At 62.8% G+C, this 106,119-nt stretch overlaps 26 protein-coding genes across 26 annotated transcripts; 12 read left to right on the forward strand and 14 right to left on the reverse strand.

Annotated features, from left to right (window-relative positions):
- Window positions 1–1,865: 1,865 nt before the first annotated feature.
- Window positions 1,866–3,596, reverse strand: VTJ83DRAFT_579 (uncharacterized protein; the record flags this gene model as incomplete). The annotated part of the gene is made up of 6 exons (XM_071012428.1): window positions 1,866–2,115; window positions 2,169–2,466; window positions 2,517–2,782; window positions 2,860–2,939; window positions 3,031–3,085; window positions 3,265–3,596. 6 exons carry the CDS (start codon window positions 3,594–3,596, stop codon window positions 1,866–1,868), a joined length of 1,281 nt encoding a protein of 426 aa, XP_070869932.1.
- A 10,000-nt stretch (window positions 3,597–13,596) lies between these two features.
- VTJ83DRAFT_580 (uncharacterized protein) lies at window positions 13,597–20,025 on the reverse strand (the record flags this gene model as incomplete). The annotated part of the gene is made up of 4 exons (XM_071012440.1): window positions 13,597–13,713; window positions 13,786–14,281; window positions 14,448–15,106; window positions 15,235–20,025. The coding sequence occupies 4 exons, from the start codon at window positions 20,023–20,025 to the stop codon at window positions 13,597–13,599; spliced, it is 6,063 nt and encodes a 2,020-aa protein (XP_070869933.1).
- Window positions 20,026–23,722: 3,697 nt separating this feature from the next.
- VTJ83DRAFT_581 (uncharacterized protein) lies at window positions 23,723–27,906 on the forward strand (the record flags this gene model as incomplete). The annotated part of the gene is made up of 8 exons (XM_071012451.1): window positions 23,723–24,223; window positions 24,313–24,895; window positions 24,967–25,298; window positions 25,359–25,715; window positions 25,801–26,262; window positions 26,321–27,287; window positions 27,349–27,522; window positions 27,602–27,906. 8 exons carry the CDS (start codon window positions 23,723–23,725, stop codon window positions 27,904–27,906), a joined length of 3,681 nt encoding a protein of 1,226 aa, XP_070869934.1.
- A 283-nt stretch (window positions 27,907–28,189) lies between these two features.
- Window positions 28,190–30,148, reverse strand: VTJ83DRAFT_582 (uncharacterized protein; the record flags this gene model as incomplete). Its single annotated transcript, XM_071012462.1, has 1 exon — window positions 28,190–30,148. One exon carries the CDS (start codon window positions 30,146–30,148, stop codon window positions 28,190–28,192), a length of 1,959 nt encoding a protein of 652 aa, XP_070869935.1.
- A 693-nt stretch (window positions 30,149–30,841) lies between these two features.
- On the reverse strand, window positions 30,842–33,511 carry VTJ83DRAFT_583 (uncharacterized protein; the record flags this gene model as incomplete). Its single annotated transcript, XM_071012473.1, has 2 exons — window positions 30,842–33,330; window positions 33,424–33,511. 2 exons carry the CDS (start codon window positions 33,509–33,511, stop codon window positions 30,842–30,844), a joined length of 2,577 nt encoding a protein of 858 aa, XP_070869936.1.
- Window positions 33,512–34,371: 860 nt separating this feature from the next.
- Window positions 34,372–36,496, forward strand: VTJ83DRAFT_584 (uncharacterized protein; the record flags this gene model as incomplete). The annotated part of the gene is made up of 4 exons (XM_071012484.1): window positions 34,372–34,426; window positions 34,510–34,716; window positions 34,810–35,890; window positions 35,953–36,496. 4 exons carry the CDS (start codon window positions 34,372–34,374, stop codon window positions 36,494–36,496), a joined length of 1,887 nt encoding a protein of 628 aa, XP_070869937.1.
- Window positions 36,497–37,725: 1,229 nt separating this feature from the next.
- VTJ83DRAFT_585 (uncharacterized protein) lies at window positions 37,726–39,593 on the reverse strand (the record flags this gene model as incomplete). The annotated part of the gene is made up of 2 exons (XM_071012495.1): window positions 37,726–38,780; window positions 38,855–39,593. The coding sequence occupies 2 exons, from the start codon at window positions 39,591–39,593 to the stop codon at window positions 37,726–37,728; spliced, it is 1,794 nt and encodes a 597-aa protein (XP_070869938.1).
- Window positions 39,594–40,591: 998 nt separating this feature from the next.
- Window positions 40,592–42,644, reverse strand: VTJ83DRAFT_586 (uncharacterized protein; the record flags this gene model as incomplete). Its single annotated transcript, XM_071012506.1, has 4 exons — window positions 40,592–41,086; window positions 41,173–41,957; window positions 42,034–42,316; window positions 42,483–42,644. 4 exons carry the CDS (start codon window positions 42,642–42,644, stop codon window positions 40,592–40,594), a joined length of 1,725 nt encoding a protein of 574 aa, XP_070869939.1.
- A 1,979-nt stretch (window positions 42,645–44,623) lies between these two features.
- Window positions 44,624–45,657, forward strand: VTJ83DRAFT_587 (uncharacterized protein; the record flags this gene model as incomplete). Its single annotated transcript, XM_071012517.1, has 3 exons — window positions 44,624–44,841; window positions 44,934–45,455; window positions 45,564–45,657. The coding sequence occupies 3 exons, from the start codon at window positions 44,624–44,626 to the stop codon at window positions 45,655–45,657; spliced, it is 834 nt and encodes a 277-aa protein (XP_070869940.1).
- A 528-nt stretch (window positions 45,658–46,185) lies between these two features.
- Window positions 46,186–46,916, reverse strand: VTJ83DRAFT_588 (uncharacterized protein; the record flags this gene model as incomplete). Its single annotated transcript, XM_071012528.1, has 2 exons — window positions 46,186–46,584; window positions 46,704–46,916. 2 exons carry the CDS (start codon window positions 46,914–46,916, stop codon window positions 46,186–46,188), a joined length of 612 nt encoding a protein of 203 aa, XP_070869941.1.
- Window positions 46,917–49,802: 2,886 nt separating this feature from the next.
- VTJ83DRAFT_589 (uncharacterized protein) lies at window positions 49,803–50,563 on the reverse strand (the record flags this gene model as incomplete). Its single annotated transcript, XM_071012539.1, has 2 exons — window positions 49,803–50,340; window positions 50,439–50,563. 2 exons carry the CDS (start codon window positions 50,561–50,563, stop codon window positions 49,803–49,805), a joined length of 663 nt encoding a protein of 220 aa, XP_070869942.1.
- A 1,195-nt stretch (window positions 50,564–51,758) lies between these two features.
- Window positions 51,759–53,770, forward strand: VTJ83DRAFT_590 (uncharacterized protein; the record flags this gene model as incomplete). The annotated part of the gene is made up of 3 exons (XM_071012551.1): window positions 51,759–52,135; window positions 52,192–52,698; window positions 52,771–53,770. The coding sequence occupies 3 exons, from the start codon at window positions 51,759–51,761 to the stop codon at window positions 53,768–53,770; spliced, it is 1,884 nt and encodes a 627-aa protein (XP_070869943.1).
- Window positions 53,771–54,712: 942 nt separating this feature from the next.
- Window positions 54,713–57,438, reverse strand: VTJ83DRAFT_591 (uncharacterized protein; the record flags this gene model as incomplete). Its single annotated transcript, XM_071012562.1, has 2 exons — window positions 54,713–56,812; window positions 56,893–57,438. The coding sequence occupies 2 exons, from the start codon at window positions 57,436–57,438 to the stop codon at window positions 54,713–54,715; spliced, it is 2,646 nt and encodes an 881-aa protein (XP_070869944.1).
- A 2,030-nt stretch (window positions 57,439–59,468) lies between these two features.
- On the forward strand, window positions 59,469–61,532 carry VTJ83DRAFT_592 (uncharacterized protein; the record flags this gene model as incomplete). The annotated part of the gene is made up of 1 exon (XM_071012573.1): window positions 59,469–61,532. The coding sequence occupies one exon, from the start codon at window positions 59,469–59,471 to the stop codon at window positions 61,530–61,532; it is 2,064 nt and encodes a 687-aa protein (XP_070869945.1).
- A 1,578-nt stretch (window positions 61,533–63,110) lies between these two features.
- Window positions 63,111–65,363, reverse strand: VTJ83DRAFT_593 (uncharacterized protein; the record flags this gene model as incomplete). Its single annotated transcript, XM_071012584.1, has 4 exons — window positions 63,111–63,418; window positions 63,487–64,521; window positions 64,599–64,978; window positions 65,122–65,363. The coding sequence occupies 4 exons, from the start codon at window positions 65,361–65,363 to the stop codon at window positions 63,111–63,113; spliced, it is 1,965 nt and encodes a 654-aa protein (XP_070869946.1).
- A 2,723-nt stretch (window positions 65,364–68,086) lies between these two features.
- VTJ83DRAFT_594 (uncharacterized protein) lies at window positions 68,087–69,394 on the reverse strand (the record flags this gene model as incomplete). Its single annotated transcript, XM_071012595.1, has 2 exons — window positions 68,087–68,850; window positions 69,001–69,394. 2 exons carry the CDS (start codon window positions 69,392–69,394, stop codon window positions 68,087–68,089), a joined length of 1,158 nt encoding a protein of 385 aa, XP_070869947.1.
- An 879-nt stretch (window positions 69,395–70,273) lies between these two features.
- On the reverse strand, window positions 70,274–72,731 carry VTJ83DRAFT_595 (uncharacterized protein; the record flags this gene model as incomplete). Its single annotated transcript, XM_071012606.1, has 2 exons — window positions 70,274–71,503; window positions 71,568–72,731. The coding sequence occupies 2 exons, from the start codon at window positions 72,729–72,731 to the stop codon at window positions 70,274–70,276; spliced, it is 2,394 nt and encodes a 797-aa protein (XP_070869948.1).
- A 1,249-nt stretch (window positions 72,732–73,980) lies between these two features.
- On the forward strand, window positions 73,981–74,886 carry VTJ83DRAFT_596 (uncharacterized protein; the record flags this gene model as incomplete). The annotated part of the gene is made up of 3 exons (XM_071012617.1): window positions 73,981–74,140; window positions 74,217–74,506; window positions 74,587–74,886. The coding sequence occupies 3 exons, from the start codon at window positions 73,981–73,983 to the stop codon at window positions 74,884–74,886; spliced, it is 750 nt and encodes a 249-aa protein (XP_070869949.1).
- A 532-nt stretch (window positions 74,887–75,418) lies between these two features.
- VTJ83DRAFT_597 (uncharacterized protein) lies at window positions 75,419–77,287 on the forward strand (the record flags this gene model as incomplete). Its single annotated transcript, XM_071012628.1, has 1 exon — window positions 75,419–77,287. The coding sequence occupies one exon, from the start codon at window positions 75,419–75,421 to the stop codon at window positions 77,285–77,287; it is 1,869 nt and encodes a 622-aa protein (XP_070869950.1).
- A 3,265-nt stretch (window positions 77,288–80,552) lies between these two features.
- Window positions 80,553–82,145, forward strand: VTJ83DRAFT_598 (uncharacterized protein; the record flags this gene model as incomplete). The annotated part of the gene is made up of 2 exons (XM_071012639.1): window positions 80,553–80,869; window positions 80,948–82,145. 2 exons carry the CDS (start codon window positions 80,553–80,555, stop codon window positions 82,143–82,145), a joined length of 1,515 nt encoding a protein of 504 aa, XP_070869951.1.
- Window positions 82,146–83,452: 1,307 nt separating this feature from the next.
- VTJ83DRAFT_599 (uncharacterized protein) lies at window positions 83,453–84,844 on the reverse strand (the record flags this gene model as incomplete). The annotated part of the gene is made up of 1 exon (XM_071012650.1): window positions 83,453–84,844. The coding sequence occupies one exon, from the start codon at window positions 84,842–84,844 to the stop codon at window positions 83,453–83,455; it is 1,392 nt and encodes a 463-aa protein (XP_070869952.1).
- Window positions 84,845–85,458: 614 nt separating this feature from the next.
- Window positions 85,459–90,757, forward strand: VTJ83DRAFT_600 (uncharacterized protein; the record flags this gene model as incomplete). The annotated part of the gene is made up of 3 exons (XM_071012663.1): window positions 85,459–85,848; window positions 85,908–86,346; window positions 86,397–90,757. The coding sequence occupies 3 exons, from the start codon at window positions 85,459–85,461 to the stop codon at window positions 90,755–90,757; spliced, it is 5,190 nt and encodes a 1,729-aa protein (XP_070869953.1).
- A 493-nt stretch (window positions 90,758–91,250) lies between these two features.
- VTJ83DRAFT_601 (uncharacterized protein) lies at window positions 91,251–92,420 on the forward strand (the record flags this gene model as incomplete). The annotated part of the gene is made up of 1 exon (XM_071012674.1): window positions 91,251–92,420. The coding sequence occupies one exon, from the start codon at window positions 91,251–91,253 to the stop codon at window positions 92,418–92,420; it is 1,170 nt and encodes a 389-aa protein (XP_070869954.1).
- Window positions 92,421–93,189: 769 nt separating this feature from the next.
- VTJ83DRAFT_602 (uncharacterized protein) lies at window positions 93,190–94,747 on the forward strand (the record flags this gene model as incomplete). Its single annotated transcript, XM_071012685.1, has 2 exons — window positions 93,190–93,244; window positions 93,342–94,747. 2 exons carry the CDS (start codon window positions 93,190–93,192, stop codon window positions 94,745–94,747), a joined length of 1,461 nt encoding a protein of 486 aa, XP_070869955.1.
- An 812-nt stretch (window positions 94,748–95,559) lies between these two features.
- Window positions 95,560–97,506, reverse strand: VTJ83DRAFT_603 (uncharacterized protein; the record flags this gene model as incomplete). Its single annotated transcript, XM_071012696.1, has 6 exons — window positions 95,560–96,008; window positions 96,094–96,194; window positions 96,312–96,690; window positions 96,799–97,009; window positions 97,087–97,221; window positions 97,294–97,506. The coding sequence occupies 6 exons, from the start codon at window positions 97,504–97,506 to the stop codon at window positions 95,560–95,562; spliced, it is 1,488 nt and encodes a 495-aa protein (XP_070869956.1).
- Window positions 97,507–98,405: 899 nt separating this feature from the next.
- Window positions 98,406–102,051, forward strand: VTJ83DRAFT_604 (uncharacterized protein; the record flags this gene model as incomplete). Its single annotated transcript, XM_071012707.1, has 4 exons — window positions 98,406–101,458; window positions 101,534–101,590; window positions 101,663–101,875; window positions 101,943–102,051. 4 exons carry the CDS (start codon window positions 98,406–98,408, stop codon window positions 102,049–102,051), a joined length of 3,432 nt encoding a protein of 1,143 aa, XP_070869957.1.
- Window positions 102,052–106,119: the final 4,068 nt, after the last annotated feature.

Consider the following 106,119-nt stretch of genomic DNA (forward strand, 5'->3'; position numbering starts at 1 on the left):
GCATGCGTCAACAAGGCTGATGAGATAGGCAGGCCATAATTGTTCGCTCATATCCTGGTCAAGCGTACCACCACCCTGGGCTGGGGAGAGTAGGTACCCAGGTACGAATAACGAACCGTCCTGTAGATCGACACCCCGCGGCCAAGTCCTTGTACTACCTTGGCGCATCTTACATACCTCGTCACCGAGCTCACACGTCACGCTTCCAACATACGACGAGGGAGCTTACCCGCACTTCCCCATTGAATATTCGGTCTCTTGCTCCAGGCAGGCAAGGTATATCTACGTGTGCGTGTCCCTGCGTACCTAGAGGTACCAAGGTACCTTGACCTTGCTACCTGCACCCAAGGATGGCGCTGTGTAAGCACGCCTCACAAGGGCGAGGGGCAAGCCAGCGCGCGAGCGAGCCATACGCCGCACATTTCGTGACGAAAAACGGGCTGGACACAAATGAATTAGGTACGTAGTAGTGACTCGTAACCAATGCCGCAACCCTCCTCTTGTGTAGCCTCTTGCGTAGCCTGCCTACGGTACCTGCCTCATCTCCCTACCAAGCGGAACCAAGTACCTACGGTACCTATCCAAGGTACCCAACCTCACAGCAACTATGCGACGTACTTGGTGGGATGCATGAGAATTGTGCTGCAGCACAAGATGTGCTCAACAGATGCCCACCTAAACTTATGAGCGCCGCCGAGCTTATGAAAGAGATGAAAAAAAAAAAAGAAAAAAGCTCGGGCGTTGGCCAAAGCTCCTCCTCCCTCCTCCTCCTCCTCCTCCTCCTCCTCCTCCTCCTCCTCACTTCTCCCTTCTCCCAAAATCATTTGTCCTCGGCCCGATCCATCCGCTTGTCCTGCATGTCATGGCCCCAGAGCGAGCTTTCCAAGCCACGGGCCCCATTCCTGTTGGCTGGGATATTTTGAGGCTCAAACCAATGCATCGGGACGACTGCGGTGGCCCCCTTTTCCCATGCCTCTTTTGACCACTCAGCAGCCATGGCCTTTTAGAGCCGGTTTCGCTTCTCGAATTTGTATTATTTACCAGCATGACGCTACTGCGGCCGGTAGTTGCTGGCGAGAATGGCACATCCTTCCTGTTGGTGTGGCTAATACTGCGTCTTGGATCCACGGCCCGACGATGCCTGTCTGTTGACTTTATCCAGGGGATGATTGTTTAGGGAGCGAAAGGGGTGTGCCAAACAAGCCTTCAAACACCAGGGCAGGCATCCGACACAACAAGTAGCGCGAACTACCTATGTACCTATGTATGTACCCAATCTACCCAGCCTGTCAGTCACCCAGTCAGTCCCTCTACCTGCTCTGCCACAAAGGAACCATCATCCGTAAGGGCATTCACGTACAAGAATGAAAAAAAAAAAAAAAAAAAAACAAATATCAACAGCCCGAGTACAACGCTGAATCAAGAAAACTAGCCCTGCTTTTCCTTCCCAAGTCCCCTTTCGTGCTGGCCACAAAACTGGCAATGGTATCACCGCGATCCCGATATCATGACGTGACAAGGGCGTTGTTGTTTTCCTCTGCCCCCCCCCCCCCAAAAAAAAAAAAAAAACAAATAAAAAAGAAACAAAATAAAACATAGACGGACAAAGTATGGATCACAAAAAAAACCGAAAGATCCATCCGAAACCGCCTCGACAAACCAAAAGGGGGCCACTTGCCACCGTCTCTTCCCTAGAATGTCTGCATCTGTCCCAATTTCAGTCTAAAAAGAGGAGAAACCAGATTCGATTGTACATTTGCCGCACTGTCAAAGGACGCGGACCAACGAAAAGAGAATCCAAGAAGGATGAACTTTGTCTTTTTTGTATTTGGTTTTTTTTTGTTCTTGTGCGCGCGGCGGGCCGTCTAGTCGTAATCATCATCGTCTTGGTTCGAGTTCTTGTTGGGGTTGTCCTTTCGGATGGGAATCTTGATGCCTTGGCTGGCAAAGCACTTGCTGAGGGCCGTGCTCTCGCACACGCCGGGGAACTTTTTGGCCGAATACACCTGGAACACGTCGCTGAAGACGGACGCCAGGACTGGAGCCTTTCCGATGTTGATGGCGCCATTGCCCGAAGCTCCAGGGGCGCCGACGTTGACAAAGGAGAAGCGCAGGCTGCTCAAGACGGTTAACCGAGCCCGGGGAGACGCCGGATAAACGGTACGTACCGGAAGCATCCCTCAGTCCGGACGCTCAGGTCCTGCAGAATAAACCAGATGCCAATCTTGTCCTGCGTGTCCGTGAGGCGGAATGCGCTGGCAGCCAGGCTCCCGATGAGGTTTCTCGTAAACATGCCCGACGGGGGGTTCCCGCCAATAGACATGCGCTGAGGCATGCCGCCGAACTGAGGGTCGTAAACGCGCGGAGGGCCGTAGGGCGACGTGACAAGCTGCGTCAGACCCATGTCGGCTTGGGGGTAATATTGGTTCGGGGGCTGGTAGCCGGTTCCGTTGGGCGATACGAAGCCTGCCGAGTTAGCACGGCTCGTGCGGGCGAAGAGGACGCGGCGCGCTTACCTTGGCCGTACGGCTGCTGCATGCCATAGGGGCTCACAGGCTGGCCCGGCGGAGGGTAGGACATCTGCGGGGAGTAGCCCATGTCCCGGTTGGAGGGGAGAATGTGCGAATATGCCGGTGTGGCCTGCTCAATCTGAGCGTACGACGCCGGAGACGTCGACGAGATGGAAGGCGTGGCCGTCGTGTGGCGAACCAGATTTACCTCCTTCAAGGCGTCTTCCGACCACAGGTCGACGTTGAGCACGTACATGGTATGCTCGATCTCGCTGTTCTCACCGTCAGCGTCCTTCCTGGCCTTCTGTTTCATTTCCGTGCGCGTAACGATCCGCTGGTGGGAACTCACTTGCAGTCAATCTCCTTTCCCGTCTTTGCGTCCTTGACGATGAGCCTCACGCAGGGCGGAGGGGTGATGGGCCGACGGTCCTACCGCGGCTTGCGTGAGCGTTCGGTCCGCGCAACAACCCAAGAAACCAGCCAAGCGCTCCCCCGACATTGAGCAAAGAGCCAAGCGTACCTTGTCACCAAAGCCGCACATGCGCGCGCGTTGTGGCTGTTGCACAACATCCAGGCTGCGGGTCTTGAATTAGCTTCCCCTTCCCACAGGGCCCGAGAGGGAGCGCGTGATGTTACCGAGGCGCGTGCGTGCGCAATGCCGTGTCGGTCACAGGATCCGAGGGCACGGCATCCGAACCCGTCCGCTCTCCGGCAAGCGCCAACAGAATACGGGAAGATGGGAGGGAAGGCTTACGAGTAGACACGGCCCTGGTCATCTTGGGACGAGTAGGGGGTGAGATTCATCTCCTGCTGGCGCTTCTGCTCCGGGGTCAACGGGACCCGGTCCTGCGACTGCGATGAGCCCGACTGGGCAGCGTCGCCGGGCTGACCCGACTGAGCGGGCTGGCCGGGCTGCAGCGCACCGGGACCAGCCATCGGAGCGCTGTCCTGATACGGAGTGCCCGGTGGGGGCATCGACGGGAGCGACTGCATCTGGTGCGCCGAGTACGGCGAGGCATGCGGGTGCGAGTGCATATCGGAAGGGAGCGGCTGGCCCTGGCTCGGAGGATATGACGGCTGGTGCATGGCGAGAGTTTGGTGTTGCGGTCGAGTCCCTGGGGACCGCGCCGGTTTGCGGATAAAGGAGTGCTTTTTGTTTTATCAGCTGCTGCTGTCTCCCGGGTCCGTGGGAAGCGAGACGGCGGCAAAAACAAGGGTGCTTCGCCCAGAAGGAAAAAGAAACCAAGACGCGGGCTAGATGCGACGGGGGCCGGTTCCGAGAATCGGGTGCTGGTTCGCTGAACTGTCCCGGGAGCGAGGGTCAGAGGGGAACGCGCGCCGTGGGGTTGGTTCGCGGGGCCGCTGAAGATTGGTGAGCGCTGTCAAGTCGGCTGAGGGTGGGTATTGGGGGGGAGGGGGAGGGGGAGGGGGAGACGTGGCGTGGTGCGATGGATCAGGTCCTAGGTTGGAAAGGAGCTCTGGACGAACACCTAGAGAGGAGGGCGGAATGAAGAGGAGGATGACGAGATGGTGGAGGCAGCGCAAGACGAAGAGGGAAGAGGGAAGGGAACGAGGAGAGCACAGGAGGGGACCAAGGCAGCGAGGGCGAGGAGGGGTGGCGGCTGCTTATTATATAGCTTGGCCATAGAACCTTGGCTCGGTGGTGAGCAAGGTAAGAAGAAGGGAAAGCGAAGGGAGGTGAAACTCAGGCGTCCGGGTGTTGGACTCGAGGTCTTGCTGTCGGGCCCTGGTCGCGAGCGAAGTGCATGAAAAGCATCGACCTAGTGATGCGAGGTAAGAAAGAGTAGAGAGCAGCGAAATGTGTCTTGTTTGCGGGGGGGAGAGATGGACGGACGCGCAGGCTAACGTAGCTCCATCGCGGCTGACTGACCACTCTCCGGGATGGACCCTGGACTGGGGGAGCGGGCAGTAGCTTTGGGCCGGTGTTTGACGGCCAGCGACCACGCCCATGATTCCGTTCTTGGGTGGCCCGGAGTGCCACCTCAGAGCTGGATCGGCCGTTTGAAAGCCCGCATTCGGCACTGTGCAAGGGTGGGGTTGGGGTTGGGGTTGGGGGTTTGGGGGGGGGGGGGCGGTTTGGAGGGGTGCTTGCAACCGGCCTCAGGTCGAATGGAACCCCACCACCTCAACACACCTAACCTGGACGGACATTTCATCCAACCCCTTCCAGTCTCCGCGCTTGGTCTTCCAGGTTGCCCGGATGCCCCCAATGCATCCTTGTGCAGATTCCCGGTTGCCATCGTCCCCTCAGCCGCAACCCACGGTTCCATCGCCGCGATATCAGAAATTTGCAAATCTCACATCGCGATCGGAGCGACACGCGTCCGTGACAGCGTCGCCAAAGCCCGGCCAGTTTCACCCGCCCATCATCGCTCCACCCCATCCCGGGCTCGTTGCACATGGCCGCATTTCGACGGTCCATCAAAGCGTTGTTGCATGATTCCCACGGGCCCCAGCGATCACCGTCTGCAACCGCCAGCCCTAAACGGCGTCTCGGAGTGCCTCTGTCTGTACGCTGCAGATGCGCTGCCTGGCCTGCCGACGTGCTCCCGTGCTTGTCATCCCATGCCGACGACAGAAAGCTTGGGGGTGGAATCTGGGGGGGCCCGCAGCTGGATTCCCGGACCCGGCCGGTCCGTCTGGGGTCGGCTCGCAGGACCAGGGGGTCCATCAGACGACCGAGATCTTATGGCGCAACAGGACGCAGCGGTTCGAAAAGCTCTTCTTCCCTCCCCCTCCCTCCCCCTTCCCCTCCTCCTCCTTTCTCTCATGGCGAAACCCCGGATACCCTCGTGGTCCCAAAACCAGAGCGTTGGGCTGTGTCACCTCAAAACGCCGAGCCCGGATCCGACGTACAGTACTTTGCGTGCGCCGTGACGCGTAGATTCGCTGCACAGGACCGACCGGTAACGAGAGCTGTCAAACCACGCGCCTGCTGCCGGGTACCCATGTCTTCCGAGGCGCACTGCCGATTCCGCCCTGCCATGACCCTCATGCCATGAGCCACGGAACCTGAAAGGGGTTATACCACAACGACCGCCGTCATAACACAGGCGCCGCGTTTCTAGAAGTACAATCCATGGACGCCGCTCGGCGCCTCGTGTCGAGCTTCCCACACCGGCACCGGGGACGTGACTGGCAGCATCGGCTTCTATTGGACCGCGCGGCACGGCATGTCTGGTTCGTTGAGCAGGCCGGCGCTCCCGCCTGGGCGGTCAGCCAGTCAGCAAGGTGGTGCGGGCTTATATTGCAATATGGCATCCCGTTGGGTGGCGGGCTGCCCGATGGGGCAGGCATGTGCAGTACAGCACGCACGTTCCGGCCAGATGACAGCGCGCACAGCCCCTATAAGTGGCACTGCTATGGGAGGCCACCGTCTTCGCTACCTCTCCGACGTCGAGTCGGGATGCGAATCAAGTCGGTTTCTCGCACACAGTCCTTGCTGTGCGCGGCGTTGCCCTTCCTACCACGCAACTTGCGGCCCGCGCCCACGTCCTATGTAGGCTGCTTTCCATCCCTAAACGAGACTCTCCGACTGGGCTCCCAGGATAAGATAGCGACAGAGGCCCCCATCATCACCGAAACGATGGCCAGCGTGTGCGTGCGCGCGAGCATGCCTCTTCCCAGCCAGCATGCATGTGGGCGGCGGGCCCGTTGCTGGGTCTTGGGTGCATTCCTATTCGACGTGCCGCGCGGCAGTCGGGTCTCGTCACCCGGTTTGCACTGCCCGGGGGCTGCCAAAAGAATCTGGGACGGAGGGGACGGTGGTCGATGGAGCACCGGGTTCGCAACCAGGGCCTGACGGCCCCTACCCCCTCCCGACCGACCCTTGCCGATTTTGGCCCGTTGAAGACGACGGCCGGGTTTGTGACGTGCCGTACAGACCAGATGTGCGGAGGTACCCGTAGAGACTCTCCGTGTCAAGTCCAAAAGAGGTTAGATGCGCCTGTCCTTCAACGTCTTCGGACAGACGCTCCGGCTGTTTTGGCGTTTATAAAAAACAATCCAAGCTTGGTACCATACATTGGCCAACACCGGCAAGACCTGGTCCGTGGCGTGTCGCCGCACCATCTGGCGCGGGTGGTTGTTCCGCAATGGCAATTCAACAAAAAAAAAAAAGGACGACACCCACCATTCGCTGCCCATCTGCCGTGACATCGGGCCTAGAATTCTGAGTTTTCATCTCGGTCGGCGGGCCTCAACCTACCACGCTACCACATCCCAGAATAGTTGCTGTCTCTACACTTTAATAACGCTAACTATCGTCAGAACTGCGTGACCATGGTTTTTCTTTGCCGCTTTCTTCTCGCCTTTTTTTTTCTTCTCTCGCCCTGGACCCGAATCAACCGATTCAACGTTCGGGTTTGCCGCGACCTGGTGGTAGTGGACATACTGCGTAAAGTAGGTACCCAAGGTATAGTAGGTCGGGGTGCAGAAAAGCCGAGACGGCGCTGCGAGGGCCATGCGTCTGCGTTCAACGGCCATGCCCTCTGCGCCCGACAGGATTTTACTCCGTGCCATTGCAGGTTGCAGCCGACGAAATAGAGACGGACGGTGACGAGATTCCCGGGCGAGTGGCCTCGAACAGATGCGGTTGGCGTCAAGATAGATTTCAGGGCGCTGGCAGCCCGTTGCAGGCTGCAGGTTGCAGGTTGCAGGTTGCTGCAGCCTTTCCCTTGTCCCTTGGGCCATTGTGCACAGTGTGCGACGGCCCGGCACACGACGTCACCCATGCTCTCCCGGGTGGCGCCGGACCCACTTCTTCAAGGCCGAACAGCTCCCCCTGCCTCCGTAGCTTCCCCTCCAACCCGCATTGTCAGCCGCCTTCTTTGGTGGTGCAGGGGCGCACAGCCGGGGGGGGGTACCTTGCCGCGCCAAGAAGGGACTTTTTTGGACAATCCTCCCTCCCCAAACAAGACGAACAAGAGACCCAGATCCCCCAAAAAGGCGAACCTCCAGGACCCCCAGAGACCTAAAACGGAACTGGCAACTGACATCGGCAAAGATTGCAGGCTTCGAAGCATGGATGACTCGGATGCAATGCTTCCCTTTCATCGTCCCACCCCTTCGCGTCTGTCTTTGCCTGTTCAAGTGAAAATGACAATGACCACCACTCCCCTCGTCTCTCATGCCTCATCCACTTCGCATCGCTCTGCCGGCCCTGTGCGCTGCTCTCAAGCCGTCTTTTCCTCCGACCGCCACGACGTGACCGACATGACAAGCTTGACAAGTAACGTTAATAGCCAACCGGAAACTCGCCTTCTTCATAAGCTTTGCTCCATGTCCCCTGGCTTGCCATGCTTCCGCCATGTTTCCACCGGCCTTCCATCGCATGAACTCCGGGCCGGCGTCGTGCAGATGGGCTTGCCATTCTGTCATGTCCAAGTACGCCAACTGAAACACTTGGATGCAGGCTATTCCGCTTGCGGTAGCTTGTTCATCACGATGACAATGGGAGTCGTATCCGCCGCTCCTCCCGCGGCCGAGATGGCTTGACGTTGCTCGTCCCATGAGGATGCACGCCAGACGGTGCCGAGCGGCCGACAAAGAACCCCACGTCTCGGAGCCGTCGCCCGCCGCCAGACGTTACGACACGCCCCCGTCCACCCACCGTCGCCCGCCGGCCCCAGCATTTTACCGCCGACCTCGGGGCTTAGGAAGAAAACAATAACTAGCCTTGTGCATACCTAGGGAACCGAAACAACCAGAAACAACGGCACGTCAAAAATCACCGACCGTTGCTAGGGTCGCCGCTATCCAACAAAGAAAGACCCGGGCTCGGCTCTCCCTGCACCAGCATTTGCATTTGCATCTGCATCTGCATCATCATCATCATCATCACCCCACGGACGTTCCCACGGAGATCGTCTCATGGATGGCTTGGTTTTTCAGACGAAGCCGGGGATCAGCACCCTCCGGATCCATCTGGGACAGCGGTCGCTTTCCGGGCGCTTCTCCTCGGCGTCTGGCCTGCCTGTCAATCGATGAGTCTTTGATGACAAAGCTGCTGCCCTGCCCTGGTCGCAGCCTTGGTCCCTCTGATTTGCTGATCATGAGCCGCACAGGTGAGGCTGAAGCTCCAGGTTCCCGGCATCCAAGGAGATCACGGAGCTCGCGTGGCAAACAGAGACGATGGGGCGCAAGAATGTAACGACTAGTGTAAGCCCTCACCCAAACTCGCTGGCTGTTTTTTGCAAGAAAAAAAAAAGGAGAAGAGAGAGAGAGAAAGTGACAAAAAAAGGTGGATTCTGCCAGCAGAACAGATTGCATGCCATATGCCATATGCCAATATGGCATTCTGTTCTTTGTTCGCGGGCGACAACCGCCGGATTATTCCCCGTTGATGACACCTGTGTTGGCTTGGCGCTGGCCTGTGAGGAAGGCTTCTAGATGTTCCACATCCGTGCACCTAAGACCACCTCCAAGGGGGTGTTCCCTCCCTCCCTCCCCCCCCTCCCCAGTACATTCATGCGTCGCCTTGTCAGGGGAGACGAGGGTGAAAGTTCCTTGCGAGGCTGGGGCAATCGAAACGGCCGCACTGACGCCATGCAAAGAAAATTGTGCCTTTTGGGCGCAGCGACACACTACCAACACCACACCAACCCAACACCCTTTCGGACCTGCGAAGTGTTCAAGGAATTCCTGCGCGACAGGCATCCTCGAACTAAGGTTGGTTACGACACAAAACCAAAAAGGATCAACACCCGACCGATCCGACTTCCCGATCGGGACTGGGGGGTCTTCTTTCGGGGTGGCAGCGGCAGGAAGATGGGGGGGGGGGGGGGGGGAGGCTGGCCGAACCGGCTCGGCAAAACGCAAGGCCTTGCGCCGGCCGACGGACAACCAAGGAGCCATCGGGCATCCGGGCGGGTTCTGCTGGTCTGCCAGGACCAGGACCAGGACCAGGACCTCTGGACCAGGGGGTCCGGCGGCTCCTCCTCTGTCAACCAGGACCATCGCGCGTCCCTGTTCCGCTCACGATCTGCGTCAGTCCCGAGAGGGCCCGTCGACTTTGGTCCGGCGACTCGCTCCACGTTTGCCCGCGTTTCCCCTCGATTCAGGTTACCAGTTGTGTGATTTGGAATAACGGAATAACGTTAGCTACACCATACGGCCGGCAGGCCGGCCCCCGCGCGGCGTGGCGTCTTTGTGTCTCCGTTCTGTTTGACAATGGCGTTGCTGTGTAACCTCCTACGACGCACTACATACTGCATACGCCTTTGTCCCCGGCCTCCACAGACAGACCATGGCGGCGAACCTGGGTTCTCTGACGGTTGCTTTGTTGATCACTCTCACTCAGCGGTTTGTCATGTCCTCGCTCGTGACGATACCCCTCGAACGGCAATGAATTCGGAAACGGGTAAAACACAAGCCCCCTTGGGACCGTCCACCACCCCACCACCACCCATCCATCCGTCCACCCGTCTACCTGTGGGATGGAGAGGGAGGGCGTGGACGTGTGCGCACGCGTGGATCTTGCGGCTGCTTGCTCTAGCTTGCAACTCTCAGGCTTGACGGATTCCGGGGAGGGTACCGAGGGGAGTGGTGAACCATCCTGGCCTGTTCTGGGTTTCCTATCCCGCAACCTTTGACGAAGCCGGCCGGGTCATCTATGGATTTGTTTCGTAATGCGCTCGGTCGGTGACGGCCACGCGGGTTACGGCATGCCTGGCCTTCGGGAAGATGCTTGCGTCCCGTTGTGCCCCCATCATCACCGCCACCACCACCTCCCGCCCCGGACTTTCTCTGGCCAAAAAGCGTCGGGGAGACGGAAAGACGGGAGAGGAAGCGGGTAGGCCGTGAGAAAGCCTGGTTGGCTTTGCTGTCCTTGTTGCTGTTGTCGTTGTTGGTGCCGAGATCATCCCGGATCGACTGACACGGGGGGAGTGACAACGGCAGGAGCATGATCTCCTATTTATTTTTATGATTTCCCCCCCCTCTCAACGCGTACCTTCTTTGGGCACGTACGGCCTTGTAAGGGTCGAGAAGATCGAGGGCGCGGAGATGGGACCGTCCCTGGATCCTCCTCATCGGCATGCGTCACGACATCAGCTTCAACCGTCCTCCTCCTCCCTAGAGCGCAACGAGGGCGGTTGCCACGGCAGTGGTGCTGATGTTGCTACCTCCGCAGCCAGCCAGCCAGCCAGCCAGCCAAAACCACCGGGCTATGTTTGATGACTGACAAAGATGATGATGATGATGATGATGATAATGATGACGACGACGGTGGTGAAGGACACAAGCAGAAAGGGAGGAGGACCGGGACCGGGACCGGGACTGGACCTGCTCGCTACCGCGAACATGGCTCCCATGGATCATCGCCACCTGGGTGTGTGGTAGTGGTGGAGAAACAGCGTTGGCCGCCCGGCCCAATGATGTCCCCACAAAGGTCACGCCAGGCCAGGCCATGCCATGCCCGGCACGAGGCCTGACAGGTCATGAGAGGACGCAGCCGCCGCCGGATTGCGACAGCGTGCGTGCGGAGGCCGGCGGCGGCGGCCGTCATCATCGACCCCGCCGGCACCCCCAGGCAATGACTTGCTACGCTGACCATGTATAGGGCCGCGGGCCTCCTCGTTTGGCTGGTTCCGTTCTCGTCAGGTCGCTTGCGGCGGACGACACGCCGGGCTGCCTCAAAAGACGGGCCCTCTGGTAGGAAAGCCGAGGGGGGAGAGCCCACGCTGGGGGAAGCCGACGAAATCCTTTCTCCTTGGTGCCCCTTGGCGTTCGATGCTGGCGAGAAGAAGGGGGGGGGGGGGTGTGTTGAACGAGGAATGTCTAGTGTACAGTGCGTGGTCTCGTCGTGGCCTCCCTATAGGTGGATTTTAACGCGGGTGTCTGTTGGGGATGGATGATCCACGCCCCGTATGGTGGTGTCGTGTGATGGGGTGTGGTTAGTCTAGATCTGGCCTGCCTGTCTGCGCCATGATTATGCGTGGTCTTGTGGGTCGAGCACCACAGGAAGAAGACGGGAGGGGGGGCGTGAGGGATGGGAGAGGAGGAATGAGGCTCGAATCGTGACGGAGACACACGCCATGGAGAAAGAGAACATCCACACAGACTCGCGCACAAGCTCATACGCACGCACGGGCACCGGCGAGGGACGGAGAAGGGAAGATCATGGGGAGGGGGGGGAGGCCCAAGGCAGGACACGACAAGACTTGATGAATCTCCATTCGAACCGCAGACGGCCGAGCTGTCAAGCCGTTGCTGACGATGGATCACCAGCGGGAGGATGCCGCTCTCTCCGGAGGACAGAAACGAAACCTTGGGATTTCCGTCCTCCCCCCTTTTCTTTTTCCCTTTCGTGTCAAAATCTCCTCAGGGCGGCGTGGACAGGTGGACGAGCGGATGAGGGATGATATGCCGCAGCCGCAGCCGTGTATCCCCCAGCATATCCGGGCTATATATATATATATATATATAGCCTGGGGTGATGATACGAGTGCAAACGCACGATGCCAGCGACGGCGCGGGGTTCGATCCGAGGCCATTCCGTGTCGATTCCCGATACCTACGTTTCCCGCGGCCGGGCGCATGGCCGACGAGGTCCAGGCTCGAGCCGAGACCGGGCCCTGCTCCGGGGTCCCGTGAGGCATGGGAGCGGACGTCGGTCGCCTCGCAAGCAAGAGTCCCGGCCTGCTTCCTTGTCGGCCCTCTCCCGCGGCGTACCGGGTGCCTGTCGTCGACTTCTTCCCCAGCCCATGGCATCATGCATGGTTTCAAGCATCCCGGGTATTTGTCATGATGGGAGGAGGAGGAGGAGGAGGATCCTGCTTCCCCCCCTCAGAGAGAGCTCCCGCTTCTGTCCGATCATGTTACCTCGTCGTCAAACCCCAGTCAAACCCCAGCGTGCCTTACCGAGATCGATCTGCAGAGTGCAGCCATGACAAGATCGCCCGTCCGAGCGCGACCTAAGAAAGAGGAGGGGGGGGGGGGGGGGAAGGAAGAGGGACGTCTCAATGACTTTCGATCCGTCCGTCGCGAACCACCCCCCGCGAGACCAAGCGTCGGAGAACCGGGTTCGGCAAACCGCAGGCTCGGTTCGTCTACCGAGATGCGGCTCCAAGATGATCGACGGGTCCGAAACCCGCATCGCCCGGTCCTCGCAAGAGGGGCCATGGAGGGGCGGGGAGGAACTTTATCAAGTACAACACCGAACCGACACCAGACTAGCTACGCAGCAAGGTACAGCAGCTACCTACCCAGGCTCGGGAGGCAAGGTATACCTCCTGGTTAGCTAAGGCGCCTTACTCGGCTCATCACATTGGTTTGGCGAACCTCGTCAACCCAGTCAACCTAGGTGCCGAGGTAGGGTCCTAAGTAGTTATTTTGTACCCATGTCCGAAATACCTACGTCGTTCTTTTTTTTTTTTTTTTTTTTTTTTTCCTTTTTTGCCTTTTTGGATCGCGCGAGAAAAAGAACCTCGTTATCTTCCAAACGCCGTGCGTTGATAAAAAAAACCTCTTGAAAACCGACCTAGCCGACGTTACAGAATCCATCCCATCCCGTTTGCCATTTCGCCCCCCCTGTTTGAACCCCAACCCTGACCCCAACCTTTACCCCCCCCCCCCCTTCTGTCACAGTGAACAGCACAAAAACAAGGTTCCAATAACCTACACTACATACTTCGGTACCCTCCATCATCCAGATTGAGAGTTGAAGAAGAAAAGGAAAAAAAAAAAAAAAAAAAAAAAGAGTGTGTGGGCAGGATATCCTTGTAGTCATGGGAACTTGTGAGGACTCTCCTTCCTACCCCCCCCCCCCCCCCCCCAAAAAAATAAAAGAAAAAGAAAAAGAAAAGACAACACGGAAGAATCGAAGTCAAGAGGAAAAAAAGTCTCGTCGTCAGTCCAATCCACAGCGAACTTCCTCGTCAAAGAAGTGTGATAACCAAAACACCTGGGTCAGGTAGGGAGGTAGGTAGGTAAGTAGGTAGTAATAAGCCAGAAGAAAATAGGAGGTAACCACCCTCGTCATCCAAAAAAAAAGGAAAGAAAAAAGAGGAAGAAAGAAGAGGAAGAGAAGAAAGCAAAAGAGAAAGGAAAGCAGGCGAACAGCTCATCACGAGTCTGCCAGCTTGGCAAAGTGCTTTGACCAAATCCACCCGACAATACCATCCGGATCGTCCTGGTTCTTGGCCAACCAGAGCTCTCCCTTTTCGGCAATCACGTCAAAGATCTGGTGGAGTATGCGCGTTAGCAAAAGCCGATCGCGTACGTAGGAAAGAAAAAAAAAAAAAAAAAAACTCACCTCTCCGGCCTGATACGTCAGGTAAGGATACCCCGCTTCGAGCTTGGTCCCCTTGATGTTGAACTCAAACAGCGACGCCGCGAGCCACAGCACCTTGTACTGCGCCGAATCGCCACCGCGATCGCGCGACGACGCCCGCGACGAGCGGGCGCCGCCGCCGTCCTCGGGCCCGTCGGGCAGCGGCAGCGCCGAGTGGAACAGGCCCGAGAAGCGGCGCGGCTGCGGGTCCGCCATGCTGCTGCTGCTGATGCTGGGAGCTCCTCCTACGGACGGCTGGTGGACGTGGTGATGATGGTGGTGGTGGTGCTGCTGCGGCTGGGGCTGGGGCTGGGGCTGCCCGCCGCCGTGATAGCTCGAGTTGAACGTCGAGCCCGAGTCGCGGCGGCTCATCGGCGACATGGTCATGGCGGCGGCCGATTCGGTGCTCTGGCGGGGCAGGCTGATGGAGTCGTAGCTGCGGCCGGTGCTGGGGCGCATGTGCGGGGCGCTGCCGAGGCTGGTGGTGGTGGAGCGGGCCCGCGGCGGCGGCGTCGGGGGCGGCGGGCGCGACGGGCGCGACGGGCGCGACGGGCGCGACGGGCGAGCTGGTGACGCTGCTGTTGCGGGCGGTGTGGCCGTAGGTGATGATGGCGCTGCTGCTGTTGCTGGTGACGCCCGCGTACCAGTCGCGATAAAAGTTGGCGGGGCTCGGGAGGGCGCTGCTCGAGGGCGACAGGCTGAACTGGCCGCTGTTGCGCTTGACGAAGTCGGGGGTCGGCAGGCTGGGGGCTTGGTCGCTGTTGACGGACAGGCCGCGGGCTCGGGGCGGCACGATGTCGTTGGGGCGCTGCCGGGGCTTGGAGCGGGTCGACGACGAGTCGTCGGCGGTGGACTGCGAGGTCCTGGTCTTGACGGCGGGGCTGAGGATGCTCAGGCCGTGCAGGCGCTCTTCTTGCAGCGCAAACTCGTGCTGGAAGCTCGACACGATTTCGGCCAGCTCAGGGACGTGCGTGTCGGGCAGCGGGGCCTTGACCTTGTCCTTCCAGATGGAATACCAGGACGCCTGGATGCAGATGAACTTGCCGAGGCAGATGTTGCCGACGCGGGCCGTCAGGGCCGAGAGCTTGGGAAGCTCCTTTTTGAGCGTGTCGTTGAGGGCTTCGTACTGCTCGACGAGCTCGACGAGCTGCTTGTCCACCTTTTTGCCGTTGGCCTTGAGCGCCATGTACCTCTCGTAATCGAGGCGCCGCTTGGCCCGCTTCTTCATGGCCAGGGACGGGTTGCTGTAACACCGAATGACTTGTTCGAACGGCTCGATGACGTGCTTGCGAACGTCGGCAAGCTAGAATGCGTTGTCAGCAAACGTCTTTTTGTCGTTGTTGTTGGGAGAGGGGGGGGGGGGGGGGGGATGAAAACCCCCGAGAAAGAAAAGAAAAGAAAAAAAAAAAAAGAGATTGGTCTCTTGCTTACGTGTCTCTCCAAGGCGATCTTTTCAATGTCGCGCATCAAGACGTTGAACTGGACCCATTTGCTCTCGATGTGGGCGTAATCTCTGGAGGGCTGCAGGCGCATGACGAGCTCCATGGAGGACAGGTACTGGAGGAAGTCGTGGACGTACGAGGCGACGTTGCGCGTGTAGTACTCGACGTCGCGAAGGACGACCTGCAGGCGGAGGTAGTCGTCGCCGAACTGCTGCTGCAGCTTGACGTAGTCGTCGTCCTCGGCCGTCTTGGTGCCGGCGACCTGCAGCTTGTCGACGCGCTTGCCAAAGGCGCGGGCCAGGCCGGCGCGCACGTCCGACTCCTTGCGCTTCCGGTTGCTGACGATCTGGCCGACCAGCTCAAAGTTCTTCTTGGTCCGGTTGATGTCGTCGATGGCGTCGATGACGGCGGCGCGGGCCTGGACGAGGGGCTCGCGGTCGGGGTGGTCGTCGGGCGTGTACTTGAGGAGGTGGGTGATGATGTCTGGGTACTTTGTGATGCGCTGCATGGGCTTGATGAGCAGCGAGTCGAGGTTCCAGGCGCTCGTCAGCTCCTTGGCCACCTCGTTGCACTCGTTGAGCCACAGCGCGACCGTCTTGTCCTCCTGGATCTGCAGCAGGCGCTTGGTGGAGCTGTCGCTGGAGCGCAAGTAGATTTCGTGCACCGCCTTGAGGTGCTCGATGTTCCTGGTGAAGACGGGGCCGAGGGACGTGAGGCGGTCGCGCTCGTCGGTGCGCTCGGGCCGGCCGGCCGCGTCGGACGGCTCCTTGGGCAGCTCCTTGGGCAGCTCCTTGGGCGGCTCCTTGGGCGGCTCCTGGCCGGGGGGCGGCGTGCGCCTCCCCTTGGGCGTGTAGACGGTGGCGGCGCCCTCTTTGAACTCGGCGAGGAGGGCCGTGTGGAAGGCGATGATCTCGTCCGTGTTGCGGAAGATGACCTTGATGGTCTTGCCGTCGAGGTTGGGGCACGCCTCGGCGGTGCCCTTGTAAATCTCCTCGACGACCGTCAGGTCCCGGATGAAGGTGTCCTCGGTGTCGATGAGCTCGCGGATGACGAGCTGCCGCTGGCGAAGGCGCTTCAGCTCCTCCTGCTCCTTCTCCGTCAGCGGCGCCTGGCCGCCCTCCTCCTCGCCGGGCGCCTCGTCGAGCGACGCCTCGGCCTGCGACGCGGGCGGCGGCGAGGCGGCCTCCGGGCCGTCGCCGGCCTGGCCGTCTTGGCTGTAGGCGTAGCTGTGGGGCCGGCTGTCGGCGAGGTACGGAGGCGAACGGGCGTCCCGCCGGTACAGCTCCGCCGGAGGAGGAGGCAGCGGAGGCTCCCGCGCGGGCGGCGAGGGGAGCTCCGGGGGCGGGAGGAGCTCCAAAGAAGCGCATGAGCGGGTCTCGCCCGCCGGATCGGGCGGCATGGAGGATGGCAGGATGCCGCTCTGGTCCAGGGGTGCCGAGTCGGGGCCTTGGGCCGCGGGGTCGCCCAGGCTCGAGGCGCAGGTGCTGAGATCGCCGGTGGAAGGAGCCGCTCGGAAGGGAGCGTCGCGGTCGCGAGGCTCGGCGTCCTGGGACAGCGGGGTGGAGCAGGCAGGATGATCATCGCTCCCGATGGAGAAGTCGGTCCACGCCGAGTGATGGCTCAGCCGGTTGCCCGGGGCGAGCAAGCCCGGCACCGTCAGGCCCTGATGGGAGTCCGCGTCGGCGGCCGTGCGGTAATAGTCGGCCGAGGTGCGGGCATCGGACGGCGTGTCGGTGTCCGAAGACGCGTGCGAGTCGCGCAGGGCGGCCACGCTGTCGCCTAGGCGCGGTCCGAGATAAAAGTCCTCGAGGCGGCTCAGGTCCTCGACGCTCGTCCCCGGGTCCTCGAAGCGGGCATCGGCGCGCGAGGGAGATGCGGGGGCGACGATCCGAGGGGCGCTCGTCGCGGGAGAGCTGCAAGGCGGAGAGTCGCTTTCCGGTCGGGTGGGTCCCGAAGGATCCTTGTAAAGCGGCTGAAAATCGCGATTCCGACCCAGGATCGTGACGGTAGTTTCGTACTTTCCGGCGACCGTGTACGGCCGGGGCACGTACTCGTCGTCATCGTCGTCGTCGTTGTCGGCGCCGTTGTGGGGCTCGGGAGGAGGAGGGGCCGCGGCGTGCGCGGGGTCCGCGTCGAAGACGGGGCGGGTCGGCGTGAGGTCCACCGACGCCTCGGGCACGGCGATGGACGCGTCAAGGGATATCTTGATGGAGGCGCTGTCATCCTCGTCGTCGTCGGCGAACGGGTATTGATACGAAGCCCTTTTGCGCGCGGCGGGCGCGTCAGGCTCCTGGCGGGGTGGCTCCCGGGGCTCTGGGTCTTGGCTCGTTGGACGCGCGCTCGGCGTTGCCGCTCTTGCGGCACCGAGCCTCCTCGGGTCCTCGTGCATGGGCATCTCGGTCTGCACTTCGGTGTCGAACTCGGTGACCACGCTGGCCATGGAGGCGGCCGACCGCGGGGGCTCGTCGTGGTCCAGACACAGCGAGTCGCGCGGAAAGCTCCCCGGTATGGACAAGGTGAGGGGGGGTCCCGAGGGGCCCAGGAACGGGTCCGCGGAGGCCGGTGGGGGATGCGGCGCATCATGCGTCGGCATCGGCGGCGGGCCCTCCATCTTGGGAACCGGTTCCGAGAGGGAGGATTCCGGGTCCGAGGGGCGAAGCCGTTCCCTGGTGGATTTCCGGGACAGCGAGACGGGCACGGCATTGGCGGCGGCGGCGGCGGCGGCGGCGGCGGCAGCAGCAGCAGCGGTCTCGGCCTCTTGCTTGGCCTTGGCCACCGCGGCCAGCTCCTTTTTCCTCCTCTCGGCAGCGGCCTGGCGGGCCTCTCTGGCCTGGCTCTCGCGGATGGACTTGCTGTAGGCGAGCTTGATGGTCTCGCGGCGCTGGGCGAAGTCGATGGGGCCGACCGACACCTTGCGTCCGCGAGGGGGCGGTTGCTCGTCGGTTTGGGGGGCGAAGCGCTGCGAGGACCTCAGCGGCGAGACGCCGCGATCGGCGGCGCGCCTCCGCGAGGCGGCGGTCGTGGCCGTGGCGACCGACTGGCGGGGCCGGGAGCTCCGCAGGCCGGGGGACAGCTTCGGCGGGGGCACCGACACGTAGGCGTTGAGGCGGCTGCTGCTGGGCGGGGTGGAGATGGAAGGGGGCGGGGCCTTGCGAGGCGAGCTGGCGGTCTTGCGGGCGGCGGCGGCGGCGGCGGAGGAGGAGGAGGATCTCGTCAGGCTCGAGGCGGCCGTCGTGGGCGTCTTGGAGCGGGACGAGGACGAGATGGGCTGCCGCGTCGACCTCGCCGCGGCGGCGGATGGGCGCAGGGCGGAGGGGGAGCTGGAGCGGGTGGAGGCGGGGCTGGCGCGGCCCGAGACGTCGTGGTTCGGTCGGCGGGCCAGGCGCGGGAGGCGCGAGGTCGGAGAGGCTGGCGAGGCCGGCGAGGCCGGGGTCAACGGCGGGTCGGCATCGGCCTTGGCGGAGGCATCGAAATCCAGGCGGCTCAGGGTCAGCTTGGCTCCGATGACATCGCTCCGGGCCCGGGAGTGGTGGGGCCTGGGGACCCTGCCGGAGGCGTGGCGACCGTGAGGGGGGGGATCCGCGGCGCGCTCGGGGCCGGGGAGAGCAGCGCGGTACCAGTCGGTCGGCGACGGAGGCTCGACGTCCGGATCCGACAGGCTCCTCGCGAGGAGCCGCGCCGGGTGCAAGATGCTGGATTCCGAGGTCCTCCGGGGGCGGCCCCGCTCGATGCCGAACCCTGGCGTGACGGAATCGCTCTGCTCCGGGAGGATCTCGCCAAACAGGAGGCCAGCCTGGCGCGGCGCGGCGGGCGCGGCCGACCTGGACGGCGGCCGGTTGGCCGTGGCGCCTCCCGTGCGGGGGCGGGCGATGCGGCTTGCAAACGACTGCGCGTTGGCCGACGGGGAGTCCCTGGTGGAGGACTTGGCCCGCGGAGCGCCCCGGGCGGCCGAGGATCTGGCGGCGGTCGAGTCTCGGCCTGCGTCGCGCGCCGCGGTCGACCTGGCGGTTGTGCTTGTGCTCGTGGCCGCGGCTGATCGGCTGACGGGGCTCAACGACGAGGCGCGGGTGGAGGACCTCGAATGGGATTGTTTGGCGGCGGCCGCGGTGGCGTGCTGGGCGGCCTGCTGGGCGGCCTGCTGGTCGAACTTCTTTTTGAGATCCTTGACGCTTGTCGTCGAGTCGCCAGAGACGGAGCGTCCGCCGGTGGCCGGGGCTCCCGAACGCGTGTCGCGGGTGGTCGAGGCGCTGCGCTGGCCTGGGCGGAGGGCCGGACGGTGAGATGGCGGGACCGTGGGATGTTTGGGAGTGGTTCCGTTGCCGTTGGAGCGCAGGGATGGCATCTGACGAGAGGAGGAGGAGGTGGTGGTGGAGGAGGTGGTGGTGGTGTTTGTGGGAGGAGCGGCGACGGCACCCGTCCCTCGGTTGTTCGCACCACCGCTCGAGCTGGTCAAGACGGCGGCGAGGGCCATGGCATCGTCCTGGCTCACGGACGGAGGGACATCGACAGCGGCGGCGGCGGCGGCGGCGGCGACGGCGGCGTTGTTGTTGTTGGTGGTGGTGGTGGTGGTGGTGGCCGGAAAGCTGCGATAAAAGTCGGCCGGGTCGGAGGCATCGTCGGGGGGGTCGATGGAGTCCTGCTGAGGAGCGGCAAAGGCGTGCAGGCTGGCAAAGTACTGGTGCTGCTGGGCGACGAGGGGCGAGAGAGGCGACTGGAGGTGGTCGAGGAAGGCGCCCGGTACGTGGGGAGCAGGCTCGTCGCCGAGGCTGCCATGGTCCATGGTGGTGTTGAGGATGTCGTGCCTCTTTCTCGTCCCATCACTCGGTTGCGTTCCAAACACTGAATGCCCATCACCCCATCACCGGTGTTCCATCGCCTCTTGTTTTCCTGATGGGTCCTGCGAGTTTCGAGGGGGAGAAGAGCTCAGAGGGACGACGAGGAGAGAGGAGAGAGGAGAAACAATGCAATGCAATCCAATGCAATGCAATCCAATGCACCGTCAACAGGACAAGGGTGGTGATGGTGGTGGTCAAGGTCCCAACCAACCGACAGACAGGTTGACAGACAAGTAGGCAGGTCCGTAAAGGTCGGGCTTTGATTCGTGATGGAGGTAGGTGACGGGCGACGGGTGACGGGTGACGGGTGACGGGTGACGGGTGACGATTGACGGAGGCAGCGCAGCGCAACCCAGGGCAGACGGGGCTCGCTATGTGTTTTGGAGGGTTCAGGTTGGATGGACTGGTCTCGGCGCTTGGGATTGGCTGAAATTGGAGATTGGGGCGCTGGAACTGCGGAGGCACCCTCAGATGGAAGGGGGAGGGGAGGGGGGGGGGGGGAGGCGGTTCTGCCCAGGGCACCGTCCAGGGCCCGCCCGGGGCCTATCCCGGGGGTGATCCAGGGCAGGCCGCCTACCACCTACCACCTACCACCTATGTACTGCGTACATACTGCGTACTGTGTACTATACTGTGTAGAGGGGGACCCACACCCACCCTTGACCCAATCCCGAGCCGCGACTGGGGCGGAGCGGATCCTCTTCTCGGGGGGGAAATCCCAATGGAGCCTCGTCCTCTAAAAAACGTTACCTGCCCTACCCAGAGGTCGGCACGGCGCTGCGGGAGAGCGCCGGCCCTGCGGGTTCCCTGCGGGCTCCATGCGGGACGAACGGGGTTGCGGAACTGCACCACGACTGCACGATTACACGATTGCACGACTGCACGACTGGACGCTGGGGCATGGACGCCTTTCCTCCCCCCCCCCCCCCCCCGCTTCACCTTTCATTGAGGGCGGGAGAAGAGGGAAGAGGAAAGGGGGAGGGGGGAGGGGGGTAAACCAAGTGTCCGTCCGGCCTGACTGGCCTGGGCCTGGGGTGGCGGATGAGAAGGGCATTGGAATTGGCATTGGAACAGGATTGGAATCGTATCGACCTGGGGTCGACCCGGGTTGGCCTGGGTTGGCCTGGGTTGACCTGGGTTGACCTGGGTTGACTTGGGCTCGACTTGCTTGGATGCGATGCCATGCCATGGGAAATCTTTTCCCATTCGTTCCCATCGCTCCCGGCCACTTTCAGCTTTGCCTCTCCAGCTGTTCCGTCCTTCAGCCCAGGGAAACGTCCCCTCCAATGCTGGTGCCGGTCTTGTCGCTGGTGCCGGTCTTGTCGTTGGCGCCGGCGCTGGTGTCCGCTCCCGCCACCCGTCTCTCCTAGCGGCCGTTGACGTGGGAGAAGGAGGAAAAAAAAAACCAGTCGGGCCGGATCAGGCCGGGACGCTTTTGGTTCCATCACCAGCCGACGTAGGGTAGGCTACGTGCGGTGCAGCATCCCACGTTGCCCTGCGGCAGGGGGGCGGGTTTCTGCACACGGCCGTGGCAGAGAGAGCCCCTGTTCACTTGTTCCCGTCGTCCAGCGGGAGAACGCAATGCGCTTGGCCCTTTGGGAAATGCCGCTCTTCAACGCTCGGGTTTTCCGGGCGCCGTCCCCGAGCTGCCGCATGGGCATTGGCCATGGGGAGAGCCCCTCCCAGCGTCAAAATTCCATAGCATACTTGGGCACTAGGGTGCACTTACACGGTATTGTGTACGCAGTAGTGCGCTTGCCACAGGACTGAGCTAACTAGTCGATAAGGGGGGGGGGGGGGGGGGGGGTCTGGATCTGAACCACCAAGAGCCAAGAGGGATTGCTCATGGGCGAATCTCTCTCTCTCTCCTCGGGGTCCCGTCGATATACCTACCCATGTTTTGCCCCAAGAGTCTGGGCATCGGCCCATCGGGCCCGGAAACAGTCCCATCATCCCTACCGACGTATGCTGCGTACTGTGTAGCAGAGCAAAGTGAACACTCGTTCCACGGGACATCGAGAAAGGGGTTGCTTCGGACGTTTTGTTCCAGGCAATAAGAAGTATTATCGAGTTCATACCCTATTTCCGAGGAGAGGGAGGGGCTGTCTTTTTGCTTTTGTTTCTCTTCTCCCCGAGTCTTGTCCCTCACCGGTCCACGTTTGGCAAATGACCAGAACCAACCGCCCCGCCGCCGCGATCGCTAACTCTCTCTCTTGCATCTTGCCCTATCCCGTGGGATTCGGATGAACTCCTGGGCAGCCGTGCCGGCTGCGAAAAGCATGGCAGCGAATCACGGGGGCGATTCCATGTCGGCGCATGAACGGCAGAAACGCTTCGATACGATGCTCGAGGCACGCCATGTTTTGCTTGCCCACATGGGGCCGCACGTGGCGATGGAAAGGTACGGTAGGCTGTGGGGGGGGGGGGGGGTGGAGGGGGGATCGTTCCATTGTCTTTTTGTTGATCGACGGGATCTCCAATCTGCCCAGGTCCGGTACCTGACATAAGGAAGGGAATGGATCGGACGGTCGCACGGGACGTTCGCAACCCAAGCTCGGATCGGAAATCTTGTGCTGTGCTGTACATACTGTGTAAGTAACCACTTGGAGTGACACCGTACGGACAAGGAGTGGATCTCTCTCGAAGCGCACTGTCAGGTCTCGGTGGGGCCATGGCTTCCAGTCGACGCGTCGAATCGCGTCCCTGTCCATCCAAGACGGGACCCGATGCCCCGATGGGCGGGATCCTTACTTACGCAGTAGCGTGTACTACATACAGCAACTACCAGGTACCTATGTATTATGCATCCCATCTGGAAGCCATCTGTAAAGAGAACAATCCACCCGAGAGTGTGTCCTAAGATTACCACGGCCATACACAGTAGGCGAGACAACCACGGCCTTACTACTGTGTAGCTGTGTAGTAGCATGTACGAGGTATGTACATAAGGTCTACACTGCCCGCGTAACTCTTGCGTAGGGATTCCCTTTACGCACACCCGGACCTGCCTGCTGTGTACCGTGCACGCAGTACACCGTACCTGCCCCGTGGGTGGTGGTTGGGGGGTAGGGGGGTAGAGGTAAGGGAAGGGAGCGGGGGGGGGGGGGGGTGTTTCCTTTCCTAACGTCTGCCCGGGACCTGATGGATGGAAGCCTACGCTCCGTGTCAACTGTCAACAATCAACAGTCAACAACAGCCCAGGCACTGTCCACTCACTGTCCACTCACCATCCACCATCCACCATCCAACATCCAACATCCACTCATCCACTCATCCACTCATCCACCATCCACTGATCCACCATCCGCTGCAATACGGAGAACCTCCTGTCCACAACACAACGTCCAACATCGCTCCAAAGAGCAAGGTGTGCCTTGGGTCAGGTAGGATACCTGAGGTATTACCAAATCTTGCCTGCTGCCCCTGCACCTCACCTCACCTCCCCTCCCCTCCCCTCCCCTCCCCTCGGTCAGATCCGTTTTCGAAATCCTTCCTACGGTGTAAGCCGGGGAAGGTGAGGTAGATCCGTCCTCCCGGCTCTACCTCAGGGGCTGTAACCATGATACGTACATCGGCAGGTCAGCTTACACACCTCAGCACCGAAGCAGCGCATGCCCCCGTCCCACCGCATGCCCCGCCCGAATGGGGAATCCCGGCAAGCGGAAGCGGTCCGGGTCCGGGAGCCGATGCCCCAGGCCCAACCCGAACCACGCTCCCGGCAACGGCCGTGACGCTGCCGCCCATGCTCCTCCACCCTCCAAACGCGCCAAACCCCGCCCCTCGCCCCCCACCGTCAAGCACGCCCTGCTTGCCCGCTACTACGCCGACACGCAGACCTTGAGGCAGTATGCCCTCGCGCGCCTCCCGGCCTCGTCCCGCCTTCGCCGCAGAAAGATTGCGTCCGTCGGTCAGGCCCCTTCCGGCTCGCCCGTCCCCGACATCGAGCACAAGCTCGCCGACCTCCTCGACAACACCTGGGTGTCCCGCCGCCGTCTCCCGGGCGAGAGCAAGCAGGGCGGCCAGGACACGCCCGATGCCCCCCGTCTCCGCTGGGAGCAGTGGCTGAACTTCTCGCGCAGAGGCGACAAGTCTCGCGTCACCCTGTCGGACGGGCTCCGAGGCTGCGTGTTCTCGCAGTCCGAGGTATGTGCAACGCCTCATCTCGCGTCGACGCCTTGGCGGATCCGGGCTGGGGGCTGCGCTGACGCCAGGAACCCTCCACGCTCGCCCAGATCGTCGACTTTGTCATCTGGCTTCTGTTTCAGCACGAGACCGCCGGCTCCTGGCCACGCCATCTCCTCTGCGACGGCTTCCGTCGGCAGGTTGGTTTGGATGCCCGCCCCCATCTCGCACCCGCCGCCCCCGCCGCCCTCGCCGACGCCGTCGTCCCCGGGCTGTGCGCCGTCTTCCCCAACCAGCATGTCCGCGCCCTCAAGGCCGAGCCCTGGCCGCAGCTGCTGTTGCTGTTGGGCAAGGAGGGAGAGCGCATCATGATCGACCTCCTGGTCGACTGCGCCATCTTCCGACCCCTCAAGGCCGGCAAGGGCAATTTCTACCAGCTGTGCGGCGTTCCCATCACCGAACTCGAGCCGTTGCCTCAGGAGCTTGTCAAAGAAGCTCAACCCAGGTCCGCTGCTGCTGCTGCCGCCGCCGTCGCCACGACGACGACGACGACGACCACCACCACCACCACCACCACCACCAAGACCCCCGAGCTCCGCCCCTCCGACATCTCGTTTGTCCGCAGCCGCATGTTCTATGCCCGCGCCGCCCTGAACGCCCGAGGCCTCGTCCACTTCGGCCTACGACACATCCGTACGTCCCGACCTCGCCCCCCCCCCCCCCCTCCTCCGGGTCTTGTGTTGCCTCGCTCATGTCGCGCCTAGATGTCCTCAACCGCTTTCCGCCAAAGAGCGTCTCGGACGGGGAACAGGACCCCAGCGCCGTCCACATCATGATGTACATGTTCCCCCGCCAGTTCGGCCTCCACAACGTCTTCACCTCGTCCGTGGATCGCCAGAAGACGGCCCAAAAGTTCCAAGACTACACCCTGCGCGAGGAAGAGATCGCTGCCCGGTTTCCCCCGCCAAAGACCGGAGGCAAGCCGGCCGTCCGAGTGCCGAAACGCCTCCGGGGCAAGACCCTGCAGCTCATCCAAAAGCTTCGGGTGCTTCATTCGCGCTGCTCCTACGCCGAGATGCTGCACCATTATTGTCCGGTACGTGGGAAACCAAACCGAGCCTCCAGTGACAAAACGAAACGCCGGCTCACAAAACAGGTTCCCGGGCTGGCCCATGGCCGTACGGCGACCCAGCCGGGGGTCGATGATGCTAAGGTCATCCCGACATGTGCTCGGCCGCCCACGCAACCACCCAAGCGCAAGAAGAAACCAAGGCCGGCGGCAACGCCCTCCTTGGACCTCCGATACTCTTCCCTCACCGACCTCGCCACCCCCGCCTCGAGCGTTTCGGCCTTCTGCCAGGCTGTCGTGTCCAAGGTCGTCCCGGACGACTTCTGGGGATCGGGGGAGATCAGGCATCACAACAAGGCCTGCTTTCTCAAAAGGGTCCACCACTTTATTCATCTCCGGCGGTTCGAGACCCTCTGCCTCCACGAGGTCATGCAGGGGATGAAGGTATGCGTATCCTTCGATGTCCACGACTGACAAGGACGGCCTGGCGCCTCCCCCGTCGGCTCCAGCGCTAACGGCACCGCTGCAGATCCACGGTTTGGAGTGGCTCACCCCCCCGGCCCTGAGCGGCCAAAAGTGCTCGCAGTCGGACACGCGCAAGCGGACCGAGATCTTTTTCGAGTTTCTCTACTACCTGTTTGATTCCTTCTTGATACCCTTGATCCGCAGCAACTTTTACGTGACCGAGTCGAGCGTCGATCGCTACCGCGTCTTCTTCTTCCGCCACGATGTCTGGCGCTACGTGGCCGAGCCGGCCATGGCCCTGCTCAAGACGAACATGTTCGAGGAGGTCAAGACCGACGACGCCCTCCGCATCCTTCGGTCCCGCCGCCTTGGCTGCTCCCAGGTCCGCCTCCTCCCCAAGCAGGACAAGATGCGGCCCATCATGAACCTGCGCCGCCGCACCCTGCTCCACGGGAGCAAAAAGGTGCTAGGGCCCAGCATCAACGCGGTCTTGGGGCCCGTCAGCTCCATGTTCGGGCTGGAGAAGGTGAGGATGCCGCTCGGAGGCTGCGAGGCGAGCCAGGCTGACCCCAAGGCAACGACAGGCCCGGGACCCCAGCCGCCTGGGCTCCTCCCTGTTCTCCGTCGGAGACATCTATCAGCGCATCAAAAGCTTCAAGAGCATGGTCGGCGAGGGCCGTCCCTTTTATCTGGTCAAGGTCGACGTCCAGGCCGCCTTCGACACCATCCCCCAGGACGCCATGATCGCCCTCCTGCGCCAGATCCCGCAGCAGCCCTCCTACCGGCTGTCCAAGCACGCCGAGGTTGCCCTGCTCGAGGCGGCCTCGGCGGTCAAGCCGACCAAGCGCTGGCACACGCTGGCCCGCGCCGACGGCGACTCCCGCGCCTTTGCCGAGCAGCTCGAGGACTCGGTCGCCCAGCGCAAAAGGAACACGGTCTTTGTGCCGAGCGTGGCCCAGCGCTACCACGCCGCCCGGGACCTGCTGGCCTTGGCCGAGTCGCACATCACCCAGAACCTCGTCCGCATCGGCAAAAAGTACTACCGCCAACGAGCGGGCATTCCCCAGGGGTCCGTTCTCTCGTCCGCCCTGTGCAGCTACCTGTACGCCGACCTCGAGCGCACGCGGCTGGGTTTCCTGCAGGACGACGACGGCGGCGACGGTCGCCACCGCTCCTTGCTGATGCGCCTGATTGACGACTTCGTGCTCATCACCACCGACCCCGCCCGGGCCCGCCGCTTCGCCGAGGTGATGCTGTCCGGGGTGCCAGAGTACGGCGTCGCCGTGGCGCCGGCCAAAAGCCTGGCCAGCTTCCCGCTCGTGGTGGGCGGCACGGCATTGCCCATGCCCGACGACCCGCGGAGGTTTCCCTACTGCGGCCTGTGGATCGACTGCAAGACGCTGGCCATCACGAAGCAGCGCGAGGCGTTGCCGGGCCGGGGGTCGGAGCCGGAGCCGGCGCAGGGCTCCACCGCCGCGTCGACCGTCCTGAACTCGCTGACGGTAGAGTACTCGCGCGCTCCGGGCTGGAATTTCCGGCGCAAGGTCATCAGTAAGCCGAGCCCCCGGGAGGGTAGTGACAAGGTGAAACCGCGTACGTCTAACACGTCCAGATGCCTTCAAGATCCAGTCCCACCTCCTCTTCTACGACACGGCGCACAACCCGCGCCGCATCGTTCTCTCCAACCTGTTTGCTGCCTTTACCGAGACGGCGGTCAAGATGTGGGCGTATGCGAGGTGCCTGCGATCGGCGGGAGGAGACGGTCCGGATGCGAGGATCCTCGTGGGTATGTTTTCAGGATGGCGTCAACAAGAGAATGGAAAGAAGAAATGCGGCTGACCGTGACTTTTGTCGCCCACTCGTAGATACCATCAAGACGCTCATCGACGTGGCCTACGTCCTGCTGACGAGCCGGTCCAGGAGGGAGCGGTACCCAGGGTACGTGTGCCGCGTGCGCAAAAGCGAGGTGGCCTGGCTCGCCGCGTCGGCGTTCCGACAGGTGCTTGCGAAGAAGCAGACGGGGTACGGGCGCGTCATGGCGTGGCTCGACGAGGAGACGAGGTCGGTGGAGGCCATGGCCAGGAAGAAGGGGGTGGATATGGACGTGCTGGTAGCGGTTGCTAGGGGGGGACCGGTAGGAGCCCAGGGGGAAAAGCCCGGGCTGGTGTGAGCCGGCGTTGTCCATGTAACACGCTCCCACACATAGACATAGACACTCATACATTACACACACGCTCACACGCACACACATCGACCCACACACATGCAAACATTCAACACACATAGATGTCACGCGTTGTTGTTGGTTTGTCTAGTTACTAGTCCCCCCCGTTTATCCCATCTAATCGCCCATTCCATCGAATGATGTTGGCCCGCGCCTTGTCGTCTTGCAACAAATCACGAAAAAGAAAGGACAGGAAAAAAGAAAAGGAAAAAAAAAAAAAAGGGCAATGCTAAATCGGAACTCCTTCCCAGAACCGCTTTGCCAACCACCCAAGCAGCGCCGCGACGCCGCCGTCGCCGTCGGGGACGGACGGCGACGGCGACGGCGACGACGGCGGCCTCCACCCCCTCCCCCACCGCCACCACGACCCCGGGTCCTCGCGCCACGCGGGCACGAGCAGCTGCAGCACCGACAGCGGGATGGGCTCAAAGAGCCACATGCCCACGCGCGACATGTCGTCGATGAGCAGCGGGGCCGTGAGGTACAGCCAGGCGAGGACGAAGAGGGCGTTGGCGGCTCGGGCGGTCGCGGTCGCTTTTGGTTTTGGGTTTGATTTTGGGTTTGGGTTTGGGTTTGCTGTTGAGGAGGAGGAGGAGGAAGAAGGAGAAGAAGACGAAAAAAACAAGAGAGAAAGGCGCGCGAGGAGGCGAGCGAGGAGGGTTTGCACCAGGATGCCGACGGGCTGCAACAGGAAGAACAAGACGGGGTCGGCCCACCGCCGGTGGAGGACGAAGCCCATGCGGTACGGCAGGCCGCCGTGGCCGCCCGCGGCGTGGAGGAGGCCGCTGAGGAAAAAGGCCGTGAAGCCTTCGAGGATCCTGGTGGTTGCGGTGGAGGAAAAGGAAAACGACGACGACGACGACGACGACGACGACGACGACGACGACGACGACAGCCGCTCCGCCAGCCACGACCCCGGGGCGACCCACCCGGCGCGGAACGTCTGGTGCCACCAGCCGCCCCAGAAGCCGGCCAGGCCGCGGTCCAGCACGCCGGCGGCGAACCCGCCAAACGTGTCCGGGTGCATCCACAGGTCGCCGTGGGCGCCGAGCCAGCGCCGCGCGCGCGGGCCCAGCAGCGCCGGCAGCAGCAGCACGTAGGCGACCTGGTAGAGGGCGGCGTAGTAGTGCAGCCCGGCAAAGATGGCGGCGAAGGCGGCCAGGTAGCGCAGCGCGGGGAGCAGCGGCCGCGCGCGCGACGCGGGCAGCAGGGCCGCGCACAGGGGCGGCACGGGCGGCGGGCGCAGGGCGTGCAGGGGGTACTCGGGCCCGAGGTCAAAGTAGGGGTCCCTGCGGATGACGGTGACGAGCACGTCGATGACGAGGTAGCTGAGGGCGATCCGGGCGAGGCGGGAGCGGGCGAAGGCGGCGTAGGTGGTGCTGCGGGAGGCGCCGGAGCGGGCGGTCAGAGGGAGGCGGTCGAAGCGGACGGGGAGGGAGGCGGCGGGAGAGGACGACGGCGACGGCGACGACGCGAGGGGCGGGGCCGGGGGAGGGGGAGGGGGAGGGGGGTGCGGGATGGAGGCGATGGCATAGTTCCAGCCGGCGCCGCGGAACGAGACGAGCAGGTCGGCGGACCAGCCGAGGCGGGCGAGGAAAGGCGCGTCGGCCGGGTACGGCTGCCAGACGTATTCGTAGCCCTGGGCGAGCGCGGCGGCGACGCTCTCGTCCGGGGCGGCGACGCCGCCGTTCTGCTTCTCGGCCCCGTTGGGCCGTCGGGCCTCCCGGCCGTCTTCGGGACCGCCGTTCGCCGGGCCGTGGCTCCTCGCCCTCGGCCGGCACACGATCCTGGCGGCGTCCCACTGCGGCCTCGTAAACACCAGCAGCCTCATGGTCCAGATGGTCCCCCAGACCGCCACCAGGCCCGTCGCGTACGCGATGGCCTCGTTGGAGGAGGTGGCGGCCTGGAGGAGGCGGGCATGCAGGTGGAGAATGGCGGCGGCCACGAGCCAGCGCAGGCGGTAGAGCCAGGGGCGGCGGGTGTGAGGGAGGCTGAGGTACAGCATGGGCAGAAAGAGGCTGCCGACAAAGGACCACGGGAAGACAAACAGCCGGACGTGGCCGCGCGCGGCAGCCTCGAAAAAGACCTGGCGGTATTGCGTCTTGTAGTATTGATGGAAGTTGACGTTTGGCGGCGCGCCGACCAAGGCGTCCAGCCCCGGATCGGGGCCGGGGTGATGCGTCTCCATCATCAGACGCAGCGCCGGAGCAATAAGAGGGCGCTTGGCGATGCTGCGCTGCCGGAACGGACGCGGCGATATCTTAATATGCGGCGGCGCGTCGACCCCTTGCCCCCCCCCCACCCCAAAGGGAACAAAAACAATTCAGGGGGAAGAAGAGGAAGAAGACGCAAAAGTATATTATTACTGTGTAGAGGTAGTAGTAGAGGAAGAAGAAGAAGAAAAAGAAGAAGTGGGGGATGCGAAACAAAGTAGTTGAGTCAAAACAGACCACCCACGCCCTTTTCAAGGATCAGCGAGCGGCCCACAAGCCGTCATGAGAGGGTGAAGAGACGGAGGTTGCCGGACGAATGCCATGTCATGCTTGGCTCTCACCATGACCGCGCCACGTCTGTCCGACCCCAACAGTAGGCAGCTGTTTCCGAATGTCTCACCGATCGGGGGGTGAGATGGGAATACGTATACTGCTGCGTACGTACACGGCAGCATGCTGCTGATCATTGTCGGAACCTACCGCACCCATCATCATGACAAATCACCCTTGCGCCGGAATCTCACCTCCCATGCATGCCCTCCCGATCCCCGATCCCCACGAGCCACGCTCACCACCGGGCCAACCCCCCCCCCCCCCCCCCCCCGGGGGTTCCACATCCCCGATCCGCCGATCCCCATCTCTCGGTGCTCTCGGACCTTCGGGCCCTCTCAGTCCCCGCCCTTCCGCCGTCTCCACTCCGTCACCACCTCATCCCCCACCCTCACGGTCGGCAGCTGCCCGCCGTGCCCGCCCTGCGCCTCGTCGTCCGGCCTTCGGCCGTAGCCCATGTGCACGCCGAAAAACACCTTGCCGTCGAACCTCCTCGTCTTGGAAAGCGTCACAAACGGCTCGTCGCTCTTCTCGCCCGTCTCCTGGTTGATGCACACCATGTGGCACCGCCTGCACGCGCCCAGGCATTCGAACTCGTGACGCCGCGGCCCGATCCGGACCGAGGACCACCAGTCCTCGGCGTAGGGCGCGACGGCGTGCGCGTCTGCGTGCGCGTGCGCGTCCGCGTCGCGGTCCGAGCCCTGGGCGGTCGGGGCGGCGGCGGGCGCGAGCACCATGTTGGCGCGAAAGACGGCGGGCAAGACGGCGGGTCGCCCGGGCCGGTTCCGCTGCATGTCCTCGTTGAGAGCCGCGACGCTGGGCAGCGTGATGGCGAGGATGGGGCTCTCGTTGGAGAGGAGGATGCGCCGGGCCGCCGGCCTCTCCGAGTCCGAGTCGGGGGGAGAGGGCGGGAACGAGCCGGGAGGGCGCGGGTCCGGGTCGGCGGCCGGCTCCGTCGGCGCCGCCGCCGGCGCCAGCTGGTGCTTCTGGAGGTGCGCCTTGGCGTGGCGCATGCTGGGGCCCCGGCCGCCGGGAGGGAAGCGGGCCAGAGAGCAGGGCACGCCGAGGATGTCGGAGAAGAAGCGGTTGATCTCGGGGGATGCGTAGGTGCGCGCCTGCACGTCCTCGCCGCAGACCCGCGAAGGCCGGCTGCGGCCGGCCGCGGGCAGGAACAGGGCCGGGTTCTGGGAGAGCGGTATGCCGAGCTCGCGCGGGAGGTGCGCCGGCATCCGTCCCGAGTAGGCGACCCGCAGCTCGCCTCGCTCCAGGTCGAGCGACGGGCGAAGCAGAGCCATGGCGGGATAGCGCTTCTGGCTCAGCGCCTGGCCCGTTCCCCGGTGCACCAGGCACCATTCCCGGTCCCAGGCGAGCCCTTCCGGCCTGACCTCCCAGTCGACGCCGGCGGGGATCGCAAAGCCGCCGCAGCTCTTGATCGGGTAGACGAACAAGCCGTGGATGCGGAGGGTGGGCGGGCCCTGGGGAGCCGTCGGCGCCGCGGCGGGCGGCGGCAGCGACGTCTCCCGGTAGAACTCGGCGACAAAGGCCACAAAGCTGTCCACGTCCGAGAGCGTGCTCATGGCGCCGAGGCTCGCCCGGACGACCCCGGTGGGCTTGCCGCCGACCATGTCCCTGTCGGACCCGCACCGGAACCCGGCGCTGAAGTTTTGCTTCATCTCCCACGGCCCGAGGCCGAGCGCCGCCGCGATGCCGCCGGGGTTGCAGACCCCGCCGGTGCGGATGTGGAAGCGCTTCAGGGCCGCCAGCTTCTCGACCTCGGCCAGGCTTACCCACTCCCGCCGGCTGTTTCGGATGTTGAAGGCGATCACGGGGCCGCTGCCGAGGCCGTCCCGCGCCGCGTCCGGGTCTGGCGAGTAGAGCTCGCAGACGGGCTCGCCGTTGGCGTGCCGGAGGGCGGCAAGCCCTCGGTGCAGCCGCCTGCCCAGGAAGGCCGTGTGGGCCGCGACGGCCCGCATCGAGCCGAACAAGCGCGCATGGACGTCCATGGCGGCGTCGAGGGCGATGATGCTGTGCACCGGCAGCGTGCCGTCTTCGAGGCGCTCGTGGAGGAACCGCGTCTTGGGCGCGTGCCACTGCTCCTTGACGCACACCACCATGTCCACCGTGCCGCCGCCAAAATACCGCCGCGCATCAAAGACGGCCTCGGCCTGCCGCCGCACCGCCAGGGCGCCCAGGTCGGGCAGGCCAAAGATCTTGTAGAAGCTCAGCACGGTAAAGTCGGGCGCCGTCTCGGCGTCGCCGAGGTCCAGGGGCGCCGAGCACGCCAGGGACGCCGCGTCCAGCAGGGTATACGCCTTCCTCGTCCCGCGGCCGTCGCGGCGGACTCGGTCGGCCCAGCCGAGCGGGAACCGGCGGCCGTTCATGTTGGACTGGGCGGGGTACGCAAACAAAAGGGGCCGGCCCTCGGCCTCGGGCCCCAGCGGGCACCGGCCTTGGGTCCACGCCTCCACCAGGTCGTCGTCGACGCAGAGGCTGTTGCGGGCCTCCTCCCGGACCCCGACGAGGCTGGTGTGGCTGGCCTGGTGGTAGGCATAGTCGAATCCGTCCGGGGCGGCCCGCAAGGCATCGGCCACCAGCTTGATGGCGGCGGTCGCGTTGGCGACGAACACCAGGTCGAAGTCGGCCGGGTCGGCATTCAGGAAGCGGAGCGCGCGAAGGCGTGTGTCCTCGATGCGCGAGGTCGAGAGCTGGGACGCGGCCGACGCCGAGTGCGGGTTCCCCAACAGGTTGGACGTCAGCTCCTTGGCGAACTGGTCGACCAGCGACTTGGCGTACAGCGTCGTTCCGGCATGGTCGAGGTAGACGGAGCCTGCAGAGACGTTTTGCATGAGCACAAGGCGGGCATGTCACAAAGGAGGGGCGGAAGAGTGCTGGGCCGCATGGCGTATGGCGTAGGGCGTACCATGGAGCATCGGGTACTCGTCGTGGCGGAACTGCTCGACACGGGCATTGTAGCCCCTGGGATCGGCCTCGTCCTCAGCTCGCGACATGGCGGTGTCGTGCACGGTGGTAGGGTGGTCGCTCGTCGTTCTCGATCTCTCGTGGCTCCCGTCTCGTTCCTGAATTACATGACCGATGCGACGGTGGCCGTGCCGGAGGGGTTGACCGCAGACAAAGTCTACCTAGGACATTCGGGGGGGTCCAACCCAAAACGAAGAGCATAGGCTACCTATGTATAGTACTGCGTAAGGAGGGCATGCTGGACGCATGATACAACCACCAAAGCGACGAGAGAGTGCGGACCTCGTCGGGCATTCTCCTGGTTCGTCATGGAGCCAAACGGAAAGTTGCGAAGCCGCCCCCGGGCTTGCGGAGATCGGCCGCTTCCACCACTCTCGCGCTGTCCCGCTCTCCCCGCGGGGCGGCGCCACAGTGCCAAGACGATGCTGGAGCTCCGCTGTCACTGTGTATGGTGGGGTCCCGTGGTGGAGCGGTGGAGGGGTGGTGGAGTGGTGGGGCGTCGAGTGGTGGGGTCGTTCAGGCTGATAAGATCTTGTGTGACGGATAGCTTCCTAGGGAACTGATAAAGCCACAATGACTTGATAAGCCACACTACCACCTGCCGCACGCCAAGACCCATTTGCAAAAGTGCCAAGGTACGCGCGCCGAGATGGACCCCGACGCGCCTCCCGCCCCCCTGAGACGCGTTTCGCGTGGCGCGCTCCGCGTGGCGGCAGGCGCCACTTTCCCTGGGTTTTCATGTAACTACTTTAGTCGACGGGAACTTCCTTCCCGGCGTTCCAGTTCCACCTTCTCTAACCACCACCGCCACCGCCAACAACCACACACCTTCTTTCCTCGATCAATCGCTGCCTACGACAACCGCGATTGCCCATCCGAGGAATTCACCATGGCCTCCGCCGCACTGGGAAAGAGGACTCGTGCTTCTAGGCAACAAGAGGATGGTACGACTCGGAGATGAAAACCAAGACCAAAAAAAAAAAAAAAAAAAAACCGTCGACGCTGACCTCGAACCCAACCAACACAGAACCCGTCTTGAGCCTCGTCTCGCCCGCCAAACGTCTCCGTCGCAACCCCCTCCGGGACATCCACAAAGAGAACAAGGACATCCAGGAACCCCACGAGAACCAGGAGAATGAGCAATCCGAGCCCGAGTCCGAGGCCGAGCCCGAGGCCACCCCGACCAAGAAAGCCTGTTCTCGTCGGACCTCGGTCGCGAGCACCGTGAGGAGCGGTAGGTTCTCCCCTCCCGCAAAGATCGAGCCGGCGGCGACAAACCCGTCGCCGTCCAGAACATCGCTAACGGATTCCCTCCTCCCCCCTTCAGCAGCCAAGGTGGCCCCCGTCACTCCCTCGACGCCGCGCCACTACGATGTCTTCGCTGCCAAGAACACCACGACGCCCCGTCACCGCGTCATGTCGGTCGGGAGGCTCTCGCGGCGCGTGGCCACCCCCCAGACGCCGCACACCCCCTCGACGTCCCAGACCATCTACCACCAGGCCCGGCAGCTCTTCGCGCGCAGCGCCGACCCGGGCCAGCTCATCGGCCGCGACGACGAGCGCGCCAAGCTGCTGGCCTTCCTCGAGCGCTGCGCCACGGACCGCCCCGGCGGGTGCCTCTACGTCAGCGGCCCTCCCGGCACGGGCAAGAGCGCCATGGTCAAGGCGGTCACGGACGAGGTGGCGGCACGCTGCGCCTCGATCCGCAAGGCCTCGATCAACTGCATGAGCATGCGCTCGTCCAAGGATCTGTACGCCACCCTGCTCGAGGAGCTCGGCGGCGGCTCCAACCTGTCCGAGACGCGCGTCGACGAGGCCCTGCGGAGGCTGTTCCTGCAAACCAAGACGGACAGCGTCTTCCTGGTCGTCCTGGACGAGGTCGACCACATCCTGACGCTCGACCCCGAGAGCCTCCACCGCATCTTTGAGTGGTCCCTCCAGCCGCCCTCCCGTCTCGCCCTGGTGGGCATCGCCAACGCCCTCGACCTCACCGACCGCTTCCTCCCCCGCCTCAAGTCGCGCAACCTCAAGCCCCAGCTGCTTCCCTTCCTCCCCTACACGGCGCCCCAGGTGAAGCGCATCATCACGGAGCGCCTCAAGACCCTCGCTCCCGAGGGCAGCGACCCCGGCTTCGTCCCCTTCTTCCACCCCGCCGCCATCGAGCTCTGCTCGCGCAAGGTGTCGAGCCAAACCGGCGACCTGCGCCGCGCCTTCGAGGTGTGCCGCCGCGCCCTCGACCTGGTCGAGTCCGAAACGCGCGCAAAGCACGAAAACGAGGCCAAGGAGGAGCTCCTCCAGATGACGCCCTCGCGCAAGCCCCTGGGCGAGAACCGCAACCTGGCGTCCTCTTCCCCCGCCGGCCCCGCCGGCCCGCCGCCCGGCTCGCCAACCCCCTCGCCCACCTCACCGTCGCCACCGCGCCCCGCGTCACCATCGCCCACCTCAACAAGGTCACGGCCGCCGCCTTCAGCAACGGCCCCGTCCAGCGCCTCAAGACGCTCAACCTGCAGCAAAAGGCCGCGCTGTGCTCGCTGGTGGCCATCGAGAAGCGGAACCGCGCCGCCGCCGCCGCCGTCTCGGCATCCGCCCCGAGCACGCCGTCCTCCTCGTTCGGCCGGTCCCGCGCCGCCGCCGCCGTCGCCGCGCCCACCGTCAAGCATCTCTACGAAGCCTACTGCGCCCTCTGCAAGAGCGACTCCCTCCTCCACCCGCTCTCGTCGTCCGAGTTCCGCGAGGTGGTGGACAGCCTCGAGACGCTCTCGCTCATCGCCCCCGTCGAGGGCAAGAACGGCTCGTTCGCGCCCCTGGCGTCGGCGTCGCCCTCGGCCCTCGGCGCGACGCCCAAGCGCGCCAGGAAGAAGAAGGACGTGTTTGGCAACGTGTCGGGCGGCCTGGTCGCCGATGAGAGGAGGGTGGCGAGCTGCGTGGGCGAGAGGGAGGTGGAGGCGGCCATCGAGGGGATGGGGGCGGGCATCTTGAGGGGCATTTTGAGCGGCGACGCTCTGGATGGATGAGAAAAAACGAGCTTGGTTCCGCCGTTCTTGTTTTCGTTGTTTGTATATCTGGTGTTCTTTTCCTTGGGGGGTTTGTTCAGGATGGGGGGCATGGCGATGATGATTACATGGGCCGGCAGGGTTAGGGGGCATATTGTATGGTGTTGGCGAGAGGAAATCGGTCTGGCGTTTTTTTTTTTTTTTCTTGTTGGGGGGGCGGCGTTTGGGTTGAGTTGCGTCTGGGTTTACAGAGTGGAACTGGCGAGGGGGTTGCATATAGAGGGAATGTTGTTTACGGTTGACGACAACGGTCTTGTATCCATGATATCCATCCTTCGATGGCTGTGTCGAGAGGGGGGTGAAGAGAAGAATGCAATGGGCGCTGTGCTGCCCGCGTTGAAACTGGCCATCGTGATCTCTCTCTCTCCTGCCGTCTACGGATCCTTATCGCGATATACTACTAATATGCCAGGGTCGACGATATGGCCAGCGGATCTGATCATGCTACCCCTTGTACCTACCTGCCTGCCCGCCTTGAAATCCAAGGTCAGGTAGATGGAGATGCAGGCTGGGTGCAAAGCCACCTAGGTCTCTGAAATATCTCGAGGACCTGGAGACCGGGGGACACGGGGCTGACCACATGGTTACACCCAAGCATTGCGAAACAATACTGCGTACAAAGCTCTCGTCAAAGTTTACCACCACAGCATGCAAAGTCAACAACCCAGCACGACAACAACCCGTTCCGTCACAAGCCATCCGACGTCTCTTCATCGGCGAACTACCTGACCCATCTCGGCGCCGATACGCGGCAAAAAGCCACCTGTTCCAACGCCCGCTTCGTGCAGCAACTCTCTCTCTCTCTCTCTCTCTCTCTCTCTCTCTCTGTAAGCCAAGGCCACGCCTTGCATGCAACTTGGGTAACTTCGGGGAGCTCATGATTCCCTTTCCGATGAGGTCGGACCGGCCAACTTTCCAAACACAACACCCCTCCCCCCCGTTCCCCCCGTTCCCCCCCACCCTCTCCTCTCCAAAAAGAAAAGGGGGAGCTCACTCGCTCGCTAGATCATATTGAAAACATATCGATCAACATATAAAAAAACAACCACCTCCACCCCCCCCTCTTCCCCTTTCCCATCCCGTCACTCCGTGACACTACACATGGCTTTTCCGTTGGTAAGTAGATAGGTAGGTCGGTCGATCGGTAGGTAGGTAGGTAGGTAGCTAACTAGGTAGGTAGGTCAGACAGCCTAGTTGTGGGTGGGCATGTGCACGTCCGCCTTGGTGGAGATGGCGTCCTCGTGGTTCCACAGCGTCGTGACCGTCTTTTGCTGCGTGTAAAAGTTGATGCCCGGGCGGCCGTAAAAGGTGTTGGCGCCGCCGCCGGCGATGCTCTTCTTGTTGCCCGTGAAGCTGAACATGGGCAGGGGCACGGGGATGGGCACGTTGATGCCGACCTGGCCGGCGTGGATGCGGCGGCGGAACGTCTCGGCGGTGGGGCCGGAGCGGGTGAAGATGGCGACGCCGTTGCCGTACTCGTTGGCGTTGATGAGGTCGATGGCCTCGTCGAGGGTGTCGACGCTGAGGCAGACGAGGACGGGACCAAAGATCTCCTCGCGGTAGCAGCGCATCTGCGGGGTCACGTTGGTGATGATGGTGGGCGCGACCCAGTTGCCGTTGGGGTACTTGGGGGGCTTGTAGCCGCGGCCGTCGAGGAGGATGGTGGCGCCCTCGGCCTCGGCCGAGGCGATGATGTCCTCGATGCGGGCCTTGCTCTGCGGGGTGATGACGGGCCCCAGGTCGGCGCCCTCCTCGAAGCCGCCGTTGACCTGCAGCTTCTTGGCGCGCTCGGCGATCTCGGGAAGCCACTCCTTGGTCTCGCCCACCATGACGAGGGTCGAGAGGGCCATGCAGCGCTGGCCGGCCGCGCCAAAGGCGGCGCCGACGACGGCGTTGATGAAGTGGTTCTTGTTGCAGTCGGGCAGCACGGCGGCGTGGTTCTTGGCGCCCAGGTTGGCCTGCACGCGCTTGCCGTTGGCCGAGCCGCGGGCGAAGATGTACTCGCCGGCCTTGTTGCCGCCGACGAAGCTGATGGCCTTGATGGCGGGCTCGTCGAGGATGAAGTTGACGGTGCGGTGGGCGCCGTGCACCACGTTGATGACGCCCGGCGGGAAGCCCGCCTTCTCGCAGAGCTCGGCCAGGATCATGGCGGCGCCGGGATCGCGCTCCGACGGCTTCAGGATGAGCGTGTTGCCCGTGACGGTGGCGATGGGGATGCACCAGAGGGGAATCATGGCGGGGAAGTCTGCGAGGATCCCGTCAGCCCTCGGGCTCGCCGCGGCAAAGCTCGGAAGGGGAAGGGGGCGACAGGAAACTCACTAAACGGGCAGATGGCGGCCACGACGCCGAGCGGCTCGCGGTACGACCGCGTCTCCATGTCCTTGGCGACCTCGAGGACCTCGCCCTTGAGCAGCTCGGGGGCGGCGCAGGCCGCCTCGGCGACCTGGAGGCCGCGGAGAACGTCGCCCTTGGCGTCGGCAAAGGTCTTGCCCTGCTCCAGGGTGATGCTCGCGGCCAGGCGGTCCCAATTCTCGCGGATCAGGCCCACGAGGCGAAACATGATCTGCTGGCGGTGCAGCACCGTGGTGTTGCGCCACGACTCAAAGGCGCGCTGGGCCGAGGCGACGGCGGCGCGCAGCTCCTCGTCGGTGCTCTGGGGCACCCGCGTCACCAGGTTGTTGGTGGCCGGGTCGTGCAGGTCGATGAACTCGGTCGTGGCGGACTGGACAAACTTGTTGTCGATGAACCACGGCGTGTCCTTGACGTCGGCGATCTTGTCGTGCGTGGTCGGGTAGCTGGTGGGCGTGCTGTCGAGCCCGACGGGGGCCGGCCGGAGGTGCTGGGCCGTGGCGTGCATTCTCCTCACCGCCGAGGGCGAAGAAGAGGATGGCTTGGGAGAAGAAGCGGTCATTCTGGGCAGCGACGACAACGACGACGACAACGACGACGACCGAGCGCTAGCGGTGGTGGCGAGAAGAGGAGATCTTGGGAGAACGGAGGAGGAACTGGAGAAACGGCGAGCGGTGGCAGATGCGGACGCAGTTGCGAAGCGACGCATCTTTGATGCCGATGAAGAGACGGTGAGGACGAACCGGGTTGGTTGGGCTTGCGTCACGGTACGTACAAAGGTAGGGGTCCGGAACAAATTGGCGTTCCCTTGCGGCGTCCTCCGGCGGTGATGTGTTGTTCTCTGCCGTAATGTATTGGCGGCAACGGTCTCTATTAGTGGTTGCCGACGGGACGGGACAGAACTGCGACTTTGACTTCGTTGATGCCTTCACGGCTCTTGAGTTTTTTTTTTTTTTCCTCTCTTCTTTTTTTTCCCGCGGTCTTCCTTCCTTCAACTCAATGGTGCATCGTTGCAACAACCGACAGGAACGGGGGAGGCAACTCCTCTTTATCTTTGTTCCCCTGACTTGCACCTCCTCTCCGCTCCACGACCGGGCATCGGCAACACGCTTGCGGAGGGGGCCCGGACCTGGGGAAGTGCGGCGAAGTGTGGATCTCGGCCGACTTCCCAAAGCCGCGGCCTGCCGACCTCCAATCAGAAGCCGCCATTTCACCTAGCTGCAGCGAGGTAGCTCCCGATCGGTGGGCCAGGCCAGAACGACACGTCGTCGTCTTGGGCTTGTTTAGTAGTCGGGGGCTTGGATCACGGGGTCGTCAGCGTCTTGCCAGTTGGTCCCTATCTTGACCACCCGTGGTTATTGATTGGTACAGTACTTAGCTATCTCTGGTGAGAGACACACCGTACAGCAAGCAGCACACTCAATGCGGAAACCCCAAAAAATACAACATGCGTCACCCTCAACGAAGCTGTCCAAAGCGAACGCCCGTGAATTTTGTGCCTAGAATACAAATGTGCCCTGAGACTCCGAAGACCAGAAATACGCAGAAGAAGCAAGCAAACGAGCACCGCCTTGCGAGCAACAACAGCAGCAACAACAACAACAACAACAACAACCCCTCCGGATTTCAGACGGCCGTCACCATCATGAACGACTTGTCCAACACCTGGCAAGTCTCCCTCCCTCTTCCGATGGACGATGGTGGCGGTTACGACTGGCTCCGGGTGGTGCGCTTGGTCGCCTCCTTGCCCGTGTCGGCACCCGTGGCCGAAGCCTTGGCGTCCTTGTCCTTGGCCTTGTCCTTAGCATCGGCCTTCTCCTTCTTGGCCGCCGGAGCCGGGGACGAGCCGGCGCCGAGGAGGCTGACGACGACGGCAATGACGGTGACGAGGATGGCAGCGAGGCCGCCGGCGATCTCGGGCACGAACTTGACGGCCTCGATCGGGTTCGTCTTGGCGATGGTCAGGAAGAGGTCGAGCTTCTCGGTGATGTACTTCTTGGGGTCGTCGAGGAACTTGAGGTCGTTGGGCGACAGAGGCTTGTCCTCCACCTTGGGCCTCTCGGCCTCCTCGAGGGCCGTCTCGACCTCGTGCTTCTTGAAGAAGGTCTCCTCGGCGAGCTTCCGGGCGTCCTCGACCGAGTGGCCAATGTAGATGTTGTCAAAGAGGATGTTGTTCTGCATGGTCCAGAGCTCAAAGCCAATCTGTCAAAACGTCACCTGTCAGCATGCCTTGGCTCGTTCCTTGCTCAAGGGCGCCGCCGGGGCGAGGCGCGGGAGGGGCTACTCACAGCACCCATGGGCTCAAAGTTGGCCGGGGTCTTGTCCTCAAAGTAGTCGGGGTTCTTGATCTGGCGCGGCTTCCAGGGGCCCTTGTAGGCCGGGTTGTCAATGTAGGGCGCCGTCCACTTGCCCTTGTAGGCGGGGTTCTTCTTCATGGGCTTGGTCCAGGGGCCGCAGCCAGAAACCTCGGCGCACTTGGGGTTGGGGATCGTGGGCGGGATCCAGTCGCCGTCCTCCTCGTCGTCCCAGTCCTCGGGCTTCTCGGCCTCGGGGTCGGGGATCGTCTGGGGCTCGTCGTCGAGCCAGTCCTCGGGCTTGGTGGCCTCCTCGTCGACGATCTCGTAGGGCGCATCCTCGTCCCAGTCATCCGGCTTCTTGGCATCCGGGTCGGGGATCTTGGCCTCGTCGACCCAGTCCTCGGGCTTCTTGTCCTTGGGGTCGTCAATCTCCTTGGGCGGGTTGACGGGAGGGGTGAAGTCCTCGAGGAGGCTGCCCTCCTTGACCTGCTCGCCGTTCTGCTGGATGACGAAGGTGTTGTTGGGGTGGACGACGAGCGTGTACAGCTCCGACGTCTTGACGATCTTGGCCGAGGGCGGGCTGCTGAGGTGCTTCTCCTCGTACTCGCCCGTCTTGGGGTTCTTGTGGTTGAAGATGAAGTGCACCTTGTTGGTGTGGCCGCACTTGTCGGGGCCGAACATGATGACGTAGGGGGTCGCGTTGGAGAACTCCTCCTGGTGGAGAGCCTTGTTCTCCCGGAGCAGCTTCAGGTAGGCACCGCCGCACTCGAGGCCGTCTGCAAAGCGCTTCCGTCAGCCCCGCGAACAGGTCCAGGCAAAGGGGGGGAGGGGGGGGAACAAGAAGCCACGTACTCTGCAGCTTGACCTCATACTGAACCACCAGGGTCTTGCCCTTGGGGTCGATCTTCTTGGGGAACTTGGCCGAGATGGCGTGGTGGGCGGCGACGTTCTTGACCACGAGGCCCTTGTCGCCCTCCATGCCCTTGTAGACGGTGGGCTCCTCGACCGCCCACTCGCCGACGTACGCCCATTCCTCCTCGGAGCCCTTGGTGTCCTTCTTGGCGTGCGAGGGCTTCCACCGCTTGTCCCAGCCCTCCGTGAACTGCTCCAGGAAGGGAGCCTGGATCTTGCTGGGCTGTAGGCGTAACAGGCGTCAGCATGCTGCACCGGACTGCATAAGCGCGGACCCAGGCCGGCTGGCTCCTGGCCCGTTCCGTCGGCGCAGGCGCGCTACCGGGGGGGGGGGGGGGGGGCCTTGGAAAGCCTCCGCGGGGTAACCCCATTCATGCGAGAAGACTCACCGTGAAGGTTGGCAGCGGCGGGAGGGCCTTGGTCGCCGACTCGGCGACGGAGGAGGAGCTGGAGCTCGAGGACTCGTCCTTGACCACCTTTTGGTCCTCGGCGCGGACGCCACCGGCCAGGAAGGCGGCGCCGGCGGCAGCGGCGGCAACGTTGAACTTCATTTTGCAGAGCGGAGCACCAAGAGGGAGACGATGAAGCGCAGTGCAGGTGAAGGACAGGAAGAGGAGGAGGAGGAGGGAAGAAGACGATGACGACGATTCAATTGGGTGGGGATGGAGTTGTCAATCAATTGGATGTCGCTCCCGGAGCTCGAAGAAAGGAGAAGAAGCTCCAGCTGGCGATTTGGAAGCCGGAGTGGGTGAATTTGAAGCCGGGCCACGATTTTCGGACAACGTGTTCTTTATCAGAAACTCGGAGCTTCTGAGCTTCCACTTTCTCGCTGCGGTACAGCGGCACTGGCTCACTGCGGGGGGGGCGCCCCCAATTGGGGCCAATTGGGACCGGGGGGGCCCGGGGGGGGCCGGGGGACCTGGTCGAACGAACCACAACGTGCCAGGACGTCGAACCCGTTGGAACCTTCCACCCTCATTGGCCGGCCGCTGCCTTTGGATGACGATCTTTGAGGATCTGTAAGGACCTGATGAGGTGGTGGTCCCAACCACCGCCGTAGGGAAACTTGAGCATCATGCAACCAACCTACCTTGCCACGCATCCATTATTTTAAGAGTTCAAGTTGTCCATTCATTCCACCATATACATACGCACGATGCATGGAGCACCCAAAATGAAAATGCCCATAAGATCCATTGTTGAAGACTTCTTCTTTTCTGGGTTGTCGTGCTTTTGTGGCCACGGATGCCCATCCACGCATCTCGGGGACCTGACTTCATTGGCGTCCCACCGGGCGGCACTCGACGCCACGGCAAATTCAGGTACTAATATTACCTATCGCTGAAGGTACCTACCTACCTTAGGCCCGTAAGGTTGGTCGGGTACATGTCCACGGGTGGATCGATGGGCACCTTCACCTATCTACCTACCTTTCCTGGGCTACCCAACGCGATATAACACGGTGTACACAATACAAAGCCGTCGCCTTACTCTGGTTCACGTCCACGGTGTGACGAGGTGGGATTTTCGGATGTTGTCATCCCACAGAGTGTCAAGAGACCTCTGTCCGCTGTGTACGCAGTAATAGTCAGCGGCAGCCCGAGAACCCGCTTGCGGTTCGTTGGCTGTTGTTGTTGCAGCTGCTTGTCTTCAGTTTGCTCGCGGAACACAGGAGGTCGGGCCTGAGACAAAGCCTCCCGAAACACAACAGCACAAAAAGAGCCATCTGAAAACCAGGCAATCCTGGTGGCCGTGTGGTGCATGAAGCCGATCGTCTCAGAGTCCGTTTGGCCTGTTTCTGCCTTTCTTTTTTTTCAAGCTGTCTCCTGTTTGGACGGTCGTCTGGGGCGACGGGCCCCGTTGGGTTTGTCTTAGCATGCAAAGGAAGACAAACAAGAGACACGTGGAGGATAGCTCGGAGATTAGCCTTGGTGCGACTATAGTATACATCCCATGATGCCACCCGGGCCCGGCTCTACCGTATGCAGATCCACTGGCTCAATCGAAAAGGCCGATGACGTTCCCTGGGCTGCAGCCATTCTCCCATGGTCCAATGCCGACGCCTCGTCTGCAAAAAGTGGCCGCATGTGCATCCGCCTCGGCATGCCAAGCGCAGGCGACTCGGCTCAGAAACCCCTCCGAGAAAAACGGCTTTTCCTTGTCGTCCATTTAGCCCCAAATAGCCTCATTGCGAGGGAATATCTGCCGCAACGCAAACAACCATCTGTCGGTGGAACGAGATAGCCTCGATATACGCGTTACGTGGACCTCGAAGGGGGAGAGGCCACGCCACAGGGAGAGATCCGCAGACCTAACAGAAGCCGAATCGCCACACCCAAGCCCCGGTGTCCTCCTTCGAGCTGTGGCGCTCCGAGCCAGACCGGAGCACCGAACATCCACCAACATCCACCCCCCCCCCCCCCCCCTCCCTCCTCCTCCGCCGCCGCCCATTGGCCCGGCCCCCGAGATTGACATCATCATCAGCAGCAGCAGCACCACCACCATTATCACCACCACCTCCTCCTCTACAATGGCATCGTCCTGCAGCTGCAACACGGCCTCGGCCCCGGCCCCGGCCCCGGTCCCGGCCACGATCACCACCAACAACAACAACGACAGCAATAATGACCATCTCGTCCAGTCCGACGACCCCAACCACCCAGCGAACCTCATTCCCTCGCTGTGCGCCAAGTTTTGGACGCTCGGCTGGGTCACGGGCACCGGCGGCGGCGCCTCGATCCGCGACAAGTATGTGTGCGCACACGGCTGCGACAGCCGGCCGCAAAGAAAAAAAAGTCCCAAACGCTGCTGACCCATGGTGCGCCTTGATCCCCCTCCAGTGACCTCGTCTACATCGCGCCCTCGGGGGTTCAAAAGGAGCTCATGAGGCCGTCCGACATGTACGTGCTCTCCCTCGAGGCGCAGCGGGGTCTCGCCGACCGGCGGCAGCGCGTCTACCTGCGGAGCCCCCCCGGGGGCCGGCCGAGCCAGTGCACGCCGCTCTTCCTGGCCGCCTTCACGCGGCGCGGCGCCGGGTGCTGCATCCACACGCACTCGCAGTGGGCGGTGCTCGTGACGCTGCTGCTCGAGGCCGAGGGGCCCGGCCGCGACCGCGAGTTCCGCATCAACAACATTGAGCAGATCAAGGGCTTCGGCCGCGGGCCGGGAAAGGCGGGCAACCTGGGCTACCACGACACGCTCGTCATCCCCGTCATCGAGAACACGGCCCACGAGGAGGACCTGACCGAGTACCTCGAGGAGGCCATGGAGAAGTACCCGGACACGTACGCCGTGCTGGTGCGCCGCCACGGCGTCTACGTGTGGGGGGAGAACGTCCACAAGGCGAAGACGCAGTGCGAGAGGTGAGAGCCATCCCCGGGGGAATGCGGGAGGATCAGAGGGAGGACTTGCCGCGAGCGTATAGGAGACGCTGGCTGACGATGTGTTTTTTTTCTTTTCCTCCCCCGTAGCCTCGACTATCTCTTCCAGCTCGCGGTTGAGATGAAGCGGCTCAACCTGCCGTGGGTCACGGAGATTGAGGAGGTGAAGCCGCGGGGACCGTAGGACACCTCCTTTCCCCCTCACCCTCTTGCAAGGCGAAAAAGTAAAAAAAAGAAAAAACAAAAGATGTTTATTATCAGACGAAAAGGGCTCCGAGGTAATAGGCCCACTTCCATCCGACGCCGAGCACACGTAACACATCACCCACACATGCATCCCACGCCCAGGAAAGCAATAACAACCTCATGACGTGAACAACCTTCATGTGACACGACGCTGCCAAGGCAGACAAAAGCGTCATCAGGGGGTATAGATTCCCATCGCAACATTCTGCCCCAGTCGAAAAGATGATGACGATTGCCATGGAATGTTTTTTGTTGACAATTATATTCAACTGTACGACTCTGCCTCCCATCCCCCAATCCAAAAAATTACGTTCATTGAGTCGTCAATCAACCCCTTTCACCCCCCCACCTTCCTGTCTCCATATACTCCTCCGTAGAGTACCAAAACAAAACATTTCCCCTCTCTGAAGAATGAACACACCCAACCATCAACCCCATAACCCGTCGGCCATGGTGATGATCCCGTTTAGAGAGCCAGAACGGCAGCGGCGAAGCCAACCAGGCCCAGCACGCCGCCGGCGACGTTCATCGCCGAGGCGGCGCTCTCGCCCGAGCTGCCGCTGTCGCCGCCCTTGTTCTCGCCGTCCTTGTCGTCGCCGTTGCCATCGCCCTCGCCGTCCTTGTTGTCACCGTTGTCATTGCCGTTGCCGTTGCCGTTACCGTTGCCATTGCCGTTGCTGTTGCCGTTACCATTGCCGTTGCCGTTGCCGTTGCCGGCGGCGCCCGTGGGCGACGGGGTGCCGAGGGTCGGGGTGTAGTAGTGGTCGCCGATGCACTTGCTCACGCAATCGCTGTACTTCTGGGTCTCGGCCGGGGAGCCGTCGCCCTGCGGGCAGGCAGCGACGCAGTCGGTCGTGGCGTTGACCTGATGCGGAGGGTGGAAAAGCGGGTTAGCGTACGAACGTGTCGTATGTATTTTGATGTTGTTTCCCCTCCCCCTCCCACCAGGGAAGGGCAAGGCACAAAAAGAAGAGGGAGCCATACCTGAGCCGCGTTGGGAGCGGGCACGGCAATGCACCTGGCCTGGCAGACGACGTCGGTGACGGGGCAAGCCTCAACGCACTTGACCATCTCGTTGAGGGCCGAGGTCTGGGCGGCCGTGGCCGGGTCGGCCGAGGTGGCGGCCTGGTTCGTGGTCGTCGTCTGGGCGTTGACGAGGGCGAGGCCCGCGGCGAAGAGGATCGTGGCAGCGCGCATTTTGGATGGGTTGGGTGGAGAGGAGGGTAAAAACAAAATATTACAAATTACTCGTGGTGGGTAGGAAGCGAATGGCTGCTTCAAAGAGCGTGCGCGTAGGCGTCGGGGTATATATAGGTACTAGATGATACACACCGGAACGGACTGAACGAGAGTCGTTGGGACGGGGGGGTTGGTCAAGTCAAAACGAGAGGGAGGAAGAGAGGCTCGCCGTGGGAGGGAGCCTGCATTCTTTAATAAACCGGGAACCGTCCCATCAGCCAACCCGGGTGACGGGAGACTGGCCGCCCGGACTGTTTGTGTTCCAGGTACATTGTGTGGGTTGAGAGGCCTGCTGTGCTCTGCTCATCCTTGCGCCGGGGCCCCCCCTGGCCCCCTGGCCCCTGCTGCCCACCACCCCCCTCCCTTCCTCCCTTCCCGCGATCTGGGACCTGGGGCGCGCTCCTACCCAAGACCAGCAACAACAAAGCAGGGGGCCCGGCGAGCAAGCGGGAGCGTGGCCTCGTCTAGTTCGTTCACGTTGCCTTGGGTCTTCTGGGGGTCGGTCGGCCAGCACCGAATCCACTCGACCTAGCGGGCTGTGCACCACCGCACACTGTGTGCTACCGTGGCCCGGTTTCCACACAAAAAAACACGAGGAGAGCCACCTAGGAAAAACCCGCCGTCGCATTGGCGCCACGCTGGACGGAACGAGAGACGAGCGATCAGAACAGCCGGCATGGAGCTTCCCGCATGGTGAGCTGGCCGGGCTGCCCGCGTCTGTCTGGCACGGGCCATGGCCCTGTTTTCCCCCCCCCCCCCCCTCCCCTCCTTCGGGTTCGCGCCCATTCCTTTGCTACTGTGTACGCGTTGTCATACTGCGTACTGTACACCGCCAGCCCACCGTGAGCAACTTATCTACACCGTATGTACACCAACTAGTTCGTTAAACATACGCAGTACATCACACCTCGAGAACGAGCCTCCCCAGGAGCCCTGTCGGTAACAACCCGAAGTGAACGACCACCTGACCAGCCAACCTGGCGGCGGCTTTGCCGTGACGAGAAAAGCCTTTTTTTTGTCTCCCCCCCAGTCCCTGCCGAGGGAGGGAGGGCGCGTGCAGCGCAAAAAAAAGTTTAAGATTGCGGTTGTCTTGAAACCCCCCCGGTCGTTGGTTTTCCCCGATCTGGCCGTCCGATCACTCCGGGCACCAATCACGGGCCCCATAGGCGGAAGGTATCAGGGCGGCTTGGCGACGCGAGCTGCCCGGGCCGTGCGCGCCGCAACAAAACCCCCCTGGAAAACACGATGTCATGGCTCGCTTGGTGTAACCTGGGTCGCGCGCACCCGAGGCGAGCGGTTCGACGACGAGAGGGGGTGCCGAACCCAAGGAAACATCGAGAAAGCTCCTGAGGCGAGATACGAAGGCTGCAGGCAAAAAGCAAGCTCTCAGCCACACACACAACGATTCCTCAATGGGAGCCGTTCCTGGCCCGGGGGTTTCTCAATGTTTGTTTCTCGCGAGCTGCCGCGCATCCGTCGTCGGGCAACCCACCGGGCGGGGGATTTCGTTTGGTTGGGTCGCTGCTGGTTGGGGCCGAACCAGGGGGCAAGCCACGCACATTCATTGTTGGCTTGTGACGTCCGTCCCTGGCAATCCCCCGCCGATTCCCTGCCGAGCCGCTAAAGTTGACGATCCAATGGAACTCGGAGCAGGCGAGCGCCTGGCGTTTCAGCTGCGGCCGCTTGAGCAGACGCCGACCGACGTCGACGAGCTTGGGGAGCTGTCGACCGACGGGTTCCATGGAGGCTTTTTCTGCCGCCGGCATCGCCCTCTTCGCTCCTGGTCGTCTCCTTTGGAGCATCTGCGCAACCCCCGTCGCGATGGCGGGTGGGATCTCTATCGAGTGCAACCCTGGGTCCCAGTGCAGAGTGTGCGAGGCCGTTCACGTTTGTTGTCCGTGGTCCAACAGCGCCTTTTCGTGTGGCCTGACGCCAACCCGTCTTGGCCACAGGCCGAGGAGGGGCGACGTGGCAGACCGGCGGCCCACCGCACAGTGTGCATACTGTGCCACCACGATAGCATACGCAGTAGCCTCCAACAGAACAAGAGACGTCCTGGCGAGCCGCCACATTGGAATGAAAGGGGGTGGAACGAAACCAACAGAACTTTCCAGCGCCGGCGGTATCATGCCATGACGGTCACATCCCAGCGTGGTCCTGCGAACCCCACGGCGCACCTAGCTGGCAGCTATTTGTGGCGGAACTTGTCAATGCTTAATTAAAACCTTTCTCCACCGAATCGGCCCAGCTGATCATGGGTCATGGCTGTCGTGGGCTCTCCACATGGATTCGGCAACCGAGATCCCCATCCGCTGTTGGTTCCGATCAGCGGATGCAGGGTTGTGTTCGGGCCGGGTTGGGCAGGGCAACAACTGCCGTTGGATTGGATGTGGTCCTTTGGAACCTTTGCAACGGGAGGAGAAAGGGCATCAACGAAACGCCTTGCTGCTCATGCTGGTGCCGGTTCTGCTGCTGGTGTCGCTGCTGCTGCTGCTGCTGCTGTTGAGAAGCGAGTTCCAAAAAAAAAAAAAAAAAAAGGTTCGCGCCGCCAGCTACGTGCGGAATCAGGAACCATGCAGCGTGACGGATGCGCAGGGTTTCCGTGTCCCTTGCCCCTTGACCAGAAATGGCCGTGATGTGCAACGGCCATTTTTTTTCGAGGGTCTGTTCCCAGACATTGGCACGGCCGCCCTCCGCAGTCGACCGTCCGAGCAGGGCAGTGATCTGCGTGAGCCAAATCTCATGACGCAAAGGTCGGCCGCGGGCGAGCCCCGGATGGCCCCGGATGCCCCCTGGTGATGCGGCCAAACCGCCGCGACGTGCTGTTTGACGCCCTCGGCTCCCTTACACCAGCTCCGCGCTCCCGGCTTCCACCAGCGGCTTCGCGTCGGACCACCGAAGGATGAGGATATCATCGGCCTTGACCGTCACCGCGTCGTCGTCTTCGACGCCCTTGGCGGTGACGAGGGTGTCGCGGAGCAGGCGCACAAACACGGCCGAGTCGAGATCGGGCGCCTCCACCATGTTGATGCCGGCCGAGTCGTTCAGGTTCTGCAGGTTGGGCGGAAAGGACGACAGAAAGGACGAGAGGTAGTGGTTGTGAAGCAGGGCCTGGTGGCGGGTCGCGTAGGCCAGCTCGACGTCGGACATGCGGGCGCGCAGCTCGTCGGTCGACAGGTAGTGTAGGGCGTGCCGGTCGATCTTTGCGAGGCGGGCGCGCAGGTAGCTCCGGACCAGGTAGCGGTAGCGTTCGAGCTCGGTTTGGATGACGATGAGGGCGAAGTTGGTCTTGGGGTCCATGTCGCCCGTCATGTCCTCGACGCGCTCGATCTGGCGCTTGATGTTGTCGTTGATGCGCTCGAAGAAGCCATGGGAGGGCCAGCTGCGAGGGGGGGAAGCGTTGGGATTAGCCACCCCTGCCAAATCGACCGAAGAAGAACGAGCACAAGAGCATGCATGCCTGGGAGAGAAAATGCGTACGGAAGAAGCTCCGGGGCCGATCGCTCCGCAACCCAGGCCCGCGTCAACTCCTGGAGATCTCGCTTCTCTAGCGGGACCGAGTGGAAAGTCGGGTCGACTTCGCGGAGGATGTCGTCAATGTCCATGAGGAAGGGTCTCCGCCGTTCTGCCACGGGTGGCTGTCTTGTTGTGATGGTAGCTCGAGTTTCAACCTCCCCCCGATCCCAGCCTCAACGTTTCAAGTCGGTAAGGTAGGTACCTGAGTGGTAGCTCGAGAAAATTGGAGATGCGCGTCAACGAGGTGTTCAGACCCGCACCTGACGCGGGGCAGCAACTCAGGTTGGGGCCAGGCTCGGTCGGGGCAGAGGCTTGGGGACGGGAGAGTGAGAGGGGGGAACAAGCTGAGCCCGGGTTCCAAGTTTCCACAGTAGGCATTTCCAGGTTTGGCGGGGGAGTGGTGAGGTGGGGTGTGGGGTAGGCAGGTACGTACCTTCGCTTAGCTAACCCGACCAACCTATCGGAGCACCGGAGGGCCCTGTGTTCGATTGCATTGTCCCTGACAACAAAAAGGCCTGTTTCTACAAACAGAACTCGTCCCCAAAGTGGCATATCATCGTTGCATCCTGCTCTCCACGAACGCCCGGAAACAGCCCTACGCTTGAAACAGGTTGGAGACGCAGCCATGAAATGCCATAATCATCATCATCATCATCATCATCCATCCATCCATCCATGCAGCCGAGGACGCATTCGGCTCGGCTTGTGAACGGAGGATGGCTCGAGTCGAGCGTCTTTCAACCCATCACAGTCCAACGCTCTCCATGCCCTCCATGCCCAACCAACCTCCTCATAACTCCCCAATCTCACCGAGTGCGTGCTGCAGCAGGCTCCCAGAGGCAACCATGTGCGCTGCCCTGGCCGATAGCTTGCGTCAAGCCCGGTGTTTCCAGCCTCTCAATGGCTCCCCCACGACAGCCTCTGCACCTCCGCCGCCAGCCCCGCCCTTGGCCTGGCCCGCATGCAGCCTGACCGCGCTGCCCGTTCTGGCGGTGCTGAGCAGCTGAGATGTCGGTGTGCAGCATACATACAGGACCTAACGATGCCACGTCTTGGCCGCCTGATTTGTCGTCGTCCGGACGCGGTGAGCCTTGCGGAGAGAGGGAGGGAGAGCCAAAAAGCGTGCGTGTACGCACATATAGTAGAGTAGAACGGGAGGGGGGGCGGGCAGAGAGGCCTATCCCCTGCGGGAGAGGAAATAAAACCGTGTTCCCGCGACACCGCGGCACACCACCAAGCTCCGGCTACCCTTCCCGGTCGTACATAGGGTCGCAATGAGCCGACATGGTGATGCGTCCTTCGTGGGGCCGACTGCTGGCTGTGCTTATCCTCGTCGGGGGAGCTATCGACGTCACCCAGGCCAACCCGAGCAGCTTCGGGACCAGCGCCGCGCCTGTCGCCGGCCATGCCGGATCCGACCCGGTCCCGGGAACCCAGGCCCTCGCCGGCCGCTGGAAACGGGGGTGGACCATCGGTAAGAGGGACTGCCTGCCCAACGGCTCCAGCTACTGCTTCGGCAACACGGTAGAGTTCTGCCCGCGTTGCGGAACCTGCTGCACGGGCGAGAGCAAGCACTGTTGCGACAGCGGCAGCGTGTGCTGCGGAACGGGCTGCTGTCCGCCTGGCCAGACGTGCTCCGGTGGAAAGTGTCTACCTCCGGTGTCAGTCACCCTTTGGAGAGAGCGAGGACGGCAACCGAGTATTGACTCGCCTGAAGAACACTACCGCCACTCTCATCATCATCGTCGTCGTCATCGTCGTCGTCGGCAACCACCACTCTCACCCTCACGTCGACCGTCTTTCGGACCCTGACACACACCGTCACGCAACGAACCACGGTTGTCGTGGCCCAGATCGAGACGTCAACCATCATTTCCGCCGACTACATCACCATCTCGACGGCGGAAACCCAGACGGACGTGGTGTGGGCGACGGTCACGGCTCTCTACCAACGAGCCGTCAGCACTCCCCATCTTGCCCGCTCAAGGGAGCAACAGGCCAGGGCCCGCGAGCTTTTGCTTCCCGCGGCGTTGCAAAGCTCCCGGGAAGCCGAGCCGGAAGTGGCAGAGGGCATCGCCGCGGTCTTGAGACGCCGAGATGGCGCCACGGTGACCGTCTTCGTCACGACCACCGTCGATATCGAAACCACGAGCACAACCGCCATCACCACCACCGTTCACACCACCTCGACCGAACGAACCACCCTTCGTCAAACCATGACGCGGTATGCCCAACCAGATCCGTCCTCCTTCCCCTTCCCTCCCCGGATGGAGCAAAGCCTGCTGACAGAACCCAGCGTCCTCTCGGCCGACACAACCATCACCGTAACCTCCACCATCACCCTCACCCCCCTCCCGCCATCCTCGGTGACCATCACCAGCACCGCCACCCCCTCTCCTGCCCCTGCTTCCGCCTCCACGACCGCCGCCTCCGCCATGCCTTCTCCCACCGGCGAACCCGGCCCGTCCGGCACGCTTCCCGCAGGGACCATCGCCGGAATCGCCGCAGGGAGCACCGCCCTGGCCATCCTGCTCGCCGGCTTCATCATCCTCTCCATCCGCCGACGCAGCCGTCGTCGCCATGATGGGGATCGCCACGTACCCCCGGATCCGTCCTTTGACGCCTACCGCGCCTCGCGGAGCATGGACCAGAGACAGCCCGCGCTCCCGCGCATCCTGCCTCACTTTGCGCCCGCTTCGCCGGCGCACCACGCCGAGCAGTTCCAACCCCCGACTCCGTACTCCTCCGAGAGCTCTGACAATGCCGGCGGCGGCGGCGGCGGCGGCGGCGCGAGATCCAGGGGGGCGAGCGACGCAAGCAGCCATCCTCGGCACGGAGGCGACTTCCATCACCAGCCACGTCGCTCTCGTGACTACCGACCCCCCGCCCATCATGAGCCGCAGCGGCAACAACAACAGCAACAACGACAACAACAACAAGAATACCCCCCTCGCAGCCATCACCAACGCAACAGCTCAGGCTTCACCACCCTCGTCGGCACGCCGAGCCCCACCACGGCGGCGTTCGGCTTCAAGCACGAGCCGACGCCGCCCAGCCCGCGCCGCCCGCACAGCCCGGCCCTCAGCGCGCGCGAGAGGGAACGCGCGTGGTGGGCCGAGCTCGACGGGTCTTGTTCTCGCCCTTCTTCGAGGGCGCGCTCGCCTGTCCTGGGCGGCGGCGGGGGTGGTTATAACAGCAGCGATGGAGCTGCTGCCCCGGGGGCAAAAGAACAAGGAGCACGAAACGGACCGCGGCTGCCGCCGGCGGAGCTAGAAGCGGACCGATGGCAGCCGTGAAATCCTTGCGATGGATGGCTTCACGGGGGCCTACCTTGACCCCCTCCCTCCTCTGACCAGCTGAGCCACACGGCGGTGGTTTCGTCGGCCTGTTGAACGTCCGTCTCTTCGGTGTTTGTTTTTTTTTTTTTCTTCTTCCCTCCTTCTTTTCTCTTTCGTTTCATGCGTTGGTTCCAAGGCAAGAACATAAGGATACCCTCTCTCTCTCATCTCTTTGGTTGGTACTTTTGGCGTCGTTGCACTTACTAGATATCACGACGATCATCCTGGCTTGGTTCTCGGTTTCATCATGGCAGCGGATACAGGGAGACGGGTTAGGGGGGCAGCAAGGGGTAAGGGATTATTACGACTCGGCAATGACGCAATGACGAGCATGCTATGACCATGTCTAGAATACTTACAGAGGAACAAAAATGAAGTATGATGACGACATTCAGGGACCGACATCATGAGCCATCTCCATGGAACAAGTGTCAGACAGACAAAAAAACAGCATCACAGGAAAGGGAGGCTTGATCGGTTCACCCGCCAAGAAAATCCCCAACAGAGCAAACAGACAACATGAAGAAGCGGGTATTGTTGGAGTCGGATAATACCATTCCAAACGCAAAAGATGGAACCGCAATCCCCTCTCTATGACCCCCCTGATAAAAGGAACCAAGATCTACCGCACCGCCCAACCCCTGATTTGCCAACCAAACACCAGCCATGCCCATCATGCTCATGTTACTTGAGAAGATGGCAAACGCCAAAAAAATAAAGAAACCAAAAAAAAAAAAAAAAATCAAAGGCCGATACCTGGTATATACCGCCGATCCTGCACCAAACACCGCAGACCCAGGACGCTACTACGAAATCCTCACCAAAGGTTTTTGCCCTACCTACCCAACCGCCGTACCATCGCTTCTCGCGCATGACCTGCTAGGGCAACCGCGTAGCCTATCACCTCTCATACCTCGGAAGCGGCTCCTCAGCCTGCTCCCTCCTCACAGCCGCCGGCATCTCGGACCCCTCCGCCGCGATGCCACCCGCAGACCCAGAGCCGGACGCATATGCATACCCGGCTCCGTAATTCCCCACCTCATCATCCTCATCCAACACGGGCGCCGAGGGCGCGAAATCCTCTTCTCTCGGCGCGGCGACGCCCGAGCCGCCCGGGACCAAAGGGCCCGCGCCGCCGTCGTAATCCTCCGGGAACTCGAGAGGCGCGCTCGCCTCGGCGAGCAGCCGGCGGCGCTCTCGCTCGAGCTTGTCCTCGTTCGGGTCGGCGGCGGCAGGGCACGGGCGGGACAGGTCTTCGAGGGTTGGGGCGGACGGGGTCGCGAGGGCATCTTGGTGACCGGGGACGGGGGCAAGGTCCTCGGCATCGTAAATGTTGTCGCCGTTTGGGAGGTGCGAGATGGATGGGCCTGCGATCGGGGGTGCAGGTGGCGGCTGGCTGGGGAGGAGCCGTTCCTCGGCGCGGCGGAGGCGTTCCTTTTCCGTGAGCGTGCGCTCGTCGGGTAATTCCGGAGGAGGGATGTAATGAGGTGCAGAGGGGTGTGGTTGCTGTTCTTGTTGTTGCTGTGGTGGTGGTGGTGGCGGCGGCGGCGGCGGCGGTGGTGGTGGAGCATCCCAGTACCGGTACGCTTGCGGGATGGGAAGCCCGGTTGGGGATGTGTACGCCTGGGCGTAGTCATCGCCGGGGGCCGCGTGGGCATCCTGGTCCTCGTTGGCGACGGCTGCAGAAAAGGCTCTCCTAACGCTGACCTGGGCGGCGGACTCCTGGGAGGACGAGACGCGTAGCGATGGCTCCGGCTTCGCCCTTGCCTTGCCCCGGGCCCGGCTGCTGTCCGTGGTCCCCACGACGATCTCAAACACGGCGCAGATGACGCCCTTTTGGCGTCGGAGCCGGTCGGTATCGATGATGCTCGTGTTCCAAGATGTCAACGGGCCAGTGCTGCCGTCGTAGGGCGTGCCGGAGACGCCGAGCGGTCCGGTCGCCGGGTTGATCCTCGCGCCCGAAGGCTTGGCCGTCTGGATCTGGTTGGCTAGCTTCCCCCCCAGGTCGACGATCACCTCGATCAGGTAGTTGAACGAGATCATCTCGTAAGGCGTGTCCTTGATGGTGGGAAACACGTCTTCGGGAACGCGGACCGACGTGGTCAAGGTGGCCGACAGCGAGCCCGGGTCGATGATGAGAGGGGCAAAGGTTTGAGAGAGATCCTTTCGGTACACGCTGCACGAGCCCGCCGCCGACAGGGAGAGGCCGCCTAGGCCTGTCTTGGACCTCGGATAGTACTCCTCCTTTTCGAGCTGCCGCGCCTCCGCGTCCGTCAGCTCCTTGGAGAGCGCCGGCGGGGCCGAGTCGATGCGGCCTAGCCTGTACAGGGTGACGATGACGCCGTGCATGCTCTTGATCCGCTTGATGTGCTGCACCGAGATCCTGATGGGCACCGTGTCTCCTGGGATGCAACCTCCCTTGGGCAGCTCGATCGTGGCCGTGATGGTCCGCTCCTTCACCGCCGAGGCTTTCTTGCCCCCCGGGGACGGCGTCGTGGTCGTGGTCGCGGTCGCGGTCGCGGTCGTGGTCGTCAGCCCATGACCGGCGTCGCCGGATCGGCTCTGCCCCGTGCTCCCGCTGGCGGCGCTCTCGCCGCTCACGCTCGTGACTTCGCTCTGCGGGCGCCGCGGTTCTCCGGGCGGCGCGATCTCCGGGTCCTCGCCGATCACCGAGAGGGAACCTTCGGTCGAGTTTTCGTTCGCTCGGGCCAGGTCGGGTTCGAGGGTTGGCACGACGGCGTCGGTCGCCGAGGTTGTCGGGGTGATCGGCGGGGGTTTCACGGGGCCGCCTGTGGATGGTTGTCGCTTCTTCTTGGCCCGCTTGGAGATCGGCTCGAGGTAGATGGTGCTCGGGGGAGGTGGGGCGAGCGACCCGATGTCGAGCCTTTCGACCAGGTGGATTTTGCGATCGCACGTCGTCCTTGGCGGCACTTTGGTGCCGATCGAGGGCGGCCGGGTCAGGGTTGCCGTGATCAGGTAGGATATGGTCCCGCGTTCGAACTGGTTCGCCGCCTCACAAGTCAGCCACACACCCGTTGCGATTCGAATGCGTCGGTTGGTTTCGGGGCCTGGGGACGCACATCGATGCTGCTTGGCAAGCCCTCGGCGGGGAAGAGGAGGTGGAAGTTGAACTCATAGCGACCCGGGTCCAGCCTGCCGTCGCCGCTGAGGACCTGCTCGTCTTGGAACAGGCGCACGAAGCCGTTGGCGGCGTTCTTGGCGCGCGAGCCGCGGCGCGGCTTCGCGGATGGGTCGGCGGGATCGAACGGCTGGTCGCTCGCCGACAGGATGGGGCCCTTGGAGACATGCATGTAGCCGTGGAGCGACACGACCAGGTGGGTGATGCGCACGGGCTTGACGACGGTCAAGACGACGGCGCCCTGGACCTCGTCGCCGGCGGCATATCTGCGATGGGGCTCGGCGGGGCGGATGTGAAAGTCGGCAATGTAGCGGGACCGGGAGCGCAGGGACAGGCCGGAGAGGCGGGACAGGAGGGAGAAGCTGGTGCTGGTGCTGGCGCTGGCGCTGCTGCTGCTCGACGAGGGCCCGTCGGGGGCAGAGGCAGGGGCGGATGCGGGGACTGGATGGGCGGTGCGGGTGTCGGATGGCTTCCTGGAGAAGCCCATCTATGCTTGGTGCAGGCGTGAGGCGGAAGCGGACGGCGTGGTAGTGGTTGGGGGGGGAGGGGGCTTGTTGCGTGCGTGGGAGGGGAGGCGGATCGGGCAGCGGCGCGGGCAAGGCGGAGGAAGAGAAAGAGAGAGAGGAAGAAGGGAGGTTGGGCTTTGGGGGGAGGTTTGGCGTGTCGTGATTGTGGAAGGGTCGGGTGAGACGCAAGCTGAGAAGCCGAGATGGTGGTGGCCCAGCGTCGGCTAGATTGGACAGGGGTTGAGGGGGGGGGGGGGGGGGGGAGAGGGGGAGAGGTTTGCAAGGCAACGTGATGCGACCCGGGCGGGAAGGCTGGCGGAGGGTCGAGGGCGACAGGGCTCCGGAGAGCGTCCGACCGAGACGCGGATCGCGACAGAGGGAAGCAACAAGCAATCTACAAGACGCTTCGGCCAAGAGATGGTGGAATTCGAGGACGCTGGGAGTTGCATATGCCAAGGCTGGAACTTGGCTCGACTGGCTGGCTGCTGCTTGGCTTTTGCCAAGATCATGACAGGAGCCGACGGGAGGATGGATTTGGTCGTGGGGAAGAGCTGATGAAGACAAGAAAAAAAAAAAAGGACGAGCGAGCCAGAAGCGAGAGACGGGGAGGGCGGGTGGGCTGGGTGGGTCCGTCCTGTGGACAAGTTCCAGTAGGTGCTAGTTACCTGCGGTTCAGCGCTTGTATGTATAATAATACATACACAGTAGGTACCCTCCTCCCCCCTCTTTCTTGGTCACTTAGCGTCCTGGGCTCCCCCCAGGAGCCGAGACGGTGGGGACGAATCGACTCCCCTTCCAGGGTGGAACCAAAGATTCCACGCTGTGATCCACCCGAAATCTGGGGGATCAGGCTGTCGGGGTTTGACTTATACGCTCTGCCTCAGAGACCTCGGTAGGGAGGTAGAGAAATTACTCCGTGCTTCGTACGACTAGTAGCACTGCCGACTACCTATACTAGGGACATCCAACTGAGACTGGGAGACAACTAAGGTAGGTACTCCTCTGACTGCTATTACTCCTATTGCTCTCACCACCATCAATGGTACTACTCTATTACACCTCTCTGAAACCACCTTGGTGCTAGGGACTTTGCCCACAGACCGGCAACTGGGCAAGAGGGAAGCTTGACTGCCTACCGCCAGGCCCTGATTGGCCACGTGCTGGAACACGGGTGGTGACGTTGCTGGCATGGAAGGGATCTGGTGTCTTCGGGTTGTCAATGTCGAAGCACCTCATGTTACCCGCCCATCCAGTGGCCGCTGGCTTGCTGGAGTCTGAGCGGCTCACCCACCTGCAACGCCACACAACACCCACCTCATGTCCGCGACTCGTCCGTTGACTGACTTGGGTTGTTGGGGCGACAGTCATGATCATGGACCTTGTCCAACACGTTCCCTGCCGTTTCATGCGGCTGCGTCTACGCAAGAAACAAAAGAGTCCCACGTGTGCCGACAACCACCTGCAGACGCCGGATGAATCATCTCAGGGTTAGGGTTGAAAGCCATGGTCTTGGGTTCCCCTTACAGGAGGATGAGGTTCCTGGCCTGGCGCCCTTGAACGGTCTTGCATCATCACCACGCTTCATTTTCTATTGACTTCCTCGTGAGCAAGGCCGAGAGGGAAAAAAAAGACCAATGAAGTTGTTGGGTGGAATGTGCTCCCAGGAATAACGAACCGGTCTTCATGGTATTTCATGGGGTTTGGTGAACGTTGGGAGCTGCCCATTGGTTTGTCCCCCAAGGCACACCAAGCACACTTGGCGACATTCTCCCAGCTGCTCCCATCATCTCGACTTGAAGTTTGGCCTTTCTCTCTCTCTCTCTCTCTCCCTCTCTCTCTCTCAGGTATCTTGTATGGCCTTGCCTTAAGCACCTAACCTGGCACGACTTCAACATACCTCGCCTCCCCTCGGTGGCTTACACAGCCGAACCGGCAGCACATCAACACTTGGACGAGGCAGATACGCCTCACCCCGTTTCCCGCAACCGCACCATGCATCAACAACGCCGCCATGGACATCGCCGGCTTGCCTCATGACCTCTTCCTTCTGGTCATCTTCCTCCTCTCTCCCCGCGACTGTGTTCGCCTTCGTGCCGTCAGTCGCCGATGGCACGCCGCCTTCACCGATGACTTTGTCTCACAGCAGCTGCTGCGATGGAACTTCCCACGCTGCCGGGAGCTGCGTATGGCCGCGGCCATCGCCTCCGTCCCCTCCCCGATCTCCTCATCCGGGATCTGGCCCCGGAACCTCGAGGCCGAGCTGGTCGACTTTGCCGACGAGTCTCCCAGCTGGTCCGCCCTCTTTGCACGCGTGGCTCGTCGGTACCATCACCTGAACAAGGGGCGGCCGCGCCACGTCCTGAAGCTCGACATGCCCGCGAGCTGTCGGGACGGCTCTTTTGGCTTTTCTTTCTGGCCCGTGGCTCCCTGGCACCGCTTCCTGCGCCTCAACGAAAAGATATCCGACTTCCACTATCCGGACCCGGCTTGGTGGTACAGCCAGGAGGACGGAGTCTTGGTGTATCCCGCGACCGCGGACGGCGCCGACGGCGCTCCGTCGCTCGGCCATTTCTATCGCGTCGTGGATCTGGCTTCGGGAGCCAGCGTCCCGGTGCCGTGGGATGTCCGCTCCAAGCACATCCGCCGCGTGAGGCTCGCCCAGGGCGTGCTCATCTTCGAGTGGGCCGAGGCATTGCCCCATCACCAACTCAACGACCGTGAGCTGGTCCACCGGCACTTCGCAACCGCCTTCGACCTTCTTCGAACGCCCAGGTCCGCCGCCGCGGGAAGCCCCTGGGCCGTCGAGTTCCGCTCCGAGTGGAAGCTGCACTTCCTCGGCCTGCCGCTGAACCGTTCCGACCGCTTCTTTTCGGCCCACACGGCCACTCACTACGCCGTTTACTTCTGGCAGCCCAACCGGTCGCTCTACCAAGACGACCCCATCGAGCAGCTGGCCGTGTGGGACATATCGTCGCCAAGCCGGTATCGCCCGTCCGAAGATCCCACCGGCGCCCGCCGCCCGGGCTTCGAGCGAACGGTTTCGACGCCCGCCGACCTGCCCGGCCCGGAGCGTCAGCTCGCGCCTCTGAGCGCGGATGCAAAATCCCAGGGGACCTGGTCCCTGGAAACGGCAACAGCCGGGCCGCAAGTCATACGCCGCATGGCGTGGCGGGATCTGGACTTTTACGGCCTCCGCCAGCGTGCCACCCCCCGGCTCAGGAACCTCGCCCTGGACGGCCAGAATGTCTACTTTATCGAAGAGGAGCATCGCTGGGCCGACGGGCAGCACAGCTCTCTCGTCCCGCCCCGCGTCCACTTCGTTCAGAGCACTGGCATCCCGGTGATCCCCATGACCACGACCGCGACAGGAGAGCCGCCAGAAAAGGCCCCTCCGCCCGCCGGCGATGCGGACGTTGGACATGCCGCAAAGCCGCCCCCGTTGTTTGCCATCATCGACGGCCCTGTCTACGGTCCTGTGTGGGTCGATTCATGCGGCGCCGACGGCGATGTCAACATGAACTTCTGCCAGCGCGTGGCGGCCGCCCATGGTGGCGCAGCGCCAGGCACGGGGCCTCTCCCATCGTCCGCCGTCGGCGGCGCTGACGTTGGACGGCGATCGCCGCCGGCTCCGGGCCCCGCCGGCTGGCCCTGGGCCTTCGGAGAACCCGCCGCCCCCGCGTCCTCCGTCGCGTCGGCACCGCCGACCCGGTGGCCGGGCTGGGCTCCGTGCTGGCGGCACGAAGACTTCCCGTACCTGACGGTCACGGAGATGGTCGACTACGCCGCCGGCGTGCGCATCGCGGCCCGCCGCTGCTTCATGCTGGAGGCCCTCTCGGTGCATATGCGCCCGACGGTCGCCGTCACGGGCGCCACCCCGCCCGGCGAGGCCAAAGACGCCGCAAAGGCCGCCCGGCGACGTTCCGGCAAGGCCAAGGAGGCTCCCGCCCGCAGCAGCGAGGTCTACCTTCCGGATGACATGTGGAACGAGCTCGTGGCCAAGGGCCACATCGCCGGCGACGAGCGCTGGGTTGTGGGAGAGGACGAGGCAGGGAGAATCACGGTGGTGCGGTTCTGATGCGAGAAACGCCGGCTACCACATCGCAGAATGCGCCGCCTCTCGAGCCGAGAAATGCGGAGAGCATCCTCCCACCACCGTCATCGCGAATGCCACTGCCGCCGCCGCCGCCGTCACGGCCACGGCGGTCAAATATTTGGCCATGATGGCTACCTAGTGGCGGAGCACGACGAGCCAAGGTGTTATCACAACATCGGAGATCCGATTGTGTCGTGAGCATCACCGCAAGCACGACGAAGGGGAGTTTCGGCAGCTTGGATCCCGGACGGGGGCCAAGCAACGGTCCTCGGGGAGCGCAGATCCCAAGCAGGGCAGATGCGAGCCCTCGGGAGGAGGGTCCCTTTTCTTGTGCGGGTGGATGTTTGGCAGGGACCGAAAGAGAGTCTGTTGGGAAACGATGGGCCGCAAGACCCATGGGCGGCAAGCAGGCAAATTCGGCGCAGCGAGCACGACACGTACAGCAGGCCTGTTACCCAGGCATCAGGTAGCCTCTTCCTGTCGGCCACAGAAAACAGACTTTGGTGATGCCAGAGCGCCCATGCTCAGCTATACATAGATGCACGGTGAAGCAAGGGAAAAAGGACGCCCCAAGACCCGGTGAGCATTCAAATGGGGTGCTGTACCCACAAACCCTCCCTCTTCTCTCCCTTTCCTGGCGCTTGATGTATGTGTGTGTCTATGTGTGTGTGTGTGAATAGGTATTAGAGCAGCAAAACCCATACCCTGCATACACGACAACACAAACAGAAAAGATGATTTGAAAGTCCAACGAAGCCTGATATTCCTGAGCGCATCGCAGCAGCAGCAGCAGCATGAGCAAGATCGAAACTAAACTCAACTCCGGGCGCCTAGCTGAGCAGAAGAACAAAGTGGTGACATGACATGATGTGGCCTGACATGGGACCAGAAGAAGAGAACAAAAAAAAAAAAAAAAAAAAAAAGAAAGACAAGAAAGAAAAAAAATAACAAAGACGCGAGCCTCAAAACCCACCTCCGACCCAACCGACCCCCATCCGGTCCCCAGAAACACTCGCCCCTGGAAAAAAAAAAAGAAAAAAAAAAAAAAAGAAACCATGCAACTAAGGCAGGAAGGTAGGAGCAGCGAGGTATACATAGACGTCTTTCATACGCCATGAACCGAAACAAGAATAATACCCAGTCCCATCTTCCGTCTTCCTCCGCTGCCCTGCCCACATTCATGTCCACCCGCAGCTCAGCTCAACGCCAAAAGTCAAACAAACCAACCCCCCCTCCCCTTCGCTACCCGCCGCTTCACATCCGCTCTCTCTTATTTAGCTTCCCCTTTCAAACGATTTGCAAACGTGCTGGAACCGCCCGAGCCCAGGGGGAAACGCCACCATGGCGTTCCGCTCCCGTCTAATATGACCGACCCCATCCCTCCATCGCCTCCGCTCTCTTTTCACCACATCCATCATTATCACACCCCCCCCCCCCACCCCTGGCTCTTCTCCATCTCTGGGAACCGTCTCATCCAACGGCACCCCCCTCTTCTCCCCTCGTTCAACCAGTCTTCGTCTTCGCATCATACAATCACACCCGCCGACTCGATTCGGCTCCTCAGCTCGACGTCTGGACCAAAGGCGGCACCTGCAAAAACCGATCATAATACCGATCCAGCCAACGGGCGGCGTCTTCGCCAGCGTCGTCGATGCTCGAGTCCCAGCGGCCAATGGAACCAACGTAGCCGTCCGGCCTCACGTTGACAATGGCCACCTCGCCCGGCCCCAGGCTGCCGAGCCACTTGTTGGTACAGAGGGCGCCGCGCGTATCCTGCTCGGGAATGTCGTCCAGGTAGACGGTCCAGCGGCTGTCCTGGAGGAGCGGCGGCAGGTCCGTGATTTCGATCTCGGATTTGGGCATGGTGGCTACACCAAGGGTGGCGCGAGTTAGCCAGCGTTAGCGGATCGGAAGGGGAACGGAGATGGAGACGTACTGATGAGAGCAAAGGTAAACAGGTGGCTGACGGCCGTGTAGCGCTCGGGACGGAGGTAGATGTCCTCGGGAGCCGGGGCGCGGGGCTGCTTGGCGTACGAGATGCTCGCCGCGGCCGAGAGGCGGCTGACCAGGGCGTCGGGGGAGGCGATGGCCTGGACAAAGGTGTCGAGGAAGATGCGGGACTGGTGCACGTCCCACATGAGAAGGTAAATGCGGAACTGGCCGAGCATGGGGATGTCGAGCTGGATGTCGACGGGGTTCGAGTCGAGGTAGCGCGTCACCTTGGCGGGCGGCAGCAGGCAGCCCGGCTTGGCTTCGCCCATGACCCACGACTGGTCCTCCATCATGTTGACGGCGTTCTCGCCGTACTCGGCGCCGATGCCCGAGATGAAGCGCACGTTCGTCTTGAAGTTTTCGGCGAGGGCGACGGCGTCGCCGCCGGCGATCTGGTTGGCGTGTTCGTAGTCGAAGTTGACCAGGTCGAGGGCGATCTTCCTCCGCTCCTCCTCGTAGCTCTCTAGCAAGGCGGGCTTGGCGAGGCCGCGGACGGCGAGGTTGAGCTTCCAGCAGAGGTTCCAGGCGTCGTGCATGGACGTGTTCATGCCCTGGGCGGCCTTGGGCGAGTGCGTGTGGCTGGCGTCGCCGGCCAAGAAGGCGCGCAGGTGGTTGTCGCAGAAGCGGTTGGCGACGCGCTGGCCGATCTGGTAGCGGCCGAACCACTCAATGTACTTCCAGCCGACGCGGTAGGGGGCCATGATCTCCTTGGCGCGCTGCATGACGAACTCCTGGCCCAGCTGGCTCCGGTCGCCCTTGGGCCCGCTCTTGAGCTCGATGTAGAAGCGCGTCATGTTGCGCTCGCGCGGGATGATGAGGATGGAGCCGTGCTCCTGAGAGTAGACGAGCGTCTTGGACCAAATGTCGGGGAAGTCGGTGTCGAGCTCGCCGTCGAGCACGCCCCAGACCGAAGGTTGCGACATGCCGACGGGCTTCGCGTCAGGGATGCTCTTCCGGACCTTGGAGTGGGCGCCATCGCCTGCGAAGACTGTCAGCCGTCCCGGTTTTCTTCTCTTGCGCCCCGGCAGTCTGGAGTTGAAACCCCCGGATACCCACAGCCAACGAGATATTGCGTGAGGATGGTCTTGCGGTCCTGCGTAACGTTGGTGCGGCAGTTGATCTGGAGCGGACCTCCCCGGTTGTCGCAGACGCTGTACGAGTCGAAGGCCGTGTTCCTGCGCACCTCGATGCCGCGCTTCCTCAGGTCCTCGATGAACAAGCTCTCGACCATGCCCTGGTGCACCAGCAGGATGTAAGGGTCGAGCACGTCGATGACGGGCGGGTAATGGACTTCGCGGCCGAGCCGGTGGAGGGGTTCGTCGGGGGTGCTGCGCCAGAACGAGATGTCGTAGACGCGGACTCCTCGTTGTAATAACGGGTCGGCCAGGCGCATCTGGCGAAAGGTCTCGATCGTTTTTGGTTGTAACCCATCGGCCCTGCAAAGCAACACGTGGTCTGGTCAGAAGGCTGCCTCTGGTCTCACTCGGCACCCCTAAGCGGCCTTCTTTGGTCTCTCCGCCGATCAAAGAAGAAAGAAAAGAAAACCCCGGAGAAGGGTATTTAATTGGACTTGACTTGCCTTCCCACCGGCGTCTGGTCTGCCCTGTCATCCACGACTTCCACCTTGATTCCGTAGCGCCCGAGGTTGCATGCCAGCATCAAGCCGGCTGGCCCGGCACCGACGACGCAAACCTGGCATTCCAGGGGCGCCTCGGGCATGCTGCGCAGCAGCGTCAGGCGGTCGACACACTCGGACGTCTCCATGCGGTCCTCGCTCATCCGGTCCTCGGAGGGCTTGTCGAGAACAGCCGCCGGCGCCATGGTTGACGGGTGTTGTGGCGTGCCCCGTTTGCGCGCGGGAGCCCGCGGAGGGGTCGGGCAGGAAAAATGGAACGAGAAGAAGGTTCCCTTCCAATCTCAACTCCAGGACACAGAGCGGCAGGCCGTCACCATGCACCGGAAGAGGAAGGGGAGGGGGAGGGGGAGGGGGAGAGGCGGCGGGTGGTGTGTGTCCTCGCCGAGTTGGCCAGGCGCAAAAGGGCTGGGCAAGGTAGGGAATATCGGCAGCGGATTCCCCCAGGTCTGGATGCCGGGATTGGTGGGGGAGGGAGGTTGAAAGGCGCAGGCGAGGACCAAACGGTTTTCGAGGCGCTCGCGGATTGGTGGTTCGCCTTTTGTATCTCGGTTCAGGTCAGATCAGGTCAAAGACAGGGCCGGCTCGGTAGGTAGGTAGGCCCTGCACCCGGCGCGTGTACGTTGTGTGTGTTATGTGTGTTTGTGTGTGTGTGCAAGTGGCCAGCAAAGATTGAAGAGTCCCCGAAGCCAATACTAAATGGGTGGAATGGGGGACTGTGGACCGCCCGTGGCAAGGTCAGGGAGAGGCAGAAGAAAACAAAGTATCAGGGTTTGGCAGTGCTTGTGTCGTCGCACCCAAGGAGTTGGAATACGAGTGTGAGAGGAACAAAAAGGAAAAAAAAAAAGGTGAACCTGCAATCAATGGTGTCAAAAAGATGGAGAGATTACTGACCACTGACCAGGGACCACTGACGGAAACAGGGACTCTTGGTGTGACGGGGATCTGCAAGCCTCGTCCTGTTGCTGTTGCTGGGGGGGGGGGGGGGGTGAAGAGGAGGGGGCAGCCCAAGGTAGCAACGACAAAATCCGGGCGCTGTGTGTTTCGACGGGGGGTTCCACTGCTCCGTTCCCGGTGGTTTTCGTGTTAGTGTCGTTGCTCCGGCGTACCTCAGGGAGGTAGGTACTGTGGTTTCCAGATTGCTGGTCTTTTTGATCCGGATGGAAAGCTGCCCGTGTTGAGATGGAGGAGGGTTGAGAGGGTTGCGAGGCTCGATCAGGTCACCCCTGGGTCCAGGTCTGCGGCGAGAACGGATGGCCCCCCCCTCTCAGGGCCCTTCCATCAACAACACGTGAACATGGGATGGGTGAGGAGGACAAGGACAAGGACAAGTTGACTGACAGCAGCGTACTGTGTACATGTACAGTGGGCTTCAAAGGAAGCCAGATTGGCGGTGAAAGGGGCACATGAAGGCCAAGTCAAACAAAGAAGGGGGAAAAAAGCAGGCAAACGGTCGGTAAGGTAAGGTCTTGCAAGGTAACTCAAGGTGGTAGGTAAGGTCAGGTAGGTACCAGAGGTAGGTAGAGATACCTTGGAGGTACGGTACCTGACACCTGCGCTGTATGTATGTACTGCGTACACACAGCGATGGAGAGATGGCAACAGTGAGAGAAGCGATAGGACGAGGTCGGGTGTGGAGGAGGTGGGGACGGGGCCGATGTCATGGGTTGGATTGGCGGGTTGGGTGGGTTTTGGCGGGCGTGGGCCAAACGAAAATCGGCACGGCGGCAGAGCGACAGGGCGAGTGCCATTTGCCTTGAGCGCTGCAAACGTTCCAAATCTCGCAAAAAAGGCAGTCAGCCGGAACCCAAGTGGGCTGATTCCACTCCGGGCATGATCTGATTTCCATGTGGGTTTTGCTGCTCGCCTCCACCTTTGCTCACTTCCCTCCCAATCGGCCAGGCGCGATTGGTCTGCCGCCTACCGCCTGCGTCTTGTCAAACATGAGCCGACCACAGCAGAACCCGAGCCCGCGACCTTCCTCAGTCGATGCACGTTAAGAAGCTCGGGCCTCGCTGGCGCCATGTCTGCAGCCCGTGCGCCTCCGCCCGTTTCGGCTACCAACGTTTCCACTTTTCCGCGGCCCTTGGCGGTTCCGTCCCCGGCCGCCAGACGGGGGACCCGAAACTGAACCCGATCAACAACAAAAAAAAAAATCGACGCTTGATGGGAAACATTGGATCCATTCCCTATCCTGCGTGAAACGTTGACGTTTTTACTGGGTGCATTCTCTCTTCACTTCCAAGTGAGAGGGATGGACATGGACCTGACACCGCGACGCCGCGACGTCGCGACACCACGACAACCCAACCACCAGAAACCCGGTTCTTGGAGACGCCGGCAGCCATCGGTGAGAGTCCAAGAAATCCGAAAGGAGGGGACGCTAACCACAAATGCAGCTCCGAATGCAACACCACCTAACGCGAACGCCTGAGAGGAAACGAGAGAGAGAGAGAGAGGTAAGGTGAGGTGCTATGGAAATGTTGATGCATGCCGCAGTGCTTCGTACCCACGTGGAAAAGGTTGCAATGTCTCCCAAACGTCTGGGATGGGGGGAGGGAGAGCACACACGTCCAACGACGCTGACTCAGGTACCACGCACGCACACACACACACACACACACACACACACACACACACACACACACACACACACACACACACACACATCCATACAAAAATACATCCATACGCAGTACGGAGGACACCCATACATCCCATCAGGTAACGGGAGACATGGCACGGGGACCCAAGAAAGAAAGAAGAGATCGACCGCAAGAAGGGAGGAAAAGAACACATGACAAGAAAAACGATATGGCAGCCCAACATCCCACAATAACAACAACAACACAACAGCTTTGGAAATCCAAAATCCAAGGGACCGACTCCCTCCTCCTGCTCCTCCTTTTCGTCATTTCTCCACGAGCACGGTGCTCGCCCCAACCCCCGCCGCCGCCGCCGCCGCCTCCGCCGCCTGCTCCGCCTTCTCCTTCTCCTCGTAAAACCTATCCACATCCTTGACCACCTTCCTCCCGCGGAAGCGCTCCATGATGGTCACGTTCTTGCTCCGCAGCCGGCTCTGGTACCAGTGCGGCATGCCCGACAGCCACGACATGGTGTTGCCCATGGCCGGCAGCACCAGGTGCGCCGACTCGCCCCGGAGCACCTGCCGCACCACCGCCTCGGCCACCGTCTCCGGGTGCAGCGCCGGCATGAGGAACGGGCTGTCGTTGTGGTACCCCTCAAACAGCGGCGTCGTCGTGTAGCCCTGGTTGACCAGCACCGTGCGCACCTTGGGCGCGCCGTACCGCGTCTTGAGCTCCGCCGCCAGCCCCTCGTGGAAGGCGTGCGCCGCCGCCTTGGACGCCGCGTAGTCCACCATGTTGGGCACCGTCACCCACGCCGCCACGCTCGCCACCGTCACCACCATGCCGTGGTTGGCCTCCACCATGGCCGGCAGGAACTCCTTGACGGTCCAGTAGTGCGCAAGCGTGTTGACGTCAAACGTGAAGCGCACGTCGCGCTCCGACAGGTCCAAGACGGACCGGCCCACCACCACGCCCGCGTTGTTGATCAGCACGGTCGGCTCGCCCACCGCCAGCCGGATCTCCCGCGCCACCTGGGCGAGCGTCTTGGGCGAGGTGATATCGCACTTGAAGTAGTGGACGTTGGGGCCTGCCGGAAGGAGAGCCAGAGAAGGATCAGTCAGTCAGTCTATCGGATTTTTTTAAAGAGGGGGTAGAAGAGCGCTCCTCCGGACAGGCACGAGGGAGGGAGGGGAGGGGTGGTTTGAGTGGAAGCTGGAAGAAGAAAAAAAAGACGCACCCGCCGGATACGACAAAGGCTGGATATCCAGCACCACCACCTTGATGCCCTTCTCCGCAAACAGCTTGACCATCTCCCCGCCGATGCCGCCCGCGCCGCCCGTGATCAGCACGATCTCGCGGGACCAGTCGTACGTGTCGCTGACCCAGTTGTTCAGCACGCGCCGCGAGAGGTAGTTGCTGACCCAGCGGGCGACGCCAAACACGAGCAGCTTGCGCAGGCGCGAGTGCGCCAGCGGGTGCAGCACCGCCCAGTCCTGGCCCTGCTTGGTGAAGCGCGTCAGGAGCAACAGGGGGAGCAGCACGCCCGGGTTGAGCGCCGTCTTTTGGATGATGCGGAGGGCCGTGTCGGCCTTGAAGCCCTCGCGGGGAAGCCACCCGTTGTGGAACGGCATGGTTGGAGAGGCGATCAGCAACGTTATGAAAAGGGATGGATTCGGAAAATGGCTTCGCTCTGACCAACAAGCCCGAGGTAGGTCAGGCAGGCAGGCAGGCAGGTAGGTAGGTAGGTAAGTAAACCAGGTCGGTCAGGTGGGGATTGTAAGGGAGGTAGGCAAGTAGACAAGTAGGCAAGCGTCTTCTGTGTGCTGTCGCCGCTTAGGTACGGTACCCGACGACCAGAGCGCGCGATGTGGTTCCCAGAAGCGTCGACACAGAGCAGAACTCGGCGGTCATAATCACCTATGTACAAATGTACGACGGAATGGCTTTCCTTCTTTAAACGAGGTGCTTAGTGATGGTACGTTGCAGCACATGTACTGTGTACGTGCCAAGCAGCAAGCGATCCAGGGGATGTGCGGGGGGAGGATCTCCTCATGTGAATCGCTGCCGAGGTTGTCTGGGGTGGTTTTGGATGCGGGGAAAGCTGCATCTTCTCAGCATTCCATCGGGGATCCCTTGATCGGGCAAGGCGCCGGTGTGCGTGTGTGCGTGGGTGCGTGTGTGTGTGTGCGCGTGTGTCAAGGCCTGGATTGGGTTCCCTGGCTGGCTTCCATGGGCGATCAAGTTCCCATTTCCGGGCAAGGCACGCCAAGTCGCGGGCAAAACCACACAAGGAGGTTGACGTCGTGTCTCATGATACGAACTAGAACCCCCCTATGGCCCCAGATTTCCGGCGGTTTGGAGACGTTACCGGTAGTTGGATTCCGTTAGCGCTCCACAGCCAGGAGAACGGCGCTACGTAGCTAGACCCTCCCCCCCTGTTCCCTTGGCTCAAAGCATGTGAGGCAACGGGGTGCGGACTGCGTGTGCATGCCTCTCGAGGACCTGCCTCTTCACTTCTGCTCGGCTGCCCTCCTTACGTGCCGCCTCAAGCCGCTCACCTCGACGCTCACGCCCTCCTTGCTCCTCAGCGTGAGCACCGCCGCCCGCTGGGCCACGTCGATGAGGTTCTCGACCTTGCCGCCCATGGCCAGGCCCGCGACCAGCACGCCCGTGAAGGTGTCTCCGATGCCGTTGACCGACACCACGTCGGCAACGCGCTCGACCGCCGGGAACAGCCGCATGTAAACCCCGCCGACGCTGCTGCTGCTGTTGCTGCTGCGGCTGACGACGTAGCGGGCGTGGTCCGGATCGTGAAGCCGCGGGTCGTCGGGCGCCAAGAGGGCGGTCAAGAGCGCGCCGTTGGCGCCCAGCTTGGTGATGATGGTCGGGATGTACGGCAGCAGGCTGACCGTCTGCTGCGGGATGCCCGCGTCGGCCAGGGCGGCCGACGAGATGTCGACGAAGCGGTCGCGGGCGCCGCGCGTGATGCCAAAGGCGTCGAGCACGTTGAACCACGGCAGGTGGTGCTCCAGGTAGCCGTGCTCCCGGGCCGCCTCGTACATGGCGCTCAGCTCGTGCTGGTTCGGCGTGCACAGGTCGACGCTGGGGTGCGGCCAGACGGCCAGCGGCGGGGCGTGGGCGGCGTGCTTCTGGAGCGGCGGGAACAGACGCTGCGATTTGGCGGCCGAGACGGGCTCGAAGGCGACGCGGGCGCCGTGGGCGCGGCCGGCGTGGATCCAGGTCTGGATGTCGTGGCCGGACCAGTTGGCGTCGACGACGAGCCATTTCGGCTTGGATGCGGCGACGGCCGAGGTCCAGTAGGTTGGGAACGAGTGCGCCGAGAAGATGGCCATGTCCGCCATGGCCAGCACGAGGTTCTTGTGCGCGTCGTTGACGGCCACGTACTGCGCCGTGCGGGTCGACGGGTACTCGTGGCCGAGCCGGCGGATGCACGACGTGTCGAGGCCGTGCTCCTGGAGGGCCGTAAGGATGGTGGAGCCGGCGATGTCATCGCCGACCACGCTGCAGAGGCGCACTTTTCCCTCGTCGCTGACCCGGTGGGCCGCGAGGGCAATGTTATGTCCGACGCCGCCTACCGACTGGCTGATGGCCGCCGGGTTGGACGTGTGAGGCACCGGCGACACGAGCTTGCCCTTGCCCGGCGATACGCCGCCAACAAAGTCGCAGCTCAGGTCGAGAGCGACGGAGCCTGCCACGAGAACGTCTACCGAACGGTGGGCCTGCGTAGCGCTGTTAGAAATGTGCCGGCGTGAATGTGCGTGGCGAACGCTTCCAACGTCTTACCGGCGCGCGGGACTCGGGCTCGGTCCTGACATGGGACGGCTGCGCCCTCCATGGAGGGGTGGAGGTGGGCAATGGCGTATGGCCAGGCCGTCTCGCGTTCGTCGCGACGGGCGTGACGGGCGCGCCCTCCAGCATCTTGGCCAGCTCGACGGCGATCTTGGCCGCACGGGCAACGTTGGCCTGCACGAGGGCCTTGTTCGCCGCCACGCTTCTCTCGTCGGTCAGCTCTCGGATCCTCTTGAGGATGTAGGGCGTGTTGGCGTTGCCCGTGAAGCCCTTCTCTGCGGCTTCTCGCACGGCCGTCTCGATGGCCGCCTCCATCTCGACCCTCGGAATGGCATGCTCCTCCGGGATGGGGTTCGCAAACAGCAGCCCGGACTCGACGCCCAGGCGTTCCTGGGCCAGGATCATGGCGGCGGCCTCCCGCTCGTCCCGGACGGTCGCCGGGCTGCGCACGCCGCTCTCCCTGGCCCAGAAGGCCGGGAAATCCACCGGGGTTCCCTCCGGGGCGCCATCCGCAAAGGTTGCCACCAGGGCGCCTTGGGTCTCGAGGTACTCCAGGGTACGGGCGATATCCAAAAAGCCCTTGCACCCGCTGCTCACAACGGCAACGCGGGTGCGCCCCAGCTCGGTCAGATCGGCCGACACGTCCATCGACACCTCGCCACCCCGATGCACCCCGCCAAGACCGCCGGTGCCAAAGACGCGGATGCCGGCCAGGCGGGCCAGGAGCATGGTGCCCGAGATGGTGGTGCCGCCGTGGCGGGCCGCGCCGCCTTCGGTGGCCAGCAGGCCACCGGCGGCGAGGAGGGCCAAGTCCCGGCGGGAGGCCTTGCTCGCGCCCTCGCGGATCATGCGGTCAACCTCGGGCGGGGTCAGGCCGACGGTGGGCACGCCGGCGAGGATGCCGCACACGGCGGGGACGGCGCCGTGAGCGCGCACGATGGACTCGAGCTGCAGGTCGGAACCCAAAGCGCCATGGGTGTAGATGGTGGATTCGAGGGCCACGACGGGCTTGTTCGCGGCGATGGCGTTGGCGACCTCGGGGGAGATGCGAAGGAGACATGAAGCCCCCGGGGACGCCGAGGAGAGACAGCGGCGGAGGAGGGGTCTGGAGACGAGGCCAAAGCCCCGCGCCCGCGAGAGGGCGAGGAGCGGTGCCATGGGGGACGTGGGTTGGTGTTTACAGGGGCTTGCCGATCAACAGAAGGGAAAGCTGACCAATCTTCCCGCTGCTGCCCCAACCGCTGCAGCGTCACTCGGTCACTCGGGTTCCCGAGATGGTTGTATCCTGAGACTGAGACGCAACAATCACACAGCTAGACTCTGTCGCTCTCGAAAGTTGGAGATCTCAAGATGCGTGGCTGACATTGGACCGAACTGTGTAAACGTCAGCCCACGCCTGGCTTGGAGTTGAGCCGACGGCTTGAACCAGCAATGCAAGAGTTGTGAAAGGATGGTTTCCATATCTGGAACGCTGAATCTGAACCCTAACCCTCCTCCCACCTCTCCAAACGGGCCAGATGGGCCAATCACAGATCAAGGGGGGGGGGGGCCTCTCGAGGTTGTGTGGGGCCTGGACTCATTTCCGCCCCAGCTTCAGCTCTTCTGCAGACCTAATTGTAACCTTTCACTCAGTCCAGTCTCATCATAACTAATATCTACCTGGACGTTTCGCCATGTTGAACAACAAGCATACCAACCAACCTATGCTCTGACCGATGCAGCCCGGCTGCCCAGTTCCTTCAGATGCGTTTCCATGGACGAGCAGGGGTGGCCGGAACTTCGGACGTGCAACCGTTGCGGCCCGCGTTCACCCCCCCCTTCACCCCCTGAGCCAAGCTCTCGGGAGCCCCCTTTCCATCTGAAACCTGCCCCAGACCCTTCGAGCTCGTCGCCAACGCCTCTTGACAGCGTGTGACCCCCCGCCCCCCCACGCCCTGATGTTTCTGCGGTTCTTGTTGTCGCTGAATGCCAATCATTCATGCTCGAGGTTGACCCAACCCGGAAACCGGAATCCCATTGCTAGCCACCTGCGGTGCGCAGGAGCCCCCGGAACCTGGGCTGCGGACAGCAACAGCAAAAAACCAGGCCCCAAGGTCTGTTTCCGCCCACCGTCTCCCTCGGACGCAGGGTCCGCAAGCGAACCTAGCCCCTCATTAGCCCGTTCCCTCTCATCTCGGCTTGTTATGAACTTTTCTTTCGCCCTGCGTAATGTTAGCCAACGGCCTCCCGTTCGATAACATGCCTGCTGGCCCTATTTTTTTTCTTCCTTGACGTGAATGCTTCTAGAAACCTTGGAGTAGCAGTGTGCCCCTCCACCATCGTTTTGGCTTGCCTTCGTTCAAGGGACATCTTTCTTTCCTGGTCGCGTTTCCTTCTTGGTAAACGTACCGAATCGAGACTCGGCAACATGGGAAGCTCCCGGTCTCTCACGGCCTCGGCCATCGCGGCGATTCTGCTGGCAGCGGGAACGACGTCCGCCCAGTCGTTCACCATTGCCAATGGGCAAATATTCACGCCCGGCCTCGTCATCGTAAACGCCCCTCAGCCGGGCACTCCTCTCGGCGGAGGTGGGTAGTCATATAGTCATCCATCTCCTCCTTCGTCCGATGGTCGACGCCGCCGGCTCATGCATTCTCCTCCCAGAGTTCATCGAGGTGGCGCTGGACGTCACGGCCAACGGCCGCCTGCCCCTGCCCCCCTACCCCGAAGACAGCCCCAGCATGATCCACAAGATCGATATCTTCCTTTCCAGCTACGACGCGGGGCGAAACTTCACCATCACGAACGGCACCGCCTCGCTCCTCGGTGACGCCCTGGGCAACATCATGGAGCAGGAGCCCGGCAGCACTGTCAAGCACGTCAAGTGGGTGTGGCCGGCCTGTCTCGCTGGCGATGGCGTGCAGGCTGACAATAAGGATCGCGGGACGTACAACGTATGTGTTTTTTTTCCCTTCTTTTTTTTATTTCTCATCCGTTCCCCGAGCCTGCGTTGATGCGAACAAAACAAATAAAGGTGTCGATCCGGCAATCCTTCCGCCTCAACGGGCAGGATCACTACACCGTTTTCGACCTGCCCATCTCGGTCACCAACAGCATCCCCCCGAGCCTCACCCGGCCGCCGTGCGACGAGCTGGACAACGACCTGCTCACTCCTGAAGAAATCGCCGCCTCGTCCGACGAGACCGTGGGCATCTTGTTTGCGCCGGGGGATGCCACCGTCGTGGAGACGGTGCTGAACGGTGCGGCGACCCGGAGAGCGGGCCTGGGGTGGGCGGCGGCAGGGCTGGCTTTGGGGTGGATGATGTATTTGTAAAACCTGAACAGAAATATGGGGGTGTGCTTGGTCACAGTTTGTATCTTTTCTTGTGAGTAGAGAAGCAGAGACAAAGACTTGATTGAGTCTTTGTTTCTGCTCCGGTGGTTACCTATTAACGTTCACTTTTCTCGGGTTTCCCGACGCACCGAGACAGTGAGCTCTCAGGTGCACGAATGGTAAAAAGACGGGAGATATTGGCCAAATCAGATAGCATATGGCTGTCCGTAATACATGCCACAACATCATGGCTTGTTGCTCTGCAATGACTTGGACTGCTGTGCTGTGTAAGTGAGTGTGGCGAGACGAGCGAGCGAGGCTGAGGCGACCTGACGGTCCAACCAAATGGATGCCCCACCAATGTGGGGCGCTTGGCGCTTCCGATCTGCAAGGCTGCGGGCGGACAGGAAAAAAAGTTCCCAACCGCAAGACATTGGATGCCACAGAGGCTTGGACCGGACCTGACCTTCTGGCTCTGTCGCCTTCTTCCCAAAACACGTCACCCATCCTACACCCAACCGACACCATAGCCATGTCGAGGCGCAAACAGCAAAAAGAGGAGGACATTTCCTCCGATGAGGATTCGTTCGCCGATTTCGACGAGGATGCCGCCTTCTCATCCGACGACGAGGACGAGGACGAGAGGAGGAACACGGCCTTTCTCGAGAAGGACTCTGACGAGGAGGAGCTCGAGCGGCTCGTGCTGGGGAAAAAGGAGACATTTAGGGAGCAGCTCTTTCGCGACGACTTTCTTCCTGCCGTCGCCGACGCCCAGGCCCTCGTAAAGGCCGGCGGCGGCGGCGATGACAAGTCCACCGGCCTCGAGCACCTCGCGGATTCGGAGCTTTTCACCCTCGACGCCGGAGAGTCGACGGATGAGGACGAGGCCGAATTGCCAAAGCAGGCCTTGCAAGAAGCCGAGGAGGAGGCTCCCGCGTGGCAAGACAGCGACGACGAGCGCCTCGCCGTCTCGCTGGCCGGGGCCACCCGCTTGCGCAAGCTGAGGCAGACCGAGGCCGAGGATGTGGTCACGGGTACCGAGTACGTCCGCCGGTTGCGGCAACAATATCTGCGCCTGTATCCCCAGCCGGAATGGGCCAAGGGCACCGGCACAAAGCGGAGGAGACGCTCCTCGGCCGCGTCGGACGGCTCGTCCGCGGATTCGGACGTGGAGGTCGACAGCGACGCCGAGAGCATCGACGGCCCGTCTCCGCTCGACGCCTTCCTCCGCGACGCCAGCTCGTTCGCCGCCGCCGGCTCGGATAGCTCGCGCAAGCGCCGCAAGCTCCGCCCCGAGACCATCGACATCCAGCGCACCCGCGACATCCCCGACACGCACCGGGCCGCCGTCTCGACCCTTGCCTTCCACCCGCGCCGCCCCATCCTCCTCTCAGCCAGCACCTCCTCCGTCATGTTCCTGCACCACATCGACGCCTCGGCCTACCCGACCCCGAACCCCGCCCTCACCTCGGTCCAGGTCCGCCGCACCGACGTTCGCCGCGCCGCCTTCGTCGGCCCGGAGGGCGCCGAGATCGTCTTCGCCGGCCGCCGCCGCTACTTCCACACCTGGAACCTCGCCTCGGGCGTCGTCACCAAGGTCGCGCGCATCCACGGCCACCAGCGCGAGCACCGCACCATGGAGCGCCTCCGGCCCAGCCCGTGCGGGCGCTACATCGCCGTGGCCGCCTCGGACAAGAAGGGCGGCGGCATGCTCAACCTGCTCAGCGCGGCCACCATGCAGTGGATCGCCCAGGCCCGCATCGACGGGCGCGGCGGCGTGTCGGACTTTGCGTGGTGGAGCGACGGCAACGGCCTGACCATCGCCGGCAAGGACGGGCGCGTCACCGAGTGGAGCGTCGCGGCGCGCCGCGCGGTCGGGATCTGGCGCGACGACGGCTCCATCGGCGGCACCGTCGTCGCCATGGGCGGCCGCGGCGGGCCGTCCGAGATTGGCGGCGACCGCTGGGTCGCGGTCGGCTCCAACAGCGGCATCGTGAACCTGTACGATCGGAACGAGCTCGTCATCAGGTCCAAGCCAGGGGCAGGGGCCGGCAAGGACGAAGGCGACAAGGCGAAGCCCGCCGGCGCGGGCAAGGGGGCAAGCAAGGCCGAGGTGGAGATCAAGGCCCTTCCCGAGCCGCGGCGGGTCCTCGAGCAGCTGACGACGGCCATCTCGGCCGTGGCCTTCTCGCCCGACGGCCAGCTGATGGCGTTTGCGAGCCAGCACAAGAAGGATGCCCTGCGCCTGGTGCACCTGCCCAGCTGCACCGTGTACCGCAACTGGCCCACCGAGCAGACGCCGCTGGGACGGGTTACAGCGGTCGCCTTCAGCGCCGGTGGCGACGTGCTTGCGGTGGGGAACGATGTGGGCAAGATACGGTTGTGGGAGGTCCGGGGGTGAGTTGGGCGGTGTGCATGCGGGTCGTCAGATGGGAGTGTTAGGGGTGTTGTCATCATCATCATCATCATCGCCGTCGTCGTCGTCGTCGTCATCGGTTGGTTTGGAAAAAAGGCGGATTCCCAGTAGATATCCAAGTCATGTCCCATTTCTCGCTTGTTTCGTATGATCCAGCACCACGCAGGTTTGTGACCCAGCATGTCCATCTCTGACAGACGCTCCCTCTTCTCCGCGTACCCGGCCAGTTTTCCTTGCCCTACGAACCTTCTGAGGGGGGGGGGGGGGGGGGGGGGGTGGACGCCCAGCCTGATAGCACCCATGAGATCACAGACATTAGTGTGAGCCGTAGCGAGAGCCTGTGGATTCTACACGGCTCTCGTGCTTCCTTTTCTCCTTTCCCTCCTTCTCCAATGCCGCCTGTGCTCGAGAGATTGTCAACATACAGACCGCGTCCAGTACTCCCTCCTGCTACCGAGATCACCGCGGATCCTAAGAACTTGATGGCCGTGGTTCTTGGGCCCTTCTGTGTAAAGTCTTGGACAAACTGTGGCCTGGTCCGTTCAGGAACATCTGGATAAAAGGCGTGATTTTGGCATCGGCTAGTACATACGGCCATACCCACAAGAAAGCACGGGATCCCGTCTGCTCTCCCCTAGTTAAGCTTGTGAGGGCTCGAGTAGTAGTTGGGTCGGTGACGACCAGCGAATGCCGGGTGCTGTATGTTTTTTGGTTGCTTCCCATTTTGTTCTTCTATTCGTTTTTTATTTTGTTCTCTTTTCCCTTCTTGCTCAGTTGATTTCCTTTCTTTTTTTTTTTTTTTTTTTTGGATTTCGAAACCTTCGGGGCAATAATAATGCCTTTGGCTCAGGGCCTGGACCGTTCATCTTGTATCACTTCCCTTTCAGTACAGTGCCTGGTGACCAACCAGGGCCAAGATGATTTTCGAGTCGGTCGAGAGGGAGGGCTGTGCAGCGACGGTGTGTCGTCCGGTATCATTCAGGATCTCATCGCCGTCGCAGGGAGACGGGAGGAATGAGATTTCAGGACTCATTGAGGCGAACGACCACCGGCAACCAACAGCCAACGCAACGGCGCTCTTCCATTGAGATGTGTCGCACGCAATCTACAGAATCTCGAATTCAGGAACATCTCTTGCGGGACGAGATCTCTGCGTGCGTTGGCTCCTGTGTCACCTCGGAACCCTAAATTCAGGCATAGCCTGAACGCAGGGAGCAATTTACGACACGATGCATCAGCCAGGCGACGCCCGGGGTTTTCAGCCAAGGGAAAAGCAAGCAGACGGGGTTCGTTACCGCAGTTGGCAGCACGGTCGAAGCGACAGTCAGCATGTTACTTGAAGGTTCCCCCCTCCCGTTCTGATCCGACCCGAGGTGGTAGGAAACCAACAAAAAAAAAAGCCGTCCTTGTATATGTCATTGGAGAGGTACCCATATGGGAGGGGAGCGGCATTTCCCGGTTTGTAAGGTGAAGAGGTTTGTCCCACAAGCCTGTCCAGTCAGAGATGCAGATCGATCTGGTCAAGATGGCAGGGACGTCGCCCCAAAGGATGATTCCAAATGGATGCTGCCCTTGTCACGGTCGGCGAAGTTTCAGAACACCCATCCCTCCCCGCCAGAGGGTCACAGGCGCGGGCCGAATTGGGTTAGGCGTTGCCCTTCCGCATGCTCCGCGCTTGGCAAACATTAGAGCGTCGCATCGCACCGGTGCGCTGCGAACCGTCGGCTGCAAGCGCCTTGAGCACCAACGCGGCTGGCTGGGCTTGAGCACGAGACGACCGGATGCGGGCGAGGTCCTGAAGTTTGAGACATGGGTTGCGTGGCCACTTGCACACAGCATGTGCATAAGTACACAGCAACTAGGACACAGCAGCGTCCACGATGCGATGCGTTTGCTGCCGTCGACAAAACAACCCCCCCCCGACGGCCCGGTCGGCGGTGCTGTCAGCAAAAATAAAGCTGGAGCACCAGAAACAGTCTTCCGAGACGGTGCTGGCAGCCAACGTCATCCGTTTCATCCGAGAGGGCGGAGGGGGAGGGGGGAGGATATCCATGAATGGTTGGTTGGCACCGCAACGGCTCAGGAATCCCGCCTTGTCCGAGAGAAGCCACCTTGTGCCAGTTTCGGGACTGTCGGGTGAGACTGGAACTGGGCGTAAGCCGGACTGCGCCTTCGTGGCGATGGCATTTTCCGGTTGTTTGCGTGCGGTGCTCTTGTTAGGTACCATAGGCTCATTGTCCGTGGGTTTCCGCGGGTGTGCGCCTTGGAGGAACCGGCCAGCTTTTTAAGGTGGGCGCTGGTGCGAGTTCCACGTGCGTCGGGTCGGTGACTTTGAAATTGGAGGCGGATGGATGGACGGTGATAACTACCTCAGGGTCGGGGAGGGATCCATGGACGGACTGGAAGGGAGGGAATCTCTCTCAAGCCGGCCAGGCCCTGCCGCTTTGGAGCGGGCGGCCTGGGCAGCCCGGGCATTGACAGGCTACCAAGACGCCCGGGGCGGGACTGGTCTGGTCCGTGCCCCGCCATCGATTGGAAGGGCCTGCTCCACTCCGACCAACCTGTTCCCACCCATCCAATCCCAGTTCCAGGCTTTGGCGACACGAGCATAGCCCGCCACTCGGCCTCCTAGGTAGGTCCAACGCCCCAGCATCCTCCTCCCCACCCCCCTCCCCCCCCCCCCGGCCTTGAGGTCCCCAGCCCCTGCTCTGCTCTTTGCTCTCTGGGCTCGTTATCTTTGGCTCTCGGGCGGTTCCCCTCTGGTCTCAGTGCCGAATTTGCCTCTCGTCCAAGTTTCCCTTTTGTCTCCTCCACGTCCCCTTCTCCACACCCTCCATTCTTTCTGGGCTGTCCTGACCTCATCTGATTCCATTCATCCAAGGCCCGAAAAGGCCGACTCGCGATCGAGGTTCTGCTTTCTAGCACCTCGTCTGACTGCCCCCCCTCCCCAAACCCAGCGCCTTTTCCCCTTGGGCGGGACAGGTACTATACCATACATGCACTTTTCCCCTTCCCCACCACCTGCATCTTGCATCAGCGCCGCGTCTTCGACTCGACTCGACACATCGCCGCTGACGCCGACGGACCGAAACCCGCCGACTCGCAGCCGGCCACCACCAAACCCCAATCCAAATCCTCCCATGCCCGACGCTCAACTCGACGACCATGTTCATCGCCTGATGGCCGCCCTGTACCCGTGAATCTCTTTCACATCAACCCCCTCCCGAGCCGCAAACCCGCTTCCGGCGAGATGGCCTTTCTTTCCCCCCACGTCCTCGAGGCGGCGCGCATCGTCGTGAGGCAGGCCGCCGAGACCACCCTGTCCACCATCGCCTCGCCCTCTCCAACGGACCCTTTCACGGCAAGCACCGGACTGCCGCCGCCGACCACGACGCTCGTCAGCCCTTCGTCGACCACGGCGACGCCCACGGCATCGCCCACCGAGTCGACGACCCTCATCAACGGTTCCAACAACTCGGGAAACAATAACAACAACAACAATGGAAACTCGTCGTCGCTGCTCTTCTTTGTGGCTCTGGGATTTGGCGTCGTCTTCACCAACCTCTGGTGAGTCCGGCCCGGCGTTTCCGCAAGAGGTGCCTGCCAAAGCCTCTGACACGCATGCTTTTTTTTTTTTGTTTTTAGGATTATCGTCGGGGTCAAGTATTGTTTCCGGTACAACGCGCGGAACCGCGCGATGCGGGCCGACGATGGCGACCCGATCAACATGGAGAACATGCCGCGCCCCCATCGCCGGCGCAGAGAGAAGAAGCTCATGCCCATTGACGAAGTTAACGAAAAGTTCCCCATGCTCAAGTACAAGACGTGGGTTGCCAGCCGCGCACGAGATGGGCTGCCCACGCGAGGTGGCGTGTCGGCTCCCTCGAGCCGGCCGAATAGCGTTCGCGACGTCGAGGGCGTGATGGCCGAGCCGCTCCCCAAGGAGCGTGCGTCGACCGACGACCGGCCAACGACCAGCGCCACGGCGGCTCGCTCGACGACAGACGCCTCGGCCGACGCCGTTGCATCGGCGACCGAAAAGCCCGCAGCCCGCAGCCCGACCCACGTGCCCAAGGAGAGCACCTCGAGCACCGTTGCGGGGCTCCGCCGCGCGTCGACCGAGTCGAATCGCGAGGCCGACGGCTCCGAGGCGCAGAAGCGCATGAGCCACGACGACGACGACGACGACCACATCGACCCGGCCCTTCCCCAGGAATGCGTGGGCACCGAGGGCGACACCTGTGCTATCTGCATCGACACGCTCGAGGACGACGACGACGTTCGGGGCCTGACGTGCGGCCATGCCTTCCACGCCGCCTGCATCGACCCGTGGCTGACCACCCGTCGCGCCTGCTGCCCCTTGTGCAAGGCCGACTACTACACCCCGAAGCCCCGCCCGCCACCCTCCGGAGAAGGCGAGCAGGCTTCGGGGGAGACGGTCTTTAACGGCTACGCCGAGATGACGCGGATCGAGGTGGAAGCGACGAGCCCGCCGCCCCGTCGGCACGTTCTGCCTCCCATCTTGTCCCGGGGGCGTTCCAACGCGGCGCAGGCCAACGGCCGCTCTTCACGAGCCCGGGACAACCGGTCCTCCCGGACGGATCGGCAGAGGCCGCGCAACGCGCCGTCCTCTTCCGCCGCGACGGCGGCCGCGCCTTCGGCTCCCGGATCCGGGGGCAGCGGCATGCTGTCTGGGCTTAGGAGCGCGTACCTGGGATTCCGGAGGGGGAGGAACCAGGACGGTGCTGATGGTGCGTCCAATCCCATGGCGTCGGGCGCCAACACGGCCCCCACGCCATCGCAGCTGGAGGCTGGCATTCGGAGCTCGCGGCGCGCATCATAGTCGCGGCCGTGGACGGCATGGAGAGCCGACAGGCGGGCAGACCGGCGGGGGGTGTATTTGTTGCATTGCAGTCATCACGTTTGATACCCATCATTCACCGATATCCTTCTCTCCCCTACCTCCTGCCCTCCATCTAGATTTCGCGGCAATGTAACGCCTACACTATATACCACCCACCGGCCCGTCGGAGCTGCCAAGGGGCGAACGATCGATGCTTTTCCTGGATTTCTTACCTGATCACCTTTTCCACGAGCGCATCTCAGCCGCGCTTGGTTGATAAACACCTTGTGACGAAATGGCCGGAGCCTCGTCGTCTTTCTTTTTGCTGGGCAACCCCCCCTGGTATCGTTGCTTTTTTTTTTTGCTCGATGCTACTACGGGGAGCAGGAACACCAATCGGCGATGCCGATAGCAACAGCGAACGATGGCATCCTCAACCTTGTTCTGGTCAAGCCTAGCTAGGCCTTTTTTTTTCCCTCTCTGATATGACGGCACCAGCATCGACGTCAGCATCGTCAGCGTTTCTCGCCATCGGCTGCTCCACTTCATCGCCCTCTTTCGTTGCGCTGGTTTCGACATCCCTCGAATCTCCTGGCCACACTCTCACGCAGGCATCGATCGTCTTTGTCGTTGCAGAGTTGGCCCGCTGGGTTTCTTTTTTGTCCTGTTGTTTTTACCGGATTTTTTTTCTCCTTAGCGTTTGGGGCTTTATACATTGTCGCTTACACACACACACACTCTCTCTCTCTCTCTCACTCTCACGCACTCTTCCTCCCGTTGCTGCGACTGGTATGGAGTTTTGGGGTTCATGGGTTATTTCTCTCTCCTTTTTGCCGGCGTGTTGACACTGGTTATTTTCTTGTTCCTGGTGGATGGGAGGGATGGGCTCATTGGTTACGGAGGCATTGTCGGCAGGCTCGTGGCGCGGCACAAGCCGACCTGGGGTACTGCGGTGTTGGGCTGAGGTTGGGGCTCGGGCCGGCTCAGGGCTGGAGGGGAGGGGAGGGGAGGTTTGTGGCATTTTACAGGCAGAGACGGCCGGGGATAGCTATGCATTGGAAGCGGTGATTTCTGGAGCTAGCGCGTCTGCATTTTGGTGAGGATGTGGTACAAAGGAAGGGGTATTAGAACTCAGTCCCAGTCCGTACCATGGTGGTGGTGGTGGTGGTGGTGGTGGTGGTGGTGGTGGTGGTGGTGGTGGTGGTGGTGGTGGTGGCCGGACCCTGTTTTGTGATTCCTTGTGCTGCCTCTCCTGGCTCGACCCGCCGTGATCAGATCTATGCATTGCTCGACATAGCTCAGATCTCTTACGACACACAACTGAGCGATGTCTTGCCTATCACCTCATTCTTGTCAAAGCGAATCCGTAAAACGCCCTTGCCTTCCATGGTACCTCTCGCAGTAATATATATATATACATACATAAACAGCCGCCACAGGCTCAGAGATACTTTCCGCTCTGAAACCTGTTGCCAAAATTCGCCGCCCGATTCAGCAGCTCCCTGCGCTGCGAGTGCGTGATGCGCCCGCCCACCTTCATGTCCTTCTCCCAGTCGAACGCCCGCTTGCTGGGGTCGTCCTCGTCGTCCTCGTCGGCCTCGCCGCCCTTCCTGCCCCATTTCGCATCGTCCCGGCTGCGAGCCAGCGTGGCGCCGCCCGCCCGGTCGCCGCGGCGGCCCGTGCCGCCTGGTGCTCCTCCACCAGGCTCCGGCCGCGGGTTTGCTCGACGTAGGCTTTGAGGCGGGCCTCGTCGAGCTTGCGGCTGCTGCTGCTGCTGCCGCCACCGCTTCCGGCGGCGGCGGCAGGCGGCTGCGGCGGGGCCGGGGCGTTGCGCGGATCCTCGCGGCCCAGCACGGCGTTGGCCAGCCTCCGCGCCTTCTCCTCTGGCGTTTCCGTCCAGATGGAGCCGATCCCGCCGCCCTGGCGCGCCTCGGTCGCCGCGCGGGGCCCGCTCGCAAAGCGGCGAGCCTTGAGCTTGGTCGGGTCGGGGGCGCGGGCGCGCCGTCGCCGGTGGGCGGGGCAAGCATCCAGTCGTCGCGCTTGGGGGCCGTGCTGTCGTTGGCGGAGGAGGGTTGGGAGGAGAAGGATGAAGGTGGGAGGGAGGGGCCCGTGGTGGCGGGCCGGGAGGTGGCGGCGCCGGGGAGGGCGGGACCGTAGCCGTCGTCGGAGTCGGAGTCAGAGCCGGAATCTGGGTCGGTGGTTGGGCGATCGGAGAGGGGAGCTGGGGGCGGTGCTGGGCCGAGCACGCGCTTGGGAGCAGCAGCAGGAGGAGGAGCAGGTCCCATGGTTCGTGGCGGCGGAGCGGGACCGGCGGCGTCCGAGTCGGAGTCGGAGCCCAGGGGGATTTCGTCGGCATTGGCCGGAGCTGCTGAAGCTCGTGATGGTCGCGGCGACGTTGTCTCGGGAAGAGAAGGGCCTATTGGGCCCGAGCGCGGCTTGTCCGTGGTCGCCGACGTGTCGCTGGAGGCGGCGGTCGGGGGAAGAGATGGGCCGATGGCAGGCTTGGACGGGCGTCCGGGAGCGCGTGGCCCGAACCCGTCGTCCGAGTCGTCATCTAGCGGGATCTCGGCCGGGTCTTTGTCGTCGCGGCGCGAGGCCTTGTGCGGAGGGGAGCCCGGCGCGGCATCCTCGCCGTCATCGTCCGGAGTGCGCTTGCGTTTCTGAAGATGGGGAGGAAGCTGCGGACCGATGGAAACCATGGCTCTCGCGGGCGGTGCTGCTATCGCCTGGAGCCTGCGACGCAGAATTGGGAGGGGATGCCGAGTATAGCGGCTTGGAGGCGTCGAGACAATGTGAAGAATGGGGTTGGATAGGTGGTTTGGAGGATGCAGGTCTGGATGGGGAAGGAGGCGTGACGTGACGTGCGACGGACAAGTCAAACGTGACGGCGCACGTTGGCGGCCTTATCGATAACGTTAACCAACCATGAACGTCTGCGGCCCAGCGACCCGCGGCGGCGGGGGGGACCTGAGCCAGGTCCCGTCCGCAAGGGTTTCCAGTGGATCCGAGGGAGGGACAAGGGCCCTGGGATGGGGCGGCAGGGGAGCTCCATCGCTGGACCCCATCGCTGGACTCGGCGACATTCCAGGTTACGGTAGTTACCACCTACCAACCATACAGCTCCACCTCCCACTTCGGGACCACCACCACCCATCCTCCGCTGGAACTCGACCTTGCACCGTAGGTGCATCAACCTGAACAACTCGGCCCCAGACCCCAAGCCATGGCCGTGCGCTCTCGGCAGCTTGCGTAGAGTTTCTTGCTAGAGATTTCCGCCGCCGTCTGGAGCAATGCCTCCCAAACCAGCCGCCTCATGAGTTCGAGCCGTTCCTGGGAGGACGATGACGCGGCGCGCGCCATGGCCGACGACGCAGCAGACCAAGCCCGACCCGACGATGCGAGCGCCAGCGCCAGCACCAGCACCAGCCCCAGCGATGAAGAAACCGTCAAGGGCGACCGGGACGAGGACCGCTTGGCCGACTTTGCCGAAGACGACCAGGCCACCGCCCCCCGCGATCCTGTCGAGCCGGCGCGGGGTCGCAGCTCCGTCGCCCGCCGGTATCGAGAGCTCCTTGCGGCCGACGACGAGACGGCATCAGCGTCCGAGGCAGACCGCAGCTCGGCCGGAGCGGCCGGCCCTGAGCTCGCTACGAGCCCCAAGGGCTCCGCGCTCTCCATACCCGACGACACGCCCTCGGTCCAAGTAAGTTGGCAGCCAGCGAGGCTGGAGGCCCGGTTCCGTGGCTCACGCGCTCCTCGCAGGGCTCGGCAATACCCTCCCCCGGCAGCAGCCTCCCCTCCTCGCTCGCCATCCGGCCCGGATTCAGCAGCCCGACGCCTTCGTTCCGTCCCTTCGACCAGCGGTTTCGGTCCCGGATCTCTTCGCCGTACCTCTCTTCGCCCCGCCCTTCCTCCCCGGCCTCCCTGCCGGGCCACCGCCGAAACATCTCGCTGGTCAGCCAGCTGCTCCTCGACCATGCCGACGCCGAAACCCCGACGCCGCCCCCGTGGGAGGTGGTGAGGTGGACCAAGCTGAGGAAGCTCAACGGCCAGGTCTTCTCCGAGGCCGGCAAGCGGAGCTTCGGCACGCCCACCTGCCTCGCCATCTCGGCGCACATCGTGCTGGGGACCTCAAAAGGCATCATCTTGGTGTTTGACTACAACCAGACCATCAAGATGATCCTCGGCCCGGGGACCAAAGGTGAGACCTGCCTGCGGACGTTGGGAAATCGCCTCCGCTGACATGCCCAGCCGTCGAGTCGGGCGCCATCACGGCCATCGCGGTATCCGCGGACCACACCACCATCGCCGGCGGGCACGAGAACGGCAGCATCTTCACCTGGGACACGACGCGCCCCGCGAAGCCGTTCCTCAGCATCCCCCCCCTCGACCCTTCCCACGCGACGCACCGGACGCTGGACGGCCATGTCCCGCACGTCAAGGTCACCCACCTGGGCTTCCTCGGCACCCGGCACACGGCCCTCGTGTCTGCCGACGACCGGGGGATGGCCTTCTCGCACCTCGCCACCCGAGGAACCGGCCCGCTGGGCCGGACCGTCAAGACGACCCGGATCCTGGGGCGGTACCCGGGCTCCCAACCCCCGCCCGGCCGGACGCTGAAGCCCAGCACCGTGCTGGCCTTTGCCTCGCTCCCTCTCGGCAACGTGGAGATGGCCAGCGACGCCATGGGCCTCACGGCGATGCTCACCCCGTACCTCCTGGTGATCGTCTCCACCACGCCCATCGCCCAGACCCAGCACAAGTCGGCGCGGCCCAAGGAGGTGGCCGCCCACAGCGCCTTGACCGGGTGCCTGGCCTGGTTCCCCGGCGTCAAGCTCAAGGTGCCCGACCCGGCCACGGGGAGCAGCATCTCCAAGGTGAAGCTGGTCTACTGCTGGTCCAACGTCCTGACCGTCCTGGACGTCGACGAGATCCCCGCCGAGGACAAGGACAAGCCGCCGGGCCTCAAGTTCAAGGCGCGGAGCCGGTGGAAGTGCGAGGAGCCCATCGTCGCCGTGCAGTGGCTGAGCCGGTCCGTGCTGACGGTGCTGACCGTCTCCCAGCGCCTGATGGTGCTGGAGGACCGAAGCATGCGCATGACGGAGGCGTTCGACCTCATGGGCAAGCACATCTACCACGCCGACCTGTTCTCCAGGCAGCTCAGCGACCTGGTCGAGAACCTCGACGAAGACGACCCTTCCATGCACGGGGTCGTCGCCGACGCCTTCTACATGAGCTTCAAGGCCTACAAGGGCCGGCTGTTCCTCCTCGGCTTCAACGACGTCTCCATCGGCGCCCTGTCCAACTGGGCCGATCGCCTCATCGCCCTCGTGGACCACGGAGACTACCTCGGCGCCATCAAGCTCGCGACGTCGTACTACACGGGCGATGCCAACAAGCTCACGGTCGGGCTGCCGGAAGACGCGGCGTCCCGGCACGCCATGGTGCGGGACAAGCTGATGGAGATCATGAGCGCGTCGCTCAGGTACGCGTTTGGGCAGCGGCAGAGGAACCCCGGCTCGGTCGACGACGCGCATCTCCAGGAGCTGGCCGAAACGTGCTTCGCGGCCTGCCTGGCCGTCGGGGATGCCGGCTTCCTGTTCGACGACGCGTACGAATGGTACGAGGAGGCCGGCGTCCAGGGCGTCTTTCTCGAGACGCTGGAGCCGTACATCCTGGACGGATCCGTCACGGCGGTGCCGCCCGTGGTGGTGAAGGCCCTGACGGCGCACTTTGCGGGCAAGGGATGGGAGAGCCGGCTCGAGGAGATGATCTGCCACATGGACACGGCCACGCTGGACCTGGACCAGGTCACGTCTCTCTGCAAGCAGCACGGCCTGTACGATGCCCTGCTCTACGTGTGGAACCAGGCGCTCGGCGACTTCATCACGCCCTTCTTTGACCTTCTCGCCCTCCTCGTCCCGCTCATGCAGGACGACCAGCCCTCGGGCGATGCCGAGGCCGAGATGCGCGCGGTCAACGCCCTCAAGATGTTCCCCTACCTCTCGTACATCCTCACGGGGCGCGTCTATCCAACCGGCGAGCCGCTGGCCGAGGATGCCGCGCAAAAGGCCAAATCCGAGCTCTACTGGATGCTGTTCTCGGGCAAGAGCATCCAGTGGCCGAGGGGCAGCAACAAGAGGTTGCTCACGCGGCCGGGCCAGCCGCAGGAGCCTTCGTTCCCGTATCTGAGGCTCATTCTAAAGTTCGACGCCGCCAGCTTCCTGAGCGCCCTCAACGAGGCGTTCGAGGACTCGTTTCTCAACGAATCCCCCGAAAAGCCCGGCATCGGCAGCGCGGGCCGGGACCTGCCCGAAGAGCAGGTCTTTGGCATGACGGTCGACAGGCAGTACATCGCCTCGATCCTGATGGAGATCATGAACCCCTCCGACTTTGCCGCCCGCGACACCATCTACCTCGACATGTTCATCGCCAGGAACCTCCCCAAATACCCGCAATACCTTCTCTTCCCGGGCTCGACGCTGACCAAGGTGCTGGTCGGGCTCTGCAAGTACCCCGGCCCGGACCTGGCCGAGGATGCGCAGCTCAGCGCCGAGTACCTGCTGTCCGTGCACCAGCCTCCCGACGTCGCGGATCTCATCCCGCTCCTCAGGGAGGCGGGCTTCTTCCGCATCCTGAAGCGCATCTACCGGGGCGACAAGCAGTACGGGAAGCTCATCGAGACCTACTTTGAGGACCCCGAAGACCAAAAGGACGTCTTCAACTGCATCGACGTCTACCTGCGGCCGCAGGCGGGCCTCACGCGGCGGCAGGTGCACGACATCCACCAGGCCATCCGGCAGCGCGCCGCGGAGCTGGTCGACCTCGACCCCGCCATGGCGGCCGCGACGGTGGCCAAGCACGTGCCCGAGCTGCACCGGCACGTGCTGGACGCGGTGGCGTCGCGCCCGGAGCTGCAGCACGCGTACCTGAGGGCCATCCTCGAGCCGGAGAAGAGCGGGCCCGGGGCTGCCGCCGGCGGCCCGGCCGACGCGGCCTCCCTCGTGGAGGAGTACCTCCGGCTCATGTGCCGGTTCGACCCGGAGCACGTGGCCGAGTACGTCGGGCTGGTCCAGTCGTCCAACCTGCGGCTGGAGCAGCTGCTGCCGACCATGGAAGAGGCGGGCGTGATCGACGCGGCGGTCCTCTTGATGGCGCGGGAGGGGCAGGTCCAAGAGGCCATGGGGCGCCTGGTCAGGCATCTCGAGACGCTCGAGGCCGCGCTGCAGGGCCTGCTGGCGGGCTCCCGCGACGACGCCCAAGAGCGGGAGGATCTGCAGGCCTCGGCGGAGGAGCTGATGCAGGCGCTGCGCAAGTTCGTGCTGGTGGGCATCTGGCTGTGCCAGAGCCAGACGAGGACGGTTCGAGCCTCGGGCTCCGGCCGGCGGGGCCAGAAGGCGCCGCTCGACGCCGCGCTCTCGGCGGACGAGAAGCTCTGGCTGGACCTGATCGAAATCGCGGTCCAGATCACGAAGCGCCTGTCGTCGACGCTGCAGACCCTGCCGAGCGGCCCGGCGCCGGCGGCCCGCGGAGACGCCAGCCCTCCCGGGGGCCGGCTCGACGCCGAGAAGCTCCTGGCTCTGCTTCGCTCCCTCGTCCAGACCACGTTCACCGCGCTCCTCGCGTCCACCTCGACCCCTGGATCAGGCCGGTCGCCGTCCGCCGCCGCCGCCGCTGCTGCCGCTGCTGCTGCTACCGCGCCCACCGGCGCCGACCCCGACGCGACCGTGGCCACGGCGCCGGCGGCCATCGGCATCGGCACCAACCTCTCCTTCCTCCGCATCCTGCGGGCCTTTCTCGCCCGGGCCGCCGCCGCCTCTCCCACCGTTGCCGACCTGCGCGGCGTCCTCTCGTCCATCTTCTCCGCCTACGCCTACGAGGAGGCCATGCTCCGGCTGTCGAACCGGCTCCTCGAGCGGTCGCTGTTTGTGGGCGTGGCCGAGGCGGTGGAGCTGCGCCAGCGCGGGTGGCGGCCGAGGGGGTCGACGTGCGAGGCGTGCGGGAGGAGGGTTTGGGGGCCCGGCGTGCAGGGGGCCGGGGTGTACGAGGCGTGGGAGGAGAAGAGGGCCGCCGAGGAGAGGGAGAGAGTGGAGAGGAAGAGGCGGTTGTTTGGGGAGAGGGGATGGGGGAGGATGGGCGGCGGAGCCGGGAGAAGCCATGGGGGTATGCTGGCTGTAGGTGGTGGTGGTGGTGGTGGTGAGGAAGAGGCTGAGGCTGAGGAGGAGGAGGAGGAGGAGGGATATACAGGGAAGGGCAAGGGCAAAGGGAAAGAGAAGGGGAAGGGGAAGGATTTGAGCCCCGGAAGGGTAGAGGAGAGCAGCGGGAGCCAGCACCGGCACCAGCACCAGTACCAGCACCAGCACCAGCATCAGCCGGGGGCCGCCGAGGATCCGCGCGAGGGACTGGCCACAGGGGATGGGCGGAGCGTGATCTCCACGAAGAGGGAGCAGCAGCAGCAGCAACAGCAACAGCAACAGCAGCAGCCGCCGGTGCTGGGACCGCTGGTTTTGCTGGCATGCAGGCACATCTACCACCAGAGCTGCCTCGAGGCGTTGCTGGCGAAGGATGAGTTCGGGAAAGAGAGGGAGTACAGGTGTCCGATTGATGGGTAGGCCCGGCTCTTCTCGGGGCTCCGGATGGATCATCATGGCCTCATATCCGGCTCCGACGGACATGCCTTTCTATAGCACTCACATTAATTACCGCACCTTGGTTGCCCTGGTTGTCCTTGTGAGGTGACGGTGATGGCGGTCTGTGACGGACCCGTGTGCATGAACGGTACCTGACGGTTCCTTCTACTAGGTAGTAGTTGATGAACGGTGACGAACGGGGATCCACTTGCACAACGGTACGGTACGTTACCCACGGGAGGTATTATGGTAACATCCAATGGTTCGGTACCTTACCTCAGGTACCTGACCGTACCTGGACATCTCTCTTGGCTGAACGACAGGGGGGGCGCCGTCTGCCCGTCGGCTCGTTCCGTTGACATGGAACATTGAGAACCCGGTTGGCTTTCTCAGGTTGGGAAGTTTCCCCTCCCCATCCAACATTTCCACCACCCAACACCTCCGGATCAACCCATTCCGCTCGCATGGAAGCACGATGCCCATGACCTCGGAAGAAGACGTCGAGGACGACGCGAGGCGCCTTCCTGGCATCAACCTCCGCCTCGACGCCGCTGCTCCCGGGCCCATCCAAGACCCAGCCAACCACAACCACAACCACAGCCACGGCCACAACGATGGCTTCAACGACAGCATCGAAGAGGAGGAGGACGAAGACGAGGATGACGACGAGGACGACAACTTGCAGGATGACGAGGACGACGAGGACGGCGACGAGGACGACGATGACGATTTCCGCCCGCCGCCTCCCTTCGCCCAGCACCCCTTCGCCCCGCCCTTTTACGGCCGGCCGCCCACCCCTCTGCCGCCGTCGCCCTCCCTGACGTCGCTCCTGCGCCCGTCGCGGCCCACCACGCCGGACGCGTCCGACGACGACGCCGCGGCGGCGGGGGCGTCGGCGGGCCCGCCGCGGCCGCCGGTCCCGCGGGCGCGCCCCAAGGTGCCGACGTACGAGTACTACGGCTTCGTGCTGTACCTGTTCAGCTCGCTGTCGTTCCTCATCTACCTGCTGTGGAGCTACCTGCCGTCGCCGTTCCTGCACGCGCTGGGCATCTACTACTACCCGAACCGGTGGTGGTCGCTGGCGATCCCGAGCTTCCTCGTCATGACGCTCGTCTACATCTACGTGGCGCTGGCGGGGTACAACCTCGAGATCCTGACGCTGCCGCTCGAGAGCGTCGAGACGGTGGTGGACGAGGCGGCCAAGGTGGCGGTCGTGGACCGGCGCGGGAGGATCATCCGGGAGGATAAGGACAGGTTCCGGAGAAGGGTGGCGGGAGGAGCAGGGGCTGCAAGCGGTGGTGGTGGTGGTGGTGGTGGTGGTGGTAACACGAGCGGTGGTGGGGGTCGGCGGCGGCGCGGAACCATCACGAGCAGCGCGCCCAAGGGAAGGGAGAGAGAAGGGCAGGGGGACCGGAAGGGCGGCAAGGAGGACAAGGAGGTGGAGGAGGAGGAGGAGGAGGAGGCGGACGGTAGGCCGCTGCACCGGCGCCGGGGGTTGGAGTGGAAGGAGGTGTGGAACGAGGGCACGGATGCCGTCATGGACGTGCCACTGGCCGGGGTGTGCGAGGTGCTGTACGGAGAAGGGAGAGAGTGGGATAGCGAGGTGGAGGCGGGGGGAGAGGGCGGCATCACCATTGTGTCATAAGCGCGGCGTTTTTGTTTTCACTTCATCCTGGATAGGTCCTGCAGGTCCTTTTCTTTCTTGATAATCTCCAAGGAAGCATCTAGCACGGTATCACGGTGTTTCCTCTACCCATGGCCCCGGGCCTGTTGGAGGGTTGCCCGATGTTGTGAGTTCACCTTGGATGCGACTTGTACAATGAATTCACTGCTTATTATCAGGTCTACTACCCCTACCCAGGTCTAGATAGGTATGCCAGGGCTGGAGTGTTCTGCCTTGATCGTTCTCCAAAAAAAAAAAAAAAAGAAAAAGAAAAAAAAAAGGGTACCTCATCTTACCTGAGCACTTACAAGTACATGTCAACTCGGGTCTGCAAGTAGGTCCTGTACCAGGTCGGTAACCTGGTAAGGTGGTGCCCTGAGGTGGTGAGCCATCCAATTACGTAGTGGGGAGAGGTGGGGGCGGATGACCTCTGCCAGGCTTCGCCAGGTTGAAGCTCGGCCCCACTTTTCGGGTGCTTTCAGCGCTGGGTTGCAGCACCAAAAGAGCGGCTGCAGCGCTGGGAATCGGGGGAAACGCCTTTTCCAATCCACGCTCCAACCTCCAACGCGCCAGAGCGCGACGTCAGACTTTCAACTTCCAGCGCCTCATACTCTATTTTTTTTTTTCTCTTTCCTCTCTCTTCTTCTTTCGCGACTTTCCTCACACAACGCCATCCCCACGACCACCACGCGGTCCCTCCCTCCAACAAGCGCTCCCGATCCCAGACTCGACGAAAAGGCTCATCATTAGCATGTCGCAACAACCACTCTCGTCGTCGGTCCAGCCGACCGACATATACGGCGGAGGTGAGCTTCGCCCTGCGGCCCCGCCCCGAGCTTTGCTTCGCTTCGCCTCGCCTCCCCTTTCATCCCGCGGGCTTGCTAACCCGTTGCATGCATCAAGATGAGGTCTCCGCCCTCGTTCTCGACCCCGGCTACTGCAACACGCGCGCCGGCTTCGCTGGCGAGGAGATGCCCAAGCAGGTCATACCCTCCTTCTACGGCCACATCGACGGCCGCGACCTGTTCGGCGACGAGGTCATCCTGCCGCGCGCCGGCTTCGAGATCCGCAACTACATGAACCGCGACAGCGTCGTCGAGGACTGGGACGCCGCCGCCCGCCTATGGGAGCACGTGCTCGTGGGCCGCTTGCAGCCGCCGCGGCCAGGCGCCTCGAAGCCCATCAGCAGCAGCAGCACCGCCGCCGCCAAAAAGGAAGCCCCCGCGGCCGACGGCGATGGGGACGTCGAGATGGGCGACGCCGCGGCGTCGGGCGGCGACGGCGAGGCCAACGAGAACGCGGCCGACGCCCTCGAGAAGCCGCTCGCCGAGAACCCGCTGCTCGTCACCGAGGCGCCGTGGAACACGCCCAAGGCGCGCGAAAAGGCCATCGAGATGTGCATGGAGAGCTGGGGCTGCCCGGCCTTTTGGCTCAGCAAGACCTCCGTGCTGGCCGCCTTCGCCGCCGGCAAGGCCACCGCCCTCGTCATCGACGTGGGCGGCGCCAACGCGAGCGTGGCGGCCGTGCACGACGGCATGATCCTCAAGCGCTCCATCCAGCGCGCCCCGACCGCCGGCGTCTGGCTGAGCGGCCAGATCCGCTCCATGTGGAAGAGCAGCGAGCCCAAGGTGGACGTGGTGCCGTGGTTCATGATCGAGAACAAGAAGCCCGTCGAGGCCGGCGCCCCGCCCGACGTGCGCCTGCGCAACTTTGGCTTCCCCGTCGCCGACTCGCTCCGCGCCTTCGAGGAGGAGCGCGTCCTGACCGAGTTCAAGGAGTCGGTCGTCGAGGTCTGGCGCGGGCCCGGCCGCTACATGGCCCCCGGCAACGAGGACTACGTCAAGACGCAGCCGGGCCGCGTCTTTGAGATGCCCGACGGCTTCAACCAGATGTGGCGCGAGCAGCGCTTCCGCGTCGCCGAGGGCATGTGGGACGAGACGGCCGCCTACCCGCCCCCCTCGGAGGACCAGCCCGCCGTCACCAAGGCCCAGACCCTCCCCGCCCTCATCCGCGCCTCGCTCGAGGGCGTCGACGTCGACCTGCGCCCCAACCTGCTCGGCAACGTCGTCGTCACGGGCAGCACCAGCCTGCTCACGGGCTTCAACGACCGCCTCAACCAGGAGCTCACCGCCATGTACCCGGGCGTCAAGATCCGCATCCACGCCGCCGGCCTGACGAGCGAGCGCCGCTTCGGCGCCTGGATCGGCGGCAGCATCCTCGCCAGCCTCGGCACCTTCCACCAGATGTGGATCTCGAGGAAAGAGTACGAGGAGAACGGGCCCGGCATCGTCGAGAAGCGCTGCAAGTAGGGCGGGATCCGCTCTCCCCGGTCCGGCGTGTCGGTGCAGGCCCGCTACGATCCGGACCACGGCCCCGAGGTGGTGGTCCGGGGGCCAGGCCGCCGGACGTCGGTCGCGACGACGAGGCTCGCCAGCATCCGTCTGCCTCCGGATTCCGTCGCGGAAGAAGAGGAGGAGGAGGAGGGGGAGGAGGAGGGGGACCATGCGCGGCGACGGCCCGGGGGGGAAGATTTGTACCCGGATGTCTCCCGTGCCGGCAGGAAGAAGGGCAGGAGGAAAAGATCGTCGTCGTCGTTGTCGTCCGGACTGGTCTGTCGCTTGCCACCCATTGAGGAATGAGGACGAGAATCAGAACGGGGTGGAGGTTGGGGATGGCTGTCTTTGGGTAATGTAATGATGCTTTTTTTTCTTTTTCAACTGCTGTGGCTCTCCAGCGAAGAAGGCGTATCTCGGACGGGGAACAAACAAAAAAAATAATTCATCATGGCAATGGCAGTGACGGATGCATGTATGTGTGCTCCCCCCCCCCCCCTCTCTCTCGTTTTGTATGCCCTCTTCCGTGATTGGGTTCGAGCGCTCGTGGTTCGTTAATACGGTTCGGGTTGGATCAATACAGAACAGCTGCTAGGTAGGGTAGATGTGTGGCGCCATACGGTGCAGACTCTGCAGAGTTTCTGCTTGGGTCAAGCCGCCCCCCCCCTCTCTCACCATCAAGAACCTGGCCGGCCACAACCGCTAGGTGAACGAATTCCTAGGTGAGGCGTAAGGTGCCTGGTTGGTGGTACCTTGGCGTGCACACGCACGCAGGCTCGCGACATGATTTACCACCCCCGCCACCTCGGCCACACATCCACCACCTCATCCTCCCTTCCCTTCCTGCGGCTGTCAACCACCAGGTACCAATCAAAGCAGGCGCCCGCGATGCAGCTGTGGTTGGGCCACACGCGCACGCGCTGCCCGTAGCGCAACGCCGGCATGTCCGCCCGACATTCTTGGTCTTGTTTCCCGTCCCGCCCGGGCCAGCCCCGCCACACCAGCACGCCGTGCTCCTGGCTGATGCGCCCGACCTGCCACCCGCCGTGGACCCGGGGGAAGGCGGGCCCCGGGGCGGGGGCGGCGGCCACGGGGCCCCACGGCATCACCATGCCCCAGCCGGCGTAGTCTCTGCCCGACGGGGAGCCGCGGTCGGCGACGGGCTCGCGGCCGAGGGCGAGGGTGCCGGCGTTGATGAGCACCTCCGGGGTGGAGGAGGGTCCGCGGGTGGGGTAAACTAGAAGAGAAGGAGAAGAAGGAAGGCTAAGTCTCTTGAAGCAAGATACGTCGCCTAGCGCTGGTCTTGGACGGAAGCAACGTACCGGATGCCACCTCGGCGACCACGCTGATGGCGATGTCGTCGGCCGTCATGAGGGACGGGTCGCGTGCGTGCGTGGCGAGCTGCTGGAGGTCGAGCGTCGGGCTGCGGTCGGCGGCGTTAATGCTCTCTCTCTCGCTCTCTCTCTCTCTCTCTCTCTCTCTCTTTCTTTCTCTGCGCGGTTGGAGAACAACAGCAACAACAAGAAGAAAAGACACTCACTATACCCCGGCATGTACTTCCACCACGAACCCCTCCCGCTTCAGTTCCTCCACCAGCCTGTCCACCTCGTCCATCACCCCTCCATCTTCTCCTTCGCCTTGCGCAGGCAGCTGCACCAGCATGGCCGTCGGCGTGGCCCCCACGGAGAGAACCAGCTCCGTTTCCCGTCCGCCTCCGGCAGCAGCGGCGGCGGACCGCACTTCTCTGGCCGCCGCCGCCAAGCCGCGCACCTCGGCCGCCAGGTACTTCACCGCGTCGGCCGGGCCGTCGCGGGTGGCGTAGCTATGCCCGGCGTGCGAGTAGAGGCCGTGGAAGACGCAGGTGCCGCGGGACTCGGCTTGGAGGAGGGCTTGCAAGAGGGCGGTGTAGGCGGGCGTGCCTTTTTTTTTTCGCCATGATTCTCATACGTTCATGGTTAGGTCCTCCGTGTTGCTGTCGTCGGACATGGCTGCCAAAACGAGGAGCCAAGGAAGAGGGAAGCACGCACCTGGAACGACACCGGCCCGTCCGTACGAGGTGTCGATCTTGATGTAGACTTGCGGGACGGGGCAGCCGGGATGGAGACGCGGGATGGCCTCGACGGCCTCGATCTGGGCAGGATGGTCGATCATGACGGACAAGGAGCCCGGGCCCAGGGCGGTCGCGAAGGCGGCGAGGCGAGGGGCGGCCGAAGGGAAGAGGGGGAACGAGAAGAGAACCTGGACACCCAACAAGCTCACGTCATGAACAATCCTGTCTCGACCCGTGTCATGGGGGAATAGAGGGAATGCGCTACGTTGACATGGCGGCCGCGGGATTGGTACTCGCGGAGAAGAGGCAGGAGGTTGTCGGCCTCGATGAGGGTGGACACGACGAGCAGGACAGAGGTGGACAGGGTGTCGCCGACTTGGAGGCGGGTGAGCTCGGCCGTCTGGGACATGTTCGTGTCAGACCCTGGACGGGGATCTCATTCTGGCTCGGTTTGGCGTGGGAAGAGGCCTACCTTGTGAGACTTGATGTGGGCTCTCCAACGCAGACCGCGTCTCTGGGTGGCCTCGAGCATGCGCTCACAATTCCGCTCGAGCTTGGCCAGGTCCAGCACGACGGACGGCGTCGGCACCGTGTCCAGGGGCAAACCCAAGAACCGGCGCCGGAGCTCGTCCTTGAGCTCTGGGGACGGCATCAGCGCGGTGGCGGCCGGGATTCCTGTTGCCATCGTGGTGGAGGACTCGAGTGCTCGAGGCTTCTCTTGGGCGGGTGGTGCAAGCGGGAAGGTTGTAAGTGCGGGCGCTGCAGTCCAAAACGTCCCAAGTCGGCTTCAAGTCATGGAGGGGTACGAAAAGCAACCCGTGAGCTTCTCAACTTGTGTTTTTTTGTTTTGTTCTTTTTGTCTTGTTGGAGGTAGTAGGAGGAGTAGGAGGTAGTAGGAGTAGGAGTGCCTAGTAGGGAGTAGGGCCTGAGCAGGAATAATAATCCATCGTTGGAATCAAGTGGGGGTTTGGTGATAAGTCCCGTCCTCAACCACCAAACGGGAAGCTGGGTGGGTTGGTTCAGTGAGGTGGATTCCCTAGGTAGGTAGGTACCTAGGTTCGTTTTAGTGAGGTGCAGGTATTAGTGAACCTGGTGCACGGTACCTGAAGCTTGGACGGACCTACTAGTTATAGTGGAGCGGTTTCCCCACACGGCGCTGTCGCATCGGGATTTTCAGTGGGTTTTTTTTTTCTTCGACCTGACTGGTCTTGGATGGGTTCACGTCGTCCCGTCTGCAACCCACACACCACACACATCCACAACCGTCCACAGCCGCCCTCGACCGCCCTCGACCGCCCTCGACCGCCCTCGACCTCGGCATCTTCCGCATCTCGACCCATTCCACGGTTCCTCCCTGGACATCTACCCAAAGCACCTGAAATCATCCACCTCGACCGCCATTCTTCGCGTCACGCGCTTCCCTCCCCTCGCCCCTCGAGCGTTGCCAAGCTGTACCATGACGTGACCCCCGCGACATTTCCATCCGGAACATCGCCGCCGACCATCGCGCGTCTGAACCGCGCACCATCTTTCGGGACCCCCCCCGGCGCGACACGTCGAAAGCATCAGAAGAAAGCAAAAAGAATGGCCAACGACAAGGAGCCAGGGCGCGACGCCCCCAGCGAAGACGACTGGAAGCTGCAAGAAGCCCGCGATGACGAGCTGATTCGGGACCTCCAGGAGGGCGTCGCCGCCAACAGCGACTACCTCGCCATGTTCGAGCAGGGCGCCGAGATCGACCAGACCGACAAGGCCGAGGACGCCGTCGACTACGCCGACATTGACCTCAGCGACGACGAGCTTCCCGACGAAGAACCTGCCACCGGCGGCGCTGCCGATACCGCCGATGACGCCGACGATGCGAACGATGCCAACGACGCCGAGGACGCCAACGACGCCGACGCCGACGCCGACGCCGACGCCGACGCCGACGCCGCCGCCGATGACAACGACCTCGACGACCTCTTTGGCGAGAACCTCCCCTCGTCGCCCGCCGCCCGCTCCGACGCGGCCTCGTCGCGGGGCTCCAACATTGCCGCCGCCGCCGCCGACGACGACGACGACAACGACGACGGTCGCATGCAGGTGGACGACGGCCCCCGCGAGTCCCTCGAGGACCTCATCGCCCTCAACTTTGATCACTACCCCAAACCCAGCGACGCCAACCAGGACCCCAACATCCCGCCCGCCGCCGAAACCCTGGCCGAGGCCGTGAAGCAGGCGTTTCCCGGCTTCAAGGAGAACGCCGTGCTGGACTGGAACGAGCTGTTCCGCCCCAAGCAGGCCCACTGGATCTCCAAGAAGCCCCTCAAGCCCCCGAGGCCCCTGGTGCCGTCCAAGCTCAGCCTCGACCTCGACGTGGACCAGGAAAAGCTGTTCCGCATCTCGGGGGCCGCCCAGCTGACCGTCTACCAAAAGATCCGCGAGGCCGAGGCCCGCGGCCTCGTCTGCCTCGAGGAGCCCGAGCCGCTGGAGCAGGCCGACCTGGACGCCTTCAACCTCGACGACGAGTCCGACGCGGAGCTCGTCGGCGGCCGCACCCTTCGCGACATCGCCCTCGTCTGCGACGACTGGGACGCCATGATCCGCCTCGGCGACGTCGCGAGCGACGGCCCCGACGACGAGCCGGCCTCGCCTCCCGCCCACGCCGACGCCGCCTCGGACGCCATGCTCATTAAGGCCGAGTTTGACGGGGACGACGAGGCCTGGGACCGCATGTTCCTCGACGCCGAGCCCTCCAAGAAGCGCCGCGTCGAGATACCGCAGGGGCTCCCGCCCGTGCCGCGCTTCACGGCGCCCAGCTTTGACAACTTTGAAGAGGCGACGGCCAAGCTCGCCAAGCGCGTCATCCTCGACATGAACGACCCGTACCTGCTGATCGACGACATCGAGTCGGACCGGGCCGTCAAGCGCCGCAAGGTGCAGCACAAGACGGTGCGCCTGGCCAACGGCCGCGTCGGCCGCGAGCTGTCGACGCGCTTCAACTTTTCGTGCGACACGGCCTACGACGCGCTCAAGGAGAACAGCCAGAGCCGCGTCCGCGCCACCCTGGCCTCCATCCCCGTCGAGCACAGCATGACGGCCCAGCGCCTCTCGTGGCCCTACTACAAGGTCAAGCTGTCGGCCAGCGACCCGCACAGCTACCACCGCCCCCAGTTCCACCCGCGGAGGGACGCCTTCCAGACGGTCCGCTTCAAGCCCCCGGCCGTCAAGAAGAAGAAGCAGCTCAAGGGCAAGCGCATCGCCGAGATCTTCCAGACCTCGGCCGACCTCACCATGAACGACAACTCGAGCGCCATCCTCTTCGAGTACTGCGAGGAGATCCCCATCGTGCTCTCCAACTTTGGCATGGGCCAAAAGATCATCAACTACTACCGCCGCTCCAAGGGCACCGACGCGCGGCCCGAGAAGCGCGAGCTCGGCGAGCCCTACATCCTGATGCCCGAGGACCGCTCGCCCTTCGCCATGGTCGGCCAGGTCAACCCCGGCGAGACGGTGCCCACGCTGCACAACCAAATGTTCCGCGCCCCCATCTTCAAGCACAACCCGAGGAGCACCGACTTCCTCCTCGGCCGCAGCTCCACCGGCCGCGGCGGCTCCGCCTGGTACCTCCGCACCATCGACCACCTCTTCGTCGTCGGCCAGACCCTGCCCTCGATGGAGGTGCCCGGCCCCCACTCGCGCAAGGTGACCAACATCGCCAAGAACCGCCTCAAGATGGTGTCGTACCGCCTGCTCCACCGCAGCGACAACGTCACCCTGACCGACATCACGCGCCACGTCGCCGACTCCAACGAGTCGCAGAACCGCCAGAAGCTCAAGGAGTTCCTCGTCTTCCAAAAGGACAAGCGGAACTGGGTGCTCCCCGAGGGCGAGGAGCTCATGCCCGAGTCCGAGATCCGCGGCCTCGTCCGCCCCGAGGAGGTCTGCCTGCTCGACGCCATGCAGGTCGGCGCCCACGAGCTCGAGAACGGCGGCTACGAGGTCAACGACGCCATGTTCAAGGACGACGACGTCATGGAAGGCGACGAGCTGCCCCCCGATGCCCTCGCTAACAAGATGGCACCCTGGCGCCTCACCAAGGCCTTCATCGACGCCAGCCACGGCAAGGCCATGATCGCCGTCCACGGCCCCGGCGACCCGACCGGCAAGGGCCTCGGCGTCAGCTACCTCCGCACCTCCATGAAGGGCGGCTTCCTCGAGCAGCTGCACGGGCCCCTCGCCACCTCGGCCGACGCCATCGAGCGCCAGCGCAAGGCCAACGGCGGCCACATGTACAACGTCAAGAACCAGGACACCCTCTACACCGAGTCCCTGCGCGACATTTGGAACCGCCAAAAGCAAAGCCTCGAGGACGCCCAAGAGCACGACGACGACGACGTCCTGGCCCAGGAGGACGAGGACGAGCGCTTCAACGTCCAGAACCAGGCCTCGCAGGCCGCCCACCACATGGGCGACGGCGTGAGCCAGGTCAGCCAAAGCCAGGCGAGCGCCCTGAGCTGGCGCAAGCTCAAGATCGTCCGCGAGGTCCGCGGCGACAACGGCGAGATCCAGACCGTCACCGAGATCGTCCACGACCCGGTCGTCATCGCCCAGTACAACAAGCGGAGGCGCCAGATGGAGTTTGAAAACATCGAGTAAGCTCTCCTTTTTCCTCCGTCGTCCGTTCCCATCGGCAGGCTTCCTGGCCTCGGCTAACCCGCCCTCTATAGCATCTACAACGTTCAGCTTACCGGCGATCCCGAGAAGGACGAGCTCATCCTCGAAAAGTACGTGCCGTGGATGTCGGATGTGTTGGCCCGGTCTTTTGACCTTTTTTTTATTAACGTTTGGGTGTGCAGGGCCCGCATCGAGCAGGAGCGTCTGGAAAAGAACAAGGAGCGTCGTAAGAAGCGCGAGAAGCAGAAGAAGCTCCAGCAAAAGATGCGCGAAGGCGGCGCCGCCTCCGTCATGGGCGACGAGGACTCGCCCGAGCCGACGACCGAGAAGGTCATCGGCACCACGAGGAAGTGCGCCAACTGTGGTCAAGTTGGCCATATCAAGACCAACAAAAAGTAGGATATCCCCGCACGTCCGAGTGCTTGTCACGGACCCAACCCATGGCTAACCTCGCCTCGACAGGCTGTGCCCGCTCCTCAACGGCACCCGGCCGCGTGACCAGAACCCCGACGACACCGCCAGCCTGGGCCAGATCAACGCCCCGGTCGCGGCTAGTTTCCTCAACCTCTGAGACCGGCCGGGGGCCGCGTGCTCGGGTGTTCATCCGCGGCGCTGCGGTGTGAGAAGTCGGCCCGATGACTTCTCCATATCTCCGCTAGGTGCCACCTATCACGAGAAACCACACCGTCGGAGCGTGTGAAACACCGGCGGGGCATGATCACGAACCACGACCCACGACCCACGAACCACGACGATCACGACGGCCGGCAACCTTGCAGAAAAACAAGGGTACGCGATGCGAACCATGGAACCCATGCACCATGGCTCGTATCAAGATCGTTTTTGGCCATGCTTTCTTTCGCAGGTGTCTATTGCTAGCACATCGCGCACCCGGAGCGGAGGGGAGGCCTCTCTCCCCTCCGGAACCTGCGTCTGTCTCGTACCGGGACCGGGCACCTCCTTTGTTGCCTACCTACCACCATACTTACCTACCTGCCCGACTTGGGGATCTAATCTTGGAGCTTTCCCCGCCCTTTTGGCCGCCCGCCGCCGATCTACCTGACCGCACCACACCACCCTGCCCTTCACCGAGGGTCTAGGGGCGTACTGGTCGTGGCCGTCGTGGCCGTTGTGGTGGGTAGAGGTGGTGGAGACGATGGTGACGGGCTGGCTGGTAGGCAGCAGTGCAGAGTGTGAGGGGGTGGTTTCGGGTAGAAGTGGAGGAAGGATGCTTCAGGATGAGCAAGTGGAGAGGAAGAGGCTCTTTGGGTGGTTGGTTCTCGGAGGTTTTTTTTAGGGTTTTTTTTTTTTTTTTTTGAGGGGGGGTATCCTCTTCTTCAGCCCTGCGGATCCTGCTCTTGTGCTTTTTGTGGCAAGGGGGCGTTGAGATTTGCTTTCTGACCATCACGTTCACGTGCTCTCTTGGAGGGACGGATGGTTGTGATTTCTCAGGCTTTTGATGCGGGAACCATTTTGGAGTTTGGGCGGGTTCTCATGGGCGTTTCGGAGAAACAAAGACCGGCAACGGGGTGTTGGGGTTTGCGTCGGGTAGTTGTTTTGTTGAGGGGCGGGACTCTGGTCGTCCTCTTTCTCCTTCTTTCTCTCTTTGTAGGTACAACCCACCCACCCTGCTTAGAGACGGGAGCCTATGTGCATATGTAATCATGCACTGGCTTGGGCAGGGGGGGATGGATGGATGGGAAAGGGGCGGATGGGGAAAATACCACATTGGCTTGTCGTAATGAGCGTACTATACAGAGGAATTCTGGCCAAGAGGAATGAATCCTGCATGGCTGACTACCTACCTAGCTGCGTGTGAGCATGGGCATTGCGGTCCCGTCTTGGTCACCGCCGTCCTGGACCGGCCGCGATGGGTAGGTTGTTTTGCTTCAAGGGACTATACGGAGGATACATGTATAGTACTCTTGAGAGCGCTTACCGTGATACCGCCCCTCTCCCGCATCCGCGGACCCGGCCGTCGAAGCGCCCCCGAGACAGCGAACGCGTCGTGGCTTGGGCCCGGACGGCTTACCGCGGGCCGCGAGGGCAGTTCGCGCGAGACGCGGCCCCCCTGGGGTCCCGAGGCCCGGCTTGATCCTACTTTTGGCCTTCTCTCTTTCTCTCTCTTTCTCTCCCTCCCTCTCTCTTTTCTTTTGCTATTGTTTTTTTCTTGTTTATTTTTATAACGCCCGTCCCCCGCCCGCCCCTCTGTCTCGCACCCATCTGACACTTTTGTCTGGCGGTTGCCCGGCCGAATGGGCTACATATAGTAATAGCGGTTGCGAAGTCTCATGGCTTCGGGGGGGGGGGGGGGGGGGTTCTTCTTCCTTGGGGTCCCGATCTCCCCGTGTACCGCGGACGGTCGGTTTCGGGGGGCGTTCCTCTCTTTCGGGGGAGGAGGGTCAGGGGTGTCAGGCCTGGTCTCTGGAGCCGGCTCGCGTGTTTGCGGGGAAGAGAAGATGGATGGGCGTTGCGTACCGTGTACACAGTAACGTGATTGTTTTTGGCGTGCGGGTTGCTTAACTATAGTAACTAACTACCTACGCTCCGGGATCCGGGATCAGGGACGCGTTTGCGCCTCGTCGACGTCCGGCTCTGCAAGGTAGGCCGACGGTTCGTTCGGGCGTGCTGTCTCAAAGCCACGGCCGGATTTGTACCGCTGCGTACGGTAGCATGCGTCGTCCTCGCGTGTCGTGTCATGTTCGGCCTGCCTAGACCGTGCTGTTTGATGTTTATTCATGTCCCCCATGGGCCCGGCTGCAGGTCTGTGGCGGCGAGAGCCGCGTGGAACCCAAGGCCGGGAGCCGGGGGGCCGGGGGCCGGGGCTGGGGGCGAGTGCCAGGGCTGGGGTGGGAAGGTCTCGGTAGCTGGCCATCAGCCCCCCCTTTCTATTCTATAGTACACACAGTAGTACATGGCCGGCGGCGGCAGCGGCGGTGGCGTCAGCCATCTCCCGGCCGGTCGGGAAGATCTTCATCGTCCTTTTTTATTTCTTTTTCTTGTTTTTTTTTTTTTTTAAAAAAAAAAAAAAAAAAAAAAAAACAACAGGATGGGTGGTGGTATTGCCGTGCCGTGGGGGTGCGTTCCGTCATGCTGGGATGAGACAGGTGTGGGGGAAGGGGAGGGAAGCACGTTCAGATGATGCAAGTGCCGGCGCTTGTTACGTCGCCCGATTTGCAGGGCTGAGAGGGACTCGCCTTTTTGGCATGCTCGTAGCTACGTAAGGAAGGACGTATGTACGGAGTATGGCATAATACATTGGGCCTTGAGTACCTCGGGGGCGAGAAGGGGGGGGTGGGGGAGGGGGTAAGGCTCAGCAGGTGCAGCGGCGGGTGGTGAGCGCAACGCTCCAGGACGTATCTCAAGATCAACGGGTTGGCCTGGATAGGGGTTGCGCTACGGTCGACATCACATCCCGCCGCCGTGCGTTCGGCTTGAGTCGCTGGTGAGAAGCATGTGGTAGATGAGACGTTGGTGACTTCTATGTTTATCCTCCAGCACGGCCGATACGTGCATTCGGTAGTGCCTTGCTTAACCGCCGATGCTGTCGCTTTGCGTCCTCAACCCTACGCAGCCTGTGTGGGATGGTAGGGCCGGGGGGCGGAGGGGGCTCCAGAGCGTTGGGTTCCGTAGGCGATGCGAACGGGTTGGCTGACGGGAGATGCGCGCGTGCGCTACGACGGGGGTCGGCGTAGCGTCGTCTTTGGCTCCGGTAGGTTGTACGCAGTATGTAGGTACGTTTGCGCTGTGGGGGGGGGGCGGGGGGTGTGAGACGGACCGGATTCCCAGTTGGACGACAGGAGGTGAAGAGCGGTACACAGCGGCCTTTCTTCGAACGCGGCGTCCGGTGGCCTCTGCGCACGGTAAAACATCAGCGATGGGGTTGCACCGGGTCGACAAGAGTCAACACAACAAGGCCAGCAAAGCGGGCCATGCTGCCGAGGGGACGACGACGTTGAACCCAGGCGGGTGACAAGGCGAGGGATCTACATACGTGCTGCGTAGTTCGCAGGTGAAAGTGCCATAAACCCCCCCCCCCGGGCTAAAAATAGAACGACGCGCTTATGCGCCCTGTCAAGCACGAAAAGCGGGCAAATTGCTGCGGAGAGGGGGCCAATCAGGGGCGGCAATGTCTCGCGATTTAACCCACCGGGCGCTTGCAAGCCGCGCAACATGGGCTAATACTTGGGGGCAGCCGGCCAATCAGACGCCGCGCTGACCTGAGACACAGGGCTCCCTGTGGCCCGCCCGGTGCAGCATGCAGCTCGCGGCTCGCAGCTCGCAGCATGCAGCACATCACGCAGCCACGGCGTGCTGCCACCACGACAAGCCAGGCTCGCGGGCGTGATTCGACGGTTCTTTTTTTTTTTTTCGCTTTCTTTTTTGCTTCTACATGACGTCGCCAAACCGTCCCCCTCGACGAGCCCTGCCGCGGCGGTTCCTGGAGACGGGGGTAACAATGTACAGTACACAGTAGGGGAGGGGTTGGATGCCAAGGACGACGACGACGACGACCATGTACGCAGTACTATAGTATATGCACATACTATAGTCTACTGCAGTGCCGCTGTGTACGTAGTATACACAGTACGCAGCACGACGGGACAAACGGCGCGGTGAGACAGGTTCATCGGAAGCA

Source organism: Remersonia thermophila, chromosome 1 (assembly GCF_042764415.1).
Source record: "Remersonia thermophila strain ATCC 22073 chromosome 1, whole genome shotgun sequence".
Lineage (NCBI taxonomy): Eukaryota > Fungi > Ascomycota > Sordariomycetes > Sordariales > Chaetomiaceae > Remersonia > Remersonia thermophila.